Genomic DNA, 107,236 nt, shown 5'->3' with positions numbered 1-107,236 from the left:
AACCAATGCACAAGTTGTAGGAGTGGCTCAGAACGTAGTGTGTGTGTGTGTGTGTGTGTGTGTGTGTGTGTGTGTGTGTGTGTGTGTGTGTGTGTGAGAGAGAGAGAGAGAGAGTGATAATTCTCTTACATACAAACCAAACTGTTAAAGAAAACCAACCTCACGTTGTCATATCAACACGTTGGAGACAAAAACACAGCGCTGATCCGAGCTGCAGTTTGTTCTCACACCATTTTCTTATCGCTTTGATCGATTCCTCGGCTGCTGCTTCTCCAGATATTAATGTACGCTTGAGCAGGAAAAAAAACTCCAAAGACAAAACTCAAAGAATGTTGTTGTTGTTTTTTTTGTTTGTCTTTCTTTTTTTCTTTTTTTGTCAGTCTCTGCGTAGATATTTAGTTTTGATCTGTTAACTATTGATTTCGCTCTGAAAGAAGAAACAAAATGCTGCCGGCAGCCGATGATGATGCTCCAACAGTCAGGCAGCATCAGAGCTGTTGGAGGAACTCTTATTGACGCCTGCCTTTGAGCAGCCGCACACAGTGACAGGTTAATACACTTCCAGAACAAGACAACGGGGCCTCCGTCCCACCCACCCGTGTTAGACCCCCTGCTGCCGCACGTCAGCTCTCCAGGTGAGCTGTCTTAAACACTGCTGACGCAAACTCAAGACCCTGCTGCGACCGCACGTTGCTCTCCCGTCAGTGGCGCTTCGGTATTCAGATATTCTGTCAGAAGAGCTGCAAGACTAACAAACAGACTAACTCACGAACTAACTCACTGACTAACTCAGTAGCGTCCACCGCGGCTCTCCTGTGCTGCAGCTCCCTGAGCCTCATCCATCCACCTGCATTCACCTGGGCTGTCGGGACCGGGAATGATGTCGCCCCGAGTCGAGCGCGTTCCATTAGAAGAGGAAGAGTAGAGATGTAAAACACGCATAGTTTACGTCGCAGCAGTGGATGACAACGTCCTTGTTCGAGTGAACGTCGTAGCAACACGTCTGCTGATAAACTATGAACGCTGCTGATGTGACGAAACTGAAAGTGTCTGAAAACGGTTTATTTTCTCAGCATTCACGTGACCGTTGCACGGAGCAGCCATCTTGGATCGTGATCGTTGGTCCTCTGAGGTCGACCAAGTGGATGAGTTGGAATCTCTGTTGAAACTCTGAAAACCACATCCAAAATGAGTTTCCGGCACAAATTGACACGTTCTCTCGGTGTCATGTGACTTTCTGCTGGCTGGAGTCATATTTAATATGGCCACTAGATGGCATCAGCTACAGAATAACATGACTTTCACTTGATTTCCTGCTCTTGTTTCAGAAAGCGTTTATGTTTTGTTTGTTTTTTAAAGCCTCATGGGTGATGAATTCTTAAGAGTTAATATTTTCCTTAATTTCTTTTTTTTTTTTAAATAAGTAAAGCAGCAGCCTGAATGTCTGGACATCAGGAACTGGAATGAAGGGCAGCAGTTGTTGATGTGTGAAGGAATCGGTCACTGTGATGGAATCCGGTGAGGGAGGAGGTCCAGCTCTGATTCAAACTGAAGGCAACCAGTGACAGAGACGATATGGGGGGGGGCGTTTTTAGGGGGAATGTATCATTAGTTCTTCTAGGTTTTGTAGGGGGGAAATGCTCTTGTATAATAAGGCTGGGACTATTATCCTTCAATGATGACGACTGAAGACGATGACTTAAGAACCAAAAGCTTTAAAACGTTCTCTCACGGGCTCTTTGTTGGGAAAAAAAAGATATTTGTATTTATCGTGTGATGAGGGAGATGCGTGTTTCTTTGGGGACGGGACAAACTGTTTGTATTTCATCACCTTGTTTATTTATTGACCCTTTATTTATGTATTTATTGGATTCTATTTATGTCTTTCCTTATATTTGTAATAGTTTTTTCAGGGGTTTATTGTGAGGCTTGTATCCGTGGCGGAGCTCTTGAGCTCAAGATGAGACGAGAAGATGCCAAACGAATGTTTCCGAGCAAAACCAAACCTAAAGACTGTTGTAACCTGAGCGACGGGAGCAGGGACACCGTGCTGGAGGAAATGCTGTTTCTGAATTAGCTTGGAGGTAAAAGTTGGCTGTGTCGTGTCTCACAAATCACCTGCAGGGTCGTAAGACCCGCGGCAGTCAGGCTCACCTGTCTAGAAATCTGGATTCCTCCACCTGGATGTGCGAAGCTAAATTTTCAGCCATTTTATCAGGTTGCATCAACGACTCCACCCACGTTGTCACCATCAGTCCAGCTGCAACTCCCAGAGGTTCCACCACAACAGGTTTAGTGACTGATCGATCCACCATGAGGCTGTCAGTGCATTTCACTCCACAATACAAGCATAATCAGCATAATAGGATCAATTTCTTCCTTAAATTAATTTATTTTGTGTTTGGCGCTTGAATGCAAGGAGCCCAATCAGGGTTAAGGGGCAATATCGCCCCCTACTGGTTGGTTCTAACACCTATAAAGTCACTGACCAGATTGATTCAATATATTATTAGCAGGCACCGCTAATCCTTTATTTACATCACATAAAATCACATCGCAATTCATATACTAATATTTGCAAACTGTTTCAGACACATTCCGATTGCCAAATGTAAGAATTTGGAATATTGTTAACATGCAAACTGTTCAGAGAGAACATGTCACATGACACGAGCTGTGGTCGTTGTGTTGGCTGCATTTGAATGCACCTCAGGTTAGCCGTTGTTCGCAATACCAGCTTGTCGTGACGTTGTTGTTTTGTGGATCTGCTATTTTGAATCTTGGGGTCGTCGCTGCTCGAGGGGAAGGAGCTGTGGGGGGGTGGGGTGGGGGGGCTTCTCCAGTTGAATTCTAGCTTCCCGGTGCAACTGGAACACCAAAAATGAACTGTAGTTGCTCCAAGAATGGTTTTTATCTGCTGTCACGAATGAAACCTTCACCGTCTAAGACCAGTTTTGTTGGTGCAACCTGATTTGGTAGACGTCACTGGTGTGAAGCCAGGTAGCCCCCCAGGCCTGATCCAGGGGGCTGTGTGTGTCTGTCAGTGGAAAGTAATCAGACTACTGGACCCCACGATTTTGGTTTAAAGTGCTTTTCCTCCGTGTACGTGTCCTCCTCGGCTCTCCAGAAAGCTTTCCGATCCCCTCCGTGCGTCTGGGGGACAAGGGCTTCGACTCTTACCTCTGACACTCCGATGACAAACCAAATAGACATTCAAGCTTTAATGACGAGATCAAAGACACGTCTGAACTCAGGAGCGAGGAACTAGCGAGTTAGAATGAAGAAGGGGAAGATTCTCATTATGGCTTTAACCTCCACAGCGCACTCCTCTCTAGAGCCTAGCCAGCTGCTGCAGATGTGAGAGGCGTGTGTGTGTGTGTGTGTGTGGGCACGCGTGCGCGTGTGTGTTTTCATAAACTGCTGTCAGGAAAACATTTGAGCTCCAGGTGTGTTTTTTCTTCTTTCTTTTTTTCCCTTGAAATATTCTTGGCTGATTTCTGTTGTGAGCGACCCTGGGGGTGTCAAACGGTGATATAAAGAAAATACAAATGTGTGTTTTGAAGGTTTTGGTGACGCGACAGCTCCACGTGTGAGGCGGTGTAATCGTCTGTGGTGGACGGAGAATGATACCAAAGTTAAAACTACCACAGGGAGACTCTACACCACACACACACACACACACACACACGCACACACACTCAGTCGTTCCATATGTATATAAGCATTCAGGATTCTTGTTAGGGATAAAATAAGGAAATCCAGCGCCTGTTGTTAATATTCTGTCCGATGAGAAGAGCAATTCAGGCCTCGACAGTTTTCTACTGTAGTTCTTCTGTGGCTGTGAATGTTCATTTTCTGCTCTTTCCAAGTCACCGTTAAAAAAATAAAAAATAAAATAAAATAAAAATTCTTTCTTTGGCCTAGAGAACACAAACAAAATATAAAACCTTACAAGAGAGTGAAAATAATAACCAGTGGATGTAGTTTGCCCCCGTTTTATGCCTCATTTATTTAGGGAAAAGGAAAAAAAAAAGAAAAAAAAAGTTCCTTTCTATTTTTTCTACAATGCAGCTTAAATCCAAAGGTTGATACGAGGACAGCAAAGATAGATTTTACTGCTAAAGAAAAAAAAAACCTCAATAGTGAAAACCAAAGAGCTCCACTGTATCTTCTCACCTTGACTTCTTCTTTTTTCCCTTCTTCTTCTTCTTCTTCTTCTTCTTCCTCTTCTTCTTCTTCTTCTTTTTCTCCGTATTGTACAACTCCCACGTTTTTATGCCGGCTGTAAAACTCCAAAGGTGTTCTTTAATATAGCCTGACGACGACGACGACGATGATGATGATGGTGATGATTATGATGGTGATGATGTAACAAACACCGCTCTGTAAGCTTTCGTATCTGTTCTTCGGGTCCTCTTTCTGTTTTTGAAGTATGCTTACGATATGACGCTGTTTTTTGACCTCGAGGCTCTTTCTGTCTGAGTTGATTCTGTTGGAAACGTTTGGGTTTGTTCTCCACTGTCCCTTAACTCATCGCTATCTGTGTGCCTGTTGTTTTGGGGGCCAGGGAAACGGGGGACAAAACAAACCTGTAAGTGTTAGGAATAAAGTGCGAATTTAGACCAAAGTCCTGTCCTGTGCGTTTGTTGTTACCTGTGTATTTATGACAGGTTTGTTCTCTTTCAGCCCGTAAACACAGAGCGATTGTCGGTAGCGGGGCTTTGAAGCGGATGTGCCAAGAATACCGACTCCCTTCTCAACATCCTGTCTTCTTTTTCTTGGCATTTTGATTTTTTTCTTAAAAGTGCATGATTTAAACGCCCCCTCCCAAGCCTCTCATTTTCTCCTCTTCCCTAATACTCCTTCCTAACTGGAAGCTGAGGATGACATCGCAGTGGCATACAAACACGACGCAGTATTTTATTTTTTTCTTGCAGTTTTTGACTCTGGATAAGCAACAGCAGCCCTGGGTTTGTCTTACAAATGCTACTTGTACTCAGTTAGCTTAGCACAATGAATGGTAGTGGCTGGAAAGTGTTAGCATACCTCAGCTGTAGGTCACCAAATGCGTTTTTCCTAAATGGTCTGAATGCCTGCATCAAGAGAACTTGAGCACCTCGCAACCCGACCCAGTGATTCGATGCAGCAACTCAAAACTTTGTATTTGTTGAAAACCACAAGAACGACTGCTGCTACTAAACATGGCCGACCGTAAGAGAGGAGAAGGAGGAGGAGGAGTTCCGGACAAATCAATCAATCTGATCCGCATGTATTTGAAGGCTTTTTGTTTTTCCGAGGTATGCTAATGCTTCCTATTCGTTCATTATGCTAAGCTAACTAGCGGCCTCTGTGCTCCCTGATCCAGGCACAGAGGAGAGGTGGGTCTCTGTCTTCTGGTCTGGCTCTGGGGAGGATGGACAAAGAGTGGATTCCCTAAAAAGTTGGCGTGCTCTCTCTGCGTCTGCGCTGCTCGTCTGCGAGTATCAAATGTTCGATTTGAAAGTGCTGACAGAGACGTTTGCTTTACATTCTTGCAGTCAAACATGTCCATAGATTCTGTACCCAGAATCCCTCAGGAGCCCTGCCGCCTGCCAGGAATTATAGATATTTCACATGTTTTGTTGATCTCAGAGGCGACGGGATTTCGAGCGGCGCCCCTAAACACATTCACACCTTTTCCGTGCCCAGTAGCACCACAGTCCTCGACACTGAACCAAGACTGAACTCTCTCCAAAAACCACATTTTCCTGCCAGGTTTTACATGTTTCCTCCTCCTCGTCTACTGTTTTTATGACTTGGATCCATAGTGGTGTGCAGCTTTTTAATGTCGCCGATCAGCCAAACCATAATCCACACGGCTCCTCCCATCTACGGTAAATCAAACCAGTGCATCCAACCCCACACACACAAATAGCTTCAGGGTCAAAATTACAAGCCAGTTTGCTGTTCAGCAAATTACTGGGTGGTGAGATTTATAGTTTCAAATCTATCTGTTCATGCCACCACCAGCCATTTGCACTGATACACCTGAGACCTCTCCGTGAGTGTGAGTGTGTGTGTGTGTGTGTGTGTGTGTGTGTGTGTGTCCTTTTGTTGAAGTTTTAATCCTCAGACATTTGACACTGTATTTAGTTTCACTTCAGTCTTATGAAACAGTTTCTACCATCGCCTGCCAGCTGTGGTGCAATAAAAGGCAGAATGACAGATATGAGGCTTGTGTGTGTGTGTGTGTGTGTGTGTGTGTGTGTGTGTGTGTGTGTGTGTGTGTGTCTGTCTGTTCTTGTTTAAACCAGTCCTTGACAAAACACCAGCGCTGTGTGGCCATTTAGACCTGTGAGGACCTTTTCGCCAGTCCTCACAACTTTGAAGGGCAAGACTTGGCTTTAAGGTCGGGCTTAGAATTAGTTCAGGTTCAGGGGTTTAGTTTTTGAAGGTTGAGGTCAGATTAAGGGGCAATGTGTCATTGAAGGTCCCCGCAAAGATAGAGATTGGAGTGTCTTGTGTCGTTCTGACGTGCAGCTGCCTCCCTGATGGAGCGATGTCATGAACCGAGGATGTTGCATGGTGCTGGGTGGCTCAGATCTGGGTGGGCCCGGCTCTTGTGTGAGCTTCCAGCCAGACCCTGCCTGCACCCCGCCCCCCCCCCCCCCCCCCCTCTCTTCTGGGAACCAACATGTTAAAAGCCGCAGGTCCCCTCGGAACTGTCTCGTCCGCTACCCTGGGAGGGAGAAACTGACTCTCGCAGAGTCCTTCAGCTCTGGGACGCTGAATGAAGCTCTGTGTGTTTGCGGCGATGCACACGCCGAGAGCCAGGAGTGAACGAGCCAAATGTTTTGGAAACCAAAGTGAAATACCAGGTGTGAAGCAGCCGTGAAATCAGCGCTTTCACCTTGACTCTGAACGTTTGACTGAACTTTGGCTGATAAATGATAAAATGAGGAATCTTATTCAAACAGCGAAATGTTTTTCTTTACCAACTATTCCTGGTGAATAATTTCTCTATGATTTACCACAAAAACCTAGTTTTGCTGTTTTGTTTTCCTTCTTTTCTTAATCAGGTGTGAAATATTCCTTAAATTATGCTTTGTTTTGCCTGAATTAGTAAAAAGTGAGGTGAGGAAACCCAGCCACTGCCATCAAAAGTCAACAGCACTTTACCTGCAGTGTTTCCCTGCAACCACAAGGTGGCGCCAAATCACCATAAGAAGGACACGCTGGCATGAGAGTCTCAAATACTTTGACAAGAAAGGAAGACTTTTATTTGCTCGCAGCGTCGTCAGATGAGTCTCATGTCATTAATTTATAGTCTGATCAGTATTTTAAGATAGAGTTTTCTTCGGAAATAAATGTATCTGAATGCACCATATTTGCAGAATCCTGAAGTATTTTCACTGTGTCATTTAAACAAACCAGCCACTGAGGAATATGTTGCAGTTGTGATGTACCTCAGAGTTCTCACAGCCAAGATCCCCCCCCCCTCCCAAAAAAAAGAAACTTCAAAACTTCATATTGAATCAGGCCTCGCTGCCAAAATTAGCCTCCAGTCGCCTGCGCTGATTAATCTCACCAGATCGACATGCTAGGCTCTGGATGCTGTTTAAGCTGCTCTCAGATAAATCCTGCAAATTCACCCGTTGTGCTTCTTCCTCTCAGCCACCTTGATTGGAACAGAACGGACTCGGACCCGCTTGTTTTCTCTCTGGGAATGTAAACGATTCGTTGCGCTTTTGCTGTGTTTCATTTGTAAATTCTCTCCCGGCAGTCTTGGTGTCAGTGTTGAAAACAAGGCCGTCCCACCCCCGGGTCACTTTAATTCATGTTGAAATGACCTGAGCGGCTCGTGGGATGATGAGCATCCACTTGCCTGGACTGTGTATTTGTACTATATGTATGTTATAGAAGATAACCCATGAAGTATTTGTACACAGCACTCAGAGGTGCACCGATACCTCAATACTTAATGGATTGTAATGAGATTTGTTGGGCCAGTGGAACTCAGGTTGAGGATTTTTGATAGAATCCAGATCCAATGACATCATAACACCCTAATGGGTGTGTGTGTGTGTGTGTGTGTGTGTGTGTGTGTGTGTGTGTGTGTGTGTGTGTGTGTGTGTGTGTGTGTGTGCGTGCGCGCTCTCCCATTGTTGTCTAGTTACCAGGTGTGTATCAACAATCACACAAGTTCAATTATTTTGTCTGACTGAACGGACACCAGAGAAGTAGCCTGGAAGGCTCCAGCTGCAGTTTGAGGTTGCCGGGGTGACGTTAACTGCTTAGTTTGAACTGAAGGATCCGACTAAGAGACACCACGCACGGGAACTCAGTGCAGGAATATGAAATTATTTGTTTGTAGGAAATTCAGTTTTAGTTTCCCTCCTGGAACTCCTGGATTCAATTACCGGGCCAGTTGGCGGCTCGTGGAACAGAATGTGCACGTCTCTGTGGTTAGAAAGTCCCATTGTGTAAAAGAAGCAGAGCCTCCCTGAAAGAGATAATGAAAAAAGTCTACTGTAAAGTTACAGACTTAGGTTCTGGACACCCCCCCCCCCCCCCCCACACACACACACACACACACACTCTCAGGATGGATGGTGTGAACCCCGCCTGATGATGTGTCCCCCACTTGTGCCTCCCTGCATCTGGCCAATACATGAACCAACACGACACCACATCTGCCTCTGACGTTCGATTCCCCAAAGCTCCACAATCCAGACACCTCCAGACAGACACAACGCCCCCCCACACACACACGCACACACACACACGCGCTAACCGCTGTGATGTAGACAGCCTCTCTGTAGCTATAGAAACTAACTGTGCGCTCCGGGTGTGTGGTAGGTGGCGGGCTGCTTGAGGTTGGCTGGATGGCTGCTTGTTTGGTATGTTGGCGAGCTGGCTAATCACCGCAGCGCTGGTGTGATGTCTGTTGCCATCGTACTGTCGAGTGCAGCCAGAAAAGAGCAGGACTCCTGCATACTGCTGGGCCTATAGACGGCCGAGCCAGCCAAACCTACACAAACACAACGCCGGCCAATCGCAACCTAACTCAGACTCCATCCAAAGCCATCCAAGTGTAACTGTGTGCAGCCAAGCCCACCATACTCCACCCTGCTCCAACCCAACATTTGATATTTTATACTCCATCTAGCCACTGCTGCCCTCTAAGGCGTCTCTCAATAAGTGCAAAGAGTGGAAGAAATCATCATAATTGTAAATGGCACCCTCTGGGTAGAGCGAGCGTTTTCAGCTAAAAGGTCATACCCGATAATATCGACAAATGATTGGTGTGTCGGCACACTGAAGACACCAAACAATGAGCCGCTCAGTCCGGAGTATCCTCAAAGTGCCAAAACCATAAATGGAAGCGTAAAAAGATGTTAATTTGATTGCAGACAGCTTTCTGAACAACCAAACCTTCACTGATTGTTAGTTGTTGTTTCGGGATCTCAAGTTTTGTGGGTCAGAAAAAAATTTGGTTGCGAAAGTTTTCTCAGGCAATAGTTTGGTCGGTGATAATAGTCCTGCAGATCCCGAGTGAGGAGCGAGCCAAGAAGACACTTTCCACTGTAAAACTAAATCCATTGTAAACTGTTTCACTCAAACATGAGCTGAGAGGAGCACGTCGCCATGATCCCTCTCGCTGTAGTTTGTCCCAGACGTGCAGGCACAAGTGTTGACGTACAACATGCCAGTGAGACCGTAGACTATACATGTCAGAGGAAATATGTACATGATATAGAAACAAAGAAGACACAAGCATGAGGGGGAAGTAAGTGGAGGAAAAAATACAGAGGGAGGGAGGACAGAACAGATGAGAAGGACTCAAGACGGGGGGGGGGGGGGTTAGGAAGGAAAGAGAGAAAGTGAGTTTGGAGAGATAAATAACAAACCTCCCTGAACTGAGAGGTTAAAACCTTCTACAGGACAAACTCCTGCGTCTGTAGCTTCGCATCCAAGCCACAGACGTTTAGATCAACACCAACCCAAACCTAAGCACCTCTTTAGTATTTTCATTGGCCTGTCACCATGTTAGCGCCGTCCACTTTGACATACTCTGCTGTCAACAAACAGTAAAAAACCTATGAATGAACTACTGTGAGGTTCTTAGAGGCGAAGAGCCTCTTAGCATCGCTATCACTACTGAATTACACCTCACATTTATTCCGTTTGCTCGGAGACCTTTGCAGTCCTGCAGCGGAACTTTGAGCGCCAGGAGAAGTTATTCGACACAAAATCTGCTTACTTTTATGTTTTTAGGACTCTTTTTTTTTTTTTTTTTTTTTTTTTGTCGATGGAGACTTTTTTTTCTTCTTTTTTTTTTTTTTACAGCTCCAGACGTTCACGTTTAAAAATGAACGTTACGCTGTGTACGTATGTCATGTAATGTTGTACCTTTTTTTTTATTTTTTTAATCCAGTTACCAACTATTTGTGTGCATTTATTTCTATTGTTTATGTTTTCATCGTTCTGAAAATGGACACCATGGGAAGAGTTTTACACAAAGTCTTTTTTAAGAGATCTTCACCTCAGTTAGCAAGCAGAGAGGAAAATGTTAAAACTTGCATGGCCAAAAGTCGCTGTGAGGACTCGGCTTGATTAGTTTACTGATGTTAGCAAGTGTGCGCCTGAATCACTGGTCCATAATTTTAGAAATCATAACTGTCAAATCTATAAACTAACTGTGAAAACCTCTTGCTGCAAAAGAAGGATTTGGGCTTTCCCCTCGATGTTCATCTCTGAAAAGATGTCCGCGTCCTTTTTGGCCACTAGGGGGCAGAAAAAGACTGTAGACACCAGTTTTAACATACTAGCGTGTTGGTTTATTTTTTTTCCCCTCTTGAGTCCTCCAGGCATCGACAACGACAGAAAATCAAGGGAACTGTGTAAAATGCTGACTCAGTCTCTCAAAAAAGATTCAACCAACCACGCTGTGTCCCAGGCAATGTGAGCTTTAAAATAGATCAATCAAACTTATGTCAATAAATGGTCCCGTATCAGCAGAGATCATGCAGAGCAGCTGACCATGGTGATGTAAACAAGGAGGAGAAGACTGAATATCCGGCTTAAATCTTACAAAACTCCTAAGAACACTGCTGAAAGCCTGCAGCACCAATAAAACCAGTGGATGAACAAAAAACTCACCATATCCTGCCTTGTGAACAGCCTCGAGGTATTTTAGGCGCAACTGTTGAAATTCACCGGATACTGGCACGTCTGCAGCACATGGCTTCCATTATAATCAATTGTAGCTGCTACGCTGATGACAGATCTCTATTTTTGCCGTTCTGTGTATTTTTCCACCAAGTCCTCAAGGCACATACAGTAAAGTTACAGAAACTACAAAGATCTGTGTTAAAAGAACAAGACTGAGATGAGTACCTCTCAGAATAGCGATGATGTAAGACAGCGTCGCAGTTAATATACAGGTAATGATGTTGGGATTATATTTGCATTCACTATCTTGTACTTAAAACAGCAGCTTTAGCACCAGAGGAGAAGCTGACACTTCTAGTATTGCAACAGCAGGGTTAAAGATGGGTAGCAAGGCCCAGCTAGCAAGGCTAGCTATGCATGCTAGTCGCTTGTTGCTTGTCCAGAATCATCCAGAAATTCAGCTCAGATGTGTTCTGCAGGTATTAAAAGTGAAATACGCTGGAATTTGTTTTAAAGGAGACCAGAATCGAATCCAGCTAGTATTCCCCGCGAGCTAGTACTGCTAGCGTTAGCCTGCCTGACTCCAAGAGCTACTGATGTGGGGGGTTCTTCAACTCAGCAGAGCTCGTGACATGAGTCATTTCTTTCAGTTATTAAACATGGAGAGAACATTCTCATGGTTTACTGTTCTCACTGAGAGAGCGAGAACTCTCAGCTGTCTTTTTTTTTTAAAAAATATTAATCTTTTCTAACATCTGGTGTGGAGAACGTGAAAGACAGACTCAGGGGTTTGGAGCCAGACTAGAACCGACAACTTAACATTTATTTTGGAGTTGAGGAAAAAAAACGCGTTGATGAGAATCACTCATGACATTTTCAATGACAGCAGCATTGCTACATGTTAACAATCCAGCTGCTTCAACTGATTTATTTCAAATATTGGGGCTGAGAGGAATTCTGGGTAATGTAGGCATATCGACCAGGTGGAGAATACGGGAGTAGAGAAGTTTCCCTTTAATGTACAGCCAGTGTGTTGCTATATTGAGGACACTGACAGGGCCGTCTGGGTATTCGGGGAGTGTACTATGGGAGGAAGTGGTGCATGGTGCCAATATGAAGAGGAAGAGGGAGTTCCTCTAGAGATAGACAGAGGAGACTGTTAACACATACGCACTTGAGCTCTGTATAGATTGACACTGTTTTTCACATACCTCTCTCTCTCTCTCTCCAGCTACTTCCTGCTCACGCATACACGCACATGCACTCACTCTCTCTCTCTCTCTCTCTCACACACACACACGCGCGCTCTCTCTTTTTGCTCCTTCACACTCCTCGTCTTTCACCGACGTCTCCCTCTCCCCTCCCTCGGTTCTTGCCAACTCACACTTCTCTCCTTCACTCGCTTATTGCCCTCGTCTGCCTCTCGGGTTTCCCTTACTCATGTTCTTCTTCCCTCTCTCCATTACAGAGCTGGCACGAGGCCACAAATAGTTCAAATATAACTCTCACATTCCTCTGCGTAGTCCGTCTTCCTCTTCAAGGGCTGAATGTGGCCTCTCCAACTGTCTCGCTCCACATTACAGGTTTACTGAAACTGATTCCAACGTCACGTCAGAACGGACTTGTTCCCAAAGAAGCGAGTGTGTTTGGTTCATCTATGGCAGCAGTCTGCAAGTCAGAACAAGACTGCAAGTGACAGATTCTTAGCATGACCACGCTGAACCGGCTAATTTTAAAAATGTACCAGCGAAATCGACATGTGTTGTCAGATTGTGCCTTAAAAACAAACTGTTTGGAGTCAGAGAGCCTGCGTCGCAAGTTGGGTTTCCCTCCAAATATATTGCAAGTTTGGGGAATTCAGCCTGCAACCGCCATGTTGGGATTCCATGCTGGAGGGGAAGCTTATGGAGCTGCAGGCGTCATGTGACTTTGTTTTGTTTACACACTGTTGGCGGGAAAAATCAGAGCAAGAATTAATCCTCTTCCCCCGTTAAATCCCCGTATATTTAACTGTTGCGAAAGCAGCCGTTGGTTCTTCACATTTCACAGTTGAAAACGTGATTTAAATGATCTTGTGAGCGGGCGAGGAGTGCGATGGACGGCTGAGCCAACCTGGTGTGTTTTCTGGCTCCAAATGACAGCACCGGTGTGTGATTGGCCGCGCTGACGTTTCGAGTTAATAAAAGCTGCTCGGCTTTTCTCTACACGTTTGAGGTACAAAAATATATTTGGTAGATGACCGTGTATTTTTTGACAGGACTTTACTGATCGACTCATTAGAGCAGGCTGTTTTTTGGACGATCACAGTTAACCGCTCAGAAACTCTTCAGTGTCACACTCGCTGCTCTTCACGAATTTCAATTGAGCCTGAAATGTCCCCTGTGACCTCCCGTAGTCTAATAACAGGCTAATGGAAAGAGCTCTCGCACCCCTCTTTCTTTTTTCCTCCCTCCCCCTTCCCTTTATAGCCCCCAGTCCTTCCATGGCCTCATCTTCCCCTCTTTCCTCTGTTTGTCCTCTCTCTCTCTCTCTCTCTCTCTCCCGTCCCAGTATAAGAGCGTGTTAATCTCATTACACGTGTGAATACCAGCTGGAGGAGAGAGAGACCAACAGAAAACAGTGTGTTTGTGTGTGTGACTACACACTATGCCATTCTACTAGGTTTACCATAATATAGAAGTATTTATATGCGTACTTATGGATGTTAAGATTTATTCAATAATACCATTAAAAACTTGGTTACAGGTCAATACGCTACAACTTTATATTAAGCTGAGTTTGTGAGAGTCTCACTGCTGTATTGTATTGTATTTCCAAGTGAACCAAGACAAAAAGGAGAGAAATTACATTGGAAGGATTTTGATTGGAGTGCTAGGAAGTGGGCGTGTCCAGAACATGACAAAATGGAAAGTAGAGTGGGCCTGTGAGAAGCAACTAGCAGGCCTGTAACCAGTAAACAGCAAGCCTGTGACCAGAAACCAGTGGGCCTGTGACCAGAAACCAGTGGGCCTGTAACCAGTAAACAGCAGGCCTGTAACCAGTAAACACCAGGCCTGTGACTAGAAACCAGTGGGCCTTTAACCAGTAAACGGCAGGCCTGTGACTAGAAACCAGTGGGCCTTTAACCAGTAAACAGCAGGCCTGTGACTAATAAACACCAGGCCTGTGACTAGAAACCAGTGGGCCTTTAACCAGTAAACAGCAGGCCTGTAACCAGTAAACACCAGGCCTGTGACTAGAAACCAGTGGGCCTTTAACCAGTAAACAATAGGCCTGTGACCAGAAACCAGTGGGCCTGTGACCAGAAACCAGTGGGCCTGTAACCAGTAAACAGTAGGCCTGTGACCAGAAACCAGCGGGCCTGTAACTAGTAAAACAGCAGGCCTGTGACTAGTAAACACCAGGCCTGTGACTAGAAACCAGTGGGCCTTTAACCAGTAAACAGCAGGCCTGTAACCAGTAAACACCAGGCCTGTGACTAGAAACCAGTGGGCCTTTAACCAGTAAACAGCAGGCCTGTAACCAGTAAACACCAGGCCTGTGACTAGAAATCAGTGGGCCTTTAACCAGTACACAGCAGGCCTGTAACCAGTAAACACCAGGCCTGTGACTAGAAACCAGTGGGCCTTTAACCAGTAAACAATAGGCCTGTGACCAGAAACCAGTGGGCCTGTGACCAGAAACCAGCGGGCCTGTAACTAGTAAAACAGCAGGCCTGTGACCAGAAACCAGTTGGCCTGTAATCTCATAACAGTGGGCCTGTTACCAGTAACCAGCTGGCCAGTAACCAGTAAACAGCGGCCCTGTGACCAGAAACCAGTGGGCCTGTAATCTCATAACAGTGGGCCTGTTACCAGTAACCAGCTGGCCAGTAACCAGTAACCTGTGGGCCTTTAACCAGTGAGCCTGTAACTTGTGGGCCTGAAACAAGTAACCAGTGGGCCTGTAACCAGTAGGCCTGTAACCAGTAACCAGTGGACCTGTAACCTGTGTGCCTTTAACCAGTAACTAGCGGGGCTGTAACCAGTTGGTATTTTGGGAAACGAGTGCCATGTTTTCGCCAGCCTGCTAGCTAGCTTAGCTTAGCTCGTGAACTTACATGCAGCTAAAAGCTAAAGCATCATTGCAGCTGCTGGGGGTCATGATAGTCCTGGTGAAGCTGGCCGGGTGCCTGCGCGTCTCTCACCACCTTAGAGGAAAGAAAAAGTGATGGTAGTTTTGTGTAATCGTACCAAAGAACAAAGTTTTCTTCTCTTCCCGGCATGAACTGATAAATACATGAACGACGTGAAGCTAAACTTCAGGGTTTAAAAGAAAAAAGGAGAAAAAAAAGTGCTTTTAATTTCAGCTCCACTTTAGGAAAACACTTGCAATCAAACAAAAACAAAAAAACACATAAATTAAGGAATCATCATCATCCATTTGACTACATTCAGAAAAACAAACCATGCGGGCCATTATCAAACACTCGGTTCCATGACAACACGACTTTTTCCATTAAGGCGCTTAAACACAAGGCTTGTTGTTCAATTTGTATTTTATGCTGCGATTTGTGACCAGAGCTTTCATTTCTCCACCAGTGGGGATGGAAAATGAGCTAAATGTGAGTGCTTTTTTAAAATTTTATTTTATTTTGTTTAACCCAAACTGAAAACACAAGCACGAGCAGGTTAATTACCCTCTGGAACCACTTCCATCGCTCTCTAATGGAAGTGTCTTCCTAATGCGTTGTGCCGTGTGAGTTTGCGGTGCTCAGAAGATTTTATTTTTCCTTGATTTGCTGGTGTTTTATCTATTTTTGCATTTGTTTTTCGCTCTAATGTCCCCTCGGTGCTCGTTATTGGGATATCCATGGTTGGAATTTCTTCAGATTTGGCACAGACGCCCTCTGGGACTCAAGGATGACCTGGAACTATTTTCCGTGGTCAAAGTCGCTGTGACGCATCATGGAGGCCTGCAGTAGTGGCGCAGTGTGTTGAGCTCTCAGGGTCACCGTGCTTTTTATTGTATTTTTGACAAATACAAAGTATCAGCGTCCGTAATACGAGACGAGTGAACGCCAGTGACTTACAAATAGGCAGATATCTGAAAATATGAAAGCAGAATCTGTAGGCAAGGGACGAGATCTTCAGACCACAAGTGTTCTTGATTGTAACATGGACCGTCAGACGTGAGCGGACTTTGGTTCCGTGCAGGTTCCTCATCCGTGTGGAGAGCAGGAAGCATCTGCTTCTAGAATCTTAACTTTTACTAGCAGGTCACCTCTCAACTCCATTCTCACGTCTCCAGCTGCCGAACTATAACCGTCCAACCAAGTCTTGGCCTGGAGACACTGGCCACGCCAGAGGCCTTGACATGTAGGACTCTGCCCGCAGAGGTTATTCATAACTGACGGGTTTCAGGGTTGCGCTGTCCCCGACTCATTATAAATGCATGCTTTTAAAACCCACAGAGGTTTTTTTTTTTTTTTTTTAACTCGAGTGGAAACCCAAAGATTCTAAAGATACTAAAAATGTCTGTCTGAATTCGAGGGAAATGCATCTCAAATGATGGATAAGACATTTAGAATATTTCCATTTGATGGAGGAGTGCAGCCATGACACAAAAAAAAAAAACACACACACACAAAAAATTCCTGGCTTGAGAAAATAATCCCAACAGGAGATCCAGATTTCAACTGCATCTGATAGTCTTCATCAAGTTGAAGTTGGCTGGCGTGTGCAGTGACTGCTCGAGCAGCTGAATCCCTGGAAAAAGCTGGTAAGCAGACCTTTGAGTGAAGATTATCATGTCAAACTTCTGTTCCCCAGGTCAGACGCGAGTTCTGGCCTTTTTTTTTTTTTTTTTTTAACGCCGTGCAGGTCCCGTGAGGAGCCGAAGCACCGCGGGGAGGAGTTTAAACCACCTAACGGAACAGAACCACGTGATCTGTGGCACCTGGTTCAAGTGAGTGAGTTCAACTTTGAGGCTGGCGGAAGGCTGGAAGCAGCGTTCCATCCACAAAATGTATCGCAATACCTGATAAGTTGTTTATAACTTTTCCAAATATCATTACTTTACTTATTACTCCCTACAAAAGTATGTTGTTTCATTCAAAATTCTACTTCAGTAAAAGTGGAGAAATGTTTCATAATGAGATTACTTAAGTATTAAAAGTAAAAGTACACATTTGGAATGTTTTATCCCTGAAACTAATGACTTCTAATGTTAAGTACTTGTTCCGGTTGTGCTGCTGTTACTGTGTAGAAGTACTTCATCTTTACTGGGTTTGTCTCACTTTCCGGGACAAAACTTTCTCTTGAGAGCAACTAGTAACAGATGTGTTCTGATAAATGTATTGGAGTAAAAGCACAGTATCTCCTTTGAAATGTAGTGATGTAAATGTTCGAAGTACCCTAAAATGCAAATACTTACCAGGTAAAGATCAGATAGCTTGACTTTGTACTTAAGTAAAAGTACTGTACTCTCCACCCCTGTACTTTGTAAAGATAAACAAATAATGTGCACCGAACTGAATGTGTCCATCTGTTCTCTGACGCCGTTCTAGAGTCAGTGGCTATTTACTGCTCGTGTGTCACGTTGGAGGTTCTAGCGGCCTGTTTTGCTTCTGTGACGTCCAGCGTCTCTCAGGCTCCGTTGCTGGGATGTGGAGCCACGACGAGGACGCGAGCGAGACAGGGCAGACAGGCCCGATGTGGCTCCTGAAGAGTTCAAGCGCCAAGAAAATAAACAAGCCTTTTGATCACAAAGGGCCCATTCACCCACTCTCACTCTCTCACTCTTTCTTTCTCTCCCCTCCCCCCTCCTTAGCCTCGCTCCTTCTCCTCAGCTCTCCTCTCATGACCTTTATTTTTGTGTCCCCCTTTTCCTTCTTTAAAAACCACTCCATGTGTTCCTTCCCTCCTTCCTCTCCCTCCAGACTGCTCTCCTTCCTTGTCTGAGAGAGCAGAACCAAAGAGAGACAGACACACAGACATCATCTGACCGAAGCCGAGGGGCACAACGACAGACAGAAGCACAGACAAGGGCCTCCTTATTCCCCCAGCGCACGGCCCCGGTGCGGAGCAGCCGAGCTCAGCGTGCCTCCGTGACTCCATCTGAGGCACCAGACTTCCCCTGCAGACACGCTCCTGCACAGCTCCACTCACTTCTCCTCTAACGTGTGTGTGTGTGTGTGTGTGTGTGTGTGTGTGTGTGTTTTCTTATGCATACAGATGGGCTGGTGTGAAAAGGCCACTCCCATTGCAGTTGTGTTGTCATGAGTTTTAGTGCTGCTCACTCAGGGTGTGGTTCTCTTACCATTTGCCCCCTCAGGCCTGTTTTTCCATTTTAAAAACACAGCAGATTTCCTCAGATAGAAGAAAAAAGAAAAAAAAACAGGTTGAAAACCAATAAAAACGTGATCATTAGCGCCGGATGGGAAACGCTGACTTATTTGGCTTCAGAAGATAAAACAATATAATTTAGATAATTCCATTTCACTATGATGCTTGTGTTGCGATGAATGACAGAAACTTTTGGAACTGTTATTTTTAGTTCTCTACTTTTTTTATATATAGATATAGAGATAGAGATATATAATATATCTATATATAGATATAGATATATTATATATATATATTCGAAACCATTGTGCTACGTTCCATTTTGCAACGATGACCCATTTATGATGAAAAACTGTTACCTGGCTGTTTAAAGGTTATTAATATATGCAACGCACGTTTATTAATTTGTTGCTGTTGTCCTCTCGAGCACTTTGCTGGTGTAAATCCTGCCTAGAACCAGTTTATTCGGGTGACATTGTCTCACTTCAGCTGATGGAACCCCTTTTAAGGAGTCCAACATGGAACAACAACAACAAGAACAACAAACAAACACACGTTGTTCCCAAATTCAACAAGTATTGAATTGTTGTGAAGTCGATTTTTGTTCCGTGTATGGAAGAACGAAACCCCTCAGATCTTCAGTCATCAGCATTGATGAATCCTCCCGTTGTCCCTCATTGACCAATCAGTGGTGATTGATTGCTCCTGTCTACTGATGGGGGTCATTACCACCTCAGTAATGAACTGATCGCCACTCTGCTGATCAATTAGTCCCAATCGCCCCACCAATTCACACGTATGCTGCTGTCAGCTGCCCTGCTGAGCTTTTGTTGTCGCTGCTTTCACATGCAGCCGGTGTCTGCACCCTCCCCACCCCCACCCCCACCCCGCCCCAAACCAGGCCATCCACTCGGCCGCAGACACTCACTCGGCACCCGCTCCCCTCCTCCTCCTCCTCCTCCTCCTCCTCCTGTCTTTTATTTCCACAGCTTCTCTTTTCTTGGCGTCTCTGCAAAGTTTCATGCCAGTGCTGACACAACTCCCCTCCTAGTTGATGTGCTCTGAGTGAGGAGACGGGCTCTGGAATGAGCAGTTCAAGTGCTGTACTTGAGTCTTGAGGATAAAGTCATCATTTGGAGACAGTTGAAGTGCATCTCCCCGCTTAAAATCAATAGGGGTGGGTTTTTTTTATTCAGTTTGGCTCGACTGCATTTAAGATCAAAATTACAGGGCACTTACTGTAATCCCATCCCTCAATATATTGGGTAAAGAGTCAGAGGCGGCATCTCCCCACCTACACAGCAATGTTCTTTTTGCGGTGGCTGAAGATTTGAAATCCCACTAACAAAATAGGACATTGTTGAATTTGCTTTATTTTATAATTTACCACTGTTTTTCCAGTAAGCTGGTAAGTTTCCAGTAAATCAAGTTTTACTCAGCACTCAGCAGGCGTCTCCCAGCAAGAGGTTAGTTAGCGTCTGAGCTGCAGCGAGACCCTCCTGCAGGCCGTAGCAGGCGAATCAGCGAGCATCGTCGAAAGTCAGCGTTATTCAATAGGCTTTTGGTCAAATACCTGAAATGAAACTCAAGTTACTTTAAAGTTTTGTCCTACTGAATCAAAAATACTTCAGAAGGATTACTGTGAATGCTGATCCCGGGGCTCGTTGGGTATCTCCCAGTTTCCCAGTGAGAATTCCAACCTCTGAGCAGGTTCGGGTTGAGATTTCCGACTCATAAATTCCCACTTCCCACTTCAACTGGAAGGCACCACGAAGGCCCACGAGGTCAAGAGGGGATATTGTGAGAAGCCGGGGTGGGGTGGGGGGGGTTGAAGGCTTTAGAGAGGGTTGGTTTACAAGGACAAAAGTCTCAGGGGTCAAGCAAAGGTCAACAAAAAAGGCCACTTTGAGCTAATTAATTAAAACAACAGCAACATGTGTTTTGACAGCATTGGTCCTTGCTGACATAACATTTTTAAGGCTTCGCACACCAGCAGATGAAGTACCGACTGTCTGGCGAGCAGCTTGGCGCTAACGTCGCATCATTCTCAGTCCTAACTAACATTGAAAATCTCTCTTGATTTCGATCAGAACCGTCACTGCCGCTACTTTGCGATTGTCGTTCCTTCGCTGACTCAAGCAGGGCCGTGCTACAGTCGGTTTCGGCTGGCCGATGACATCGTCGGTTCTGAGAGCCGCAAGAGACAGACTCTGGTTCTGAAGAGTAAAGGGAGGAGCTCAACATAGGGAGGAACACTGGGCCCGACCCTGCAATCAATCAATTAGCTGAGGCAGAACTCAAAAAAGAAACAAATTTGTTTGTGTGATTGGTTGGCCAGAGCAGCGGGTTTCACCACCACCACCACTGACTGACACGTACTCAGAGAGAGGCAGTCGTACCAGCACAGAAGTATTTTCAGCTCCATTTTTAATAAAAGTCCGTGCAGTATTTCCTGAGAAATTCATAAATGTCACATTTTTTCCCCCCAAGAAGAATCCCTCCGGAAAAAAATACAACAAAAATCCTGGATCCCAATCAAGATCCGGATCATTCTTGCCTGAGCCGGGATGAAGCCTCCCCGGTCAAAGCATATCCTCCATGGTGATGGTGGTGACGGTCCCTCGAGTTAATGTACACACTCGCCTATAGGGAGGAGGAAGTGAGGTAGGCGAGCTTGAAGGAGATGCGGAGGCGAGAAGAATGCCCGAGTGGAGAGTGGGAGAAATAAATTAGGAGGTGAAAACAAAGTAGGAAACTGAAGAGGATGAAGTAGAAGAGGAGGAGGAGGAGGGGGTGGGGGTGGAGGAGGAGGCTCGACACGAGGAGGCTTGAGCGGCTGAGGGGAGTTTTTGTGATGTTGCATTGTTATTTTGCCTCTGTGTGCGTGATTGTGACAATAACACGAGATGTTTCACCGACCGTCTGGCCTTCACTTCCCACTCGCTGCCACTCAAAGGAAATGAGGAGCAGAGGAGGGAAGTGCAGGGATGGGTGGTGGGGGACGAGCGGAGCTCTGACTGATTGGAGAGGGGGAGGCAGAGAGCGGGGGGGGGGGCTACTTACCTACCATCCATACTTATTCTCTCCACTTCATTTTCTTCCATCCGATCTTCAGCTCTCTGGATCGCGCTCTTGAGTAATTACTGCTCCTTTCTTTCAACTCCCTCTCCCTGTTTTGTCCTCAGAGCTGATGTATGTGCTGAAGGGCCCTTCATTAGAGGGAGAAAGGAGCAGTGTGTGTGTGTGTGTTCCCATAATAATCAGCACCTAACAGGCTACAGGCGATGTCCACTTATAATCATAGTCCATGTAAATTTCATCATCCATTCCAGCAGGACCAAACACCTGTAGAATGGCCCTTTCTTTCCTTCCTTCCTTCCTTCTTTCCTTCTTTCCTTCCCCGAGTATGAATGATGGATGGCGGCTCCCTGGCTGCCTCCCTGTCGCAGTTTACAGGTAAACACGGCGCCTCTCATCGCCAGCGGCGGTAGCTGGTCTCCACAGCAACGCCGTGACGCGCCAACCCAGAGCAGAGTAGGGCGACAAAGTGGAGGCAGCGGCGGCGGCGGCAGCAGCAGCTCCGGGCGTCAGCCAGCGACGGGTCCTCGTCAAAGATCTTCCGGTGATACGACGACTCACTCCAGAATCCAATAAAACACCGACTTATACCGATTACCTCGCGAGTATCGACGTCACTTCCTGAGAGACAAGGAAATATGAGGACTAGAATTAAAAATATATGATAAAAACATCTTTTAAAAAAAAAGACAGGAATTGATGAGAAATAACCAGAATGACCTGCCACCTTCTCAATTTGATTCTTAATTTCGAACTAAACAAGTTGCGTGTGTTTGTATGAGCTGTAAATACAAAAAAAAGGGGGGGTCTTCCTGATGCCAAGAATCTAATTTTAAGATACTTCGAGGAAAGTTTCAGCTGAAAACGAAATGCAATCGTGAAGGTTGGAGCTGTGATGTGAGCGAATCTGAATTATAAAGTTAATACTTTATTGTTCTGGAATGGATTGGCTCGAAACCTACCTGCGCACTTGAACGCACCATAAAGTCTCACACGCTTTGCTGTGTCGTGCATATGAAATTTCAGAGATCCGAATCCAGAAATACGCTCTTCTTTTTCTTATTTAAGCTACTCAAGTTGGACTGGTACTCAACATTGGCGTGTTTTGACTTCTAGTGATCAAAAATCATAACCAGGGTAAAATATTACACGCACAAGTGTGGCGTTGCTAACCTTTTTATGCGTTTACGTCTGTTTCTGTCCTTGATTTTTGTCTCGTAAATCCTAAAGTTCCCCTCACGGTGGTGCTGTCCTCTTCACCTGACATAGACGATCTTTGGCAATCAGTGGGCGTTCAGTTCTTCTCCCTCCGTGGTCAGCGTGGGCGGCCCCGTGTGGCAGGAGGGGAGCGAAACACGACACCCCGTGAGAGGAAGGGGGGCAGAGGAGGCACGGAGTGAGTGAGTGAGTGGAAAAAGGAAAAGTGTGAGCCGGAGAAACCGAGGGGTTAGAGAGAGAAGAGAGTTGGTACTTTTGCCCCCCCTCCTCCCTCAGAAGCGCTGCTGCTTGTGAGGATGATGATGATGATGATGATGATGTGGAGGAGAAACCGACCATGCGACATCGTTGCAACAAACGGGATGAAATTTTAGACTTCGTCGCATTCCGTTGCTCCACCACCGACACACGGCGGCTTCCAAACTTCGACCTGCGCCATTCAGACCCGGGCTACTGGATTTCCCCCTCCCCAGAGGCTCGGGGCAACTTTTCACATCAGAAGCCCCCGCCGTGAAAAACAAATAACCCCGGCACAAAAGTTTGTGTGTTGTTGTTGTTTTTTTGTTCCCGTTGTCCTGAGCAGTTGAAAGGCTTTAGAAAGTTAATGTGGGGAGTTTGAACCGAGAAGCCGAGCTGGTGATCCAGGCAGGTCCCTTCCAACGAGCCACTTGTGAGAACAACACCGGAGGAAGGAGTGAGGTGTCACGGCTAACTTCGCTAGTGGCTAAAGCGCTAGCCGACTCAAGTGTAAAGTTACCAGACGACGGGGAAAAGTGACTGAAGCGGTTCAACGAGGACGAAGATGAAGACCCCGGCAGATTCGGGTAAGTTGACCGACACGGACTCAAGTATAAACGGCTTTTTTTTTTAATTATTTTGTCCCACCCCCCAACCACCACCGTCGCGACTGTTGTTGGTTAAAATGAAAAACAACAGCGATTAGCTTCGGCGGCTAGCTGGCTAGCACGCTAACTAACTCCCGTTCCAGGGGAAAGTGCGACCAAATTATGGCGCTTGAGTGGACTCATCCGACTATCCTGTTATTGTTTCAGCTAATCTAGGAAGCGGGTCTCACCCACGGACACACGGTTATCCTCTGGCGTTAACCGAGCCAAGACGGGGAGGTTATTTTAAAAACTTAATTTCCATGTTATTTGACTGACAACGGAAGCACGAGGCAATTGGACGTTATACAGTGGGGGCATTTTGTTCAGATTTTCCGGATCAGTGGAAAAGAGTCACCCCGGTGCCAAAAAGTGCCTGGCATCCTGACGGAGATCACGCTGTATTTTAGACTGATTTAATAACAATACGCCCAGGGACTGCAGAGATCTGGGGACGATACTCCTCATCTCGCTCCAGATCTGAGGCAGGGGAGAGAGAGAGAAAGTTGCAGGAGGTGTTTCCTTTGCAGGAAGCACGATATTAACATCTTAAAAAGCTGAGTAGATAATCTGAATAAAGAGTAGGAGTTATTTGTTAAGTGGTAAAAGTGACGTATTGGGCTGCTTGGTTTTGATTAAGCCACCCCCCCCCCCCGTTCCTCTTATCTCTGAATCACGATCTTCAGTCCAAGTTAGGAATGATTGGACAGGGAACCGCCATTGCTTGTTGATAAGTTCGAGGATGTCTCTCAGATAACATGCTGTCAGATACTTGACATGAACCTGGAAACACATTTTTGACCAGTTCATTTACAAAGTGGGTATCTGTTGCATTGTTGGATCCTGCATCCAAGTGAGCTAAAACAATGTGAGAACGTTCACGCTCAGAAATATTCAACTGCATTGTTAGTTTTTGCTCCCCTTTCTTATTCATTTATTTGTTGTATTTTGCATGTTTCTCTGCCTACAAGTAAAGAGGCGTTTTGAGCTCATTAATAAACAACAAAAAAAAACAAAACAGTTGGCTACATTACATCTCAATGACTCCAGAATGCAGAAAGAGCCAGCAAATGACTCCCCATGTTCACCACCAGCCACAGCAAAAGTGTCCATAAACTCTCAAGTGCAATCGTCCAGTTGGTAAAATGACATTTTTGGACAGTTCAGCTGAGTGTAGTTGATGGCTGCAGGGCGCCGATGGCAGCAAGATCAAACGTGGCCGGCTCTTTATGCACTCTGGAGTCACAAAAGTGTGATTAAGTGGGAAGAAAAAACATCTTTGGAGGCTCAGGACCAATTTGTGAGCACTTAAGAGTCCCTTTTTGTCTTGTTCCCACAGTCGGGTGTTCAGGAGTTTCGGTACAGAATGATGTGTGTACAGAGTTTGACAACGGAGGTGTGAGTTCTCTCCGTGCTCAGTGAATGTCTGATGTTGGCGGTCCTGTAAGCAGGGTTTGTGACATCACAAATGTTTTGGAACCCGATCCTGGTACACAATACAACCTACGGCGCACAAGTGGAACTTCAAACCCTCCAGGGAATTTACAGCGAGATGTTTAGAGAAGTAAGAGGCTTATTGAGTCCAGCAGTGAAACATGAAATTAAATTTGTATATTCATGTCATCTGTCCTTCCTTAACAGGGGAGAGCAGTTGTTGACGTTTTAATGTGGTTTTTATAGCCATGTTTTTTTCTGCATGAATGATATCCGGCACACCAAATATTCAAGACTATTTTTGTAAACTTTAAGTTGTGATTTCTATTCTTTTATTTGTCATGACATCCAGTCCTGAGGATCCGGGCACATTTCAACGGCTTGTTATTAGCTGAAATGAAAATGGGATTATTTTTTTTATTATGCGTGACTTTATTTTGTCCACCCAAGCCGTGTATCATTGAAGGGCTGCCTGCTTTCCTTCACAACCACGGCCTTGCGGTCCAGCATTCACCACTATTTAGAAGTGAAAATTAGACTGTGTGATTAGAAAATTTATTTGGGAAATTTATCCAAGTAAACTGGTGCCAGTTGATCTGAAGTCCCGGTTAGGGACTGCACATTCACCAAACAGTCTTTCTCTCATTTGTAAGCGTTCAGCTTGCAGCATTTGTGTTGTGTTGTTGAAAGCAACTGCTCATGTCAGCTTTCACAAATTGATAATTATCGTGTGAGTCATTTTGATGAAAGACAAACATTGAAATTGGTGTGTGTGTGTGTTTCTCTGAGTCAGTGTTTGTGCTCAGTTGAAGCTCATTTGTGAGGTAAGCCACTCCAGGCCGCTATGCAAATGGACTGGTCTTTGTCTCATCATCATTATTATAGGACATCAGGACCAGCAAATGTGATTGGCACATTCGTCCTGGTGTGGTCATCCTGGCCAGGGACGCGTCAGCTGTGAGCTAAATGTTACATCGTCATGATCAGGAATATAAATAACAATAGACTTCTTTAGAGGGAGGGTTTGGTCTCTCTAGAGTGCCGTTCTAGTCTCCTTGGGTTATCCTGTTGGGCTTATATACGTCTCAAAAGAATTTATTCCTTTGTCTCCTCTGCTTTTACTCGGTTTGGTCTGCATGAACCGGGCAGTCCTACTTCTTTACTTCCTACCTTACTGTTTGTGCTCGGCGTCTTTCCGGTGCATCTGGGATGTTGAGTGTGACGTACTAGAAAAGGAAAAAAAACAAAAACAAAACAACAACAACAACAACAAAAACCAAACTTAAAGGCAACTTGTAAACTTACACCAGGAAAGAGGTCAATCAGTTTTTTTTTCACCAGGTTTTAAAAACCCACATGTACACTGGTATGTGCAGTGGAAAAAAGTGTCTAAGTGTGAAAGCCTTCAATACTTCCAAATATGCAGGCATTTATTGTATGATTCACACCAACCCCTGGCATTGTGCAGGGACTGAAATTAAATCAATTATATTGGAGTTAAATCTTTTTTGTGGTGACACCCGTGTGGTGCAGGGCACTTTGGTGCAACAGTAGTTTTTCTATATGGAAGGTGCCCCATGCAAGGACCCCGTTGGGGAACCCTAATCTCTACCTCCATTATTATCAGAACTACATAGGGCCTTTGTGTGTATTTCCCCTGGTCTCGAAACTTGTTGACTACTATATATATATATATATATATATATATATATATATATATATATATATATATATATATATATATATAGGTCAACCTCCACTCTCTTCCTATCAGGAAGTCAGCAGTCTGGCCCCAGCAACTCCAATTTTCCACTTGTGTTACTCCTTATATCAACAACGCGCCACACGTGAGACGTCACAGCTGTAGACGGCCTGGGCCAGCAGGCCAGCACGCTTTGTTGCACTCTGTGAGAGTGTGTTGGAGCACACTGTTCGTGTGTGTATATGTGAACGGAGTGAAAGGAGCCATACATGAGTAATTAGCTGGTGTTAAGCCTGGTAAGGGCAGGGCCACTGTTAATGACTGTGAGTGTATTTATGTGTTTGTGAAGCCGGAGTGTGTGTGTATACCTATATGTCTGTCAGTGTGGCTCTACCTGACACTGATGTGGCTGGAGCAAAGTGAGTAAACATTTTCAGTTTGGCAGTTCCGGGAACATGGGATCCCACAGAAAGTGGGATATAACAAACGTGGAGGTGGGCTGTTATCATCAGCGGGTCGCACTTGTGCGAGCTTTGTTTTGCTTTGAAAAAATGAACAACAACTTGAGATGAAGCCACAGTTGAGACGATGGAATCAACATGGCTCGTACATTTTGCAGCATGAGATGGAAATCAAGTTTTATAGTCTCAAATGAGGTTACTGCTACAAGCTAAATATCTGATGTAGAGTTTTATTTTCTGAACATTCCAACACTGTTCTTTTCACACTGCAGGATTAGAAATTGGGACCCTGTTTTGGACCAAAGGCCATGAACCACAGGACTGTTTTCTGACACGTTGGAAAGGTCTCTGTTACAGTCTCACCACTATACTGAGATATGTTGTTGGCACCAGCGCCAGAGACATAACAATTACTCAACAAGTTGAGGCCAAGCTGTCTGTCAAAGTAAAAGTTTAAGGAGTAGCAGATTATTGATGATTAGTGATGTTGTTGGGCATGGACACCGTGTCTCTATCTCTATGCTGTTTGTATATTCTTGTCACTAGAGACTATTTAAAGCAGAAGTAACTAAAATCAGATGATATTGTGTTGTTACTACGAGCACATGGGCCAGGTTTAGGTCTGTTTATCCTCACAGATACTAAATCACGATAAATAAATCAGAAGGTAAATGATGGAATCCATTTAAGGGGGAAAAAAGCTTAACCAAAAAAAACCCTAAATGACAGGTTCCTGACAGGATGTACCTTTTCACTGGTTTTCCTCCCATTATGTGGTTTGCAGTGAGTGATTAGGTCAACGCAGACGTTGACCTGATCACGTTCCTGATTACCACCGAGCTAAGCCTGGGTAAGAAAACCTTGGAAAAACTACAGCAGAGTGACGCCAGCATTTCTCTGGTGTGTTGTCAGGAGGCAGCCCAGGTCAGTGTTGCTATGATCATCGCTCAGTGCTGCGGCAGGCCTCTCTTCCTGGAAGTGTGTATGTATACTGGCTTTGGTGACCCATACAATGCTGAGAGAATAGACAACAGGTCGCACGAGCCTGGGACATGCAGGCCAAACAAACATCGGGGCCTCTCTCTCAGGAAAGCCTGATAATCAGCCTGGGAGTTGAGTGATGATTGACATCAGTGCTTGCAGCTATAAACCCTTTTTTTTTTTTTTAACTGTAGCGTGTGGTGGCACTAAAACAGTGTGGATGAAAACAATAATTTGGGGCTATTGATCATTTTGTGCATGTGGGTGTGACCAAGGTTAAATTATGGAAATGCAGTTGTAGAATAAAATCTTTATAGACGGATCAAAACAAGTGCAAAATGTCAAGCTTCATGATGTTTTAGTTCCCAGGATTTTTCTTAGTGACCTCCTGCCTTGTCCAACAACTGGGCAGTTGAACTGGGGAGTCACTGGTTATCCACAGAGCCCCCATCCTATGTCAGTCTCAGGAAGGAGCGTGCAGGAGTTGATAATTGTCCTCTCAGCTGCAGAGTAAAGAGGTAAAAACGCACTCAAGTTCAAGTACGCAGAGCTCTATAATACCATTCTAGTTAGCAGGCTGAAAGAGCCGAGCCTTACTGCCTGTAATAAACACACGAAAACCACATCCCTGGGATTGTGGTTAGGTGGTTGTTGCTGTACTTAATCATATGTGCTGTACATAAATTATACATTTTTTGACCGTCCAGACGATGCTCTGAAACCAAAAGAGTGAATTCCTGAATGACCCTTGTGCTGTTTGATACTGCTTCAGGTTGATTTTGTGAACACACCTACATTTATAGCTCAACAAAGGTAACCTTAATTATTAACCTATGATTTGTAATTTAGTTGACTTGATGTGGACTCAAGGCACCCAGCATTCCTGAGGAAAAACCATGAGCTAGGCATTTGAGAACTGTGTTTCTCCACCTGTGTGTGGTGCATTGTTGGAACTTACACAACAATGGCTTTCAGGAACCTTAGTAGTTCCAGGGCAAATGGCGTATCCAAACAAACTGAATCTCTAGAGGTCATAGCACCGTTATGGTGATACGAATGTAAATGGTTCCTGTTTGCCTCTTTTAGTATGAATTTCTACGTCAGTTGATGCTAAAAAAAACCCAAAACAAACAAACATGTAATTGAGAGGCCGACACCAAAGCTAATGTTTACATGGTCTGTTGTGTGAGGGGCACAATGCCAATACCTCTTTTTTCTGATTGCCTTTGAATTAGGTATGTCTGTGTCATTTAATTAAGCTTTTGATGCCATCCAACACTTACTTACCTGTAGCTATGCGTTTTTTTTGTGACGTGACATAAAAGTGGAACTTCCTTTTTTTTTAGTCCAGCCGTTCAGTCGCCAGGTCCAGACCGCAGCGGTCAGGTTCTTGGTGAAGTTGACTGTCGTGTGGCAGAGAGGTTCTTGAGAAAGAGAGAGGACGTCGCAGAGTCTGTATGCAAATGAACCTATAGAGCATGCACAGCTGGTCAAAAATATTCCCTGCGGTTAACCATTGACATCCCTATTTTGAGTGTTGCAAACTACACAGCGATGTTATTTCATGCGCAGGAAAAGTGGTATAAGAGTCCTGTGGAAGAGTGAGAGGGAATATGCTTCCGTTTCATTTCCGAATTCCCTTTTTTGGAAGTCTCCAAGAGCTGGTACATGTGTCTTGCCTAGACAAACTTCAGGATTTTGCATTATGTGTTTGTCGGTTGTGATGTGAGGGCAGCTCTAATTTTTAGGCCAAAAAAATGTGGTGAGCCTTCATAAACCCGTTTGTTTGTTATCTGTTAGTATTTATGGCCGGGAGAATCTGCGGTGACGGTTGACCCTCTGCTGGGCACATGAGAGGACCCCAGTAGGTCAAGTGGAATCAACAGCCTGCTTCACCGAGCAGATAAGCAACTTCCACAGCAGGACAGATATCGCCGTAACACCCGACAGGGCACTGGCTCTCCAGCATCGCTCATGTCGGGTCGCTTGCTTAAGAATGTGTTAAATTTCCCGTTTATGTCATGTGATCGGTGCTGGCAGATGTTCCTTAAATTCAATCATTATTGTGGAGAAAGCTGTGCACTTGTCACACTAATACGTGTTTTCAGTGAGCCTGCAGAATTGGGTGTGCTCAGTCTCTCTTCAACAAAAATGTAGACAGTTTCTCACATAATTTGCCCTTGGAGCTCCTTTGGAGGCCTTTGTATGAAACTGCTGAGAGTGGCAGCCTGGGTGAAGATTGGCTTGTTCTTTGTCTCCTGCTGTTTTGACTGGAGTCATCCTAACTAAAAGAGGTGTGCAGAGTTTGCTTTTTGTTATGGCTATCATATGTGGCTCGTGGAGGAGGAGGAAGGACCGTCAGGTTCGGTGTGCTAGGCCCAAACCAAAGATGAGACTCTGTCTTTACATTGCAAAAACAAGAAAAAAAAAGACTCGGGGACACTGCATGGCTCTCTACAATACTGCTCATATTACCACTGCCTGTATTGAAGCAATTTAATATCCAGTTGCTGTCAGTTAAAAAACACCACCATGTTTTTTTAAGTAGCCTGTTTTAACATAGTGAGCCTGCCAGGTTATATGTGAGAGACCAAGGTGGCAACTTCTAAGGTCAGAACACTGAAATGAGAGAATTCAAATTCAGTTCTGGCATTTGTTGGCCATGCAAATCGAGTGGAAAGTCTTCACAACTTCTCTGCTACTTCAGACACCAGTTGTGAAATTATTCAGAAATAAATTGGATTCATTTTCTCAAACTGACCACCTCAAGAGTCACAGAGGGAAAACCCTGCCAACAGGTTGCAGAGGGAAAAAGAGCATAGTTTGGTTTTGCGGTTGTTTGGACTGGGTTGATGCAAGCCAGACCTTTCCTGTCCATACATGTGTTGGCACTGCACCTGCATTTTTAGCCCGCACTGCTTGATCAAAAATGCGAAATGACCAGCGTCCAGAAATGCAAAGCAAATATTGGAATCCCTTCCATGGTAAACATTTCTACCAGGGGTGGTGTTTTCTCACAAATACAATCATGGGTACTTTTCTGCCTCATGCCTGTAGCCACTGGAAACCAAAATAATGGAAGTTTTAAGCCTCTTTATAAAGGCAAAGGAAAGTCAAACTAATAAGAACACCCTTGCAACTGAACTCTCTAAATATACAGTTATTAAAATAACATAGTCAGTACAAGTGTGTGACTGTCACTGATTTCTGTGTGGTCTTGTGTTAAATTTGGTTCTAAGAACTTTCTTGGTCTTTCTCTCAGGGCCTGTAAAATATTTTTGATTTTCTTAAATGAGTCGGACACAGTTTCAGGTCCATTTAGTCCCAGAGTTTGAGAGACTGGATGTGGCACAACGATTCTTTGTATTCAAACTAAACTAGACATGTGGTCACAAGGTTGGCTGACTACCTGAACAAGACTCAAGTATCACTGTGTTAGCAGGAAAAAGTACATTTGTAGTGGCAGTGGCAGTGACGGCTCTTGTGTGTATACTAGGTCCATCACTTCTTCAAAAATTAAAGGTTGAACAAACTTCACCCACAAGTCTTCTGGATAACATCCAGTCCCTTGACTGCTTAGGTGTGGTGGTCAGCCAGCAGATTTGTTGTCATCGAGGAGTCAGACATTTACTTTTTTACAAACTCAACCAACACGTCATTGTGAATTTGTTGTCCAAACCAAAATACTTCCACGCGCTGCCTCTCAGACATTTTGATGCCATGATTGTCCATGCATGACATTACCGTAGGTTTCGTTCAATTAAAAGGTGAGTAGGGCATGCAGTCGGTCAAGCTGATCGAAGCATTTAGGAGAGCCCTCCGCAATATAAGCAGGCTGTCTGTTTCAGAAGATCAGAAGTGCTTGTAGAGATTGTAGCCTATATTTTGGACAGGTTATCACATCTTGAATATGAACTTTTCAAGCAGCATTCAAGCATATTTTGAACATAAAGTAACGGCACTTTAGTGTAAAAATCTTTGACATACAAGGCAAATTTCCTTGCTAGCTTTTCCGTAATTATTTTCATCGCTGCCACTTTCCCAGCAACAACCCACCAGTCCTTTGACATGGATTGTTTTTGTGGAGCAAAAGCTGGAAATGTTTTCGTGTTAATCTTCTGCACATTAGATTCATGTTTTAAATCACGAGTGAATGTTTCATCTGATAAATGGGACTGGTAAATACCCTACAACTGAATCTTTGGTCTCTGGTTGCTCTGTGCTCATTGCTTGTTTCTTGTAGCCTTCCCTCCAATGAGGTGAATAAAAATGTTGCAAAGGAGTTTGATGTTTTAACTAAATGATGAGAGAAATGGAAGGTTTTCTGACTTGGTTGGAAGCTTGTCTGAGACCTTTAGAGTGAAGAAAAATCCGACAAGGTCTGCAGGGGAGCGGAGGGAGAGAAAGCGATGGATTCAGCAGATTCTGATCTGTTCTCTGTGCCCCTGTCATTGGTGTGCTGAGAACTTTCTCTCATTTTCCGTCTCTGTCTCTCTCTCTCTCTCTCTCACACTCTCTCTCTCTCTCTCGTCCCAACTTGTCCCGAGACTGTGGGGGTGCGGTGTACATGTTTGATGTGACTCTGTGTGACGGTGTTTTAAAACCTAAAATACATGAAGTTTGTGTTAACTAAAGTTTCTCTTTTTCTCACCTTGAACCTCACAAGAATACGCACACTTGGCAAACACACTCATCTCCGTTTCTCACACACCCACATTCAGACACTTTTCCCCCTTAACAAACAGTTTTCTCCTCCTCCTGCTACAGCACGCCTCACCTCCAGGCAGATCAAAGCAGGGATGGGCTGATTAGGAAAAGGAGAAAAATTAGATCTTAATTTTCACGAGACATAATTATTCACAAGACACCAGCCGGCCTCATGGAGCCGTTGACCAGGTGGAGATAGCTTTTGGAACAAAGCTGCTCAACCTTAAACGGTTAATGTCTCAAAATAGCTGCTGTAAAATATTCTGTTGATTAGCTGCTTGATTAATTCATTTATACTTCCGGCTCTGAGAACCAATGCCTGACACTAACCCGGCTTCAAGCGGCTGTAGAAACATCTACAGGAATGTCAGGTTTGGGCTTGTATCATTAACTGCTGCAAACATAGGCCATAAATTGCATTAGTGATAAGAATGGCACCATTTGATGAGGTCAGCGCCATGACAAGGCCATAACATTTGCATTTTATCCCTTTCTGTCCTCTCTTTCTCTCTCAGCAGCAACGGCAGCACGTACACTCTGTTGATAATCTTTATAACTTAAAGCTTGCTTGGATTATGTGATGGATGAGCTGCTTGAAGCCAATGATTTAAATAAGAAAAGATACTTAATCATTAACCATTGAACAGTATTTCACATGCTGAGTTAATTAAATTGAAAGAGTTATTGATCTTATTCGACTTCTAAGAAGTAAATGTGTGCCATTTGGTGTCCCGGTTGGTTGTTTGAAATCCCGGGCCAGTAGTAGTAATGAATGAGTCATAGGTCTGTTTTACTGGAAGTCAGTCAGTCCCTCAATCCTCGCCCGTCTCGCCCACTCACTCCCACCACAGCGTACATAGATTATTAAGGGGCCTGGACCCCCCACATGCAGTGAAACAGGGTGATGTCTGTCTTGCATTAACGTACACACTCTTTTAATATTCTCACTAAAGCTAGCAAAGAGTGGCGCGCTCATTTGGGCTGCCGTCTCCCTGCGGTGACGCCGTCGTGCCTCTGTCTTTAATGATTTTACACAGGGAGCGAGCCACTCAGTCTAGAGACTGAAGATCCAGCTTTAATGCAGGAGACTGGGGAATTAAGACTGTGGCGGCTCTGCCGATGAGGAGATGAGGAAAGGCTGAGTAACGTACCCAGACATCACACTTGCAGAAAGTCCCTTGCTGGCTGTTTTACATTGAAAGAATGTTGCAGACACACTCATTCGGAGTGTGTTGCAGTCATTGTAATTGTAGTGTCAGCTACAAGTGCTATCAACAACATTCTGAGGCGACACTGAAGAGCAGCAGGTTCGAACCACAGCGCTCTGGCAGTAGAGAATCCTCAGAGGGTAATGAAGAGGGGAAAAAAGAGTCGAGAAGGAAATGTTGTTAGAGTTCCTGTCTCTTAAATTAAATGGCATGTAGTGAAGAGAGATTTTACATCTCTTAAATCGAGGGATGGACCAGAATCTGAATAATAATGTGTGATGGACGGATATTTAACCTAACGGTACTTATTTTTACTCGATGGAAAGCACCTCCACGATTGACATTTCTATGTGTTGATTCGCATAACTTTGGTTGGCCACAAGCTAATAGGACCCATTCATCATGGCGTCGGTGATGTTTTTATTTAGCCACATCCTTGTAAACACAATGATGTAGCAGTCTCTCAAACTGTGCGTGGAAACCCTTGAGAGAGCTGATGAAGTCCATTTTGCTGACCAATAAAAAGACCTTAGCGAGCGCAACAGTTGGAATCCCTGTTTTTCAGGGTTTCCTTGTCCTCTTCCTTGCCCCTAAGAGGATTCCACTTGGATTTTTAAAAAAATTAATATAGAACTTGAGGATGTAACTTGTACCTACTACAACCCAATTTGTGACTGTCCATCCGGGGAAAAGGGGTCTTCCCTTCTCTGAATGCAAAGTTGATAATGTGACGTATTTCAAGATTCCACATCATTACCATCTATCATATTTATTACGCTTAGAGACCATTTATCTCTGTCTGTAAAGCACTTTGAACCGCATTTCTTGTATAAAAAGTGCTATACAAATAAAGTTTATTTCATTATTATTATTTAAACCTATCAGAATTTTAGTCAACATCCAGTCAGCACATTCTTAGAGCAGAGATTGTCATGAAATTATATTCAGAAGAAAAAAGCTGGAGGACATGTGTAGATTCCTGGAATCTAAAGTGATAATCTGCACAAATATGCACGTTCCTGCCAGACATTCGCTCTTGACACCCTGTGGTAATAAAACGGGTTGCCCTGCTGGTTTTAACCTGAGTTGTATGAATCATGGTTTTTATACCTTAGATGCAGTTGCTGTTTATGTCAACTAGAAACCTACATTTTTGCTGATACTTCGCTCATTTTATTTATGGAGGTCACATACCAGAACTAATCAGCTAGTTGTGTATGTGGAAAGATGCTGAACGGAAAGTGACATTTTGAGAAAGGAAAGGATGGGGGGAGGTGGAGGGGTGAAGGGAGGAGTTTAAATTTGATTGGCAGCGAGTCACAGGAATGAGTCACTCACCCAACTCCCTGGATGTAGAGCTCCGGGCCTATTCTGGGCTGCGGTGACGCGTGTGTATGTGGTCGTATTCATGTGCGCGTGCTCACTAGTGTTCACATGGTTCAACCTACCAAGTTTTTTTTTTTTTTTTTGGCCTAGCCTCTGTGTGTGTGTGTGTGTGTGTGTGTGTGTGTGTGTGTGTGTGTGTGTGTGTGTGTGTGTTGGAGGAAAATGAAAGTAGTCTGCAGTCCCAACCACAACACAGGAGCCAGAGTTAAATACAGATATTTATCTTTTCTCCCTTCCCCACTCAGAGGTCCCCTCGACGACACCGCTGCTATGCAAATCCCTCCAGTTCCATTGCGGCCCCCTAACTTCTCGTAACTTTCATTACAAGTGGAGTTCACATGCATTTTTTTCCATTAAAAGTCAAAATAAGAGTTAAGTAAACTGCATGGGTGGGCAAAATATCAATCCTGCGATATTTTGTGATACTTTATCAATACATTAAGGCGAAATATTGCTTTCTTTAAAAAAAAAATAAAATCAAATAGCTGGTGTTCTGGAGTGATTCTCCCAGTGCCGATTTTATGCCTCTGCATGGGCAACAATCATGGACCAGAGGCATTATTTTTTTTAGGTCTTCCATCTGATAATCCCATTCTCGTTGCCAGAATATTTCAGGAAGGCCCTGAGGGAACTTCTTCAAATTTGGCACAAAGGTCCACTTGGACTGGATTCTCGGATGAGCTGAAAAGATTTTGGTGTTCAAAGGCCAGGTTCGCTGTGACAGGTTCATTTCACAGGGCGCACAACCACAATGCTGTAGTTCTGGTTTTGGTCAGGTGTTTCACAACTCCTGCTTTGTTGCCTTTTGTAGGGGTATTTTTTCTTCAGTAACACAGATATTGTGATGTGTCTTTGATAATTTGTCTTGCAATGTATCAACTAAATGCCTTTATGGGGATATTGTAATTACTCTGGGCAAAGTATCATGATAATATCTTTGATTCCCACATCTACTGACCAGGCGGGTTTGGCCTTGGATTTGGGACATTGTGCCTGTCAGACTTAATTTACTTAACATCTGTTTCCCTCAGTGTGATTCACTTTGGTTTGAGGTTCTTCTTCCTCAGATACATTGAGATTAATTGATCCTCAACAATTTTCTTTCTTTGAACCATAAGGGTAAGTGACAGTGGTTGAATCAAGGTTTTACGGTTAAAAGAACATCTCCTTGTTCATTGTGCCAGACGGCTGCGCATTTTGATGGTATTAATCAGCAAAGTGGCTGCATGACTCCCAGCTTAACATTGGTTGATTTCACTCTGCGGCGTGTCAGACGGCCTTATTTCCTGCAGACAGACAAGAGTATCATAAACGTGTAAGAATTTCAGAGCATGTGCAGGCCAGTATGTGCTGCTCTGCAACAGAGAAGCCAAATCAGTTCAAGCTCAGTACAGAAACAACTTATCTCACTGTCTTCTGTCTTTATTTCTGTCATGTGCGTGTGTACACGCAGTTCCTTCCAAATTCCTGCCTGACACTGGGAAGTGAGCTCAAGCTGCAGTCAGGCAGTCAGGTAGCCAGGAGCAGCTGAATGTTTTACAGGGTGTCATTCTCTGAAAGGAATGCATGCTCAGACAAGTTTCAAAGCTTGCATACATTCATGTATATGTTCTTCCTCTCTGGAAAATAAAGACCTGAAGCTGCCAAGTTTCCAACCTCGGCATCTTTTCAGGAGGCGCTGCTGATTAGGAGACAGAAGTTTAAATGCTGACATCATCAGCGATGTGATTGTTAAGGACTGTATTTCTTACTAACACAACAGTGATTATCATTTCCTTTAAAGATTACTTGCTAATGATTCAGGTTATTCGTGATCTTACTTCACTTGAATTACTTGTGGAGATGAGATCTAGGCTACATCCATTTAATTATGTAAGGGAGCACAGTAATTGGATTTTGGCATTCTTTTAAATGAAGTGGGTCTGTTGAACGCATCATATAAGAGCCTGATAACCGACTTAAATACACACACTCACACATAGAGGCGGGGCTGACTTAATCACAACCTGGGCTGCCTCCAACGTGCTGCAAAGTTCTCCAGGATGTGACAGGTTTCTGTCTAGCAGGTTTGCTGTGTCACAGATTGGAGGAGTCTAGCTGTCTCAGTTGGAGCAGAGATGTTTCAGCCACTGAAGACTTCGCTTTGGACGGACACATAACCCAGCTCCTTTCTTTCTACCGCATCCAAACTCTTTCCTGCAGACATCAGAACACAATGCAGCTATTTGTCTCCACACTGCTCATCCCAAATGGTGAGGCTTTTATCTTTTTGGGATTGGTCATCGTTGGGAAGCATCATTCACAGTACAAGCAGATTATGGATTTCTGAGCATTGAGATGGAAAGCAACCACATCAACCCCAAGGGAATCAGTGAACTGATTTTAGCCGTACAATGACACTTCATTGATACTTAAAGCTCTAGTGGTGTGACCAAATTTGCCAACAAGCCTGGTATTATTCACAACAAGTAGCACACACACATTTAAGTCATTAATAGCCTGTCTTCTTCAGTCAGAAAGTGTAGCGTCTCGCCTCTAGTCTCACCACAGAAATTTGAAGAGTTGTGTCTTTTAAACTTCACTCAATAGGCTTGACTACATTCTCATAGAGCAATTTCATGTGGTACACCCAACATTGAAATGAATGTATTTAATCGTGATCTTGTCTTTTTTTTCAATACTGAACTTAATGTTGGTGTTTGAGAAGCCCGTCTGTCTCTCCGTGCTGTATATACTTCTCAGCCTCCCCAGTTTAACCACACAAAGACACACATACACACACACACTCCCATTTATTTCATTATCTGTCATTCTTTCTCTTTCCACATAGCTTATTTTTTTTGGCAGGGAGGGGGGGGGGGCATCATAGGGCAGTGAAGAAAACTCTGAATATGCAAATAGAGATGTGCTGGCATGCCTCTTTTTCTGTTTACCAGAGTGATTGTTGCTGTTTCTTTTGTCTTTATTTGCAATTGTCCTTTTGATAAACCCCTTTGACTGCTCAAACAGAGGTGTAAGTCAGGTAAAGCAAAACCAGAGGACAGGTCTCTGGCTGGTTGTCCCCCATGAGAGCTGCTTGCTACCCTACAAAGTCAATCAAGCAATCATGGTGGGAAGTAATTCTACTATATCAATGTATCACGGTTGTATTTCAGAAAACATGTATTACCACTGTGATATTTTTTTGACCACCATAACCAGCATGAAAATTTGACACCATAACACTCCTGCATGATGCAACCACATTCTTGAGCCGAGCTGTCATAGCTTAACCTCCGTCTACAAATAATTGTTTCAGCTCCTTTTCAGTTGCAAAACACATATTCCTGTCTGTATCATTGTCCCTTTGTCTGTCTTGCCTCTGATCCTGTCTCCCTTCTGTCTCTCCCACTCTCTCTATCTGTGTGCTCATCTATCTATCTCTCTGTTACGTAACAGAAGAATCATATGAGAAGGAGGTGAGGGTTCATGGAATGCACCTGCAGATGGCCGTCCTCCTTTCCCTTTGATCTCTGCACGATTGTGTTTCTTTTTCTCCTCAAGCACTTGTCCTCCTCCGCTAATCTTCCCCTTCTTCTCTAACATTTCCACCTGATTTCCTTCCCGTCCTGTCTGACTCCTCCCTGGCGTTAAGCCACTGGCTCCCCAAATCTAAACTCCATCCTTTAAAGGGTAATTATGAGATCAGCTCAGTGAGGGGCTGGAGGTTTTTAAACAGTAGTTTGAGGTATAGCACACCATGAAAAGGCAATGTTAGACCACCTGTTATGATCCTTGTCTTCTCTGGTCGTTTATTAAGCAAAGCGAGAATGAAAACCAGACAGATCCTGAGTTCATTGTCTTAAAAAGGGGCTGTATAGATTGTATATGTTGCAAGAGTTTAACAGAAGCTATTATCAAAGCTGTCTCCCTGAAAACCACCAAAGGGGTTGTTAATTTGTGTATTTTCCACCATAATTTGACTTTCTGCACGTCAGCACTTTAGTACACGCAAAGGGGATTCCTATTTTCCTTCTGTGCAACCATTTGTTTCCTGCCTTTCTGTGTTGGCTGATCCCATCCCCGATAACCTCCATCTATATTTCAGTAGTCAGCCAAGAGTCAGCCTGGCCTCTTACCTTTATGCATCAGACTCTCTGCCCCTGAATCATTACCCTGCAGACACAGACCGACCTTTCCAATAGCTAAATATATACTTACCAAAGAATAGGAGGAAGGGAGGGAAAAATAAATGTGGGATACTTGGATAGCGTGAACAGCATGTTAAAGAACTTGCTGGTGAGAGCAAGAGACATGGAGGACGTACTCGGCCAGTTATGTTTAGTCTCAGAGGCTGCAGACTTCTTGAACAATACTCCAACGATGGCTATCGGTTATTGAGGGAACTATTCCATCTGTTGTGACGTCAGGGTCCCTAAGAAACCAGACCTGCCTGTTGAACCCCCTCACCCACTGGCTGGCCGCTGCTCAGATCCTGTGTTTCTTTTGGAAGGGAGAATGCAGGTGGCGTGGGACTGCAGCCTAATAGTAAATGAGTTTTTCTACCCTGTACTTGGCTATATATAGAATCTAGTGAGGCCTGAAATGGTGTGTTTCACCACCGCCTGACAATCAGAAATTCTTCCTGTCTGGAGTGGAGCTCGCCAGATAGTACAAAGGCATTTGTGTTCCTTTGTCTGCCTCAGATTTCTCTTCTCGTGCTGGCGGCTAGTGCCCATAGACTAATCTGAAGTTGCTATAAACCATGCAGCGATTTAGCTGCTTTCCATACTATTATTTGTAGTTCTACATTGGCTTTTTTTTTTTTTTTTTGATTTTGTTTTTTTTTGTTTCCAAAAAGTTTCTGTGGAAAGCGGCTGTATCTGATGCACAGCTGAAGTTTCCTGTTGACCTTTGCTCCAGTACAGTTCAGATTGCTGTTTCAGGAAAAGTCTTAACAATTGTTTGATGGTCTGCCTTGAAATTAGCTAACAGGGCTGCAAGAGAGAGATAAATCTCACTGTCATTGTAACTGGTTTGAGAAACCCATTCAGATTGATTTTTATTATTGCAGAATTGATAGGTTTAGTTGGGGTCTGCGTCAAAGAGACCTTTTCCATCGTCTGTGGAGTGTGATGTGTGGGCAGGACAGCTCAGCAGTACCACCATGTTTTAATCAAAAATGATATTCTGAGACACAATTAGCTTTTCACAAATATTGTGCCTTCCTGCAATTTGAAAATTGCTGTTGACGGTATTGCAACTTTGATTACATTTCAATTAATTATGCAGCGCAACTCCCCTAGGGTCTCATCATCATTACTGGAGGATGACCTGTTTTTAAAACAGAGGACTTGTTACTGAATTAGCACAAAATGATGTGTGTGGGCTGTAATGTGCAAAAGTAACCAGCTGTGTGAACGTATCAAATTGGAACTGAGCTCGACTAGTGAGCCGGCCTAAAGGCTTCTTCAACATTTGTATCTTAAGTCACGCTGCTGGTTTCCCCCTTTTTTTTCTGTCCCACCATTCCTTTGTTAATGGACTCGCATTAAATTTCCCACCATCTGTAACAGATGCACCGCCAACTGGACTCCTAGATGTGCATCTGTCAGAATACCACACTATCAGCTGTGTTGTCTTAATTTCTGGAACTCCTCGCTCCTGTGCCACTGAGTCAGTTCTTGAGAAATACTCTGAATGAGCCTCGTCTGTCTTTTAAATTAAAATGTAATAGATGTACCAATTTTCAAACTGCAGAACCAGAGAGGTTGAGAACATTTGCTCTCTCAGTGGCTTGACACAGGGCAACATGTTCTGGTGTAAACACACTGCCACAGTGGAGTCAGTGTTGTAGTGAGAGGTTTCCACTGGTCAGCACAGATCACACCCTCGCTCTGTATCTCGCTGGATCCGCGCCTAAACTCTGAACTCTTTTGGCAAGTTTCTGTAATTGAATCATATTTTGTCGTGAGTCGGCCATTTATTTTTAGAGCGAAAAGCGTTTGTTGCTAGGAGACTGTGTCTTAGGAGAGGCAGAGCGAGGGAGGGACAGAATGAAAGAAAAAGAGAAAAGGAAGAAAGAGATGGCAGTGGTGTTGAGGGGGAGAAAGGCGGAATCTGTGAAAGCTGAACGACAAATGAACAAGCTATGAGTCAGCAGGGACATCTGCAACATATACATGCAGTGGGCACGGTTGCTATTCCTGTGTTCTTTGTCTGTGTGCTCGGTGCACCCACGCATGAACCCACTTACCTCTCCCACTAACCTGTGGTGTGTGTCTTTGTACTCGCTGTGTGTGAGGGATATATTGGCTCGCCCACTTTGACCGAACCCGATCCCACTGTGCGTTGTATGCACATGTGCTACCTATGCACATATGTATTTCTCTCCATCAATCACCAGCGAGCCCCGTTTTTACGGCAATGTGTTTCCTCTATGCCCCCAGCGACAAGGGCCTTATTGTCTGGTGCGCCAATCATATGTTGGTACCCCATTAGTGATCCGTCTTCAAATGGCTATTATCAACTCTCACAGCCAGCTTCTCGGTCTTTTGGCTCAGTCTCTAAGCACCATGGGAGATCAGATAGCAGCATGTGGTTTATTAGTCATCAAGAACAGGTCTGGGTTTGGGTTTTTTTTGGGATATTTTTCTTTAATATTCCTTTTTTTTTTGGTTTGTGTTTTTCATTTTCAAAGAAGGACCACCTTTCTGTGAAACTGAAAAGCCAACATATTTGCAGATAGGGAGCAAGAAAGTTGCACTGAATGTTCGTCATTAATTTTTTTTTTTCTTCCAAGAAGTTCTCATGGTCACAGACTTTCTAAAAACAGAAGGGACATGAAATTTATCAAGACATTCCTCACATTGAGAATTCAGTTGAATAACACACTCTTGTAAATGAATGTCAGCAGCCTTCGGATGTTAAGTCAATCACGATGGGTTTGAGACTAATAAGAAGCTATCCTTTCCTGTAAGTGTTTCATTATATAAAATTCAAATTCCCATGAACTGCTGGCCATATGCAATGATAGGAATCTGCATTCTTTCACAGGAAAACTATGACAAATGGAAATAAATTTAGAGAAAATGCCCCACCTTTTCTTGCAGAATCCTATTGCAGCTTGAAGCTGTTAAATCCTCCTCAAATGGGATGATGGATTCCAGTTATTCAGCAAGTGTGTCTCTATTATTCTGTCAAGGTAGATATGCTCTGTGTATGCTTATTACCAGTGATGCATTTGAAGGGGGAAAGACCTCAAAAGTTTTCGCCTTAGAGGATTCAGAAGAGTTTCACATCAAGTTGTGACCCCTTTGAATCTTGCCTGCCTCCATTATCCAGCCAAATCTTTATCATTCGGTGTCCACCTCTCTTGTTTTATGCTCCACCGAGATCAAAACGGTCCTTTTTTCTTTTCTTTTTTTTGCGTAATCACTTGAAATGTACTTGACCTTTTGTTGAAGTGTGGCAGCAACACTATTATGTGTAGGACAAATGCTCGGTGACATGAGACTACATTATTCTAAAATCCACATTCAAGTACAATTTTGTGGCTGTTTTTGTCTTTGGCTGGTGTTGGCAGAGGTCTTAGTTTTCATTTAGTGAGCCTGTTTTTTCCTTCGTTATTACTATCTCTGCTTCTACTTCCTTTACTCCCACTTTGCACACCTGCTTGTGAACTTTGGCTGTACTATGTATGCCCTGGCCAGTTTTTCCGTGAGTGATTTTGACGCTTGCCATAATAAAAGTGCTCTGTATCTGGTAGAGATACGTTAATTTCGAGTCAGGAGGAAATGCGTGCACCATTGTGGTAAGAATGAGATATCAGTGTATGGTGATCAATATCAGCACAGTCAGCTGTTGGTAAATGCAGAGTTGCTTTGTGGAAAAGAAAAAAAAAAGCACCACCCGTGTGTGTGTGTGTGTGTGCGCACGTTGCGTGTGGAGGCACGTCGTGACTCACTCTGCCATCCACTCACCTTCATAAAGTCTCCACCAGTCGTTGCCCCTTTTAACTGATTCACTTTGAGTTCGGGAGAGCTGGTGTTGTAAAACTTGCCATTTTTTTTGTTGTTTCCATTTCCCAACTTATTCATAAATAAGTCTAATCACATCGCACCACAACGCAGACATGAACACTTTTATGGAAATGGAAAAGGTGTATAATGACCATCTGGGCACCATGTTCAGATTTACTCTTCAGCTTTGCTGCCAGGTGTGTCTTCTTTTTCAACTCCTTTACAACTTTTTTCTGTTTCTTATTTTCTTTTGAGCTCTTTCTTTGTGTTGTGGTCTGCTTTTATATAGCTGCCCCAAAGCAGTTTATCAAACATTGACAGGGCAATAAAGTGCTGGGAAACTTTACAGTTACCTGTGTAATGTGTCCGATTATTACGCTTATACATTCAATCGTATTCCAACACTTTGATCAGACATGATGCAACAGTTTATCTGTAATATATTGCCAAGTGTTTCTTCCATTGTCATTAACTTCTCTCAGTAGGTCACGTCAGCGTCAAGAGTCCTTTGGCCTTGAATGCATCATTGTTAAACCTCACTGTCACTGGTATATAGATATGACTGGTTTTTTAGAGTGTGGGAACCTGATTGTAACCTTGGTATATTTAGGAAAGTGTTCTTTACATAAATATTCACACACACACACACACACATAAAATTCAGTATTGTTATATTGTGCCCATATGTTTCCCACCCTCTGCTTTCTCAGCCTGATTGCCAAGGCACATCTGGTCTTAATGAGGTGCGTGTGTGTCACTATGCCTTCGCTATTCAGCCTTTCAGCCCGGCCTTGTGTTGAAGTGGTGTTGAGTCTTTTACTGCCACCCACTGCTTTACAACACAAAGCCAATACTTAAAACTGTTGGATAATAGTGTGTGTGTTTTTGTGTCTGTCCTGATAGTGGTTCTAAAACAGTGTAAATTTAGTCTATGTGTATGTCAGGGCCTGTTAATATGTTTTAGCTGTCCTGATTTCTGCACCTTCGATGGTGATTGCAGTGAAGCTTTGATATGACTGCGGTCTGTGGGAAGATTTAGCCTAAATGCTTGTCACACGCTTTCCTGGAGATACTGTTTGCACAAAACCATTGACAGAAATGTGTTTTAGATTTTGTCTTACATATTTAATACTAAGTTCTCTGGCGCTGTGACTCCTGTATCCTTCCCCACATTTTTACTGATCCTCTACTGTTCCTTTGTTTTTTACTTTCAATTGCTCTTTTTCTCTTAAATGTGAAAGTTAAGCCACAAATTTTCCTGTGAAATGAAACATGGAGCAAGAAATTGTCTCACATTTAACCACAAGCACCTCTTGTGTTGTTGACCTTCATACCAAAACATTTACGTTCAAGTCGACCTTTAGCAACTTGGGAAGGGTTATAATGGTAAATTTCACCAACAAGATGAGAGTAAACTGAGTTAAACTCTCTCTTGTGTCACTCTTCTCCATTAATCTGTTCACGATTGTCCACCTGACCACCCTCCTCCTCTCCCTCCTCCCAGGGTTTGCCTTCCCCGAGTGGGCCTACAAACCGGAGTCAAGCCCAGGCTCCAGGCAGATCCAGCTGTGGCACTTCATCCTGGAGCTGCTGAGGAAAGAGGAATACCACGATGTCATCGCCTGGCAGGGAGACTATGGAGAATTTGTCATCAAGGACCCAGACGAGGTGGCCCGCTTGTGGGGGGCGAGGAAGTGTAAACCACAGATGAACTACGACAAGCTCAGCCGAGCGCTAAGGTGAAAGACAGGCGCCATCATTGCGACAGTCAATTCAAAACCACGAGGTTCCCTTAAAACAGTTTGCATCTGAAAGCTTGGAGTCTCCTTACTGTTCACACCCACTCATACACACTTTGTTTATGAAACAGTAGCCTGAATGCACAACTTGTTAGCAGTTAGTTGAACTGTTGACACCAAGCTGTAAACTTCAGACAAAACACAGGGCCTTCCACAATCATGTGTTAGGATTTTGTGATTCAGAGGAGCAGAACTTGTTTGAGTGGTCTTAGAGGTCTCTCTCTGTCTCTCTTTGTGTGTGTGTCTCTCTCTCTGTGTGTGTCTCTCTCTCTCTCTTTGTCTCTCTGTCTCCCTCCCTCCCTCCCTCTCTCTCTCTCTCTCTCTCTCTCTCTCTCTCTCTGTTTTCTCATGTTTTATCTCCAGAGGATAAAAGAGAACTCGTGTCAATTATGTTATTGGTCTTATTTGTGATGCTTGCAGGTTCAATACAGTCCTGCTTTCTGAGTTACTGTAAGTGAACTTGAAAGTCACCTGAATGTGAACTTTTCACCCTTTGCCAAAGCTGAACATTGGCACACCTGATTCCAACCCACAGCAGGAGCAGAACTGCAGAGGCAGGTTGAATAACTATTATTGATATCTTCCCACAGTGACGAACACTGTTGCTTGTTCTGTGGCGTTCCTTTCTTGTGACAGTTCTTGTCGTTGCTTTGAGAGATTTATTCAGACAGATATTAATGTGTACCTTCACTCAAGGAGGTAAACCTTGAATGACTTGACTAAATGTATGGAGTGTGATGACAAAAGTCACATGAATTTCCAGCCTCCTTGTGTACTGTTGAAAGTGGAGCTGCAACTGTTCATTGTATGTGGGTCCAACATCACAAGCAGTGGAAGTGGGCCACAATTACCACTTTCACTTGGGTTTTGTGTTCCTATCAATGCCCCTAAATACCTACTTCAGGGTCATTTGACCCCAGAATGAATGCAGGTTAAACCTGGTCCCATTGCAGACAAAAGGCGTGATGTTAGTGGGTAGGAAGGAGTGTTGTTGTTGTTGTTCCACCGTTGCTCATCTACTAGCTTTATCCTTACAGGACGTGTTAGGAGAGAGTGTGTTAGTTTATGTAGTAGGAAAAAACATGTGTGATGTGTGCCAAAACTCGAGGCAGTTTAGTCACACACCTTCACCCTTGGCGGAGCACATGTGAAAGGCTGCAGGCTTTTATTTAGCTGCTACTCTGCTCTCCCATCATTATGAACACAAACACACATGCACACAGCTTGTCATCTGCCTCCAGCGTGTGCGTGTGTGTTTGTGTGTGTGTGTGTGTGTGTGTGTGTGTGTGAGAGAGAGATGAGTAGTTATGCTGTCTGGTTATGCACACATACACTTAACACCTTGGTATATGTCAGCCCTCCTCCGGCCCATCTGTGTCTAGATTGTAGCTTAGACTGATTTCTCGTTTATGACTTAGCCTCACACGGTTGCATATTTAAACCTTTTACAATTTATGTGAGAATGTACTTCAGCAGAAACGTCTCTGGTCGGGATTTGATCATGCATTTATGGATTTGCGTCATGAGTTGTGTTGGGATGTAAAGTGCACCTCCGCAGTATTTAGTAAATACTGCGGAGGTGCACTTTACTATTTACCCTACACATCTGCATCTCAGTCTACACAGTGACCATTCTTGAATCCTCTTGTCAATTGAAAATAAATCAGAAAGCATTCATTCTTTTTCCGCTGAAGAATTCAGTCTCTTATTTACCTCCCCTGATGAGGTCATGTGATCACCGGCATTGGTTTGTTTGTTTTTTTCTGTTGGCCTCATCTGAAGGATATTTGTTCGCGATAGATGCAAAATCCTACTTTTACTCTGTAAGAACCACTCATTCAGTGTCACTTCATAGTTGCTCATGTTAATTTTCATACGTGTTCATGGAAATCTAGTTCACTGTGTGCGGATTCGGTTGGATATGTTCAGAAGACTTGTGCGACAAGAAGAATTTGTCTTTGTGTAAGTATTCAACTAAAGTCTCATAGTGCTGGATTACTCAGGGACTCACTCCTTCACTGGTAAGGATGTGTCAAACCAGTGTTAGAATTTGGAGGCTGATTTGGACATCAGGGGTTACGTGATATAATAAAAATGTTGTAAGGACTTGTTTTAAGATGTCTATTCTTCAAAAGGAAACGATATTTAACAGTAATTGAAAACACGGGCAATGACTTTCTCCGTGGTCACAGTGAATATGTGATATATCAAAGCCCAGCTGGAGCAGAACTTAGTCGTGAACGTCTTATCTGCAGTTTGTTGACCTTTTATATGCATGAAGGGCTGTTAATGAATCTCGAGTCTTTGATGGGAACTTCTGTCACTGTTAGATGAGTCTTTGATGCTTCTCAGTGTCTTTGAAGGGAAAGTACATTGGTTCACATATGCCTATACATCTGTGTGTTCATTCGTGTGTGTGTGTGTGTGTGGGGAGAAGCATTTCATGTCCATGTGTCATCTATGTGTGTTCAATATGCAGAGGTTCACTATATTCATGCCTTTCTAGTTTATTTGAAGGAGGTTCAAATGATTTTCAAAGAGCAGGGGGGGACTCAAGCGAGGCTGGGTCCAGGATGCAAGACAGACTGGTCCCATATTGACTTAGTACTGGTACATGTAAGTGTGTGGGGTTCCTTTTCACATGAAGGGACGGAGATCTTGAGGCACCCCACAAAGTGACTATCAAAAGAACAGCTAATGAAAAAACAACAAATATCTGCTCCTTAATAGTAAAAAATGAAAACCTACATCTGATATGCAGGTGCAGACCTTCTAGAGGAAAAGCAGAAAGCAGTTGGTGAGCTCCAGATCCTACAGCAGGAGACCAACTCCACCACCCTGCTGTAGCTTCTCGCCAGCACAAGAACTGGAGCCTGACTCCAGCGACAGTGTTCTGGTCAACCAGAAAGCATTGTGGCAGATTTACTGACAGGCAGTAAACTGACCACATACTGGGAATCTCCAGTGGATACTTTCTCGCCTCGTCAAAGTTAAAAATGTGAATTGCAAAAATTACATCAGTTTGGTTGGAAATCTCTTGGCGTTACTGCTGGTGGTCAGCGCAAATGATGTGAGACTGGTCATCTAGCACAGATTAGGTGACATTTATGCACCACTCTTTGATGTACGGTTGCTGACAGGCTTCAGATGTCATGCAAAACCCATAGCAGAATATTTTATGATGTTTTGTTTAAAGCCAGGGTTCCCAAAGTGGGGTTGGAACACAGATGGGGGGGTTGTAAGAGAATTTCTTGTAACAAAAAATATTTAAAAAAAAACAACTACTGGAAAGGCTGTCATTGCTTCTAAAGTTAAAGATGGTTCAACAGCTATTATAGAAATAGCAGTTTTATTTTCAATGTTGTTAACAACATTAAGCCTCTAACACCTCTGGAGAGAGGGAGTCACGAGTCTCTGCCACCTTTAATTTTGGAGGTCTTAAGATGAACAGTTTGAGAACGCTTAACTTTAAGGTATCTCAAATATTCGAATACTGTTTTTATACAGATTATAGAAGTAGAAGTAGCTGAACTCAAAGAAGCGCGCAACTTTGACTTAAAATTACGCCATTCTTAATTATCCTATTTAGCTAGTGTGTGCGCGTGTGCGCTGACTCTCCTGCTGTGTGTGTGTGTCTGCAGTCTGCTCTATCAGAAGAGGCCCTTGACTCCTTGAGGGGCTCCTAGTTAACACAATCCTGTCGTACATCATTCTCTCTTGCACCAAACACCATTGACTAATACTCTGTTCACTCTGAAGCCAGCAATACAACTGACCTCCATCCACATGACTATTTATATCCAGGACTGTTGTGTTTTTAACTGTCACTATTGGGCTAAAGCATCTCTTTTTATTTATATCTGTACATCCCCTTTTTTCTGTATCAAAATGGAACTCTTTATTGTTTTTTTTGGTCACTGTTAATGTCACCGTGACTTTGTTGTTTCTCTGTGGAAGAGTGAAAGTAACAACTGTTGGGTTTTGTCCTGGCAGCATTGAATGGAGCTCCTAAATGATCTTTAGGAAGGGTGTGGTTGAATGTTTGTCATGTTTGTTCAAACATTAATCACCCCTCAGACATGTTGGTCTCCGTTTCCCTTCCTTCATTGCATTAGCTTTACATTCACAGCAGTACATTGGGCTCATCTTGTTTATCATTCTGGTCAGAATGATTTTATCTTATTAAACAGATAAAAGTGTGAAGTAAAGCGAAGGCAACTGAAATCCTCTCTGCCTAGCTGCTGTTGCTGTCTGATGGCTGAGAGCTGCTCCATTAAAACTTGTTGACAGCCCGAGCAGAGGCCTCCTTTTATCAATTTGGTATTCCATCTAATCAGTATGTTGATGCAAATTTGAGCAAACATGCTCCTCTTTGCTGAATTCTCCTGGAAATGTTGAATAAAACGGAACATTTTCCAGAATGAAGCAGCCATTCACAATAGAGCGAGACATTGATTTAAATGTAGCATAGTCCAGCGGCTTTCAGTGACTCACAGGGAGCCATTTTATCATCTTTTAGATGAGCTGTCAGCACCCGCTATTCACTCCTCTACATTGCTCTGTGTGTTGCGGATGATGACTAATGCCCTCTTACTAATGGAGTTGCCTTGGTAAGACTAAATTAGACTGGCTGTCTCACTTCCTTAAGTAATCACAGCTACGCTTTGAATAAAAACATGTTCACATTGTCAGCTGCTGGTTTCATTTTATGTTCTTTACCATGTGATGTGTAGGACCAGGTCGTGCTTTAAACCACCAGTTGTGGTTTATATGGTAATGAAAAAAATCTTGCATCATTAAGGAAATTAAAAATAACTATTACCAGGCTAAGTCAGGTGACAAAAAACCCAAACAGTAGCCATCTTTCTCTTTGTTTAGCTTTACTGATGGATTTGGGTTTTCGTAGCAACATGAAATGTCCAGTTGCAAGCCACCGAAAGATGACGCCCTGTCCATCCTGCTCTCCTCTTCCTCAGATACTACTATAACAAGAGGATCCTCCACAAGACCAAAGGGAAGAGGTTCACCTACAAGTTCAACTTCAACAAACTCGTGCTGGTCAATTACCCCTTCATCGACATGGGCTCTGGTACGTATCCATGTCCTTACGAAGTCCAACTGTTTTTTTTCTTAAATCCACAAACGCAACATCAAGCACATCCAACACTGACGATTAGCAGTCTTTAGGTTGGTTCATAGATGTGCATGGCCTCCCCTGCCATGTTTTGTGCTGCAGTTTTCAGGGGCTTAAAGCTATAAGATACAACTCTGAGCTAGCCAGCTGGTAGCAACCGACACACTGAAAATCACAAATTTGATGAATGCTTTGATTTGTTTACCCCCAATGTTATTTTTCCAAGGATACCATGGCTGCATTCTGGACTTGGCACCACCCACGACTATTATGATTGGCTTACAGAAACACAAACAAGGCCAGACTTTTTTTCTGTTATCGATGAAAGACGACAGGTTGAGCCAGGCTTTTCTCCTGTGCTGATCCAGCGCCAGTGAGGGACAACTTGAAACATGACAGCAACACCAAAAAGAGCTTGAACCAGAGGAGGAGATGGTTGGGAAAATTGCTGCCATGAAGCAGACAAGTCAAAGCTGTTAATGTCTGTGTTGCTGCGATGTGCAATAACATTTTTAGAGAGTTCCACGTCAGGATGTGCTGTAGAATATGAAGTGAGGCGTACCAAACACCGTAGCCAATGGTGTTGACTCAAGGCTCCATAAGCTACAGTGTAGACCTGCAGTGGATTAACTCAGGCGTTATTGAGAAGCCAGAGTTGTGGCAATTCATAAAACAAGCGCAGTAATAGTTTTTTTGAAAGCATTAAAACAGAAATTGCCTCAGGTCGGCTTGGTTTCAATGTGGCCCTTTTTTTTTCCTCCCCCCCTTTTCTGTTCCGACAACATCCATTGGCAGCTGGGACTTCTGTTCAGTAAGAACAAAGGAAACATATTTGACAGCAAGTTCATTGTAGTTGTAAAACAGACAAAAGAATTTTGGCCTTCAAGTGTCTGTAACTTTGACGTCCTTGTGCATTACTGTCATATTAAGATAAAGTTGCCGACGACTGGAAATTGCAAAATGCACAATTTTAGTAGTCTTGTTATGAAAAACAGAAGTGTTAGATGCTGCTTTGCTTTTGTAGTATTGCAGGGAGCTGATCATGAGGCGTGCGGCAAAGATAGACTTTCGAATGTTACTGCCATGGAAAGTTTCCGTTGAGTGTGGTGGGGGACCAGTTTTTTTTTTTTTGCCAAAAACAGAGGTTATAGGGAACGATGTGAGCACAATTGCTTTCAATCCTGACCCTCATCCAAATGATACATTGAATGAAAATATTTCATGCCAGTTTTGGTCTTAAGATTCTATACGAGATATCATCCTAGACTTGAGTAAACAGAGTGTGGGTGCAGTGTGTGTCTGTGCCTGGTTACTTTGTGTCTGTGTGTGTCTTTGGAGACATCAGTGTGCCACGTCCCACTTTATCCCTCTCCTCCCTCCTCTGAAGTCGTTCTGTTCCCGGCCACCCAGTGTAAACACAGCCCATATGGAGCGTTGGATACTGGGTGACATAAGTGCAGCACAAAACTTTAATTATAGCCTCCCTGTGATGTGGCCCACACACTGACATGTTGTGATATGATGGTTTCATAGGATGGTTACACACACACGCCCACGTCACTCTGGATTGATGCACAAACACAGACCCTCACAAACATATACACAAGATAGAAACACACACAGTTCTGCTTCTCATCGTCTCTGTCACACATGGTGCTGAGAAAAAGGACACACATCATACACACGCGCGCACATACGTACATAAACACACACACATACACGGCGGCACTGGAAAAAACAGAGGAACCCAACCCATGTTTGTAATGGCAGTAAGAGCAACTTTTCCAGTATTTAATTCTGGCACGTGCTCGGATGCCAAGAATTTATTGCAGTGCCACAGTCTCCCTGGCAGGAGAGAGAGAGGAGGAGCTGAGAGGGAACTAGTGGCTTTGTGCAGCCCAGTGTTTTCTTTGTGTGTGTCTATGACCCTCTGGGTAAAATGGTTAGAATTATGGGAGACATGTGACGCACTGTCATTAGTTGCTCCTCTCTCTTCTCCTCGGTTTCAAGGCTCGGGTCGTCCAAATGCAGAGGTTAAAAACTCTCTTGCTGGGAACCAGTGGTGTTGAGCCATGCAGAGTGGGGCTGCGTCCAACCATGACTTTCATCATTGATCAGTCTGCTGCTTATTCTCACAATTTATGGGTTGATGAGTCTGAGATGGTGGGCCTCCCCAAGGAGACAGCTCAGTAGAAAGCACCTCTTTACTGTCCCTTTCTGTCATTAAATGAGAAACAGCAGCAAATCCCTTTATTTAAAAGTCTGAAACCAGCAAATGGTTGACTTTTTTAATATTTAGGAGACTGAAACAATAAAGTTAAGATCAAAATAGTTGGTAGTTCATTATCCTTCGTGATATGTATAAAGTTGTGTATATTATTGATCTACATTATTTACACGTGTGTATATATGTGGGACATCCATAAATACATATGTGTGACGTACATATGTAAGCATTATTCTGCCTTGCAAATATCACAAACTTTTTTTTTTCTCAAATATGCCACCCAGCATGTTGTCATATTTTTTTAACATACAATTCTCTCATAAATCCTCAGAGGAAACAAACCCCTGATTTTGGGAGGCCGTCCCAGGTTAAAACGAGGGCCCATCTACTCTTCTGTAATTACTCAGTATTTTTAATCTAAATAAACCCTTGTTTCCTCCTCACAGGTCGAGGTGTCCCCCAGAGTGCTCCTCCTGTCCCAAGTGGAGGGACCCACTTTCGCTTCCCCCCCTCTACTCCCTCAGAGGTCCTGTCATCCAGTGAGGAGCTGCGTAGCCCGGGCATGTTCAGCAGCGTGGCCCGCCGTATGGCTCGTGGCTCCGTCAGCGACTGCAGTGACGGCACCTCCACCAATTCTGAGCTAGAGGAGGCTGTGGGTGCTGAGGAGAGGGGTGTCGGGCCTGAGAGAGCCTTCAGGGGGCTGCTGCCTCCACGCTTGCCTCATGATTCTCTCTTCAGGGTCTACGGTGGGGGCCCCAACCCAGCAGGGCTCCCCAGACCTGCCCACAGGGTCCACCCAGAGCCCTTGTCCCCATTCCCAGTCTCCCCCCTGCCTGGCCCCGGAGGTCTCCTGGGCCCAACTTTGTCCCCAGCCCTGTCCATGACCCCAACCCCCCACCTGCCCTACACCCCCTCCCCCTCCCTGTCCTCTCCTATGATGGGCTCCCACTTCTCCTTCAACCCGGAGGACATGAAGCACTACCTGCAGGCCCACACCCAGTCAGTCTACAACTACCACCTCAGCCCCCGAGCTTTCCTCCACTACCCCAACATCGTCATCCCACAGCCCCACCGCCCCACCCCTGAGAAGCCCGCCACCCATCACCTCCACGGCCCACCCCTGCCGCTCTCTCATTCGCTCAGCCAACAGCCGGGAGGAGTCGAAGAGGGGCAGCAGCACCCCTCACCATTCAAGTTCAAGCTGCAGCCGCCTCCTCTTGGGCGCAAGCAGAGGGAAGCAGGAAGCTCATTGGCTGCTGCGTCTTCCTCCTCCTCATCCTCCAGCCAGTCCTCCTTGTTTCCAGGGTCTGGTCAGAACTCGACTCTTGCTGCAGGGCCTCCTAAGATCAAGGTAAGATCTTCCTCAGGATGTGGTTCTTCCACTGTGTTCACGCCTCCGAGAGTGAGTCATTAAAAAGATGTTGTAACATTTCTGTCTCCCCAGGTGGAGCCTATATCTGACATTGAATCAGAGGAGGAGGTGGAAGTAACCGACATCAGTGAGGAAGACGAGCTGAATCACGATGACGAAGGTGACATCTTCACCCCTACAGCTCATCATCAGCTCAACAACCATTCCCAGGCAAACGGGACTGGCAACAGTCCCTCTGCCCCTCTTCCACCGCACGGTAACCCTGACGATGACCCTGACGATGACGAGGAGGTATTCAAGACCCCTGCCACTCCTCCCCTGGGCAGCAGTAGCCTGCCCTTCCCACTGCTCAGCCTGAAGAGTGAGCCAGGTCAGGGGCATGCCGCTCCCACCAGCCCTGGGGGCACGCGCTGCATCCCACTAAAACTTCGCTTCAAACGGCGTTGGAGCGAAGACCAGAAGATGGAGGCGGACGGGGACAGGGATGAGGCGGAGGATAAGAAAGTGAGGGCTGAGGAAGAGGAGGCAGGGAGGAGAGAGAGGGGAGTGGAAAACGGTGGAGGTAGAGGTGTTATTTTGGGGTTGATGCTGCCGCCACCTCCAACTCAGCGCAGGGCAAGCTCTGAGCTGCAGAGGGCTACAGCACAGCTGTCTCTGGAAAATACTGGCTGCTGAGCCTCACACACACACACACACATACACACACACACACACACGGGGAATCCTACCGAGATTCAAAACACACACCTCTGGGAGCCTTGTCAGCAGATGTAGTAGTTTTATATAGACCATAATGCCTTGTGGGTTCTTGTCAGCAGCAGGTTTTGGTTTGACAAGAGTGTGCTTCAAGCAGAAACTGGAGAGAAGTGACAGGTGACTGTATAAACACAGTGAATATCCTGAGTACACGTGTGGGAGGTTTTATTTTGGTGCAAAAGTTACGAGTTGTTGAGACACATTTACACCACGCAGACCCACGAGCTGCAGGAACGAGCCTACATAGTTCACATCACGTTCAGCGAATGGTACAGAAGAGGAGGATGATTATGATGACATGGGACGTGAGAATTTATCAACAGCTCAGTTTGCTCAAGCGTCCACATGATAATCGCTTACAAAAATCCCCTCCAGTATTGGAACCTTGACTTCAAAATAAAGCATCAATGCTTTTTAAAAAAAAAATTATTATTATTATGATGTCAAAGCTGGTTTTGGAAGTCTTATTCTGATGAAGGCCTGGGTTCTCCCTGCTCGTTTTTGTTCATCCCGCCATCTTTGTAAAGGATCGATGAGCGTGGACCTCACTGATTCATGGGTTTTCAGTGGTACGGTGTCATTAATTAATGTTATTGTGCAACATTTGTAGGTCTGTTTTTTTAAATTGACAAGCAAAAACCTGAGCTGTTCATGTCCCTGTTATTAATATATTAGCTCTTTTTCAAATATCCACCTTCTCCTTGGCGGTCTGTCCTAGGACCGGCGCCATGTTGATACCAGGCATTACGGTCTATGTAAAACAATCGCTGCAACAGGAACACGGCTAACAGTCCTGGTGCTGTGTCTGACAACACTAAAACCTGGTCTCTGTTGTGATTTGGGTCCCATCTTTTAACATGAGGGAGGCTTCTCTTTCTATAGTCTTAGGTGTGGCCTCCTCATCCCTCATAGTGCCAGTTATGCCAGGAAGTCTGCCTCACATCACACCTGTGCCCACATGATGTCTCATGAGATGAGCTCGTAGGTGATTTGTTTACAACGGCGGCCTGAGTTGTACAGCAGTAAAGTGAAAATGGATTTCTAGAAGGAGGCGAGCCCTGCTCCTCTTCCCCTCGCCTCCTCCCCCTACTTCATCCTTCGCAGCTTGACACCCCGATACGACTGAAAAGCCTTTGAACAGCCCAGATAGAGATTACAGAAGTGCCTCTCCGTCTGCACCCATGCAGTCGTTTACAAGATGGAGGGGCAGCCAGCGAAAAAAAACCCTGATGCACCGACGTATCTTACAGAGTTCCCCGGTCTTGAGGTGATTATAAAGAACTCTCCAATCACTGATCTTGTCTCCAGGAGACGCCCCAGCTTCAGACCGGACGGTCTCTTCTTCCTCAGCTCGTTCACTACCGTGTACAAAGACATGAAATGAGGGTGGAGTTGTAAATCTTGAGGACGGACAAACTACGCCTGAGAAGGAGAGGGAAGATTTTGATGAACACAGACAGAAACATTTGTCTGCCAGCGAATGGACGCCATTGTACAGCTCAACCCCTCGGGTCTCTGAGGACCTTCCTCCCCTCAGCAGCTACCGCCGAGGCTGTAAATACACCACACGCATTCATTTCTGAGTGGCTGTGTGGACCCCAAACATCAGGCCTCATGTGAAGTGTCCTTGGGTGACTTCACACAATCTTTGAGGGGTTTGGAGGTTTGAGGGCATTTGTGATAGTTTGGTTGTTTTTTTTTTTTCTCTCCCTCAAACACAAAGATCAACAGCTCTCTTCTGCATTCCCCTTGTTTTTTGTTGTTTTTTTTATTTTAAAAGAAAAGACAATTTCTCTTTCAAAGGACGCTTGTGCCTCTTAAGGACAGTATTTGCAGTGATCTGAGGGCTTTTGAAGAGAATAGCGATGTTTTGAGAGGCCACAGTGGAAGTGAACTGATTTGTCGAGGGAAGAGCAGGAACCATGTAATGAATGTCAGACATCAAGGTAAACTCAGGCAAACCTTCACTGAGGTGTTGAGAAACAACTTATTTTTGTGACGTTTTATTGATATAGTTTAAAAGAAAAAAAGACCTTGCGCCCATTTTACTGAACAAATTTCTAAATGTGTGCCTTTTTCGAGCCAACGTGAGTTCTCCCGATGAGCCCCAGCAAAATGTTGTACCATGCACACACACAGTACCACCATGCCTTCTGTTTTTGTAAGAGATGCCGAATAAGTAAATCTACACATATATATTTTATTCAAATATATATTGAATTCAAATATTATATTTCAATATGGTCATTTGATACAAATCAGGAAAAATGCTACTATTTTTAATGGAAAAGAAATGTATATATTCTAATGGGCATGTTATTACCAGTATAAGTCAGCCTTTGCCTTCTCACCCTTGCCTTCTCTTGACCGTTGAGCTGCAATGACAAAGGCTGCCGGTGTCAAAGGTTTTATATTTATATTGTAAAAATTAAAAAAAAAAAAAAAAAACTAAAAAAAAAAACCAACAACCCTGTAATCGTGCATCCAGGGGAGAATGTGACCAGGATACACGAGTGGACGTTGACACCAGACCTGGGTCGAACCATACGTGGTTGTTAAAAATGGCGTTGAGCGGCAGCCAGGTGGCGTTCACTGCGTCAGGACGGAGCAGATGGCAACACGGAAGGGTCAAATATATTCACACAGAGATATTTCAGATGTATTGATGTGGTTTTGTACAAAGCAGTCATCAATAGCACAGGTTCTAGGTGTGTGTCGGCGCGTCTTCCGTGCCGAGAACCAATGAAAACATCTGGTAACCTGTATGACATGATTGTAACATTGGTATCCCTCTGGTCGTCACACAGCCTCCTGTTGATCAGCTGCTGGAGTCAGAAGTGCGGAGTGATACCATGCACAGAATAAACGAGTTCCACGGTTGAAAACTGTAGAGCCAAAAGAGAGCGAAGCGGTGGAAATGTTGCAGATGCAGGGGACATGTTCTTGGCTCCCGTTTCTTAATCATTTACATTCGTCTCTGGTACTTTGTGCTCCCGGTTCTCTGCACAGACGACACGCTGATCTGTGGGAGATAAAACCGAGTCTTCATCATGAAACCCCGCTCAAATTGACCCCAACTGCCCTTTAACATGTTAGCAGACATGTTAGGCAATGTGTTGTGTCCGTTAAACCCCACACAGTTAATTGTTTGCCGTCGCTGTTTGACCCAGATCAGTTTAGACGCGTGGGGGCGCAGGTGGCGTTGGGGAGCCAGGAACGCTGTCACGACTAGATGGACTCTGACTGGACGACACTGATGTGGAGCAGGTTTTCAGGTCTGCGTCACCTCGTGGTAATCTTGTGATCTGGTTGGACTTTGTTTTGAGTGTGGACTCGTGTGTGAGTGTGTGTGTGTGTGTGCGCGTGTACTCTGTGTGTACACACTGGTCTGAGTCTGACCCACTTTAACACACACACACACACTATCCTGGTTAGTGAGGCTACTGTGGCCAGAATAAAGGGAAACATGACATCACACGTGACATCAGGCGCCCCCACAGTCTCTTTGGAGAAGACAGCATAACCATAGAAACTACGCACACGCACACACACACACACACACACACACGCTTACACAGACACATACTCATTTACACACAGAGGAAATGGCAACACAAAACCTCAGCGTGGAGCGGAGAGAGAGGGACTTCCCATAATCTTGAGTCTGCTTAGTGTGTGTGTGTGTGTGTGTGTGTGTGTGTGTGGTTTCTATGGTTATGCCGACTACACACAAAGCTTTTCAATCAGTTCCAGTCTGCATCTGAAACACATACGTAGTCTCTTAAAGCCTCATGCATGTCCCCTTTTACATGCTTCAGCTGGCTTTTAACATAAATAGTGGTTTTGTTTTATTTTATTTTATTTTTTTTTTAAAGTGGGTCAAACTCCTACTCCTTCAGACTCGGTGCCAGGAAAACTTTTTAGGGAATTTTAAAGACCGATGTAGCATCGTTAACGTGTCGGGTAAATAAACACGAGGCTGCGGCCGACCTGTGCTCCTCCTCACCTGTCCTGTCTCCCAGGAAACAAAAACCGTTTCCCCCGTTGAGTTGCTTTTTACGTCATTGATGCTGTTCTTCTGTACCCCCCCCCCAACACACACACACACACACACACACACATATTACTGTTACTCTTGTAATTATTATTATTAACCTGACTATTTTGGTTGTTTTGTACCCTCTTGCCATGGCCCGGCCTCTTCTCCATGAACTTCTTCGTCCTTCTCTGTCTTGTTCCAGTTTGCACTCTGTAACATGAACTCAGCTATTCTGACTTTTTGTTAGTCATGCAGCTTTTTTAACCCTTTTACCGTGGACAAGAGGAGGGTCATGTAATCCCCCCGTGATATACAGCGGGGGACAGTTTTCCTTTTTATTTTTGTTGATGTTGTGTATATATGTTTTTTTTCCCATTTTTTGGAGGATACCTTAAGGAAAGAAAAAAAAAAGAGCATTGTACTGTTTAACCATTGTATTATTTGAGACGCACCCTCCCCTGTCCTCTCGTCCTCCTGTCTGTCCCCTCTCTCGTTCACCTGACGGGTGAGCTGTCACTCGAGGCGACAAGACGGGGACCGTTTTTTTAATCATCGAGGAAAGTCCTGTACTTCAGTTTCTCTTCTGTCTGTTCATCTTCATTTGTAATTAAACAATAATCAGGGTTCATTAAAAAAAAAAAAGAAAAAATGGAATTCTCCGTCTGTCTTTCATTTATTTACTGTCTTTTTTTTTATTTTTTTTTTTCGCGTAGTCATTTGAAAAGAACGCCCCAAAGCCGTTGTGAGGTGCAGCCGTGACAGCGGCGTGAGCTCCAGTCCCCGTGCGGTTGGTCAGCGGGTCGGAACATCTCGAGCGTTAATTATCAGCTCCTGTCCCAACTTCCTCACATTTACCCCTTAGAAAGTCTCGCGCCGCTTCGTGAACATTTGTGTGCCTGAAAACGGCTCCATAGCTGGGCCGCAACCAACAGGTGGGTCACATTTGAGCTGCCGAGCAATGATTGATGCGCGTCTTTTCGATGGCAGCCACGAAACGAAGTAGTGACGCGGCAAAATGTGTGTCTTCAGCGTGGCCGGTTTGAACGATCGAGACGGGAGGATGCAGGGACGGCTGGACAGAAGTCAAAGCGACGCGCTCGAAATGCGTAGATTTGCTCATCGTTATTTATAGGCGCAGCTCTGCGTCAGCTGGGTGGTGATGGGTTATAAAGTGGTTCCAGAAAATATGTTCACTGGTGCAGATGTTTCATGCTGAATGCAGTGAATTAAAAAAAAAAAAAAAGGAGAGAAAAAAAAGCCAATGATTGTCACTCACAGTGGGATACTGAAGACACTAAAAGCCTGTTTTTACGTACACAGGAGCCAGGGATCGTTCCATTCCGTGTCTGGAAGACAGCTGTCACAGAGCTCTGGAGTGTTTGTAGGCGATGAAGACACGTTAGTTTCTCCTCAGGTTCACATGGGGGGATGAGACTGGTGCTCGCAGTGTGGCGCTGGTTCCTTGACCTGAGCGCAGGCTGGAGCTCACGCTCAGCTTCATCCAGCGCCATCAGGAGCACCAAACCAGTTTGGAGGCGAATGTGTTCCAGTATCCAGCTAACATGATTGTGTTCCACTGGAGCTTGGGAGCTTCACAAATCCAAATACTTAGATTTGGAATTGGACAATCATCAGGAAAGACAGTGAGCATTTTTTTTAATGTGTAATATGTCAGACATAAACTACGTATTCACACGCGTAAATTTCTCGGTCTGATTGTGATCGTGTTGCTCTTCTAATTCTAACTTTGGTTTGAGTCTTCAGAATCTGTTTGCAATTAAGCTTTTAAGAGATCTTGAGCCTAAACTTTGTTTTTATTCAATATCTTTGATTATCATGATATACCGAGTATTGAATCCGTTAACAAACTAATAACCTGTAAAACAATTGAGATTTTGTCTTTATTGTACAATCAACCATCCAAAATCCTGATGTTAAACCTAAGATAACGAGCCAGAAGTGCGAGGAGAGGCTGGGATAAGTTCATATTCAGCCTGGTCCCCTAAATTGGACATCAGTTTTTAAGTTAATGGATCATATCATCACCATCCAGTACATAACTTCTTAGGTTGTTGTAATAAAGCTTCAGAGGCAGCTTTTAAGAAACAAACAAAAAAAACTTCTGCTAACTTGATGTTTCTCAAGCGGGTTACCGTGTATGTTTTAGCCTCGTTCTGATAAATGTGACTACAATTCCCACTTTTCTTAGCTTTTGTCGCTAATATCGCCTCAGCTCATATGAGCAAATCCTCGTCATGTTCCCGTTGGAGACACACAAACAGGCTACCGGTCACTGACGTCAACAAATCGCCATCAAATGATCACTTGGCAACCTCTTAAAAACCTGCAGGCCCTGGGTAGAGTTCACGCTGAGACTGTGGCTCCCTCTGCTGGCGAGTCATAGCGTCGCACCATATCTCGCGAGAGTTGTCAATGAATCGCGGTATTTCATGTGAAACCGTAGCGGCTCTCTCATGGAGTGAGTTTCTTGACCGTTGTTTACATGTCCCTGTCTGATTAGTTCTACTCAGGGAAAAATGGAAGGTAATGAAAATAGAACATTGTCGTCACGCTAGAGTTTCACTTTCCCATGATTCAGTTAAAAAAAACATTCCAGAGAATAGTTTAAATGTAGTAAATTACTGTGGAAATTAACTCTTTTGAGACTAATGCTGAATGTAGAATTGCATTAATTGAGCACAACAACTTTTCAAATACTTTAAACTTTGTAGGATGTTTAGGAAAAGAAAAAATGGAGCTTGGAGACTCTTAACTTCAGGTTAGCTTAGTTTGGTTTAGCATAGCACAAAGACTTGGAGCAGGAGCTGTGAAATACGGTTATTAGCACCGCAAATTAGCATTGTGGCAACTCGAGGTACAATTTATAGCAAATTAGTTGACACTTTTATATACAGTATATAGGTAGTATATATACTAGTATATATATATATATATATGTATATAGCTACTAGATGGGATTAAGTTTGGGGCCGTAAACTTACTAGTAGGAAGATTTTAGACACTTGGAGGGCCGGTACTCAAACCTCAGAAGGAGCACCCTCAGGGCCCCTGGGAGTTAGCATTCATGGGTTCCCTCAACCCAAAACTGGAGGGATTTTTACATTAGATTATTGTCCAAAATAATTTCTTTTTGCTAAAAAAAAAAAAAAAAAAAGGTTTACATGTTTTGATTTACATCTTTTATGATTCCATGCTTACGAGGAAAGAACTACCACAGATGCACAACATCTGCTCTGCTCTTTTCCATGTGACGATGATGACGCCTGAGATGCAAAATCACCTCAACATTCCCACGTGTGATATTTACTGATGTTTTAAAAATAAAACCCGTCTTGTAGAGCAGGGCACTTATCTTGTCCGGGGTCAAAAGAGCAGATGCTTGAGCACCACTTGGTAGCATGCTGTTTGTTTTTTTCCCCCCTGTATGCACCATTTTTTTGCTAAGCTAAGCTAACTAGTTGTGGCTTTTTGACCAGTCACTTTCTACACTCTCATCTGTAGTTACATTTCAAGACTCCCCACAAAACTTTTAACCCCTTCGCATTAAAAAAGAAAGAAATCCTGTTAATCTTTTTTTTTTCTGTTCTTTTCAGTCGGCCTTGCTGACGGCTCCCATCATCGCCTCTATCTCCCAGTTTCTCCCCTCTCGGCTTCAGCCTGCTTTGAAGCATTCATCTGTTGACAATCTCAACAGGAGACGGGCTGCATTAAAAGGAGGCTGATTGACGGGCTGTTGGGCTTCCAGCGGAGACAAACTGTTGTCTGGCTGAGGGACGCGGTCAAAGGTCACACTCCAGAGCGACAGGAGACAGAGAACGGATCACAACAGAGGACTAATTATCACACATTGTTTCTGGGCTCCTGCTAGGACTCCGCCTCCACTTTCACCATTTGGTCACTCTAAAATCCCAGGACCTTCACTCAAGATGGTGAGACTCATTTGTTTCATGTCGTCATAAGATGAGCTGCTCACATCAGAGGGAGGGCTTGACTTTATATGGCGGTGTGGCGTAATCAGCAACCTTTATTTAAAAAGGCAAGACTGTATTTCACTCAATAAAAGCATATACAATTCACCGCAGACATCAACAGATGTAGGAGCAAACACTCAAGGGAGGCAATTAAGTCAAATAAAACATGAATTCACACAGCTTTGTGTCAGTCAGAAGAATCAATATTTTTCAGCCAATTTGGTTCCAAACCCAAGTCACTGGGGCTTCTAGTTGTGTTGCATTTAAAGGAGCCACCAACATGTGGGGGGGGGGCGCATTGGTCATCCCCCTGAGAGCCAGACAGGGCGATGGAGACGCTTCTCCTCTGAGCTGCATCCCAAAGAAGCCCAGAAAATCAGATTTGTAATAGTAAGAAATACTGGACAACTGAAGAAACACAGCAGTGAAAGAAACAGCTGCTACTTCTGTCAAACTTTGAAATTAAATTATACATAATAACAATCGATTTTTGTTTCATATTTGGTTTTTATTAACCTCCCTGCTGCACTCTTGTTACAGATAAATCATCTGAACACTTGGATTTCATCCAGACTAAAACCACCAGTCCCCAGAGTAAGTGTGACTAGTTTCCGTGATGCTGTAGCAGCAGGTAGTCTGCATTTGTGTGTGAGTGTGTGTGTGTGTGTGTGTGTGTGTGTGTGTGTGTGTAGAGGATTACAGTTGGCAGTTGCGTACCTGTGAAGCCGCAGGTTTGTGAGTGTATTCCTGGAGGCAGATTGTCCTCGTGGCTCAGTGAGCCAGCAGAGACGGCGTCCTCGGTAATAAGGATTCATTATCTTGATGTTATCTTGAAAGTTGACTTTCCACCGGCCAGCAGGAGCAGGTCTTTGAGGGAGGGAGGCCGCGTCAGACCGATCCCAGGCTGCACCGATGCACTGGAGGACGCTTGGTATTTGTTTCATGTTACAAACACACCAGCGCTCACATCCTGCTCATCCAATCAACACATGACACTCTCCTGAAGAATTCACTGCTTGATTCAGAGAAATCGACTCCCATTATATTGATTATATAGTTATGAAGCTCCCTGAGATGTGCACCCTCCTGTGGCTTATAAACTTGTCTAAAATAAACATCCACTGAAACGTTAAACTACTTCCATTTCAAGCTCCCTGCATATTTATACATGAGGGTGTTTTAGATAAAGTATCAGGAATGATAAGTAAGAGTTTCACAACAGAACTAGACCACCTCAAGCACTCAACACTACAGTGCATGGCCTTTTTCTCATGCTAAATGGCGCCATCTATTGGGCCATAAAGGTTCCTGCCCCTCATGCACGGCAAGACCAAATTAAGAGGAGCCCAAGATGTCATGGTGGAACCCTTCACTGGGATAATTGCAGGATGTCCTCAGGAGTAATTAATCCATCTATTTGGGTGCGTGTGGTCTTTTTAGGAGGAAGCCTGAATCTCTTCTGATGTCAGCTGCAGAGGGATGTTATTAAAATGTCATTGAAAATTGAACAAATAAATCCCTGATTTATGATTGAACTGGCAGGGGAAGTCATGAACAGGGAAGTGCCAGAAGAGATCAGAAATTAATCTTATATTTTACAGCACAGTCACTGTCGGACTGATGCGAAAATATTTTTTAAAAAAATAAGCGTCATCTGCTGATATGAGTACCAATCATCATGCAGCTCCAGTCAACATTTTTCCTCATTTCCAGTCGTTTTATGCACTATTTTTTAAGCTGTTTAAGTTAATTAAAACCTTAAAAATCAACTTTTGTTTTGGTTAAGACCAGAACAAAATAACCTCCATCCTATTTGTCGCTCAGGGGTCTCCGACACTTTAAAGACGTTAAACAAGCGTGTCGTAGGGCACAAAATCCATCAAAATCAGCAAAATAAAATGGCTGCCATGGAGTCACCAAAATCAACACAAACGTTCCGTGAAATTCTTCTTCTTTTGTTGTTACCTCACAAGACTTTTTAGTCTCCTGGTCATGTGTCTGACCTCAGCTGCAACACCAAACATTTCATCTGATGGTAAACAAAAGATGCACATCATCTTCCCTCCTCTCACGCTTTGTTTTCCCATCTCCTTCCCTCCCTTCTTCGTCCTCTCTCACGTCTCTCCCTCTCGTCTCTATCTCATCTCCCTGTGGCTCCTCAGCACGCATTTTCTCCCCGTCTTCTCTCTTCACGTTCCCTGCCATTGTCTCCCTTCCTCTTGTCCTCTCCTGCTCCCCAGGCTTCCTCCTCGCGCTGCTGCGATTGGTGCTCTCTCACCTCGCTGAGCCCGCGCTGTCCGATTTGCTCCTGAGGAGTGATGAAGGAGGGTATGAGTGGCTTCTGTTTTTTTAACAACACGTTTTGGAAGTTCACACCACACGTTTCCACTTCCTGAACTTGGTAAGTCCACAGTGCAGTGGGTGTCAGACGTCTAAGATTCTAATAACACAGCAAAGAAATCTCACTTGGCTGAGACAAGACACTTGAATGAAAATCAAAATGATGTTGTTGTTTTTTTCTTTTTTCAAATATAATGAAGCTTTCTGATTTAGAACCAGAGGGTATTAGCGGACCGATCAATCTGACGTCACTCTCTGCATCGCTTTTTTGGATCCATACAGTATAAACCTGGTAGTAGTTGCAGCTAGAAATACAGCATCCTGTCCCTGTCACAGTGACCTTTGACCACCGGAATCTCGTCGGTGAATCCTGGAGTCCCTGTAGACGTTGGTACCAGATTTTAAGAACTGCCTTTGCCTTATGCCTTTACACCGTCACACAGACAATTACGCTGGCACACTGGCACTCCTCTCAGATTTCAGTCTTCAAAACCGGATCTGCCGTTAAACTACTCAACCTCAAAATGTTGGACTGAGTAGAGATGAGGAGACTCATCTGGTCCATCCATCTCATGGTTCTCCCTCGAATTAGAGAGTGTTAAGAGCGTTGGGTCAGGCACAGTGCAGGGTTCCTGGAGCTGTTTAGCACTTAAGTGGCTGTAATGCATTTAGTATAAAGTGACTGGGATTGGGGGGCTTAGCCATAGCTCTCCGCCTCGTTCTCAGAGGTGCTAATACCAGCTGGATTTATGGCGCTCATTCACAAACAGCTCGACTTGTGCAGCAAAGAGTCACTCTCGGTCTCTTGATGCTCTTTGTATGTTTCTGTCTGCTTCTGGAGCTCTTCATCTTCTGTCACTCGCAGCATTCATGTCTTTGTCCCTTTTTTGTCTCGGTGCAGCAACATATCACTCACAAATCTCCTCGCCGTCTGTCTACCTTGCATGCTTTCATTTCTAGCCTCATTCGAAGCGTCTCAGACACTTGGGTCTCTCAAATGTCTCTCGACGACGCCTTACGAAACCAGCTCCTCAAAGTTGTGCGCTGGCTGTACTCGCCCTACATTTCTGAATATATGCACTCGGTGAATGAGCAGGCAGTTAGACAGAGACTGCAGTGCTTCACTATCAGGGGTGTGGAGGATGTCTGGAGATCCCCGTCCCTCTAGACTTACATGTCACACACACATTTATGAGTCGCACATCGTGCATAATATGGCTGTGAATGTGTACAGTAAATACACAAATGTTGAGCTATAACTCTACCTGTTTGTTGTATATGCAACGGTGCATGACTGTATGTTTGTGTGCTCAGTCTGCACATTATAGTGTGTGTGTGCGTGTGTGCGTGCGTGTGTACGTGCGCGCTTCAGTACATCTTATGTAATGCCAAGGCATGTTGTAACTCCACTGTGCCTGCTATGTGTGTGTAGGTACTTGCTTGCATGCACGCTACCAGTTGTGTGTTACTGCGGTACCAGTGTGCCTGTGTGTGTGTTTGTGTGTGTGTGTGTGTGTGTGTGTGTGTGCCAGGCGGACTGCAGTGCCGCAACACACCATTGACCAAACTCGCCATCTGTGCTTGTAAGCTATGGAAACAGTGTGTGTCTGTGTGTGTGCATTCATGCATTTTTTTCATACTCATGGGTGTATTACAGCTTTCACCTGTTTGTATACATAGTGTGTGTGTGTGTGTGTGTGTGTGTGTGTGTGTGTGTGTGTGTGTGTGTGTGCGTGCCAGGAGGCCCACAGTGTATATGGGTCACTCTCGTAGGAACCGTAATCCCACGTTCGGACCAACTTACTCACTGGGGTTTCACTCTTCCTGTTTGGCCAAGCTGATGGCAACAAGCATAATGACCTCACCACAGCACTCGGTCATTGGCCTGCAGACCTCGGGCTTCTCAGCCAATTAAACGCAGCTCTTATGACGTGGGGCCTCCAGAGCCTGCTCTGATTGGCCAGGTAGGCGGGACCAAGGGATGAACAGTGCTTCTGATTAGCTGGGATGGAAGGGTAGAAAGAGAGAGAGGAGAGAAAGCATCACACTTTGGGAGTTGGTGTTCTTTGTGGTTCCTGGTGAAACTACACTCAACCTGTGGCTAAAACCAGACTGTTACATCAGTGTAGTAGAGCTGTTTTATTTATTTCACAACAGCTCTGCAACTGTGTTAAGTCATGACATTTTAGGTGGGGGAGGGGAGGCGATCCAAAAAAAAAAAGAGGAAGAAGAGCCATCCAGACAAAAGTCTGTTTTTTCATGGATGAAACAAACAAAACCTATGTAAAGGCAGCAGTGATGAAGATTTCCCCGCTGTCCTGTGCCAGCACTAGCCCCAGACATACCCACAAAGGCGCCCTATTGGCCGGCGCATCCTCGCTCTCCCAACAGCTGTTCTGTGTTTTCCCACACTGCCAGTGGCTGCCGGGCCCCGTCAATCAAATTTACTTTGACGCGTGGCCCCGCCCCCATCCCCTTTCCTCGCTATCCTATTCGCTACTGTACCCGTACGTGCGTCGTGATTGGCTGCCCGGCCTGGTTGTCAAGGCTTTGGGGCTTCATTCACCATTTTGCGACTGTAGCGTAGAATTTACAGGGACAGTAGTTTTCCTCCTTTTAAGTTGCTTTGCCGAAGAAACATGAACGGACAGTAATTGTCAGCTGCGGACGACTGACCACCCTGCCCTATTTTAATCCGCGGACTTATCAGAGAATCACACCGGGGCCGCTACATTAGCTCTGGTGAGTAGAACCTTACCACAAATCTTTCTCCTGCAGTACTGCAGTGGGGCTTGTTGTGCTTTTGGACGAGCTGCTAACGTTGTTCATATTTACTGTGTAGCCAGCCATAAACAGTATTAGCAGATGAGCTGATTAGCTTATTTTGCCTATATCTGTGTGGCCCACGGAGGGCGGATTGTGCGAGAGAGAGAGGGGAAGAGAGAGAGAGAGGGAGAAAAAAGGGAGCGGTGCGGCTAGACATAGTGAGGCTGAAACTTTTCCACTAGAAATAAATTCAACGCCATAACTCGACTTCCTAGAGCAACTGTTATTTTTCCGGCGGTGTAACAAACCTTACAAAGAGGGCTTCTCTCCACCTCCACTCCCTCGTATTGATCAGTTGTCTTCCTCTTTTCTTTTCTTTTTTTTTCTTCATGAATCAACGTGGCTGCTTGAATTTGTTTAGAGGTTTTAAGGCCTTGGACGAGTTTGTGTGTGTGTGTGCGTGTGTGTGTGTGCGTGTGTGTGTGTGTGTGTGTGTGTGTGTGTGTCTACATATTGACACCTTTTTGTATCACAATAATACGAACGACGTCGAGGGTCAATGCAAAGTTGTCCCGGCAGGCTTCAGCTAATATTTTCAGATAACTTTCGGTCAAGCGGCCAAAACAAGAGACTTTTCCACGGTGTGTTGCTGGATTGGTCTGACAAAAGTCTTCATCTGCTTGGGACATTTCACACTGTCATGTAGCGCGGGTAATGCCGGCCGTATTACACGGGTATTAAGGGTCAATATGCCCGTTAAACCGGTTATTTCCCGGTGGCAGTGAGTGGAGGCCTTGTGTGTAGTCGAGGCCTGGTGGCTGCACGCCTCGGCCTGCTATGTTGTGGAGTAAAACTGGTAGTAATCGCGGTACTACGAGGGCTTGACACTCTCACGGTACTATCCTGCTAAACCAGAGGTGACGACATCGCCTCCTCTTGTTTGCAATCTCTTATTTAGGCCTCGTTACCACCCTGGATGATTATTTGCACAGTATTTTTTTTTTTAAATCAAAAACACCCTAACCTTGTCGTGAGGTGTAGTTAAGGCTTTAATCTCATGTAGTTTAACGTGGAGCAGATTGGTTCCATTTTTAAAAAATCATGTTAAAATAATCTGTAAAAGTTCCTGAGTGGACACTGAATGTGTAAAAGTGTCAGTTATGCACCTGTAATTCGAGTGTGACAGAGTCAAGCTTCTGAAATGACAGTGTGACAGGGTCAATTGTCCCAGGCCCTGGCCCAAAGGGGGCTGGGGGCTGGAGAGTGCCCTCTAGCTTTTAAAGAACCCCTTATAAAAATGATTCATAAATCATTTGGAATCATCTCGTCCCCGGGCGTGAATAAGAAGCATCGTGACCTTGCATAGTCGTATCATGACACAAATTAAGTGTAAATGGTCTCCATGTCAACATGTGGAATGTTTGTGACCTAGTTTACCCTTTCAGCTCCCACCCATGGGACTCCTCAAATAAAGGGTGTATCCTACCTTTACGTCCCCTTTTTACTGGTGTGTGGGGTTTTTTGGGGGGGGGTTCAAACCGTAGCAATTGACAGGGGGATTTTGTTATTTACCTCTGTTTGTCAGAATAAACGTAGATCCTAGTCTGGGGTTCTCCATACTGCGCTCAAATTGAGAACTGTAGGGTGTCATTCAAACTTCTTTTTTTTTTTCAGGACTTTGACTCAATAGTGGTTCCTGAACAATACCGTCAGCTAAACAACAGATTCCATTTTAACAAAATGGAAATCACACATTCTAGGTCTTCAGGTTTTATTTTTCAGCCCCCTGGCATTTTCAAACACTCAAAACGGTCCAGTAATATGAAAATATATCAATTGATTTGACCAAAATGTAGTTGTCCTTCATTTGTCTGTTTGAACTATTTATTTTTGTTTTTTCCGTCGGTGGCAGTTTTTTGTAATCAGAGCAGTTTTAAAACATGAAAACGAAACTGCAACTTGCAAATTTACTCTCTTTTGAGATCTGGAGTTCAATAATCAGGAGCCTGTCGATACCTGATAGTGCTGAAGCTAGTAGTACTTCTGATTCCCAGGCCACGTATGACCCTGATTGTAGTGAACGTGGCCAGGTTGGCTCCATTTGAGGGGACGTGATATTTTGTATGCAAGATCGTACTCGTATGTGTATAGGTACGTGAATGTGGATGTTCATATATGTATACATGTTTTGAATTATAAACCAGTGCTGGTTATTTGATCATATATTAATCAATATTAATCACAATCAAGACTATGATTTTGGCCATAGCTAGAGGCTGGGGAATTAATCAAAAATGAATCAGAACAAACATTTAGAACCTTGGTTATGGTTGATTCTGCTCGTACTTTCTCTTCTAATAGCTGGAAATATTTACTGTCCAGATCTTGTCATGGAACTATTTGTTCTGCACGCTTAGTTGTGGAATTGCTACTTTTTTGTCCATGTTTGTTCTGTATGTGTGTGTGTCTTTTATTTCTACTGATCTAGATCTTCATCTTAGAACCTCTCTGACTTTGTTTTTAGACTTATACTGCGGCCGCGAACCTTGTGCTGTGCATTCTTCTATTTCTTTTTGTTGTTGTTGTTGTTGTTGTTTTCTCGGCCGGATCAAATATGAGTCAAAATCGTAAATAAATGAAAATAAGGTATTCTATTCCGTGACGAGGGTGTAAGCGTCAGAGGGGAACATAATAATGGCTTATTAATTGTAATCAAAGTAAAGGTTTAAAATGAGTGGGATATTGATTCGAAGTCTTATCGCAGAGCCCTAATTTACACACGGCCAAGCCAACTGTGAGTTGGGTTTCATTTTAACTGTTATCAGTGTGTGCAGTTGTGGCTGAAACAAGTGGTGGTGGGGGGGTTCATGGTCTAATTACGGAAAATGAGTTAGCTAAACCAAATTATGCTTCACATGTTGTATCGGTCTGTGTTTTCCTCACCTCACATGACGCCCTTGCCACCCTACAAAAGGCAGAAAACACGCTTCTACACATGAAACATGGTGGAGCTTGTTAGGCTGCGCTGCGTGTATGCAAGATGAGCGTGTTCAGCTATGATCATCGAACATAGGAGACTCAGGGCTACTATAGCTCCCATATGGCTTCTTGGCTCTGTATTTCACAGCCAGCCGTGCGAATTGCATCAGGTTGTCTAAAAGCTGTTATCACTGAGCCCGTGACGCCGACACCAGTTGTTGTACACAACTGAGGGAACACATGTAGCATACTTCTATCATGACCAAGAAAGCCTGACTGCCAAATTATTGGATGGTGTCTGCTCTAATGCTGGCTGTCCTAAATTAGGATTTGCATAGGCTATCGAGCTCCCTTCCTTGGCATTGTAGATGTTTACCATGCGTGCAGCTTTGAAACACTCGTCTCTGAAAATGTATGTGTCTCTCTTGCCTTTATGATGGTGGCAGATATTAATAGGATCTGAATGAATGTGAGCCTTCATACACAAACATGAAGGCAGCAAAGGGGAATAGAGAGGCAGACGGAGAATGAGACTGGTGGGAGGATGGATGTAGAAACAGGGACAGACAAGCAGACTTGTAAATTAACAGACAATCAAATAGCCCCTGACACGTAGAGATGCCTCGAGGTGGCTCATAGACATCAATTCGGAACATTTTGACAGGGAATTTTTTAAAGTTGTAGTGAGAAGTGTCAAAAAATAACAGAATATAGAGGATGTTTTGATTCTCCCTCTTATACAATCAGTGTTAACATTTGTCTGGCAGCCGTAGCTCTGTGGAGACTCTTGTATTGGAAGAAATGAGGCAGAGCACACAGCATCAAAGACCCGAGGCGAGTCCCGCGCGAATCAGCCACACAGCAAACAAACCAGTTAAATGACAACAGTCCGCCGTTCATCGAGTCAGCAAAATCAATCTGTTTTACTTTTTTAAATGGATGCAGAACTGTGAATGAGTCCAGTGAGGAATAGGAGATATTCCGTGTGACTAAGAGCAATACTGAATGACTCTGGTGTGGAATAACAATTATTCTGAACAACTCTGCTATTCTGGATGACTGCGGCACAAATGAGGGTAGAGACTAAGTGGAAGAAGAGGACGGCAAGAGAGAGATGAGAGGTTAAAAAAAAAATCAATATACGTGAGGGAAAGAGAGAGGGGTGAAAATGCAGGCGAGAGATAAGAATGAAAAGTAATAGTAGCAGAGAGAGAGAGGGAGGAATAAAGTAACGGGAAGTTAGGTAATGGTCTTCCACAGGAAATGGAGTTTGTAGGGGCGGATTGACTCTGCTTTGAAATGCATAGATAAAGGTCGCCTTAGAGAGAGATTGAGTGAGAGAAAGGGAGGGTTTCAGTATGCGAGTGAAGAAGGAATTCCCCCGCCTCTACTGCCCTGGCCAAAAAGTAGTGTGTGTGTGTGTGTGTGTGTGTGTGTGTGTGTGTGTGTGTGTGTGTGTGTGTGTGTGTGTGTGTGTGTGTGTGTGTGTGTGTGTGTGTGTGTGTGTGAGGCAGCGTGCATGCAGAGAGAGGCTTGTCTGGGCAAATTGAAAAGTGCTCCTCACTATTTCCATACTTGCGTCGTAAGCCTACATTGTGTTTATTACCCTCCCTCCTGTTTTTAGTCTGTATATTGTATGGTTGCAGGCCGTGTGAGTAGAAACCTGTTATGTAATAAATTAATGTGAAATGAATTTGTAGATGAGTCATATGATTACTACTCTCGTATGCCACTGCATCATTTCACAAGGAATACAGTCCTTAGAATTAATACTGAGTGTTTATTGCTCCTCTTCTGAAATGATCCCACGGATTGCTGTGCTTTTACTTTGAAATACGTCGATAATTTGAGGTGTTTTTCTTGCCAAAGCCGTGCACTTTGTAGCTATCTTGCACAGTAGCTATGCTTTGTTCTCTTCTGAACGTGTTTGCTACAGGAGTTTCTCACTCTCACTGTTCCCTTTTCTTTCAGCATCTCTGGGATAAGGTGGGCAAGGACAGAAGTCGCACAAATAAAACAAGACAGGATGAGAGAAAGAGGCCCTGGCAGAGGAGGAAAATAGGAAGAACGGAAGGAGGGGGGAGAAAAGAAAACCGAGGCAGAGCAACAGAGGAAAACCGAGGAGACTCTCTCATTTAAGCAAATAAAAAGACTTGTTTGGAGGAAAATATTGCTAGATGAAAAGATGAAACCTATAAAAAAGCAGGGCCGGCGTTCCCCCCCCTCTACCCGTAACAAAGGGGGTAAGCGCCGTGGAGCTGGGGATACCCCAGAAGGAGGGGAGAAGAGAGACTCTGATGAGAATAGAGACAGAACCAGATCCCCGCAAAGTCAAACTTCCTCTTCGTTTTCGTCTAATTGTCACTCAGAGTCCTCCCAGACGGACCCAATCAGAGCACCGTATGCTTCGGATGCAGAATCACTTGTGATGGATTCAGGGAAATTGTTGATGTCTTCAGATGACAGATCGGGAAGGTCAGTTTTGAGTGGTGGGAGCCACAGTGATAGCGGTGGGAGCAGCTGCAGTAACAGTAGTACACCAAGCGCCAACAACAGTCCAAACCCCACCTCCAGTCGAAAAACAGCCACCTTCAAGGCCCGTGTTCCCAAGAAGAAGTATACATCCGAACACTGCTCAAATACTTCTGCTGGTAACCATAGCAACCCTGCATCCAGCACACCCCCTCCTCTTCTTCTGAGTGGTGGGGTCCTTACCCAGGGGTCAACAGGTTCAGGAAGTCCCAGTAATTTTTCCCACCCTGATAGCAACAGTCAGAGTAGGAGCCTGATGGGAAAATTCCACAACATGACCACTGGCAGGGACGGAGCTCAGGACGGTTCCTCAGGACCCCCTACCCTGTCACTGGGAGGGGAGAGGGAAAGGCCGGGAGGAGTTGAAGGGGATAGAGATGTAGAGCGGGTGTCACCCAGCCCCCTACCCCGCTGCTCCTCAACAGACACTGCCAGTGAGCATTCAGCTGACCTGGAAGTGGTTGCTGATGCACACACAATCACACCGATGTCTGCACATGCACCCTCGAGTCTCCCTGATGCGCTGTCTGACGCCCTGGCCAAAGGGCTCAAGAATCAGCGTGTCCTCGCTCGTCAGCTCATGAGAAGAAGTGACGAGGAGGGAGGCGGTGAAAGGAGGAATGAGGGGAGGTGTTCAGACTTGGTTTTCCGAGCTGGTGTGGTGCGTAGAGTCAATGGTGAATATGGAAGCCTGGAGGTACAACTTAATGGTGAGAAAACACTCTGCCGTTATCCATATAGACACACCAGCCCCCCAGGGGTTGTAGACATTATACTAGATGCCCCACCACCTGGTGTCCAGCCAATCCCAATTGGCACCCATGTATGTGTACCATTCAATAATGACGAGGGCAGCAAGGGGCAATGGCAGTGGTACAGAGAAGGTGTGGTAACTCAGGTGGATACTCACCCAGCAGTAGCTAATCGCTACCGTGTTTTGTTATCTGAAGAAAGATCTTCCTCTATAAACGAAGAGGAGGACGGCAGAGGGGCAGCTGGTGCTCCCCAGGCAGTGTGGGTGTCCCGACAAACTCTACGGCTCCTTGTGCCACCTTGGGACCTCGATCTGCCGTCTGGAGGGGGAAGGGAGGGGGAAGAGGGGGTTACAGATAATGAAAGGGAGCAAGACGACAGGGAGGAAATAGATGTTGAGCAGGAGGTATGTCGTTTGAGCAGGGGGATGACACCTGGTGTGGGGTCAGTTTTGGGAAGAGGAATACCTTATCCTGGCCTGGTAGCTGTTTCCTCAACATCCGTCCACAACATCGCCTCTCCAGTTACCCCTGCTTCAGTCCTCAGCCTGGCTCCTGGCCGGGAATGGGAAATTGAGAAAGACCTTGAGAGGGAGAGAGATCTTCTCAGAAAACAGGAAAGAGAGAGGGAACGAGAGCGAGAAAGGGAGAACAATGCAAAGCAGCAGCAGCAGCAGCAGCAACAACAGCAACACCACCCATACATGCCACTCACCCCAGAGGAAGACATGGAGGTGTCCCACTTCAGCATGGTCCCTATGGGGGCGATTATACCAGGGGCCAAGCCCATGGCAGTTCCTCAACATCGCCACATTGTCTCCAAGCCCCCTCCCAGCTACCTCAATCCTCACTTGTCTGTGGTGCGGGGCATTGGGATCCCCCCTACCCACCTCACCCTTAACCCTCACCCCTCTCCTTCACCTGTCCTGCTAGGCCTGGACCCAGCTGCAGCAGCTGGTGCATCTGTCATTTCCACCTCTCAGCTCCCTCCTCTCCCTCCCATCTCTTCATCCCCTGCATCCTCCTCCAGAGTAGAGAAAACCTCAGGAGGAGGTTCCTCTGGGGGAGGAGCAGGTGGTAGTGGTGGATCTGCATCCGGTTCGACCTCCTCTTCTTCTTCACGTTCTCGCACCCCACTAACTGCTGCCCAGCAGAAGTACAAGAAGGGAGATGTGGTGTGCACGCCAACGGGCATCCGCAAGAAGTTCAATGGGAAGCAATGGAGGAGGCTGTGCTCGCGGGAGGGCTGCTCTAAAGAGTCCCAGCGCCGAGGATACTGCTCAAGACACCTCTCAATGAGGACGAAGGAGATGGAAGCTAGTGGTGGTGTGAGGGAGCGAGGAGGAGGGAGCAGCACTGGGACCCTGACGCCAGACCTCCGACTAAGTGGGGGGCGAGCCAGCTCAGAGTTTGACTGGGATGAAACATCTCGGGAAAGCAGTGAGGCCAGCAGCCGCGGGGGAGATTCCCGCCCCCGCCTGGTCCTTCCCTCTCTGCTTCCCTCCCAGGATCTCTCGCGCTTTGACTTCGATGAGTGTGAAGCAGCTACCATGCTGGTCTCTCTGGGGGCCTCCCGTTCAGGTACACCCTCATTTTCTCCCATCTCCAACCAGTCACCCTTCTCCCCTACACCATCACCCTCTCCTTCCCCTCTCTTTGGCTTTCGCCCAGCAAATTTCAGCCCCATCACTGCCCCTGCCTCGCTTACTCCGCGCCGACATCGCCAGCTGAGTGGTACTAAAATGGGCACACCAGGCACTGAACGAGAACGCCACCTGTCAGGGATTGTACCAACTTTTCAGACCAATCTTACTTTCACCGTGCCCATGAGCCCAAGTAAGAGGAAGCTCGACACCCACCCACCCCCTCCACTGCCTGTAGTCCAGGACTACCAGACCAAACCTGACCAGCAGCTGGCAGGCATGGGGGGAGACCCAAACCTTGGACACAGCCCGGCTGCCTTCAGAGTCCTTTCCCCACAGAGTCAACCCACAACACCCTCATCACTTTCCTTCCCCCGGCCACATAGCGCCACCAGCAGGCCACCATCCTCTGCTGCTTCCACACCTCCGCCTATGCTGGTCTCCCCAACTCCTCCATCTCCGCTGCCCCAGGAACCATCCCCACGACGGATTGTACCCCTCCGTGATTCACCAGTCATTGTCCGCAACCCGGATGTCCCCCTGGCCAAGTTCTCTGAGGGTCCGTTAGGAAGGAGAGAGAAGAGCAGGTCCAGGGAACACAGCCAGCCCCAACACACTGCTCTGCCAGGCCTGCAGGCCCCTGTTCCCATCAATGGAGCCACCACCAATGGTGCAGTTCTTCTGCGCAACCCCACATCAACATTGGTCCTCGTCACTTCTAGTTCGGTATGGAAGTTACTAGCTCTTGTTTTTTTGTTAGCTCATAAAAATACCTTTTTGACATTTTCTGCTGTGTTGACCTAAAAGGTGCAATAAACCAACCACATCTCTACCCCTCAGTCCCTGACTCCAGCCACAGCGGGTCACTCTGCCCTCTCCAGTTCCTCCACCCCCGGGTCGATGTCCATGTCAGCAGGCTCTATCTTGTCCTCTGGATCAGGGGGCAGGGAGAGGGACAAGAAACCTGAGGGACACCAGGAATCTTCTGGAGGGGCACTGCCACAGCCAGTAGCCTGTCACCCCACACCAACAGCCCTGCTGCCGCTTATATTGCCAGCTGAGTCTCCTCACCCTGCTCCACGGAAGCAAATCATCATGGGACGCCCAGGGACAGGTAAGGCACATTATGGCACAGCAGCATTGACCTTTGTTCTTGTCTGATACGTCTACTAAGCAACAGTTTTGCCATGCTGTAATGTGGGAAGTGATGTGCACACAGTACCTTATGTACTTAAGGCTAGTACTTCTAGCTTTCACTATGTCTCTAGGGTAACAGGAGTGTCATCAAAGTGCTAAGGCGATGACTCAGGTACACGTTACTATTGTTTGCTTGCAGTGATGAAAGTTACCTCAGAGGGTATATTTTCCCTCACTGATCTGCTTTTCCAGGGCATTTTGACAACTTTTATGATTTAAAACTTTGTTGCTCTTGGTAAAATTGAGCAATTTTTGTCACTGAAATGTTGGATAATGGCTAATGTTAATGGTAGATGGAGCGCCGTGTTCTTTTAGGAGGGATGAAAATGCCTGATCTTGTCCCTGTCTGCAATTTCACGCAGTGTATGTGGGCAACATTCAATTGTGAAAATATTTTGTCAGCTTTGTGTGTTGGATGTAAGAAAACTGTCCTCTGGGAAATAGAGGTGTTTGGGTTTAATCATATACTTTATTCTTGTTTCCATGCCAACCTATTGATATTACAGTATGACCAAGTGCAGAAATGTTTTTTGAATATACAAACTCTCGTTTTGAGTTGTTTTGTCAAATCACTTGCTAAATCTGAACACTGAAAGGATAATAAATCCACAGGAACTTGTGTCGTGTGGAAAGAGATTCGATTTCACTGTTCATTCAGACATTTTCATTATGTTGTGTAGAAAGAACCAGGAAACATGGCACAGTTGCATCTAGTCACAAGTCATTTCTACAGGTGGCAAGAGCAGAGAAAGTACATCATGAGGATCTGTGCATTCTTTATTTCATTATTGAATATTTCATAATCTTTTTCTGACTCAGTGATCATTTCTCTGCAAGTGGACTTAAGAGTGAAACCAAGTTTTCTGAGGCATGAAAATCAGAAAAGGTTTAAAATACCAGTCGTTCAGGCACCGAGATCTGCTGCTCATTGTGTGTAATATTTGACTCAGTGTGTCCAATGTGAGAGTTACTGAGTGTGCATCTGTGTGCTTGTGTGTGTGTGTGTGTGTGTGTGTGTTAGGGGTGACACCCTCTATATGTGCATGTGTGCAAGAAATAGATAAAGGGTGTTTCACTGAAACTATTAATATTGACATGTCTAGACATGTAAGACAGAAAACACGAGTGCAACAAGGACATTCGCACCTCCTCCTCCTCCTCCACCTCCTCCTCCTCCTACACGCACACACACCTCAGTGTTCCAGACAATCAGCAACCTTAGACAGGGCATCAAGGGCAGTTCCAGCGTGATGTGAATGTGTTTCATCACTCTCAGCAAAAAAAAAAAAAAAAAGACTAATCGTAATGCTGGTGTGTTGTCATGGATACACTGTTTCCACTGGTAGAATTAGTGCAGTAAAGCATTGAGGCCTGAGCTGATTACCGGAGCGCGCTATTATTCCTCTTTCCCTCTTACATCCCTCGCACTGCTGCTAACAGCCACCTGCCTCTGTAGAGTAACATTTCCTCTGCCATACATTTTTAAAAACGCCTAGAGCCACAGCGGCTCCAGAAACAAACACATGCAGAAGGCAGTGGAGGCCCCGCGGCTGAGATCTCTCCTAAATATAGCCCAGCTCAAGTGCAACTGCATTAGCATCACAAGTTTGATTACTCCTCTCTTTCAGTACATCTGCAGTCTTCAGTGGAGGACCTTGCTGAGGTCCCCTCTTACTCAGTTAGGGGACTGTATCACTGCTCTTGCACCCACAGGAGGAATTATTCCAGTGATAGTATGTGTAGTTGTAGGAAAGCTAGATATCTGATGTTAATTAGCATAATTTTACTGCTCAAAACATCAAGACAGCTGTTCTGTCGTTCCCCAAGGTGTACTTCTTTACCTCTCTCTTGAGTCATCACTGTCACCACTTCAAAGGAACCAACAGAGACAGATGGATATCTTGAGTAGTATTTCTGTCCCTGGTATTTTACACAACTCACTGCTGCCAGCGCTTCACTGGAATATTCATGCGTCTTCTCTTTAAGGTGTCAGCAGGTCCTTTAAAAGTTTGACGAATCTCGAGTCAGATTATTTAGCACCTTAAAGAATGTGGAGCTGTTCTCTTTTTTTCTTGTCAAAAAGTCCGAAATGTAGCATTTATTCGTCTCTTTTCAACTTTCAAACGAAGCCTTAGGTCTCACATATATACTTCCGGTTTGGAAAAAAAATAAGGCTCAGTAATACACATTTTTTAGCACATATGCCCATCGCAGGACACAGTATGTTGTATTTAGTCAAATTAAACTGCAGTGAAGGGCTGTGCCAGTTTGATCTGATTGCGATTATTTTGACTGATGCTGTAATTGTGTTCTGACGTTGCCACATTGGCGGAGCAGTGTTAATTTTGACATCATTATTGTCGTTTTCATTTAAGAGTCTTTTAAAAGGATCATTTCAGATGTTTTTTGACCATCCGTATCAGAGACATTTTCTTAAATCTGTAGATTACGATGTGTAGGCGTCACTGCAGCGCCACATCAATTCAATTAAAAGGAAATTTCCAGCTTTATCCTTTAAAAAAGGTCTTTCTGTCAATTCCATGTCTTTGTTATTAATATCGTGGTTACATTTTTTTTTTTTTTTTTTGCTCACAAAATCAAGTGCTGGAAAAGTAAAGCCAACCAAGCGAACAACAACTGTGGGCGGAAATAGAAAGTGTGTTGATTTTGCACAGGAGTTGCAGTCTGACTCTCATCTTCTATATCATCACAATAAGGGCAGAGTGAATATGAACACTGGCTAGTACACCGTTCATTTCAGTAAATCCTGGAACCAACATTTGCTAAATTAGACAGAAAACAGGCTGTTTGCCCGTTCTGTATTGTTATGACTTGGCCAACTCATGGTAGCCCTGGAAACAAAGGCTGGCTGGGAAAAAAAAAATTGCTTAATTATATTTAAGCCTACTTAGACATTGCCATTAATAACTGAGCACATTGAAAATTGGTTGCCAACATTTGTTCCTGGTGCTTTTTGCCCAATTTTCATGAAGCTTGGTGGAGGGTGGGGCTGCGCGATCACACGATGGCTGTACCCGCAATGTTCAAATGACAGAAATGAACAATACTCATCAGAGTTTGATTGTGTGTCAAAATAACATTTTTGATTAAATACTGTGGTGCCGCCCAGCGACCCTCCGTTAAAAAAAAAAGAAAAAGAAATCACACCCCGCAAAAAAATCACGCCGTAATCCTTTTAATGGGAAGAAAATGAATGAACGAAAACCAACATCCCCCAGTGTTGTAAATCACAATTGCAATCGCAGTTCAATATTATTGCTAGAACGTTCAGCTCCGGTGGAGGGGCGAGAGGGAACACGTTGAACTCTGGGGCAGATCCAGGCATTTAAATTAATTTCTCTGGAAATAATACGTGGATCTTGGCAGAGCTGCAAGTGAGGATGTAGTTGCATCTGTTTTTGTTTCTGATTGTGTTTGGTTTTATGGGGGGGTGGTGGTGGACAGAAAGCACCTGAGTGAATTCCCCGCTGATGTTCCGTTGAGCAAGTCTTCTACTTCACTACTGGCTTTCCGCTGCTGTAGTGAAGCAGAGTGGAGCCCTCTGGTCAATGTTCTGTCGTCAGCTCTATTCCTGGTCCCTTTTAGATGTGCGTGGGGTGTAAAACATGAATAAGTGTCATTTCCTCTGCTGCTGTTCCTGATGCAAACTTAAATAACAGCCAGTTCGTCAGAAGTGGGGAGGTCAAGAGATAAAAGTCATGTGACGACCACATCTTCAGCTGTTTGTCTGTAGGAGCACCTTCAGTACATCAAGGACATATTTACATTTTCCCATTCATCTCAGTGGCATCTGAATCTCCATTTCACATGATAGCCGGCGAACGGTTTGGCTATAAATAGATCATATTAATACTTGATTTAAGAATTATAAATGGAAACTGGACATTGCCGCGCTGCAGCACAGAGTTCATAGCAAGTTTATTTCCACCAGGCTTAGAGCTATATGTGGAATACCGCAGTCAGAGAGGAGTTGAGGTGAAATATTTATTATATAAATCTACAGCACATTTGCAAATCGAATGAACTGCTGCTGATGAGGCGGCACACGCAGTATTCCACTGAGTCTCAAAGTAGAAATATCCCGAAAATGCAGCTGTGAGTCATAAGGTTTGTGGTAGGTGGTGTAACACTTGTGGTGTTTGGAGAAGTTAGTGGTTGTATTAGTAGTAAAGGTGGTAATAATAGTAGTGTTTGTCTAAGGTGTTGTAGTATTTATAGTAGTAGTAGTGATCTATTTGCAGGTGTTGTTTTCAGTCCTGTACTGTGATGACATGAGCTTACTGTGTCACCCAAATTAAGGATTGTGACAATACTTCAATATTGCCTGACACACGTTGTCGTGAAAGCCAGGCGTCCCTCAAATGTCTGTGTTGCTTTGCAGGATGCTGCTGGGGTTTTTCAGCTGCTCCCTACAGCTGAACTATTTTGTGTGTAAACCTCATAAACTCAAAAATAAGTAAGAGGAAGAACCATAAGTACGTAAGTTGACTCCTGGAAGCTGTGGCAGCTACTCTGTGCTCATCCAAAAATCTGAGTCAGAGGATTTTTTTAATTTTTTTATTGTGTGTGTGTGTGTGTGTGTGTGTGTGTGTGTGTGTGTGTGTGTGTGTGTGTGTGTGTGTGAGACTTGTGACATCACCGCTAGTGCAAACATTTCATGTATTTGAATTGAAAATCAGCTTTTCAGTGTGGAAGGATCCATTTTTGCTTCGAAATACCTGCTGAAATTAAGAATGTTAAAATATTTTTGGAGATTCGTCAGCAGCTTTCACAGCTTGTCCAGGTGGGTTGCTATGCTGTTGTTACACCTGGCCGTCTGAGTACACGTGTGTGCAGTGAAGTATCATTACTCCTCTGAGCTGGGAGCTATGGAAGTCACAGTACTGAACCAGTGCCTGGGAAAAAGGGACAGCCAGGATACAGTTTTCTTTTGTTGTTATTTGTTGTTATTTGTTGTTGTTGTTGTTGTTTTTCATTTAGATCCAAGAGCATTCTAGTCGTAATGCTGTCAAGTTTACATGTTGTGCCTCTGTTGTGGAACGTCTGAATAGAGCAGAAGTGAATCCTAAAACCCGGAAATAAGTTGTTGGACGTCCGGTTGCCTCGCCTCAAAGTCAGTGGGTTTTAGTTCAAATGCCTGAAATGAGGTCTGTGGTGAACAGAAGCTTCAGATTCTTCAGCATAAAATATGTCGCCACAGTCAAACATTTTGAACCACTTATTGTAAAATCATGTGAAACAAGTCCTATATACAATGTTGGTTTATAGCCTAATGGTGCTTTTTTTTTTTTTTTTTTTTCAATGTTAGCGATTCCTTACAAGCTCCAGAAATCATAAAAGAATATTTTTTCATTTGTGAGGATTATCTTGCTGAGCAAAAAGCAGCATTACCCTGGTTTTGATCGGTCCTGTGTGAAGGAGGAATAATTGAGCCGCCATTGTTGCGGCGCTGCTGCAGAACGTCCGTCCAAAAGTGACAAGTGTCTCAGTTCTTGTTCAGACAGTGAGGAGTTTTATTTGATGTGTCAGTGGGACACAGTTGATAATCAGTGAACACTTTAATTAGGATCTGAATATATAACAGTATATAGTATATTCCTGCAACAGTACAAAAGCTACTAGAATAAGTACTATGACGTTGCTTACAACTGGCCCAGCACCCATACCTTAGTAGTATTAATAGAGATCTGTGTATATGTAGTAAACATGTACTCTGCAGTCGTTCGGACTTGACGTGGGTTCAGCTGAGCTCAGAGTCCGAAGCCCGTCAGGCCAGTGGCAGCAGTCTAGACAGCCAGTAGTCTGGAGTCTGGAATCTCTGTGGATGAAATAACAGGTTCCCTCATCACATCGCATACCACATGACCCTTCAACTCTTTATCCTCAGGGATTGTGTGTGTGTGTGTGTGTGTGTGTGTGTGTGTGTGTGTGTGTGTGTGTGTGTGTGTGTGTGTCCTGAATTTCTGACACTTTCTTTCTTTGTAGCACTTGCGCTTACAGCTGGCTGAGAGTCACATAAGATTTCACATGGTGCCTGAGGGCAGAACATTACCTTTGGTCCATCATACTGAGATAGATAAACATGATAATATTTCACTTCTCCTCGCTCTGTCTTTTTCTCTCTCTCTCTCTCTCTCTCTCTCTCTCTCTCTCTCCCCTCGTGTTCCCACAGTGTGGACCAACGTGGAACCTCGTTCCGTGCCAGTGTTCCCTTGGCATTCTCTCGTTCCTTTCTTGGAGCCCAGCCAATCAGGAGTGGCTGCCCAGCCTTTCGATGGCCAGCAGCTTGTCAATCAGAGCCAAGGTAGAAAATGACCCAACGCCTTTGCCCTACACATGACATCAACCCTCCTTACTCAGGAGAGGGCACAGAATGCTGATTTCACTGTTTGCACCCTCATACGTACAACTATTTATTATCAACAAGTGTGTTATAAACATAACAGGAAATAACTAAGCAGAGCGGATTTCTCAAGTAACAACTGCCAAAACACAAAGTACAAATGTTGCTTGGACAAACCAGCAGCCAAGAGTTTCCCAAAACAGTTGCAACTGATCAGCACAGTTGGTGCTCAGACCCGCGCGGCTCCAAAAATGTTGTTGCTTAAACTATTAATCGACTGGGATCCTAAAAATGCACTCCGAGACTAAATTAACGGTGAGTAACATAAAAGCTAACTTGAAGACTATGTTTCATAGAGGTTCATGAAGCTTCGTTGGCGGATTTACTCATATGGGCCCCGGACTGTTTTCGATAATCCACCCGGTAGTTCAGAGCCAGTGGTCCCACACTCAAAAACACATCAATATACTGTCAATTTGGTAAAATACTTGACGAGTAAAGGCTGTAAACCGTCACATTTCAGGAAGTGAAAAAGTCTTACAGCGTTTCCTGATCTGGATAAATGCTATAGAAATCTAAACTAAGTTATGAAGACTGTTTTTGGAGGGGAGACTACTTTTATTATTTATGTGTGTTTATCACAGGACCGTGAATTTGCAATGCCTTGAATATCGCGTGTAGTATTAGTACTTATTTATCATTCCATATGATGTTTCCAATTAACATTTTTTTTGTTCTTTGTCTTGTCCTTTTTTGTGCTATTTTTTGATGTAAAGAAGGGGAAACTAGTTTGCATCAGAAGAAAAGAGCTCCCACTGGGGTGGTGATAGCAAGTACGTTGTGTTTGATAGTCACAGATAGAAAATCCTGAATTCCGTAACGATATATCAAAGATGTCTTAAAATGCATCGAGTATCCTTTTTTTACTGCAGGCCGTGTTCCTCTGAATCTAATCAAGTCAGTCATGAGGTATTTTAAATTAAAAGATGCGTCAACTGTACATACATGTCCTCAGGTAATAAAAAAGGATTGTAAAAAGCTTTTGTGGCTTTAAAAACATCTGCTGGTATTCTTTTTTCTTTTTTTTTACACAAGATGTTAGGACCACCTCTTAAACCCATGCAGGGAAGGTTTATTGCTGGGCCTTTGTGTTTTACGTCCTGTTAAACCTGTCAGTGGTTTTAATGATGTGAATAATCAGCGTAGAGTGCCTTCAATTTACTGTTCTTGACTCTCGTTCTTACTCTTGCAGCAGATTATACCGTAGATGTGGTCACAGCTCGTCAGAACTCCCACTTGTCATGCCGATGAGCAGATCCTCGACCAGCTGTGCTTAGGCGGACATTTATGCGTACGACCCCAGTTTTTGAACAGTTTCTCTTATTTGTCAGAGCCTCGTTGTGGTGTGGCCCTGGTGAGCGATGGGCGACCCGGCCCTCCAGACCTGGAGAGGGGATCCCCGTCGTGCCCTCCCCCGGCTCATGACAATCCTTCTACGGACAGGGGTGGGGCTGACAGCGAGACAGAGAGTGATACAGACGACCCGTAAGTACAATGACATGCGTGGCTTTTTATGATTCTTCGGATGCTTTTTATTGTGAACTGGTCTTCAGTTTCTGATCATTTTCTGCATTTTCATGTTAGCTACTTTGTTGTTGTCTGTTGGTTTGATTTGAGCCGAAATACATCAGGTCCTTCTTCAGTTTGTAAAAGTTCAGTTTGTAAAAGAACCGTAGCAACGCACTTCTCTCACGCAGCCACACTGACTTCGGTTGCGTGAAAGAAGTGCATGACCGTGAGACAGATCTCTATTATTTCATGGCAGTTCTATTTTTATTATTTCCTCATCGTGCGATGACGTGTTCCTCCAGGCGTTTGAAGTGACAGGAAATCGATAGAAACGTCTCTGTTTGTGCTCTTGGGTGGGAAGAACAAACCGAGCCAGTGTAGCAACTGACAAATCCAACTCCGCCCCACTGGTTTTATGCATAACCGACGAACTCGGTGTATTTTAGGCTTTAGGCGTCATGTTTGCAGTTGTTTCAGTTAACTTTCAACTCAGAATTCATTTACTGCATATGATAGTTCCTTCAGAGTCTTAGCTTAGCTTCCAGCCGTGTTGCGGTGATTCTGATTTCAAATTTCAGTAATAATGTTTTACCTCCTGGTTTTCTCTTTTGATGGTGCGTGATGTTTTCAATTGAAATACATTTTCTGCAAATGTAATTTCTGGAATAATGTAGGACTAATTTCTACCCCTGGAGCGCACCAGTATGGGGCTTCATTTTGCTGACAAAGTCCAGCAAAAGCCACAGATGGCAAAAGGAATCAAGAGCAAAGGGAGAACCAAAACTACAAAAGATTTCATTTGAATTCTGGTGTAGAGTAGAGCTGTGACACATTGACCACATTGACCACATTGTGAAATAGGCCCAATCCTCCATTCAGACACAGGCAACAGCCAGACAACAGTCCGTCCGCTTTAAGAGCTTTTTAGATGCAAGTGCACTAATTTATATGTTAATATAATTCACAGATAAACCCACTGACATCTAGAAGTGTCTCAGCCAGTGTGTTTTGTGGTTTCAATAAGTTTCATAGCGTTGTTGTCTAAAATCTGTTTTAATTGAACATCTCCATATTTGGGAATGAGGTACTACTTGATTGTCATTCACTGGCTTTCAAACCCTCAAGGCCGCCACGCTCAGAACAGGTGTACCAAAATCCACCTTTGACAGCGAGACTCAAAAGAAACAAACAACAACAACACACAAGTTGCACCAGTGTGTGTCTGGCGAGAGCAGTACAGTCTCTGCTTGCTCATTCCACTCAGTCTCCGGCTGCTTCTTCACGTCTGGCTGTGTTATTGCTCTTTCAGAGTGACTCAGACAGGCTGCGTGGCTGTCTGGCTCGTAGAGTGGTTTTTAATGTTTCAGGGTCACCGTGCTCACATAGGCCGCCATCACCAAAAGAAATGCCTCAACACTCTGTCGATGTTGCACTGGTTACACCTGTTGTCTGACTACATCTCTATGGAGAGACTATACTCATAGAAATGAAGTCAACACACACACACACACACACACACACACAAAACTATAGAAGAAAGGAAAAACATCCCTTTTGTGTAGTTACAGCCTGAGAGGGAGTTCAGCAGTTCCTCCAGCAGTGAGGTTCTGACGTTCTGTCTGCTGGCTCACAGTCTCATAAGATGTTTCTAGTTGTGATAATTCCGCTCAAAGTTTTAACTGTTTTATCAGTTGTAAATAGAAAAAGTGAGAAGTTGCTGGCTGCAAGTAGGAGCAGGAAGTGAGGCTTCACTTAGGCTGCAAACCCACGACGAGATGCACTAAAGTTGCACGTTTTCAGGTTTTCAGCATGGAGTCACAGCAGAGAGGAGCCTTGACCGTGTGGTTGTTAACAAGCCTAGCCTTTAGGATCAGCAGGTTTATTCCAAAATCAACCTTGACAGAAGGGCATGTTTTCATGAAGGGATTTTAGGCAGAAAATAAAAATACAATTATTGACTATGTTAGTGTATAATCCCCTGAAACTACAAACATGTGTTTTGCTAGCTTAGAATGAGGAAGAGGGTCATCTTCCTCAGTGTTCCTTATGTTGCTTCTACAGTAGCCCAGCGTGGACAAACCAGCACTTTTTGCTTTTGTCTGCATCCGCTTGTGTCCCTTGTTTACATGTCATACTTGTTTATATCTTTATAAAACTATTTAAACCTCTAACTCTGTCTATACAAGGTAGTAGAACATATTTTTTCATACAGCTGGTTTTGTTACTGAAATCATTTGAACTGCGATTCTAGGTTTTTATTACCAGTGTATTTGCCTGTGTTAGCCTCTGGCAGCAGTGTGTTACCATCCGTTTGCAGTATATTAGCCTATGTTAGCAACTGTTATCAGTGTTAGCAGTGTTCAGCAATATAGTTGCCCGATTTAGCCTCTGTCATCAGTGTGCTACAATTTGTTAGCAGTATATTAGCCTGGGTTAACCTCTGTATCAGTGTTTGCATCTTTTAGCAATATTTTAGGTTGTGTTAGCCACAATGTGTCAGTATCCTTCTACAGTGTATCAGCTGGCGTTAGCCTCTGTTATCAGCGTGTTTTCATCTATCAGCACAGCTGTAAATCAGCCTGTGTTGCTACCACTGAGACAGTTACACCGTGGTTACACTTGTTACTATTATTGTTTGCATAAGAGGCTGTTATACTACACTGCTTCCCAACTGCTGTGTCACAATAGCTGTTCTACCTTAACCCATTTCGTGACAACACTTCTATTTGCTTTTTTTTTTCCTTTTTTTTTTATTTACACTGTCTGGTTGCTCCTTCCTGGGATCAATCTCGTGCCTTGCAAGAAGAGTGTAATTTAGCAGAAGTGGAAACTGAAGTTTATGTGGAAGAATAACACAGTAGTTCACATGCGCAGTGATAACAAACAACTGGATGGGCAGATTATGAAACGTTCATCCTTTTAGCAGTAAATGAAATTAAACCCTATGCGGGATCACAGTGAGCAAACAAGGCTGTGGCGGCCTGTTGTGTTTGTACAGTACAACATGGGATCCTGGTTGACTGCTGCATCAAATGTCGTAAGCTGGACACACGATAGAAAAATGTTTAAATCCTGTTCGACTCTCACATCTGGTTGCATCCCACACTTGTGCAAAGAAAGATGTTCTTCCCTCTAATCTCAAACATGCATACAGTACAAGATATGAAAATAATGAGAAGAACATGATGCCAGAGGGAGTGGTGCACCACCCTACCTCGTCAGTCATCGCTCTCACATGATTCCATGAGGAAGCAGACGGTGCAACAAGTTGCTGTAGTAAAGCTTTGCAGTGAGAAAAGGAGAAGCGGGAAGACAAAGGAGCCTCGATGTAAAAATGTTCAAATTGATGAGGTCAGCACAGGTTCCTGAGCCAGAACTGGTGATGAATGTTAAACGCGGGCGTTGTGGGTGTGTTGGGGGAGGTCACACCAGACGTTAAAATTAGCTTTCCTACCTGAACTGAGACTTTTCTCTCCAACTGAGGAAATTTCCAAAATGGTGTCAAAGCTGATTTTTAAAGAGCTCTCTCCTGTCAAGACAGTAGCACTGAGGTAGTTACGTTATCTGCATGCAGATGCTCCGCTCGCCTCTGATTGACGATTGATTTGATTTACACACACTCACAGACACGCGTGAACTCATCCTGCTGTTGTCTGCGCTCTTGAACAAGCGCTCTGTCACTTGCTCTCATCACTCCTGACCAATCAACACGGAGTAGAGCTGCCATCGCCACGCATCAGACAGGTTTTTATTTAACCTGAATTGTGCTGCGCTATGATGACAAGTACGCTGCGGGGTTCATTTCAGATAGCTGGGTTGCAAGTTCAGAGTAAATTCAGCGTGTGATGCATGAGTTTTGGGGCCCCCAGCGGCTGCTGGGCCCTAAGAAGGCTTAGTTGGCTCCAAAAGAAATTAAAAGAAACTTGTTCTTTGAGTAATTTGTTAACCAGTTAATTTTTACCTCACTTGAGTAGATTTCTCAAATAGCAATTTTCGCTTTTACTTGAGTAATTTTTCGGGGAATAATTGTGCTTTTACTTGAGCATGGATTTTTAGTCCTCCACCCACCACTGTTCATCCATCACTTTCTCACTGGTGAATACAGGTTCTCCCCAGGTGTAGCCAATGATCCGGCACCCTCCAGTGGTCCCATTAAGAGACGGACGCAGTCCCTCAGCGCCCTGCCCAAGGACGGAGACAGGAAGGTCAGTCCACTCTGCAGAGAGTTAGGCAAAATACAAGGAAAGGGAGGGATGCAATCTCAAATGTCACACTAATTTAATTACTCCTAAAGGTTTCTTCCTGACATTTGTCACTCTCCAACTCTGCTCCTTCTTTGGCCTCCTTCCAATCCCCAATCAGAGAGAGAAAGACCACATTCGCCGTCCCATGAATGCGTTCATGATCTTCAGTAAGCGCCACCGAGCCCTGGTGCACCAGCGACATCCCAACCAGGACAACCGAACAGTCAGCAAGATCCTCGGGGAGTGGTGGTATGCTCTGGGGCCGAATGAGAAGCAGCAGTACCACGATTTAGCCTTCCAGGTAGCGACTCTTTCTTGTAACTCCTTTTCTTAAAATTACTCAGTCTATACTTTCTTTGCCTCAGCAGGCTGAAAGCGTATCCCTGCAGTGAATAGCATTCATAGGAATGACTTGGCTTTTGTCGTCAAATGTACATCTGCTTTTAATTTCTTGTTGAGACAAAAGAGGACTTTGCAGAGCTGTCAGTTTTTGTGTTCAAGATGTGATTCACCAGAAAAAATGTGTCTGCATTTGCGTGGAAAAACAAGTTCAACAATGAGTGACACCTCCCTCTGCCTCCAGGTGAAGGAGGCCCACTTCAGAGCCCACCCTGACTGGAAGTGGTGTAACAAAGACAGGAGGAAGTCACTGTCTGAAGGCCGTGGGATCCCCAAGGAGCCACGTGAGAGGAGCATGTCAGAGAGTATTGGTGTGTGAGAATGTGTATGTGTGTACTGTTATTTGTGTTTAAAACCTAAATAGACATTTTGGTGCCAGTCCTCAAAAACATTCTGGACTTTCCGTTTAGCCTCTGCAACAACTTAGAACATATACTCGTATATAATTTACATATTCAGATGATGAGCTGTCGTCTTTTGCCCACTGGAGATCAACTACGGTGTGATGTCAAGGTTACGGCGAGATTTTACGGCATGTAGGCTGTCACGTGTTGTCTGTAGCTCAGGGGCTTTTCAAAACACAGACGGGAGTGGTGAGATGATTCCCTGGAATCAAATTGATTTCAAATTAGTATATTTTACCCATATTTGTCACAGAAGATGAAAAAAGCAGGCATGTCTATGGATTTGAGTGCTATTGAGGAAAATGAGGGAGTCTCCGGCCTCTTAACTCTGGGGGCCGGGGAAAACTGAAACGCTCAGGAACCCCTTCCTGCTCTGGCTGGCATCCAACCTCCATCCAGCAAACAACCGTTTTATAAGTTTTCCCCCTACGGTCTTGTGGAAAATGTGACAAGGAATGAATTTCTATTTTCTACAAATAGGCAACATTATGTAGGTACTTCAGCATTATTTTTGATGTATTTACTGCTAATAAATCACAGCAAAATCTGAGTTGGAAGTCATTCAAACGCGGTGCCTGGAGAAGGCTGCGAAGCTCAGCGGGCTGTGTGTGCCTCACATCACCTCCACTGCTGCTCACAGTGAATCACTTGCCACCTCAGTTTCCTCATTTGAACTGCCTCCGGCTAATGTTATGGGCACATATCGTTTTCCAACGGGATTTCCAGTGTTACCGGGTAGCAGTATGGTTATTTCAGTTACGGCTGATGAGAGGAAGAAATGGGGTGTCTCTGAGGTGCGCTAGACCCGAAGCTCGTCTCAAACATCGACTTGTCAATCACAATCAGTAGGGTTAGTACCCATTCGTCGAAACCAAAATGCACTGCGATATAAAAAAATATTACATTACGCTTTGATTACATGGGATTTGGTGGACGCTCGTGAACTTTAGGACTCATCATCTTGTATAGAACAACAATCTCATCCTTTCGCAGTACGTTTCCAACGCCACTGAGGATTTTTAATGGCTTATCGACCCGTTAACTGATGATGCCTTGTTTTATTTGGTCTTTGCTCAGACTCTTTCTCCCTCCTTCTCCAGATACTCATTTGGAGTCCCAGGCGCTAGAGGCAAAGGTGGGAGGCTCGGGCTGGACAGGAGGATCAGACCGTCGAGGGGGGATGTTTGGGGGGCAGCACCCCCGTCCCCGAGCTTTTTCCCAGAGTGCTGTGCACACCCTGGAGCAAAGGGAAAGAGAGGGAGACCTGGAGAAGGTAAGGGAGTTGTTTATCTGTGGCTTGAAGGCAACAAACATACTCAGGAGATTTGCAAAAGCAAGCATACTGTTCCAGATCACTAGTTATCTCAAGCTACTTACTTTATGGTGTAATCTGTCAGAAAAACAGCTCTTAGCTTGAATTTTGTCTGAATTATTTTATGATGAAAGTGAAGATCATCTGCCTTCAGTCCTGTCTGGAGTATCATTTGTTACTTTTATCATCTTTGTTATCGCTACTTGCATCCAAGTGAACAAAGAACAAACGCGGACAATAAAAGCAACATACAAAATAATTCTAAAAAGGAAAGCCAGTAGTCATGTGTGTGTATGTGGTGTGTGTGTGTGTGTGTGTGTGTGTGTGTGTGTGTGTGTGTGTGTGTGTGTGTGTGTGTGTGTGTGTGTGTGTGTGTGTGTGTGTGAGAGAGAGTGTGTACTTGCTGACAGCAGCCATGTGTCCTTTGCACTGCCTTTTCGTTGAACTCCACAACTGAAACTGTTCAAATGGACTCGCTGGGTTCTTTGTGCGAGAGTTGTTGCAGCTGAAAACCCAGCGAAAGCTCTTGGGGAGCTCAGCCTCCAACTTCAAAGGTTTCACTTTCTACTTTTTAGTGCCTTTGAAGGTATGAGATGGTAGTGTTTGCTGCTTCGCTCTTAATCACAGAGGAGTTGATCTGGATGCAAGCCTTTGTCTTGAAGGCATTCATTTAATGCTGGTGGCAAAGTCGTATATGTATGTACGCTTTGATAATAGCAATATTACTTCTGTATGAAGAAGTGCTCGTCAGTAGTTGTCTCTTTTTCTTTTCAGCTTTGGGTTTATAATCAGCTGTAGAAACGGAAAAAAATTAATTTGGTCTTTCTTGTTTCTGCTGTGTCAGGAGGATGGATCAAGTTTGTTTCGCAACCAGCCACTGCCACAGTCCCTGTACCAGGGCGGAGCCAGCGAGGATGTGACCAGCGATGAGGAGCGCATGGTCATCTGTGAGGAAGAGGGAGACGATGACGTCATGGGTTAGTTAGTTTTAACAGCAGAGTGATTAATTGGTGTCATGAGGCTCTTGCATAACCGCACAACCACAGAGTAGTTTCGCTTCAGTAATGGTCACTGTTTCTCTGACAAAGATATTGAACTTCAGCCTGTCAAAGCAACAGTGGTAACGAAACACCTGAAAGTATAAAAAAGTACTTGTGTCATTTGGTGGGCACCTCCCAGGCTCTCATCGGAGAGCTAAATATAGCTAACCTGATGCGTGTCAGGTGGTTTGTTTCACAGAACCGTATGAGAAGTTGCCCCTGAGAAACTGGGAAAGGCAGACAGTTGTCGCCGGCCTTGCGCATCTACAAACCTTTGCATGATCAATATTTCTATCATGATTATTCAAACAATCTGTGATTCTCATTATTTATTTTTCTCTGCCTGTAATTCCTCAGCACTCTCCTCCATCGTGTTTTCAGTGATACTTCCTGGGCAGCAACTAAAATCTGGACGTGACAAATTAAGTGGATAGACGAATGATAATGTTACTCCAGTTCTTTAAAACTTTATTTTTAACATCCGACTTTATAAAGTTATACTTTGTCAGTTGTTGTGTTCTCAGCTCCTAGCGCTGCCCCCACATGGCCAAAAAGTTGAAACTAATGTAACTGCACTAACAATGGGATTCCCAAACTGGGGTATGTGCACCCCCAGAGGTACACACAGTAGCTTTCAGGAATATGCCAAAAAAAAGGAAAAAAAATCTGTTGTTCACTCTGAAAATTCTTCATCAGAAATAAACAAGCCTCAACTATTTTCCCACCCATTTTCTGCTAACAGTCACTCCTACTCTTCCACTGATTGGCTCAGACCCTGATCCATCTCGCGTCACGTCTTAAGGATCCAAGTACCAGCCAATCAGAGGCAGAGTAGAGGTGATGCACGCCCAGTTGGCCTTTGATCCAGTGCAGTTGGAAAAAAAGAAGGACATTAGAACCTAATATAAAAGAAAAAATATAGATGAATTGTAGAAACAGGGGCTGCACGGTGGTGCAGTGGTTAGTACTGTCGCCTCACTAAGCAGAAGACAATGGATGGATGGATGTAGAAACAGGACCGTATTATCACAGTTCGAATTAATGTTAGAAGTGCTAGCCTAGCCACTGCTGGTAGTAGGGGCATCTGTGGAGGGGGAGGTGGGACGCGGCTGGAGGTGGAATTTTTCAGGGGGTACCTTAAAAAAAAGTTAAGAACGACTTGCAAATACATGGCTATTGGAGGGAGGTAATATTTCTAAATATTTGTACTGAAACCATCTCAATGATGTGGCAATCGCTGGGCTGCCAGTGAAATCAGGAAACAGGTCAGTGCCTGTAGTTAAAATGGGTTTTTTAGTATTCAAAACACTAACTTGTGACATCTGTGTTCTATTCTCAGAGGATTCATGTCCCGAAGGCTCCATCGACCTCAAGTGTAAAGAGAGAGTGACAGACAGTGACGAGGACGAACCAGATGGACAGGTAGCTTAACTCATCTGCTGCTAACTTTGCTAATTTTTTAGGATGAACCGCATACGTAAAAAATGATTGTTAAACGGAGGAATTTGTTGTTTCTCTGTTTTACAAGAAACACGATATCTAATGGGGTCATCAAGATTTCCCTCAAAAGCGCTGTCACAGTTCATCACGCATGGATTCAGGCATATTTGCCTGGTAGTATCAAGGGCAAAAAACAGAATGAAGAGGGGGAAAAAACTACTTGTATCTGGAGTAACTATCGTTATTAATCTTCTGGGAGAGGTTTGGGCATTTTTCTAAAGCCAGTGTCTTTCTAAAGTAGGATTAATCATCTCAACACAACCATTTGGCACTTCTCTATAATGCAGAACAGGAGTTGAGCCACGTACAAAAGCTCAGAATCCTTGATACTTTGCATCTTACCGCCTCCCAAAAGAAGCCAAATATATGGAAACTAAGTAAATATGTGGGCAAGGTTCACGAGGGCAGATCCACACGCCCTCCAGCGAAAGCGCTCGGTCCCACTTAATTTGGATTTCTGAGTAGGAGTTAAAAAAAAAATGTTTTTTTTCCAGTAAAAAACTCCAAGTCACTGATTTGATAAAAGAAAAAAATATTTGTGTTTAGTAGCCACTCACCGTAGATATTTCCATCTTTATCTCCCTTTGTTTTGAAGTTGAGGGGTTTCTAGAGCTGCATTTTTATCATAATGGTGTAGTCCTTCGTGTTGGCCACCATTTTTTGTTGTTGTTGTTGGAAATTAAATTCAAGCTACTTTGTTTTTAATTGAGCATAAAAAAACCTGATTTTACAGAGTTACTGTAAGTTGAAAAATGAGAAGAGGAACTTCACGTATGAACTTTCTTGCTTTGATCTTCATCTCTGTTCCCCCCCCCCCCCCCAGCATGGCTTCCAGCCAGTGGCCCGCTCCTCTCTCCCCTCTTCCTCTCCTCCCATTCCACACTCTGACTCCACCTCAGTGAAAAGGAACGGAGGAGGAGGTGCTGAAGACGGGTCTGAGAGGAAGAGTAAGAAAGGTGCTGATGCAGGAGAGGAGGGAAGCGAGGGAGGATCCGTAAGAGAAGAAACTGAAGGTGGAGGAGGTGGGCAAGGTGTTTCCTCTCTGTCCATAGCAGGCTCAGCATCCAGCACCCAGCAGGGTGTGACCCAGGTCCTCAGCGCCATCCGTATGGCCCCCACTATGGTGACCAACGTGGTACGACCTATCGCCAGCACACCCATACCCATCGCCAGCAAACCAGTGGAGGGTGCAGTCACCCTCAGCTCCCTGCCTCAGGACAAGAAAGCTGCTCTCCTGATTGGAGCAAGCGGACCTCAGCAGCTACCAATCACTGCAGGGGGTGGGTACCTGTCCTCATCATCTTCCTCCTCCCCTGGTCTGGTCAGTGTCACCCCTCTGGGGGACAGAGGCTTGGTGACAAGCCTTGCTTTGGGAGAGTCCGTCCCAGCCACCCAACCATTGCAGCCCTCGTGGGTGCATGCGCAATCTCCTATACCTGTAATCCAGCCCAGCACCGTCAGCGCCTCTCTCACGCTTTCCACTGGTCACAAGCATTTAGCACAGGTCCAGTACGTCCTGCCCCCTGAAAGCCCCTCCTCCCCTCGTCTCACCCACCAGCTCTCCATGTCCACCAATGCCTCCCTGGCCAATGGTGTGAACTCAGGGGCAGGGATCAGAGTTGCATCAGTCAGCCCTGGAACCAGAGGTGAGACAGAAATTAGCAGTCGAGCTTTGCGTAGTGTTTTCACCGGACCACGGAATAAATACCTCTAAGTTTTTTCTTGTTACTCACCTCCACCGGAAACACTGACAATAGATTTGATTGGATTACATAAAGAGAGATGAATGATTGACGGGAGTTGATATGAGTATAGGCGCCCACCCACGCATTAGTCACCCGATTCATGAGTGAGAAGCAACAGCACATCGTTGCACCTCTTTATCAGCTTGGAATTTCTCCTTTATCTGTAGCTGAGATGTCCTCCCCGTCTCCGTGTCTCCACCCACCCGTCGCTTCTGTGGAGTCCTCACCTCCCCTCTTCTGACTCGATTCATCTGTTCATCACGCTGAGCTATTAATTCTCTCTCTCCCTCTCTCTTTCTCTCTCTCTCTCTTTCTCTCTCCCTCCCTCCTTGTGTTTCACTCCCTCCTTCTCACTCATTAGTCCAAACCCAGTCGCCGGTCTTGCAGAGCAAGATGTTGGTTCCCATGGCAACAGTGAGAACAGGGTCTACTCCTCCTCATCCTCCCATCTCCCTTTTGGCTCCGCCTCTTCCTGTGCAGAATGGCCCTGCGACAGGAAACAAGGTAGGGATGCCAACACGGGAACTGAAGCAAGTGTGAACTGCATCAAAGATAAAAGACGCCGTCCTGTTTCCCTTCGAGTGGCGAGGTTCTTACATTCATCCAGCAGCAGCAGCGTGGAATCCAAGGATCGCTAGGAAGTCTGTTGATGCCAAAATTGTACTTCTTTGCTCCCTTTAGATCTCAGCCTTGGCGCTGGAAACCTAAGCCCAATGATCTTAATGATTTATACCCATGTGTAACTAGTTGTTCAGTGCAATCAACAGAATGACAGAACAGAAAGTTTGTGGTATCGCCAGCTGTAAAAGAAACAGCTACATGGAACAAATGGAAGGTTCAGGAGATTTTTGAAACCCAGCAGATGATATGTGGTAAATTTCATTATGATTTTGTTTTATTTTCTTTATTATTGTTAATTATTTAAATTAATAAATGTGTGTTTTCATTTAGAATTAGGCCCAATAATGTTTTTTTTTTGCCATTAAGCAAATTTTTAGGTGTTTTTAGATAATGATTAAGATGATTGAAAACTTAAGATACAAAGGTCGGTCATCTCTCTGTATTTGAAATTCGTCTTTACTTGAAACAGCAAATAAATGTTCAGATATGTTTGTTTGTTTTTGAAAAAATTCTACGTTTTTAAATATAAGTACTTGTTTATTTAAAAAGATATTTGTCATGTGTTTTTTGTCTTTTCTTGTCCTCCATAGATCATCCAGATCGCTCCCATGCCTGTGGTCCAAACCAGTGTTCACCCCGGTAGCGCAACAGCAGTGCACCCTGGGAGCCCTTTTCCTGTTTCCGTGGCAACAGTGATGACTCCCAGTGCTGCGCCCCCACAGACCGTTCTTCTGACCTCTCCACCCACCAGGTCACAAACACACGCCCAACATCTGAAAAAGCGCTTTTATTTTCCTCAGCTACTGCGTCAGCTGCTCGCAGATGCTGAGGTTTAACAAGATGATGGCCGATGATGATGATGATGATGATGATGATGATGATGCTCCGTGGACCTTACATGTGTAAATCTCTTGTACTCAGCTGCTATTGCATTTTTAAACTCATGACTTGCCCATCTTTTAGGATCACCTATGTCCAGTCCAGCCCAGGTGTTACCACAACAATGCCCCAACAAGCCCCGCCCCCTTCAGGTTCCGCTTATATCCCATCTCCTCTGACAACCTTAGGCTTCACTGCCATCACCCCAGCTGGGCAAACGTTGGTTCAGCCTATTGTTGGCCAGCCTCCTCTTCTGGCTCCAGCCCAAAGCCTGAGCTGTCAATCTCAGACCCCCACAGGCCAGGCTGCTGCAACTGCAGGTCATCAGGTACAGATGTGGCTACCTTACCTTTATTACTGGAGAGATGTGGACAATTCAGGAGGGAAATTTGAAAGCTGGGATATTATATCATTTGACCATAAAGTAGTCTGTGATTTTATCTTTTTTTTTTCTTCCTTTCTTTTATCTTGTCAGTCTGCTTCAGCAAACACCTGCAGACATGTGAAGGTTACGGAATTCAGTGCTCAGCTGAACATAAATTTCTGAGTCGGGATTTTTCTTTTGCAAAAACATGCTGCAGATTTAATTTCACCATGTTATAAAACAACCTTGTCTTGTGTAAGGTTTAGATATAAAGTGAATAAAGCAACACAGCGCGCGCACTCACACACACACACACACACACACACACACACACACACAGAAAAATGGACCAGAACGGTTCTGTGCTTACAGGTAAACTTTTGAAGTGTGCCTGTACTTTGGCATCCTTCAAAGATATATTTGTTATCTCAAAGCTAAAATATAAGTCGTCGAGAGGTCAGAGGAGCTCCTTTAGACTAACAGAGAGTACAAAAGGGAACTGAAGGGCACACAGTGTCTTTCAAAAGTGTACGACCCTGTAAGGTGCACGCTGGTTTCTCTGTTTTTGAATATGTAGCTTCAGAGATCAAATGTGCTACTTGGTGCAGCTTGATATTGACAAATTGTCACAACCTTAGTTTTGAGATGTTAACGATATACTCATTAACAAACAGTAGAAGTAGTTAGTGAGCTTATCTGCCTCTGCATTCCATTTGGTCGGGTTTTTACCTGATAAGAAAACTGCTAGTCTGATTTCCAGCTTTGTATATAAGCATGTTTAATTTGGACTGTGGGTGTGCTAAATAGTTCCATGTCGTTAACGTTGCCGCTGTTCCAGCTTACCTTCTGGGAAGATGAGCACTGTTATCTGTTCTTATCTTTCATGGTTCTCTAAACAAACTCAGCATGGAGCCAGGAAAAGAAACATTGGCTTTGCAACAGGAAATAACACATAAAACGTCTGGACACGAGTAACTTTTCCACCACTGACCTGCTGCTGTTGTCCTCATCAGGTACTAACCGCTATCTACCCTGCACCGACTGTTCCGGTGGCCACTGGTGTGGTGTCTATGGCAACCGTGCCACCCGCCATGGCAGCTCCAGGCCTAGATGTAGTAAACCCTTCCTCTCCGTTGGCGATGGGGGTGCAGGGTTCTGCAGTGGCGACTCCTCAGGCTAGCATGGAGTTTGAGCAGAAGATTGAGGTGAAGAAAGAGAGCGATCTTGATTCTCTGGCTGATGAGGAAGGCCAGGGGATGTCCAGCTACATCCTTAACTCCTCAGTGGACACCTGCATAGGTAACATTCCTCGGTTGTCTGGTGTGAACTAAAATCTTTTAGTGAAACTGAGTTTATATTGAGGCTGATGCCACAAAGCTAGTTGAGAGTGACAACCTTAAAATGTGAGATAAATACCACTAGATACTATCTCTGTGTCTTCCAGCTAAAAAGGAGGAGGACATCAGTCAGTACATCAAAGAGGAAAAAGTGAGCAATGGACATGGCAGAGAGAAGCAGAGTGAGATGGATGGAGAGCGAGAGAAAATGATGAAGGACAACAGCGATAAGAAAAGAGGCAGAGACGCAGAGAGAGAGGACCACAGCACGGACGACAGCAGTAAAGAGGTGAGACAAGTTGCTGCTCCACTCATTCAGCTCTTCCACTTACATCTAAATATTCAAACACGCAATTTAGTGTTTGGATTGGAATCTTCCAGAAGCCTGATCGAAGTGTGTCACGACACGTATGGATGAGTTCTCCTCTCTCACCCAAGGAAAGAGTCAAGGAAACACCAGGATGTGCTTTCATGCCAGGGGAATTTCGTTTTTCTGCGTTGTCTGCTCATACGTCTGCACACATGTCCATCCATTCATCCCATTTCTGCAACAAGATTTCTAAAAAAACCTTTTGAGGGACTTTCTGTGAATCTGACTCATGATGAACTGATAATTCATGTACTAAATATCTGAAAATGTCACAAATGTTTAAAAGGAAAAAAAACCCAACAACTATGCGTCCCTTGCTGTTTATAAAGGACGCAGGACAATTATAGCTGTTCGCTGCTATTGGCTCAGCTAAATAACCAGGAGGCACTGATTCTACTGGTGCTTGTTTCACCTCTCTTTACTTACATCACCCAGCTTTCACACAGCAAACATGACTGTTGGCCCCTCCGAAACCACTGTGAGAGGAAAATTATGTGAACATTCTCTCCCAAAGCCTCAGTTTTTCAGCTCTGCAGCTTATAAAGACTTAGTCTGGGGTCTTTAGTCTGTTTGTAGTTCATCCCAACACGCCGGAGCTTCTAGGAAGTTTCCAGTTCTTAGCTGGCTGGCAGAATGAACAATGAGAGACTTTCATTGCGTTCTGCTCTATAGCATCATCAATATCTGTTCATTTCCAAACACTAAAGACAGTCTTTGGGATAACTGATGCAGAACACAATCCATACTATCTCTGAGAGCTTAATACTTAACCTCTAATTAAAGTACATCGCCTCACTGAGATATTGACCCTTATATCAAAAATAGATCCTCCAAATCACAGATCCAGAACACCATCAAGATGATTTCTGGAAGCTGAAACGTTCTTTCAACCATTTCACATGGACTAAAAGAATTCCAATCAAAATTTGTCAATGACTCTTTATTAAAACCGCGAACAGATTTGCCCTGCCAATCACCAACAACAGTCTTCAGGATCTTCGATCTGATCCGTGTCTCCCCTGAAAATCTCCCGTCTGTCCATTTAAACAAGTAATTTGACTTCGTGTGCTCGTAACTATTGAACGCCTCAGAGAGAAGCTATTGTGCGCCGGGGACCCCTGTTATATGCTACATCTTTCTTTCTCAGGCTGGACCTCATTCCCCTCCTCCACCATCCTCGGGTTTGGACCCCCCTCCACCTCCCCCAGCTGACAGAGAGCCTGCCTCTTCCTCAAAGAAGATCAAGTTCCGACCGCCGCCGCTCAAAAAGACACCTGATTCTCTTGACAAGTACGTGGGAAAACATTGGCGCGAGAGTGGCTATTAGTTAGCTATTGTTCACTGTGGGAACTTTATAATAAAAAATGGATTTTCAGATCCTTGGTTTATGTCTCAATGACAAGTCCAAAGCCATTCCTGGCTATCAGAGCTGAGTTATGGCTCTCATAGTATCAGTTCCAAACAAAAATTAGAGTGTCACTTGACCGCCGCCAAAGCCAATATAACCTCCTTGACCGAGGAAAAAAAAAACAAACAAGTCTGCCAAAGTCCTTCTGTCTCTCTTGTCCTTGTAAGACAGCGTTCACAGTTCACATTTTCACAAGCTGAGGGAGCTCAAACAAAGTTTCTTATCTTCTGGAATTAAGGCGTGAAGCAGCTTGATGATGAGACAGGACAGGGTTCCATTTGTTGACTTAATTAACACTAATTTTTTACACTTGTAGCTTCCATTTTTAGTTTGTGACCAAAAGTCCATAAAATCATGGTGGGATTTCTTTGTTGGCTGAGGGTGAGTGGGTAGACAGCAAGAGAGTAGTGAGGACGCCAAAGAAAAGGAAAAGCCTTGGCAGAATTCACTCCTCAGACATGAGAAATGGGCGTAAATTCAAAGGTTGTCCTTCGATATTTTTAGTGGTTTTGTCTGAACTCGACCACGGAGGGTTCCACTGGGCTAGTCACTAATATGGCTCCTACTTTTCCGTGCACAGGGTTTTGTCTGAGCACTACTTCGAAGAGCGTTTTGCTGAGCTTCCAGAGTTCAACCCAGAGGAAGTCCTCCCCTCGCCGACTCTGCAGAGTCTCGCCACCTCACCAAGAGCCATCCTGGGAAGCTACCGCAAGAAGAGACGCAACTCCACCGGTAAGACCGAGAAAAAGAAACACGTTCATAATGGACATCTGAACTGACAACAAATACAGTCGATGAGGTACTTTATACTAACAGAAGGTTTCTCTTTCCCGATACCTCCACTTCTTCCTCATGATGTCCTTTCATCACCAGAGCTGGAGGCGACAGCAGAAGACCCCAGCTCACCGAGGAGGAAGACCCGTCGCCTCTCCAGCTGCAGCTCGGAGCCCAACACTCCTAAGAGCGCCGCCAAGTGTGAGGGAGACATCTTCACCTTTGACCGAGCAGGTAGGACGGTTGCAAGAGGTGAAATCAGACCTGCAACTCTTCCACAAGAGTCCTGAGGATCCCACCTTCATCCTTGTTCTAACCAGGTACAGAGGGAGAAGATCTCCTAGGAGACCTGGACCGGGTCCCCTACTCGTCTCTGCGTAGAACTCTGGATCAGCGCCGGGCCCTTGTCATGCAGCTGTTTCAGGAACACGGTTTCTTCCCCTCAGGTAAATGAGTGAGACTGGACAAAGGAAGACTAACTTAAGCTTCATTCCAACTGGCTGAAAAACCCACTAAAATTCAGGTTTTTGCGTGAAAGGAACAGCTTCAATCAGCATTCACTGCTGGGCCAAACAAGCCTGCAGTGGATGCAGGTATTTATTGGCTGTGCCTCCGATCAGCAGTGATGGAAACACAAAACCTGGCTGAATCGGGTCGTTTACCGCCAGCTTTCATTGCCTCCAATCTTGGACCCGCTTATGATGAGCAGATGGAGCTCCACCGTCAACAATCCGAACAGAGGCAGTGAAAGCTTGTTGGTGCTGCCGGTAACTTGTGCAGCTTTTTGTCATCTCAGCCACAAATTCAACCCGTCTGCGATCAAACAGAAATACGTTCCGTCATCATTGAGTTGGCAATGAGTTTGAAAGACAGACGAGCAAAAGAAAACAACAACGGAAACACTGTCACTGACCCCCATGCTGCTTTCAGTGTTGCCAAAGATTGCATTGAAGCCCAAGATACCACACTCCACTACCGTTTGACATTTTCTTTCCGGTGCGATGACTGCATTTCTGACGTCAAAGGTGTCGTGAACATGACCATAAAAAAAAAAGTAAAAATATCCAAGTGGGCAACTCCTCGTCGACTCCACCAGGAACAGGAATCAATCAGCATTTGTCTGCAGGTTTCCCCAAAACAACAGGCACTCACTCACATCATGAAAGATCACGGCTCTCCCACGTATTAAAACGTGGATACACAAATTAACTTGAGTGAAAAGAAAATATCTGTCAACCGACAGTCTACATTTGACCTTTCTAATATTTCTAAAATATACAAAATACAAATGAAACAAGAACTTGGATGAGATGAGAAGGAAATCTGTGCCTTTTCTGTTTTGTTTTTTTCTCCGTTTGTTTTGCTGATGGAAGTTTTATGACTACAGCGCAAAATCACTGCCCCCTGTGAGTGATGCAAAAAGTATACAGGATTTCAGTGTAATATTGTACCCTGAACATCCCCTTCAAGTAGAGTTTACAGGTCATGTGGTACTACTTCATGTATATCGACTTGTCTGCGTTTCCTCTCTCCAGCTCAGGCCACCGCTGCTTTCCAGGCGCGCTACTCGGACACTTTCCCCACCAAGGTGTGTCTGCAGCTGAAGATCCGTGAAGTCCGTCAGAAGATCATGCAGACGGCCACGCCTGGAACCCTCGAGGCCGGAGGCTCAATGGAAGCCAACCCTGTCCCGTCCCACAGCTCCTCTTTCAATCAATCAGCCCGGGAGGACGGAGGGGCGGAGCAGCAGGAAGACAAAGACCGGAGCCTCGAGGAACCGAAGAGCGAAGGCTCCTAAGCTGGAGAGGATGATGACGTGGAAAACATCAAGAGAAGGAGAAGAGAGAGCAGAGTGTGTGTGATCCCCACAATGTTCTTGTATGTGTTGAACCAGTTCTTTGGAAGGTTCTAGCAGCATCTACTGGCACTAATCTCCAGTCAGACCTGGGCAGAAATACATTTGAATACGGTCAAAAATATTCAAAATACTCAAGATGTGCTTGATTTATCAGATCGGACATTTAAAAAAAAAAAAAAGCCTCAAAAATGGACAAATCACATGCAAGACATGTTGAGTCAAGTGCTTCTTGTAGTATTGTTTTCCTTTTTTTAATTTTCAAACTATCCAGAATATTTTCATTTACGTCTTCGCCCAGGTCTGCTATCAGCACATTTGTACAGTAGTTTGACACAAACTCTGTGGTACACACTCTCTATCTCTCTGGCGCACACACAAAAACCCTGGTGCATTCGTAATCTCCAGCACGCACATGATCCCACACACACCCACACACACACACACACACACACACACACACATTTACCAAATCAGACTGTTACTCTTGGTTGGGAGCCGCCACCAAGGACCATGACACACAAAGGCACTTTGTCACTTATTGTGCAGATGCAGTTTGCTGTTGCCAGCCAGCCCTCAGATGCCATTGACTTGACCTCTCTCTCGTCCCTCCACTCCTCAGCACAGTGGCGGGGACGCAAACACAACCCCAACGACCTCCACTGATATTCCACAGCCCCTCGATGCTGCAAGACAGACAGCACACACACACACACACACACACACACATCTGCAACACAGACATGAACACACACACACACATATGCAGTGCATGGACACATCTGTGCAGTGTAAGCACTCGTAAACAAACACACAAATAGTCGACCCTGGTCTGACCAAGCCATCGGCCTGCACAGTTTTCAGTGATTGTAACGAGAAGACAAATCTGAAAGCATGAATCCTATCTGACGGCAGGAGTTGTGATTTAGTGTGACCAATCTTTGCACCTTCAGTTATTGCCATTTTGAAAGACTGAATCCTCATTGGCAGGAGAAGAATAATATGTATGTTTGTTGGGGGTCCCCCTTCCCCAAAACCTGTGTGAACAGGCAGCGTAAAGAGATTATGTATGAAAGAGACTACTGGTTGTGAGGCGTTGAAGAATCAACATTAAGTTCGACACTGACTGGCTCTCAACAGAGGGCAGAGAAAATGCAGAAGAAACTGGATGATTTTCACTGGATGGAAGATTCATGTTCCAACTCCAAGAAGACAGATAATCATAGATAATAAGGACAACAAAATGACACAACAGAGAAAAAAAAAGAAGAAGTAAAATTTTAACCAAATGTCTCTGAATTTCCCAGTGGATATGATGTTGCTTTCTCTTGTTATCGTTGCCGTGGAAATAACCAGTTTTTACCGTGGCCTGTTTTTCTCTCGTGGCTTGTGTTTCTTCTCCAGCATTCAGAAAATCACAACAAAAAACACAAAAAAAAAAAAAACATAAAACAAACTTTGGACTAAAAAGGGGACAAAATCTGTCTGTGGCCCCCCCACTTTTAATTGTACCTGGGGTGGATCTCCCCCACCCCCTCCCCTACAGTTTCACACCAGACACCCAAGTGGGGGAGCAGGGGCGTTTGTCGTTTTGTAAAACGTTGAAATCAGGTGTTTGCACAATTTGCGCGGCCTGTCTCGTCTGAGACCGCCGCTAGTTAAATCAGGAAAGTATTGTTTTTAGAGATTGTTTTAGTAGAAAAAATAATAACCTTGTTCCATATGTTATCAACCACCCTTTTCCTCCTGTCCCTCCCTCTCTCCTCACCCGCCTCCCTGTCTCCTTCCAACCCCTCAAGTGTTGTTAGAAAGTGCCCTTAAGCACTGGTCCCGGGTCAAGCGCTATGTAGCTCAGGATGGTTCTGGTTAGGGTTCGTTCAGGGAAAGCAGATCCTAGACCAGCCCTGGAGGGCAGTCTCTGGAGCCCTCCCCTCTTCCCTCTCTTCTCGACACTTTATCCTTTCCCATCAAATGGTGCAATAGGACATTTATTTTTTTGGGAATGGGTGGGTTATTTTTGTTTTCGGGGGGAAGGCTCTGTGCCATAGATATTAAATCCAGTGCAGTCAGTGAGAGGAATGAGCTGTTGTGATATTAACTATAAACAAAAAAAAAGAATCACACAATTATTGTTCTTGTTGAAGAGATAGAAAGTATAACTTACTAAAAGTCAGTTCAACTTTGGAATAGCACTTTTTTGGCTCTTTGCTTCCTCGTGAAGAGTGGGGGTAGTTATTATTATGATGGGTATCTCTTTTATTTCTCTGTATACAGTTGGATGTGTGAAAAAATATATATACACCGGTATTTCCATATATGTGCATTTAGGTCTGTGCTTGGGTGTGTGTGTATGTTTTGGCACATGCAGGGAGTGTGTTAACATGACTTGTTCTTTCATCATACAGCAACATTATCAATAGTATATTTTTCATCGTATTCTATATTCTACTCTAGAGACAGTATTTTTATAGTCACCATGACTATTTTGTCCGCCATCTTGACTGTTATCGAACCCAGTTGATTCAGGATATATAGGAAATATATATTCAGGCTATACACACATATATATATATATATATATATATATATATATATATATATATATATATATATATATTACACAATAGAAGACTATCAATTCACATCTCTTTGGGGTTAGGGCTGTACTTTGTCCATCTGCATGTGCGATCACATGCAAGCATACACACACCCTGGCAGACATTTGTGCATACACACACGTATGCGTGTTATACTGTATGATTGTGCTTAAAATAAACTGTCCTTACTTTGGAGAAGGAATTTTAGGATGAGCGAGGTGAGTGTTATCTCATAAGCAGGCATGTTGACCATGTGCAATATTTCTAAACAACAACAACAACAAAAAAAACTAAATATTGAAAATATTAAAGATCTAACACAATGTCTAATGTTGTTGGCTTTATTTCAGATCCTTTTTTTGGGGGGGGGGGGGGGTGTTTGTCTGTCAGTTGGATTACATGATAACTAAAGGCTCATCTGAGCTGAACTTGACGAGAGGGGTTGAGAACCGACCCAAGAAGAGACTACATTTCGGGGAAGATCTGGTAAACAACGTGAAAATGTTACTTTTGTCCATCCCATCCTCATAAATGTCTCAGGAGCCTTTGGTTCATCATAAATTTGACACAAACATCCACTGGGACTCGGAAATAGACTGAAAAGATTTTTGTGGTTAAAGGTCAAGGTCACTGTCGCCTCACGCATTCATGATATCTCATGAATACTTTGATGACATTTCTTTAAATTTGGTACACATTGTTTCGGTGGGTTCCAAACGTGGGACTCAGGGATGAGCTGTAGAGGTCAAGGTCACGTTGACAGTCATATCAAATTATTATCCGTCCACAAAGATGTCAGGTGACGTTGACGCTACAACCTGATACGTTCCAGCCTCTGAGATCGTTATCTTCAAATACGTAAGTGATGAGACAAGTTAATGCAAACTCAGCATCATTTACAGAAATTCAGCTGCACAACTAACTGACAGGGTCTAGAGGTGCCGCCATCCTGACCCACCAGGCTCCCCCACCTAATCTCTTGAGTCAAGGGTGTACTTTTTCATCCTGGCTTTAATCAGGAATTTCAGTTTTAAGAGTTCTTACTGGATTAGGGAGGCCCTTCAGATCCAGGTCATATTGGGTGAGAGGAGGGTTCAGGTAGGGGACCACTGAGGTGGTCCGTCAAATCCATCCATGAAGACAAATTCACAAAGCTGAAGTTCCCATGTTTTCTTTTACATTTTGTTAAAAATGTGTAGGAAAAAATGTACAAATTGTGAAAAGAACTGCGATATGGAATATGTGGTCTGTCGATTTAAAATATTTACTTAATTACTCGTATTGTAATTAAACTAAATAAATCGCTTATATAAACCCTGGCAATGACAAGCACTTCTCTCATTTCAATTCAAATAGATTTAAGTAAATTTGTGACTAAATTAATGGAT

At 44.4% G+C, this 107,236-nt stretch overlaps 2 protein-coding genes and 2 long non-coding RNA genes across 6 annotated transcripts; 3 read left to right on the top strand and 1 right to left on the bottom strand.

Annotated features, from left to right (window-relative positions):
* The first annotated feature begins 22,881 nt into the window (after positions 1-22,881).
* erf (Ets2 repressor factor) lies at positions 22,882-56,069 on the top strand. 2 transcript variants are annotated; one of them, XM_086193834.1, is made up of 5 exons: positions 22,882-23,599; positions 45,043-45,277; positions 50,314-50,426; positions 53,145-54,049; positions 54,143-56,069. In XM_086193834.1, the coding sequence occupies exons 1-5, from the start codon at positions 23,578-23,580 to the stop codon at positions 54,743-54,745; spliced, it is 1,878 nt and encodes a 625-aa protein (XP_086049960.1). In that variant the 5' UTR covers positions 22,882-23,577; the 3' UTR covers positions 54,746-56,069. The 2 variants fall into 2 exon arrangements, with proteins under 2 accessions (XP_086049960.1, XP_086049958.1); XM_086193832.1 differs by lacking the exon at positions 22,882-23,599 and adding an exon at positions 37,641-37,790.
* A 5,273-nt stretch (positions 56,070-61,342) lies between these two features.
* Positions 61,343-63,450, top strand: LOC147240417 (uncharacterized). The gene is made up of 3 exons (XR_015111388.1): positions 61,343-61,409; positions 62,480-62,815; positions 63,398-63,450. It is a non-coding gene; the product is annotated as an uncharacterized LOC147240417 (long non-coding RNA).
* Positions 63,451-64,637: 1,187 nt separating this feature from the next.
* Positions 64,638-68,566, bottom strand: LOC147240416 (uncharacterized). The gene is made up of 3 exons (XR_015111124.1): positions 68,272-68,566; positions 67,006-67,199; positions 64,638-65,165 (listed from the first exon to the last, which is right to left on the bottom strand). It is a non-coding gene; the product is annotated as an uncharacterized LOC147240416 (long non-coding RNA).
* Positions 67,771-103,709, top strand: cica (capicua transcriptional repressor a). Of its 2 annotated transcripts, none has more exons than XM_086192592.1 (22): positions 67,771-67,939; positions 72,914-76,595; positions 76,710-76,983; positions 83,260-83,391; positions 84,822-84,975; positions 89,105-89,204; positions 89,362-89,544; positions 89,827-89,953; positions 91,147-91,319; positions 92,203-92,335; positions 93,738-93,820; positions 94,722-95,178; positions 96,005-96,147; positions 96,855-97,015; positions 97,228-97,471; positions 98,521-98,806; positions 98,952-99,133; positions 100,362-100,504; positions 101,203-101,354; positions 101,496-101,630; positions 101,717-101,842; positions 102,932-103,709. In XM_086192592.1, exons 2-22 carry the CDS (start codon positions 73,128-73,130, stop codon positions 103,192-103,194), a joined length of 7,119 nt encoding a protein of 2,372 aa, XP_086048718.1. In that variant the 5' UTR covers positions 67,771-67,939; positions 72,914-73,127; the 3' UTR covers positions 103,195-103,709. The 2 variants fall into 2 exon arrangements, with proteins under 2 accessions (XP_086048718.1, XP_086048717.1); XM_086192591.1 differs by having other exon boundaries at positions 94,722-95,544.
* Positions 103,710-107,236: the final 3,527 nt, after the last annotated feature.

Source organism: Aulostomus chinensis, chromosome 22, assembly GCF_037954235.1.
Source record: "Aulostomus chinensis isolate RoL2024-O1b breed Wild chromosome 22, RoL_Achi_v1.0, whole genome shotgun sequence".
In the NCBI taxonomy this organism is placed as follows: Eukaryota; Metazoa; Chordata; class Actinopteri; order Syngnathiformes; family Aulostomidae; genus Aulostomus; species Aulostomus chinensis.
Note: the sequence above shows the minus strand (reverse complement) of the source record. Positions and strands in the feature narration are given on the sequence as shown.

Coding starts and splice junctions, on each gene's coding strand:
- cica (XM_086192591.1), top strand. CDS start 73,128: ATGAAACCTATAAAAAAGCAGGGCCGGCGTTCCCCCCCCTCTACCCGT. Junction 76,596..76,709: donor TCCTCGTCACTTCTAGTTCG/GTATGGAAGTTA, acceptor TCTACCCCTCAG/TCCCTGACTCCAGCCACAGC. Junction 96,148..96,854: donor GCCCTGCGACAGGAAACAAG/GTAGGGATGCCA, acceptor TGTCCTCCATAG/ATCATCCAGATCGCTCCCAT.
- erf (XM_086193832.1), top strand. CDS start 37,754: ATGCAGCTATTTGTCTCCACACTGCTCATCCCAAATG. Junction 45,278..50,313: donor AAGCTCAGCCGAGCGCTAAG/GTGAAAGACAGG, acceptor CCTCTTCCTCAG/ATACTACTATAACAAGAGGA. Junction 50,427..53,144: donor CTTCATCGACATGGGCTCTG/GTACGTATCCAT, acceptor TCCTCCTCACAG/GTCGAGGTGTCCCCCAGAGT.